Source organism: Trachypithecus francoisi, unplaced genomic scaffold, assembly GCF_009764315.1.
Source record: "Trachypithecus francoisi isolate TF-2019V2 unplaced genomic scaffold, Tfra_2.0 Lachesis_group16, whole genome shotgun sequence".
In the NCBI taxonomy this organism is placed as follows: domain Eukaryota; kingdom Metazoa; phylum Chordata; class Mammalia; order Primates; family Cercopithecidae; genus Trachypithecus; species Trachypithecus francoisi.
Window position 1 is genome coordinate 63,325,254 of NW_022681461.1, and position 141,537 is coordinate 63,466,790.

Here is a 141,537-nt window from a genome sequence, read left to right on the forward strand (position 1 = left end):
TGTCCTTGTACAAGATGTGCCTTCTTCCTGGGAAGTCCCTTCTGCCCACCCCCATCACTTGTCTAACAGATATTTTCCCACCCATGCTCATTCCTCTAAAGCAGTTAATTGTCTTTCTGCGTCTTAACTACCTGGGTCTGTTTTCGCACTTATCACTACATATGATGTGCTTTATAATTTAAAAAATGATTCTCACTGAAAGTAAGATGAGTTTCAGGGGCAAATTATCTCCCAGAAAGCAAACAAGTCAACTCTCTTCTCATAGATGGGGTAAATTCCAGCTGCTGTAAAATCTCCACTTCTAAGGATTCAGCTGCTATCCCTATCCTGATATCTCTGAAATTCCTTTTCCTAGATCCAGGCTCTCTTCTGAGCTGCAGACCCATATGTCCTGTTCACTCCTGGGCCCCTCCACTTGAATATTCCCCAGGTACATTGACTCAAAACCGAGCTCATTGATCCCTCTTGCCTTTCCTCAATTCCTCCCGTGTTCCGTGTCATTGGGAAAAAGTAAATAAAAAATTAGAAACCTGAGAGTTATCTTGGACATTTTCCACTCCCCTACTCCCTATATCCAGTCTCCTCAATGTTATATAGCTGATATTATATATTATACATGTGTATGTATTTATACCATGTATACTACATATATATGATTCTATATAACATCATGTATAACCTTAATATGTAAAGTTGACCAGACATGGTGGCTCACGCCTGTAATCCCAGCACTTTGGCCGAGGCAGGCAGGTCACTTGAGGCCAGGAGTTTGAGACTAGCCTGGCAAAATAGTAAAACCACATCTCTACTAAAAATACAAAAAAATTGACTGGCGGCGGTGGCTCACACCTGTAATTCCAGCACTTTGGGAGGCCTAGACAGGCAGATCACCTGAGGTCAGGAGTTCAAGACCAACCTGACCAACATGGAGAAACCCCATCTCTACTAAAAATACAAAATTAGCCGGGTGTGGTGGTGCATGCCTGTAATCCCAGCTACTTGAGAGGCTGAGGCAGGAGAATCGCTTGAACCCAGGAGGCGGAGGTTGCGGTGAGCCAAGATCATGCCATTGCACTCCAGCCTAGGCAACAAGAGCAAAACTCCATCTCAAAAAAACAAAAACAAAAAATTAGCTGGACATGGAGGCACACACCAGTAATCCAGTTACTCAGGAGACTGAGGCACAAGAATCACTTGAACCCAGGAGGCAGAGATTGCAGTGAGCCGAGATGATGCACTCCAACCTGGGCAACAGAATGAGACTCTGTCTCAAGAAAAAAAAAAAAAAAAGATAAAGTTGATTAGGAAACTGGATGTGTTGTAGATATATGCATATGATCATATATAACATAATAAAGTAAAATAATAAACTTTTAATTATATTATTTCTGTTCATCCTCCTTGTTCCTGCAGCTTCCTCATCCCTTGTCCCTTAGATTATTAGTTAATAAACCTTCAGTATTGCTGCAATCAAGTACTTACCCCTTCAAATCTATCTTGAAACCAAATACTTAAGTAATCTTTCCAAGTCTCCAACTTCACCATATCATCTTCATGCTTACAAGCCTTTGGTGGCCCCTCATAGTTCCTATTTTGAAGTTGAAATTCCTTAGCATTCTGTAGAAGACTATTTGTGAGGCTATTTGTAAGCTGCATCTACCCTCTGCTGTAAAAAGATTAATAGGGGAGATTTATTTTGAATAGTGTGGTCAGGGTAGAATTATCTGAGGAGGGAACATCTAGCACCTTGAGGATCCCCACTTAGCTAGTGCCTTCTGTGTGCCCATTCCCTCAACTTCTTAGTGATAACAGTAGTAACAATGATAACAATGGCTCTTGGTGGTGAAGAATTTAACTCGTTGATGCGTCGTGGTCTCCTGGTATCGTCACAGGACTTGTCAATGGGTTATCTAATAATGCCCATTTTATGGTTGAGGAAACTAAGGCTCATAGATTTTGTGACTTGCCTTCGGCCCCCCAACCAGTGTGCAACAGGGTCAGGTCATCAACGTAGGCCACCTGGCTCCAAGGCTGGAATCCTTAACCACTGTGCTGTGCAACTCCTGCAGGATGCTGCTTCCTGTGTCACTGTAGGCTTATAGACTCCAGCTTCCAAGATGAATCTAAACTCCTCAACACTCAGCCCCCTACAATCTGGCTCCTGTCTACCTCCCCAGCCTCATCTCCCTTTGTTGCCCCAGCCAACACTAACTGGGCAGTCACTCTTCATCCTGGTCCAGGTCTCTTCTGCGCTTGCCTGTCCACACTTACTCATCCTTCAGGATTTACCTGAAACGTCACCTCCTTAGGAAGCCTTCCTGATCCACCACCCATAAGCCAGGTTAAGTGCCCCTCCTCCTTGCTTCTATAACACCCTCTGTAGCACCTGTCACATTGCACTGAGTTGCTGGCTTTCTTCTCTCTTAATAGACAGGGGGCTCCTCAAGGGCAGGGACAAGGACAGCTTCCTGTATTTCCTGGGCCTAATGTGGAACCTGGTATGGAGTAAATGCTTCACAAATGTCTGCTTACCTGAACTTACTTAGTGAACGTCAGAGCTTCCTGGAAGGGGACTTCCAGTAATTATAATTGTTCACATTTGCAATATGCTTTCAGATATGCAATATTGCTTTGCAATATACTTTGAGGCTTTGATTTGTCGCCTGCCTTCATAAAGAATTTGATGTGGTACCTAGTAGAATAACAACCAGAAAATTCAGACAGTCCATGCCATAATGGCAAGTTTATGGCAATGTTTAATGGCTAATGTTTATTGATCGACTACTGTGTGCCAGGCATATATCTGAGTCCTGTTACATGGATCATGTGCGTAGTTTTCACAACCATAGGAGTGGAACTCGGTTACCCCCACTTTACAGATGAAGAAACTGAGGCTGATGAGTGACTGAAGAACTTGTCCAGGGTTACCCAAGTAATAATGGGAAGTGCCAAGGGTGACATCAAGGCCATCTGGCCCCAGAGTTTGGTGCTTCTCAAAGCCCTTTCACAGTGATTATCTTATTGACTCCTCTGAGATTGATATTGTCCCCAGATATTGATATTGAGAAAAATGAGTTTCAGATAAGTGACTTTTCCAAGTTCACCCGACAGGAGGTGGCTGGGCTGTGATTGGTGGTCTGTCTTATGCTCAGGCTCTCTCTGTCAGTTCCATATCGCTGATTCATATGTGCATTTTGCAAAGGACACTGAGGCCAGGAGAGGTAAATTGCCAGCCTAGGGTCATACAGTTTGTACCCCATTCTGTGCTCTTTCCTCAAACAGGAAATACCTAGGAAGCTGATGGAGTGAGGGTAGGGTCCTAGGCTTGGAAGGGCACTGCTGCCCATGTCTCTTCCCATTGTCCCCTTCCCATTTGTCACAATCTGAGTGTTTAAATTTCGTATTTAGTATTTACTCTGAAATGGCTTTCATCTGATTTCCCCCTTGCTCACCAATTTAGCTGTCAAAGTAAATAAATGTGAAGCTGGGTCTCTGGCCTCCCCCAGCTCACATTACCTTCCTAGAATTACTCCCCGGCAGGGTTGAACCATTGCTGGGGGCCTCCCACAGAATTATCCAGTTACTAATGAAGCCTCTTTCAAACTGAACCCTTGGGCCTAGACTCAAATGGGGGAAGATGCAAAATTCACCCCAGAGGACCAGATGACCACATCCTGTTTAGTGACCAGGAGAAGGACTGTGAAGTGAGAAGATGCCATTATTCATGTAGGGTGCTTAATGCAACTTCAGAGATGTATAAATGAATAAAGCTAAAACACTTTTTAAAATATTAGATTTTATTGTTGTTGTTGTTGTTTTTGAGATTGAGTCTCACTCTGTCGCCAGGCTGGAGTGCAGTGGTGCAATCTCGGCTCACTGCAGCCTCTGCCTCCCGGGTTCAAGCAATTCTCTTGCCTCCGCCCTCAGCCTCCCGAGTAGCTGGGACTATAGGCGTCTGCCACCACGCTCGGCTAATTTTTGTATTTTTAGGAGAGATTGAGTTTCACTGTGTTGGCCAGAATGGGCTTGATCTCTCACCTCGGCCTCCCAAAGTGCTGGGATTACAGGCATGAGCCACCGCACCCAGCCAAAATATTAGTTTTTAATGTGTAATTAGTTGTCACTTCAATTCTGAGAGGTTAGTATCGTTATCCCCATTTTGCAGGTAAGAAACTGAGAGGCTCAGAGAAGCAAAGTGACTCAAAGTGACCCACAGTTTCTCATAGGAAGAAATCAAGTATCCTAATGGAACGTACTATGTTTGCTCATCCTGATTTTGCCAAGGTCACTCCTATCTGGACTCTTTTTCCTAATGGAGTCAGGAGTCATTGGAAGAGAGATTTCTTTTCCAAAGTAATGTCACTTCTGTCCTCTTTGAAGTTAGGCAAGTTCTGGGCTCGAATAATGGTTCTGCATCTTCCTTAGGTAAGTTATTCAGGAGAAGATTTGATTTTTTTGGTTGATTCATCCCTGGCCTTCATAAATAATTTGACGTAGTACCTAGTGGAATAACAATCACAAGATTCAGCCAGTCCATGCCATAATGGTGGCTGTTTATTATTTGCTTACTATATGCCCGGCATATTTCTGAACCCTCTTACATGGATCATTTATGTAATTTTCACAACCATAGGAGTTGAACTCTGTTATCCCCACTTTACAGATGAGGAAACTGAGGCTGATGAGTGACTAAAGAACTTGTCCAGCAGTACCCAAGTAATAAAGTAATAAAGGAAATAAAAAACAGATGCCAAGTTTGGCATCAAGGCCATCTGTCCCCAGAGTCTTGTGTTTCACTAATGACTTTACTGCCTTTTACTCCAGTTTTTATTATCTGAGCACTTAATCAGAATTCAGGATAGGTAAGAGTCTGGGTTCTAAAATCTGAGTGTCAGAGCTTCAAATGGGGCTCCTGTAAGCTTGTTTCCTCAACTATAAAAGAAAGATAATAATATGACCTCTTTGTAGGGTTGTTGCAAGGATTAAAGAGGATAATGCATGTAAAACAAAGGACTTAGCACATAAATGCTCAATAAATGTTAGTTATTATTATCATTCTAGGAACACATGCTTCACATTCCCCCTCATTAGAGTGCAGAATCTTGTTTGTCCAGCCTCTGAACCTTTGTGGTCCTCTCTCTACCTGAAACACTTTCTTCTCCTTGAACCCATCCAAATTTCACCTGCCCTTTAGTTTTAGCTCCAGCCTCCTCTACTGCTCATGTCTAAGAAGTTTTGCAAAGCCAGTACAATCTTCATGGTCTTCTTTCCTGGAGTCCTCACAAATCCAGCATATGTGCAGCATTCTGTAAGGTTTATTAACCTCTCAAACCAGTCACCCAGAGGGGAGGAAGAGAAGGAGACAAAGCAGGTCCTATTGTTATTTCCATTTTGCAGATGAGAAAACAGGCTGAGCCTATAAGTGGTGAGGCTAGGAGTCATATCTAGATCTTTTAACAGATAATGTGGAGTGTATGTGTGTGTATGCAGAAAGTAAACATGGTCATGTCTGTAGCCTAGAAATCAAGAGTATGAGCTCTAATGTGAGATGGATCTGGTTTTAAGTCCTTAGTTCTGGCAATTAGCCATGTGCACCGTTTTGGATATATCACATGAACTCTCTGAACCTCAGTCTCTTTATCAGTAAAACAAGCACCCTGAAAGATACTACCTCACGGGATTATTGTGAAAGGAAAATGAGATCGTGATTGTAAAATGCCTAGTATCATACCTGGCAGACATTAGTAGCTGTAATAACTGGGAATAATCCCAGAAGTAGCTGAAATTATTATGTGCAAAGGAGATATTTGAGGGAGAGGGGTTGTTCTTCTGTGTTCATGTTTGAGAATGCATGTGTATGTGTGTACACATGTGCATCTATGCATACACCTCACCTGCTTTCACATTGCAACTTGTTCTCTTCCTATAAAAGATTAGGGTTCCAGTGAGCCGAGGTTATGCCACTGCACTCCAGCCTGGGCGACAGAGAGAGACTCCATCTCAAAAAAGTAAATAAAATAAAATAAAAGATTAGGTTTCAAAGGGAAACTCTTTTCACTCTGAATTTCTGTGTCTGTGAATTTCTGTATCTGAGAGCAATGAACGCAGGGGGTGGGAAATGCCATTAGCTGAGGCTGGGGCTGTTTTTGTATACCTTGGCGCCAGTAAAGGAACAGATATTTATATCTCTGGGGAATATGGGTGTGGGTCTTTAGTATCGTGATGGTGTGCAGGCATCCTTTACTACCTGCATCTGTCAGAACCTGCCTGTGTGTGTGCAAACTGAGACTGTAACTATTGGGAATGTATGGCTGCAGAAGTGTGTGTGCTGTGTCTGCCTATAAATGCCTATCAATGGTTGTCTCACTATCTATAAGGATGTAAGTACATATTTGAGGGTGCCTGAGTAGAGGACATAAGGTTATACATGGGTTTGGAGCTCTGTGAAAGTCTGTGGCCTCTTGAGTATGGCTGTGTGTACAAATGTAAGAACAATTGTGTGTGGGGGGTGTTTACATCTGTCAGTGAGGGCAATTATGGAGGTGATGACATGTGTGATGTGGTGAGGATGGGCTGTCACGGTGTCTGTAAGGCTAGATCTATGTCTGAGTGTGCTTATTTGATTTTAGAAGATGATGTATGTTTACAAGTGTCTCTTTAGGCTCAGTTTGTATGTGGAGAAGGGGGCTGAGGCTCTAAGTGTCCGCTTGTGTATGCTGCAGGGTGTTAGTGTGTGTGAGACTCCATCTTTGGGCTTGAAGATTCTGTGTCTGTGTGTCTGGGAGCAGTGTCTTCTGTCTAAATGCCTGGGCCTTCCTGCTTCCCTACCATTCTCATTGTCGGTAGAACCCTAGAGAAGATGAGATGGGCATTAAACTGTGTGGTTAAGCAAATCCTGAAGGGAAGGGGGATGTGCCAGGCAATCCCTTCCAAGAGAATTCAGGGAAACTACCCTCCCTTCTCACCCAACCTGATACCACTCAGTCCTTGGGAGCTGGTGCACTGTCTGGTTCTTATGTAGCAGACGTATCTGTGCAGGTGTGTGAGGGTAAGTGTGGTGCCTCGTGCCTGTGTAAATGATGTGAACAGGTAATCGCTTGCATTAGTGTGTACACAAATGTACCAGGCATGGGATTGCATCAACACAGTATAACAACGTGTGACCTCCTACGGAATCTGTCTCCGCAGATGGTATGGCCATGGGTTCCTCCAGTACCTGTGAGTGGGGTAGTGTCTGAGGAAGATGGGTGCCCCTTGAGGGAGGGGCGGTAGTGAGAGCTGGGTGGATGTGTGCCCGCCGGTGCCTTTGTGTACCGGCGTGTCTCCGAGTCTCTCTGTCGGCAGCTTTGAGTTTCTGTGTATCTCTGTGTCTGTGTGTGCGTCTCTCTCTCTGGGTCTCTGCCTCGTCGTGTGTGTCTTGCTCTCCCTTAGCGGGGAGGGGATTGGTCACGCATGACTCATCTTGAACCGAGCGGGGCTCCAGCGGCAGGGCCGCCGCCGTTGCAGCTGGAGGGGGAGGAGGACGAGGAGGAGGGAGAGGAGGAGGAGGACTACCAGGAGAGGGAGGAGGAGAAGAAGGAGGGGGCGGGGGCCTCTCCAAGTTTGTCGGGACCTTCTTGCGAGGCAGCGGCGGCAGCAGCCAGGGAGGCCGGGGCTGCGCGCGGGCCGGAGGCGGGGGCTGGGGCCTGGCCAGGGGCGGCGGGACCGGCGCCTCGGCTCTCCTCCTGTTCCTGCAGCAGCCTCTGCTCCCACTGCGGCTGTGGCCCCCCTCGGCGCAGCTCTCCGCGCGGCGCGCCCGCTGAGCCCGAGGTTCCCCGGCCCATGTACTGGAAGCATGAGAACTCCGCCCCGGCGCTGCCCGAGGGCTGCCGGCTGCCGGCCGAGGGCGGCCTCGCCACCGACCAGGTGAGTCGGCGAACGACTGCGTGAGCGGCCCGAGTCGGGGTCGGGTAGGGTACCGGACCCAGCCGGGCCGAGCCGGGTGGCGGGCGGCTGCAGGAAGGAGGGGTACGAGGCTGAGCCTGTGAGTGTGTGCTTGTGAGTGTGCGAGCGCGCGCAAGCGACGGGGGGGGGGGGGGGGGGTCGCGGAAAGCGGGAACACATTATGCAAATGTTAGAGGAATTTCTCAAAAAGCGATTTAGTAAAGACACAGGCGAATCAAGAGGAGGCGAGGCCGGTATTGTCCGTCTGAATAGGCGCTGATAGCGCCGGGGGTTGTGCGGGCGCAGCGCTGAGAATCCCGACGCGGGGCCGGTCCTGGGCGCGCGGAGGGGCTGTAGGGTGCTTTTTCCTCCCCTTGAGCGCCTCTCTTTTCTCTTTTTGGTCCCGTTTCGCCCCCGATCTCGCTCCCTTTTTGCTCCGGGTTTCCCTCCGACTGGCCCTCGAAAGGCACCTGAATCCGTGTCAATATCGCCGCTTCAATTTCGCGGCGCGTGTCAGGCGGGCAGGCGGGCGGGTGCTCACCGCGCTCGGGGTTTTATTTTCTCCAACCACCCTCCGCCCCTCACCCATCTCTTTTTTATTTTCTTTCTTTCTCTCTTTTCTCCTTTTTGCATTTTGTGCCGAGAGGAGAAGGGAGCGAGGAAGGGGGAGGGGTGGGTGGAGAGAGAAAAAATTCGATTTTTAATTACTACCATTAAAAAATCAAATTTGCAATTCTTTGGGCGGCCTGATGGATCTCACTGATTGACAGTTGGAATTGACACTCTGGCTACCTCTTATCTTGGGCATTCACGACAATTTCTAATTGCAGGTAGTTTGTGTGTGTGTGCGCGTGTTTTTTTTCCCCCCTCAGAGGCTTGGATTGCAAGGGAACTAAGCGATTACTTCAAGAGCCACGGGTTAAGTGCAGGGAGAGGGGGAGAGAGAGGGAAAAAATCCAATCCAAATTCAAATTGCTTCATTAGAGAGACACCGCTTTTGTGGGGAAGGGCTTTAAATGCCCACTACAAAGTTAGGACTCATTGTTCGGCGCCGGTTTATATAACAGGCGCGGGGAGGCGCTGGGCTCAGGCTGCGCGGAGCCAGTTCAGCAGCCGCCGCCGCCTGCGTTCCCTCCCCCCTCCCCCAGGTGATGGCCCAGCCAGGGTCCGGCTGCAAAGCGACCACCCGCTGTCTTGAAGGGACCGCGCCGCCCGCCATGGTGAGTCCGTTTGGCCCTGCCTGCGGTGCCCAGTCCTCCAGCGGCCCGGCCCTGGGGACCTGGCCAGGCTTTCCGGCCACGAACCGCTGCTCACGCTCTGGGGGACACCCGGCGGGCGCCGCTCCTCTCTGAGCCTCGGTTTTCCAGCCGGGAATGTTGGCTTTAACCGCTCCTAGCACCCAGAATGCGCGTGTTAAAAGTTGGCGCCGTCCCTTCCTCTCCAATAGGCCCTTCCATCCCTGTCCTTCAGTCTACGGCGCATCGTCCCGGGGAGATTTCGTTGTCAATTGGTGTTCGGGGGCCCCAGATTTATCTCCGAGGCAGCCCCAACTCTGGGTGCCCAGGTCAGCGCTCCTCTCTCCTCTCCCCCGCCGCAGGCGCAGTCTGACGCCGAGGCCCTGGCAGGAGCTCTGGACAAGGACGAGGGTCGGGCCTCCCCATGTACGCCCAGCACGCCATCTGTCTGTTCACCGCCCTCTGCCGCCTCCTCCGTGCCGTCTGCCGGCAAGAACATCTGCTCCAGCTGCGGCCTCGAGATCCTGGACCGGTATCTGCTCAAGGTGAGACAGGGGTAGGTGTTGAGTGCATATTGTCTGGGCGTGGGACGCAGCACAGGAGACTGCAGGAAAGCACCGCAGGCGCCAGGTCCTCTTACTTACAAATCCTGGCTCCACGCCTGCCCGACTGCGAGGCTTTGGGCAAGACTTAGGGTCTCGTCTGCACCCCCGGGTTCCGTCTGAAAAATAGGAAGAGTTTATTTCCATTTCCCTGAGTCTCAGTATTACGCAAGAAAAACAGGGGAATCGCATGCACCTTCTGAGCTTCAGCGTCTCTGACTGCAAATGGGACCCAGGAGGCTGGGGCCCGGCGTGAAAGAGGCCTGCGCTGAGCCGACCCCCGTCCCCGCCCCCTCCCCAGGTCAACAACCTCATCTGGCACGTGCGGTGCCTCGAGTGCTCCGTGTGTCGCACGTCGCTGAGGCAGCAGAACAGCTGCTACATCAAGAACAAGGAGATCTTCTGCAAGATGGACTACTTCAGGTAGGCTGCGGCCGCCAGGGCAGCAGTGTCGCAGAGGGTTGGCCCCGGGCGCATTCGGAGGCCACTTTTGCGGCATGTGGTCTCTAGCTCCAGAGCCCCGGCGTCCGGAGTGCACTTCCGGCGCGCAGCGCTGGCCCAGCCTGCCGGCACTCAGCCGCGCGAACCCAGAGCTCCAGGCAGCACGCTGGTGCTTGCACAGGTTCACGCCCCGGATCTGCCTTCGGTCCTCACGGTCCATTGGGTTTCGGTATCGTCTCTGGCTCTGTCTCGGGTCCTGCCTAAGTCTCAGGCTCCAGTTCCGACCTCGAGCGCCTCGGTGGAGCTCTGACGTCCCCAGCTCTGGTCCGGACCCACTCGGATCCTAGCCGTCGTCCGGCTGCATTTCCAGTGCACTCGGGCTTCGAGTTCCAACCCTACTCGGACATCAGTCACGCTGGGCTGGACGCTGAGCTGGGCTCCGGACTCTTGCTCTGGCTCTGACCCTGGCTCCGCTCTGGGTTCGGGTATGGTCCAGCCCCAAGCACCAGCCCCGCAACAGTCTCAGATCCGATCCCATACCCAAGCGCCTCGTCCTGAACCCCAACCTCTGTCTCCAGCTCCATCTCAACTCATTCCCCGGCGTCACTGGAGTGTCGCATTCCGAGTCTGGGGTCATGCGCGGGCCCCCGGCGCCTGTTCTAGTCCCAGCTTCGCTGTTGTTTTGGCCCAACTTTGGCCTCTACAGGGTCTAGGCCTTGCCTTTGCGCCGCAGGGATGGGAAGTGGGAGAACCGGGCACCCAGAGCCCTGAGTGGGATTATCCCGGGCTGCGCTCTGCGTACTGCAGGCCGCGTCCCAGCAGCCGACAGCAGCCTGGCGCATCCTTCTGTTCTGCTGCGTCTGGACCACTTGCCTGGGTCTCACTTCTAGCCATGAAGCCTGGACCTGACCTGATTATGGGGTCGAGGTCACTGCAGGGTCATGGCCTTGTCTGCTGATCCCAGTGGGAGGCATCAACCAGCCGGAGGCTTGGACCACCAGGCCTATGGGATCGGAGGAGAATGATGAGGAGTTGGTTCCTGAGAGGGATGCTTGTTTCCAAGTGCTTTCTCAAAAAGTGGAGAAAGCTGCTTCCCTATAACTACCCTTCAACCCACAGACATCCTTCCTATCCTTGCATAGGAAGAAGTCATGGCTTCAGTCTTCCTGGCCAGACCCCTGCCCTAGAAAGAGCCTCTGGGAATCAGGCAATATGGTGGAAGTCGATCTCCTCCTGTGCACTGGCACTGAGCCTCCAGGGATCTGGAAAGAGAAGATCTTGAGTCTAGGGGGAGGTTGGCAGTATTTGGGGCAAGGGTACTCTGAAGAAACCGTGGGAAGCATGGTTAAAGAGACAGACTCTTCCTTTATGGGATGGATGTGAAAGAGTGTGCAGCTAGGGTGGGGTGGGGACAGCTCAACCAGGTGGCCTAGGACTCAGTGTGCAAGGAGTGCCTGTGTGTCTGCATTGTCTGGGATCTGTGCAGTAGTGCTGGGGAAAGCATCACTGGGAAGGGTTGGGGGTGTGTGGATAGCATGTGTGTTCGTTTATGGACAAACATTCATCTTTTAGTTCCTGTGTGGATGTCAAGAGTAGGTGTCTGTATGTGAATGTTGAGACTGTGTGTGTGCGTGTATGTGTGCATGTGCATGTATGCAAAGTAGTGAGGACAGGATTACATCTGGACTAGGATCTGGAGGTGAGAGGGTGAGGTGAGGGGATTCTGAAATGCCATCATTCCTCTCCACCCTCTCCTCTGAGGGGGTATTCCTACGTAAGGGCCTCCACCCAGACACTGAGGGATGAAGGGTGTGTTATGAATGTATTTGTGAATCTGGATGGCTGTGTGTGTGTGTCTGTGTGTGTGTAGTCAGAAGGGGGTTAATGGTGTGTAACCAGAGTGTGATGTCTCCTCTCACTGTCCCATCTGACTACTGGTTTGGCCAGGACAGGAAATGGAGGTTACAGTCACTGTCTAGCCACCTCCCTGCTCTAGGCCTGACTCCAGTTAGTATAAAACATCCAGATGGGCTGGACACCGTGGCTCACGCCTGTAATCCCAGCACTGTGGGAGGCCAAGACAGGTAGATCACAAGGTCAGGAGATCGAGACCTATCTGTACTAATAATACAAAAATTAGCCAGGTGTGGTGGTATGTGCCTGTAATCCCAGCTACTCAGGAGGTTGAGGCAGGAGAATTGCTTGAACCCGGGAGGCGGCCATTGTGGTGAACCAAGATCATGTCACTGCACTACAACCTGGGTGACAGAGCAAGACTCTGTCTCAAAAAACAAACAAACATACATACAAAAAAAAATGCTAGATGATGCTTGGGGGCTTCCTGGATTCCTCAGCTACTAAATTCAGGGTGCCAGCTTGGGAACCCCAGCAGAATGGTGTCTGGGCCTCGCCTATAGACTAAGGCACCACCAGGACACCTCTCCTGGCTCTCCTAACAATAGATTTGGCAGTCTTATTTGCTACTTGCCCAAATTTCTTTTCTGCTTCTTCAGCCTTAGCTCATGCCCATGCTGGACTGAGCCTCCTTGAATACTGTGCTTTACTAGACCTTGAAACTAGTCAAAACACAGATCCTGACTCCACTGTTGAGAGCCTCCCCTTATTCTGGAGTCCTCTTCCCACTGCAGTGGGGTAGAGAGTAGGATGTGCAGCCACTGTGGGAAGAGGCAGGAGACTGGGCACAGTCTGGCCAGTTGTGACCTTGGCAAGTTGCTAAATCTCTCCTCCCTTAGTTCGCCCTTTCCAAGGCTGTCTCCCAGAGCTGCCAAAGAGGCCACTCTTGGGGGAAGTCTCCATTAAGACTCCCTAAATGGCGGTTGGTATGAATGCCTCGATTATCACCATTGTCATCTTTGGCAGGGTGGATGCTGGGCACAAGCCCATGATGGCATTTCCCGACGCAGCCCGAGGAGCAGAGCCTGCCTGGAGGGATGGCTGGGCCATTTCTGGGCTGCAGGTTCTGAGCACTAATCTTTTTCCAATGACAAGAGCCCTGAAAGCAAAACTAAACCAGATTTCTGGTTAAGAAAATGGAGGCAGTAAAAGCTCACATTGCCTGGGTTGAGAGTAGAATTGTGGCTCTTCTGATCATTTCTCTCCCTGTAGGCATAACCCATCCCTGGCAGCCCCACCTGTAACAAAAATAATAAAACCCACAAAAAGGGAAAGAAAAAGCCGGTCGAGTGCCAGGCAAGGACTATTATCTGCACTGCAATGCAGTCCAAGCTCTGGGTGGCTGCTATGAGGAAGCTCTTCCTGGAGAGAGTGTGAATGGTGGTGTAGGAGGCAGAATTTTCCTCTAAGGAGCTGGGGCCCAGGGAGGGGTCACATGCTGAGATTCTCTAGGCTTCTGTTTCCTGAAGCCCAGGATCAAGAGTCTGGTAGGATGTGGACTGGAGCACTCTGCCCAAAGTATGGAGATCCCATGGTCCTCTAACCTCTGGTATTTTCCCCAGGGAAGAGAGTCGCCTAGGTTCGATCCCCCACCTTGTCCCTCCTTGACATTATCTTATAGACCCTCCTTCAGTCTCCATTGGCAGAGCTAGCACTGGTGGCTCAGGGAATTAAAGGTTAGGAAGGAACTCCAAGTTCACCAGGGAGAGGGTCTGCAAAGCATAGAGGAGACAAGGAAGTCCAGTGCTGCTCCTGGCTCATTTGCATTGTTGGGAGAGGTTGGTTCTCATTGGCTCTGTGTCCTTGGCCAGGCCACTGGACTCTGTCTCAGTTTCTCCAATTCACACTCTAAACAGGATCCTTACCAGCCCTTGTGGGTTCAACCAGATCCCTACCTCCCCTTACTCCCTGAGATTCCCAGCAGGAAAAAAAATTACCACCAGAAAAATGTGATAGAACTCTTAATTTCTTCACCTTTTTGTTAAGACCATTTTTCTTTCTGTTTTCTTCCAAAAATGGAAGAAAATTCTGGAAGAAAAATAGTGCTCCTTTCCGGGACATTCACATTTCCCCTGCTACCAACAACCACAGACGCAGACAGCTTCTCATACCTGCAGCTGCTGCCCTACAATAGGGCATGGCCCGATCTGCAGTGCCCTTCTGGCTCCCTCAGCCTGCTGGAACATCATGCCCATTGTATAGTTGAGGAGACTAATGTCCTGAGAAAGTGCCATTGCTTGCAGTCACACAGGACACCAGTCATCAGAATGTATGGAGTTCTTGTCTAAGCCAGGAACTGGGCTAACCCTTTACCTGCTTTATCTCATTTAATTCTCAGGTCCACCTTGTGTGTATGATACTCTCATAATCCCACATAATGGTGGCATTGGGGTGGGATTGAGGAACTGAAACCCTGAGAGATAAGGTCACACAGCTAAGTGGTAGAGACTACATAAGCCCTACAGCGGCCTGGCTCCACCATCCCTGCCCCTAAACACCCCCATACTCTTCTATAGGTGAGATATATCAGCCACCCATCTATGCATCATGGGGCCCCTCTCTGCTGATCCTAAGATTCCCTGCCCAGTTTGGTTGGCACACCCACCGTGTTTTCTGATATGTGGCTCCCTGGGTGATCTTGCAACACTGGGGCAGGAGTGACTTCAGAGGCCTGTGAGTGGAGCACCTTTGTCAATATCAGGTCACTGTGGTCCCTGGCCCTCCTGCCTTCTGACAATGGGAGTGGGGAGTAAAGGGTTAACTGCATCCCCTCCTGTTTATGAGGGTGGGGGTTCAGTGAGTGCCCTGGAGACTAAAGTTCCTCTTCCTAGCTAGGCCCAAACGACTTCAGGCAGGCCCCCAGCCTTCTCTGGCCCTCCGCCTTGAGCCCAAGCTCTGTCACGGGCTCCAGCGGGAGAACCCCACCCCCTCCCGCAGAGCGAGAGTCCCAGGGGAAGCTCGGAGCGGGAAGCGGCCCCCCACCGCCGCAGAGAGCGGCCCATCGGCGGCCAGCTGTTGGGGGACAGATGTTGGGGGAACTGAGAGGGGAGCTGGGGGAGGAGCCTCAGGGCCGGGACCTCTGAGACGGTCGTTTTAACCTCTTAATTGCTGGTTCTGGTTTTTGGTTTTTTTTTTTTTCCTTTCCCCCCTGGCTTCTTCACCTACGGGTTTACCTGGAAGAGAAGGGGCAGAGAGAACACCTAGGGCTCCACCTCCAACCCACCTTGTTCGCCTCACAGGATCTAAGGCCTTCAAGAACGTCTTGAACCTAAAATAAGTGAACCCCCGTTTGAGTTTCGGCCTCTTGGCTCAATAGCTTGGTAACTAACATTGGCGTTTCCACTCTGAGGTTTGGTTTCCTTGTGCAGAAAAGGGGTAGCTTAATAGTGGAAGAAGGGGTCGAGGTGAAACTCAGATGGGCTCTTTCGTTGAGGCTCATTCATCCAACAAATAATTACCAAGCGCTTACTAGATATCCAGCATAGTAGGCTGGGAAAGTGAGTCTGACTTGGTCAAGGGCGCAGAGCTCCCTTCCTACGACCATGAGTACCCAGATATCTCTGCTCTCCTTTCAGGGGGTAGGGGGCACTGCGGTGCGCGACGCCCACCTTACTCCTTTTAGCAGTTGCCAGGATGAGCAGTATCTGTCGAACACTTCTCCATCCCCAAGGCGCCGTGGGTCCTTTGCATCTAGGCCCTTCACATGCCGGCATCCAGGGACGCGCAAGGCCCGGACCTCACAGCAAAGTTGGGGTGGCAGTAGACACACCCCCTAACCCTTTGGCGCTCTGGTGGCAGTTCCTGCACATCTCTTTCTTGAAGTTTCGTTGTCTCCGCCGCCGATTTCGCTGTTTCTGGAATCCGGTGGCTCCGGCCTCGCAGCCCGCCTGGGAAGGAATGTCGTTTTGTCAGAGCCTGGATCGATAAGCCTTCTCGTGCCCTTCATGCTGGTGACTCCTGTCCTGGGTCGGGGACAAGCTGCAGGGCAGTCTGCAATACAACCAAACCTACATAATCCCCCCTAACCCCACCTCAAGGTTCCAGCGCGAGGACGATTTCTTAAACTGGGCTGAGCCACGAGGAGCGCAAGAGGATCCTAGAGCTGGGACAGCTTCCAGCATTTCGGGTGACACGCGGAGCATAAGAACGTTGCTGAGAGGTCATTAGCGGCGCCTACCTCGGACCAAGGGTATGAGGACACTGTGACCTACCTGTGTAGGCGCAGAACGGACTCGGGCGTCGGGGACTCGCGGGGCAGGAAGATCGCGGTGCGCAGAGAGTCTTTGACTCGTCCCTGGCCAAGGAGAAAGAATCCCAGGAGCCAAGCGCACAGAAGGCTCAGCCGCTGTTGCCCGGCTTCTGATGGCCATGACCTTCCTTGCTTCGGCTCTTTCCGCTCCCTGAAGACGCACTCACCGCCTTCTCCAGGCGGGTGGGCCCTTGGCCCCGCGCGCTGGAGATTCCAGAATCAGCGGTCCGGAGTGAGGACGCGGCACTGATAGACCAGCCCCGCTTCCTGTTCATCCATGCGGGATTCCAGCTTGCCTCGTCGCCAGTCCAGTTGCTCCGCAGGTTCTAGGTACTTCTTGCACTTTGGAGGGGGCCTCAACCCCAGCCCCATACTCTGTGGAGTTTCCGCAAACCACTCGCCAGCTCTGAACCTTCGATTCCTCGTATGAAAACCCGATGCCAGAGTCCCCACTTCACCGGGTTGCAACGAAACCGAGAGGGTGCAGTGAAGGCGTTGCGCGGCTGGCCTCCCCCTCCTCCTGCAGCACACACAATCAGAAGCCAGCCTCCCCTCAGAGGCCAGAAAGTGCTCCCAATCCGGATACCATCAGCCCGGTGGCAGAACCCGGGGTCGGCCCTTCGGAGGAGTAGGGGGAGTAGGCTGGGTTGGGCAAAGCGGTTTCCTCTCCCATTTAAGGCGGGACGGGGAACAGAGACCGTGAGCTGGGCTGGGCACTCCGCTGGGGAAGCCGCGCTTCCGAGGTCCGGAACCGCCTCCGCTTAGGGGAGCGGTGGACTAGACTAAGGTGCTCAGCGCCTCCTGAGGGGACCGCGCCGCCCTCGGAAGGGTCCTCTCGCGCTCCTTGTCGGAGACAGTAGAGTTGAGGTTGAGTCTGCGAGCGGAGACTGGCAGAAGCCTCTGGGCTCCTGCACTCAGTCCAACCCAACGCTGTTTTTTTCAACCGACAGTTGCTTGAATTTGTCAAGGCAGGCAGGCTGTAACCAGAGCGTTTTTGCCGGACTGTTTCCTCCGTGCACACACAGACGATTCCGAATGCTCCCCCGGGTGGAGGGGTACCGGCCCTGGGGACGCAGAGGCAAATCTTCTTGGTTCCCCACCCGCAACCCCAGGCCCCCAACTCTAGGAAAGTGGAAGGGGTGGAAGGAAAGAGCCAGAAACATTTACAAACCAGTGTGGTCAGCGCTGAGAGAGCGGTGCAGGGGGCCCTGGGACTCTGGGGGAGGGTAGGTCAGTGCAAAGGCCTGGGGGTTGGAAAGTGCTTCAGAGGAAGCCATAAAGACCTGGGAGTGACCTTCCCTTGTGGCTGACTGGGACACATGCCTGGATGGTGGGGCGGCATATCTTGAAGGTTAGGGAGGAGATGGGCCTGAAGAGGATGTGGTCGCTGGGGTTTTGCAAACCCCACGGGTTTTGGACCAGATCCTGAGGATAGAGTGGAGCCACCATAGGATTGTAAGCAAGGCAGAGACAGGACTTCATGTGCATGCTGGAAACTTTGCTGTGACTGCTCTGTGGAGGATGGGTTGGCAGGGGCCAGACGGGAAACAGGGAGACCCGGGAGGAAGTTGACAGTGAGGATTGCATGATGGGAGCCTGGCCTAGGAGGGCAACAGTGGAGATGGTGAGAAGGAGAGGGATCCCAGAAATACTTGGGAAACAGAACCAACAGCATCCATGATTGGCTGGATGAGGGGCTGAGGAGAGAGAGGAGTGCATGATTATGATTTTCAAGCTTCAGGGGCTGGGCGAGTGGTGGCACCATTCTCTGAAACAGAGGGTGTACCAGAGGAAACAGGCTGCCAGGGTTGAGACAGAGTCATAGGTGAGTCATCCACTTTAAAAAACACACTTTCCTTGGTGCCCGGGGTCAGGCCCTGGGCTGACTTCTGGGATGGAGTAAACCAGACTCTGCTGCCTCCTGGAGGGGCTTCCAGTCTGGTGTTGGAGGCAGCTGCACCCAGATTGCCAGACTACAAAACCAGAAGGGAGGAGAAGAGGTAGAATCAAGGAAGGCTTAAGGGGCAAGAAGACATTCAATCCAGACTTTCTATTTTTATTTTTGTCTTTTTAACATTTAGTATTATTAATAGAATGTCAGAGGCTCCAGAGGGACTTGCTAGGTACTTAGCCAACTGCAAAGCATTAAACAAACAGTAGTAGTCATTGCTGTTGTCATCTAGTTCAGTGCAGGACAAGGAAAACGATAACTCAGAGTTAAACAGTTTGCCCAGGGTCACAAAGCCAGTAAGTGCTTATCTGTCTGTTCGTCTAAGAAACTGCACTTCTGTGCAGCTGGGGCTATAGCTTATATTCATCTCTGGAGTCAGGATGACTAGGGTTCCTATCATTACAAGCGGTGTGACCTCCTGCAAGTTACTTTACCTCTCTGGTCCCCATTTTCCTCACCTGCAAAATGAGGATTAATTGGGATAATCAACATAAAACAATTAGAATCTTGCTGAGCAAGTGGTAAGACAACAACTTGCCTATTATTACTATTATTGTGTTTTTTCTAACTTGTGATGTATTTTTAACAAACAAATTAATATGCAAATATAAGTGACCATCATAGAAAATTTGGAAAATTCAGAAAAACACCAAGAATAAAATAAAAATCACCCATCAGTTCACCTCCTAGGTGGGACTAGGTGTAGAGGGTTGGTGCGTCCAAGCTAAGGCTAATGCCTGAGCTGAAGACTTACAGGCGAGGAGCCTAGGGGCTGGCGGGCCATTGGGTGGTGGAAGGAAGGAGGAAGGTTGGCCTGTCTGAGTCTCGACACCCCGTGCCTGTCCTCTCGACCTGCAGCCGATTTGGGACCAAGTGCGCCCGGTGTGGCCGACAGATCTACGCCAGCGACTGGGTGAGGAGAGCTCGCGGCAACGCCTACCACCTGGCCTGCTTCGCCTGCTTCTCGTGCAAGCGCCAGCTGTCCACTGGTGAGGAGTTCGGCCTGGTGGAGGAGAAGGTGCTCTGCCGCATCCACTACGACACCATGATTGAGAACCTCAAGAGGGCCGCCGAGAACGGTACCCAACCTGCTCCGCCTGGCACCTCTGCTCCCAGCCCTTTCCCTCCCCACCCCACCCCAGGACCCCAGGAACCACCCACACTCCTCTACAGATTGGGCCTTCCGGGTATAGCCCCGCAGGCAGCGTAGGGCTGGGGCGGCTCACAGATCTTGCACTTCCGGCTCGATCTTTTGCTTGGAAGTTACAAGTCACTGCCCTCCTTTGCAACTGTGTTTCCTTATCAGTAAAATAGCGTTAACGACAGAACACCTTCCCAAAGATAGACGAGCTGATGTGTTGTAAGGCCAGGAGGCACTCAGTGAATCCTAGAAATGGTTCTCATAACCGGACAGCCTACTCCGCGTTTGGACAGCTCTCATTGGTCCCGGGGCTCATCGCCTCCAGTTGCCCAGGACCAGGCTTGGGCCAGTCCTGGAGAGATGACTTGGCGCCCATTCTCCCAATTCCTATACTAGCAGCTCCAAGCCAGAGGTTTGAGGAGGGATTTTCATCCGGGACCAGGGTCTCTAACTACAAGGGGAAAGGACCAGGTTTCTCAGTCTGGAGACCAGGCTCTCACATACTGTGTTGACATATGAAGTTTCCTTTTCTCTCTGGGCCTCAGTCCCCACATCTGTGCAAGACAGATACTGGACTAGAAATGATCCCTAAATCTCGTCTGGCTCTGCCACTGTGATTCCCCAGATTGCCCAGGAACAAGATTCAGGTCTTTCAGGGATCCTGGGGACCGAGACACAGACGAGATGGAGCTGGGGAAGGGCAGTAATTGGCTGTGGGCAGAGGCAGGGACTCTTTCTCTAATTCCCCTGTTAGGGTCTGTGAAAGCTGCTAACTTCTCCGTAACAGGGATTATTTTATGTAATCCTTACAACAGCCCTAGGAAGTAGGTGGCACGTCCCCATTTTACAGAAGAAGAAACAGGATTTGCCAAAAGTTATATACTAGTAGATTTGCCTAGTTCCAAAGCCCAGCCTCTTAACTACCATACCATACCATACCATACCATACCATACCACCTTGGCCCTAAGCTCTAGGGCACCTTAATCCCATCTCATAAAGCCAAGGAGGCTTCAGGGATGTTGCTGCCTCTGTTTTAGTTTCCCATCTAAAAAACCAACACACCAATCCTTGCCCTGCCTGCTTTCCTGGGGGACATTAATACCACCGAGTGTCTGCCTAATCCCCAGTTCCTCTGGGGAGGAGTATGAATCATGATTCCTCAACTTCTAGGTCCCAGCCTGGGGACTAGTCAGGGACTGCCAGAGTATTCCTGGCCATGGCCATAACAGGGCCATCATTTTCTCCTGCCAGGATCAGGACTAAGTGGGTCTAAGGGGCCATCTAGTGAACTTGGGTTTCACTTGCTGCCTGCTGATCTGCAGTGGTGGGCAATGAAATTATCTGCAGTGGTCAGCAAGTCAGCAGCGGAGCTGGGATGGAAACCCAGGAGTCAGAGCTTTCCCACACTGTGGTCCAACAGTGACCACAGGCTCCTTCCACACATGGTCCAACCAGGACCACCTGTAGTCACAGCCTTGCCAATTACATCCTAGCTCTCACAGCCACACCTGTCCACAGACTTAACATGCTGAGGAACTTGAAGGTTGGGGCCTCTGATCTCTCTTACTGATCAGCCCTCAGTATTGGCTACTGTTTCACTTTTTAAACACACACACACACACACATACACACACATTCATTGTAGAAAAATTAGAAAAGATGGTAAGCAAAAAGAAGAAAATAACGATTGCTCCAAATGCTGCCGCCTTCATATTTTAATGTGTATCTTTTCAGATTTTTTCCATGTATGTTACAGTGTTTGCTTTTTTCCTTCAACATAATTTTTTCCTAATTAAAAAATTATAATAAATTGTGAACAATGGTTATTTCTGAGTGCTGAAATTACTGGTGATTTTTATTTTCTTCTTTGTGCTTATGGAAATTTTCTGAGACTTTGAGGATATTCAGAACAATGAAGTATTAAAAAGAAAATGGGAATATAGTTAGTGTTTTAGTATGATTGTAAAAGAATTATGAGTGGAAAGAGAATATCTAACATATACTCCGGTTAACAAAATTCACCCTTAGAGAAGTAAGGCAACATATGATTTTTTTAAAAAAAACCTCTAAAGTTACAGGAATACTGAAAGTAAAAAGTTTCCATAATCACATTCCTGGAAAGTAAACCACTGCCAACACCTTGTTGTATATTCTTACAACCTTTTTTCCTTCCGCTCATTTTTACAAAATTAGGAGCATAGTTCCATTACTTGCTTGCATCCTATTTCCTCTAGCCTTTGGTTTCCCCCAGTTTCGCCAGGATGGAGCCCAGTTTGGGGCATTAGGGTCAGCTAGCTTTCAGCTTCTAGTCGAAAGGGCCAGAGCAGGGGCTTTCCTTCTCTCTGAGCCTCAGTTTCCTCCCATGTATAAAGAGGTAACGCCACCTCTTCTCAGGGCTGTAAGACGTGGTCCAGTCGTGTAAGAAGTGTCCAGTACTGAGCGGACGCTTAGAAACCCCTTCCCCAAAGACTGAGCTCAGGGACTAGGACCCTGGGATCCCCGCTCCCAGCCAACTCCCGCTCCTGACCCTTCCAGGGACAAGCTCCCCCCACCCCCGTCGTTTCCAGGCTGCCACTAGAAGAGATGGGGACGCGTGGTCAGCCGCTTCTATCGCCCCCAGGGAACGGCCTCACGTTGGAGGGGGCAGTGCCCTCGGAACAGGACAGTCAACCCAAGCCGGCCAAGCGCGCGCGGACGTCCTTCACCGCGGAACAGCTGCAGGTACCGTGGCAAGCCGCTGGCGGCGGGGGCGGGGCCGAAAGTGGGCGGGGCCGAAAAGGTCTCCTGGCTCCACCCCTCTGCCCGGACCCGGGTGGCGGGGAGGGGCCGCAGCTGCCTGGGGCGTGGCCTGCGGGCTGGCGCCGCTGATTGGGCCGGGGTCTCGGAGTCTCCGCGTGCGGGCGCCTCACCGCCCTCCCCGCCCCGCAGGTTATGCAGGCACAATTCGCGCAGGACAACAACCCCGACGCTCAGACACTGCAGAAGCTGGCGGACATGACTGGCCTCAGCCGGAGAGTCATCCAGGTGGGACGGGGTGGGCGGGGCCTGGGGACCGCGGGCACGCCCCGGAGCTCGTAGCTGGGCTCGGCGCGGAGGGTCGTGCGTGCACGTGGCCATCCTTCTCCAGGAGGCGACGAGGCGGTCCCGCCTGGGGTACCCTGGCGGCGCGTCCGACTCTTTTCAGCGAGGCTGAGGCTGCCGAGGCTGTCGTTCCAGGTGTGGTTTCAAAACTGCCGGGCGCGTCATAAAAAGCACACGCCGCAACACCCAGTGCCGCCCTCGGGGGCGCCCCCTTCCCGCCTTCCCTCCACTCTGTCCGATGACATCCACTACACCCCGTTCAGCAGCCCCGAGCGGGCGCGCATGGTCACCCTGCACGGCTACATTGAGAGTAAGTAACCGCACAGCCCAGTGCCTCTGGGCCTGCGGGGAGGGGGCGTGGAGGAGCGCGCGTGGGCGGCTGAGGCCGAGGCGTGGGGTGGGGGGCCTTGGGGAGCCTCGTGGGTGAAGAAGCGGGACCCGAAGTCATTTGGATCTAGGAGTTGGGGAAGAGGGGTAAAATCTTCGGCTGTGCCTTGGTGGAGTGGAGTCCTTTGTAGAGGCAAGCGATTTAGTCGTTCAAAAAATACTTTCAAAGCACCCAGTCTGCGTCAGGTACCTACTCTGTGGAGCCTGCGTTCTGGTGGGCATGGAAAAATAACTAGGCGTGTCGTTTTAAGGGGGATGATTCCTGTAGGAAAGGTGCTGGATAGAAGTGACTGGAGATGCTGCGGAGTGGAAGGGAAGGGGCTGGGCTGCCCCTCAGCAAGCAGAGACTGAAAGGATGGATAGGATTTAGTGAGGTACCTGAAGTGGGGGGAACGGAATGTACGCAGGCCCTGGCCCAGAAAGCATCGTGGCATGGGTGTGTTTTGGGGTGCAGAAGGCCACTGTGGTGGGAGTGTCCAGGGTGTGAGACCTTTGGCAAGTCACCTAACCTCCTTGAGCCCTGGTTTCCTCATCTGTAACATGGGATGTCAATAATGCCTGCCTCACAGGGTTGTGAGACACCATTCATGCATTCAGTAGCTATATCTTTAGTGCCTTCTGTGTTCTTTGCACTGGCATACGACAGTGAACACAGTAGACCAAAGCTGCTGTGCTCTTGGGGCTTACTACAGCGTGGGAGATGGTGGAGATGATAAAATCATAGGGAGGGAGCAGGCATGTCCGTGGCAGGGAGCACTGTGGCGGAGATGCAGGGGCAAGCGGGTCATGGTGAAGTGACTTGTGAGCGGTAACCTGGAGGAGTGAGGGAGGAGCCCCGGGGATTTCTGGAGAATGAGTGTTCAGTGCATCTGCTGCTGAGCAGGTGCCTATCACAGATTTGTCTTTCCCTTTGAAGTTATTCCCATCAATTGTTTCCTCCATGCTGGGCATGACCAAAAAAATAGAAATGACTACGATGCACACACACACAAATCCTCCCTTCTCTGGCTCCATGTAACAGGGAAAAAGAAGGGAAATCAGAGAGAGAACTGCTGCTTACTGACCATATGCCATATACTCTACTGACTGCGTCTCTAAACATCAGAGGCCACCATCTCCTTGAATAGATGAGGAAACCAAGGGCCCACTGTAAGTTAGTGGGAGCCTGTATGCCTTAATGACCAAGTGTGGGCTTTGGTGTCAGATTGCCAGGCTTCACATCCCAGCCCTGCCATTTACTAGCTGTGTGACAGTGGGTGAGTTTCTTAGCTTTCTTGAATGCTCATTCCCTCATCTGTAAAAATGAGAATAATAAGAGTATCTCAAAGCAGTGTTCTGAGCATCAAATGAGGTAACCAATTGAAAGTGTTCAACATTCAGCAAGTGCCGCATAAGTATTGGCTGCTCTTGTGATGGTAGGAGTGGTTTTGGTTGGCAGAACTAGGAGTGCAGAGCCCTATCTCCGCACTAGGCTGCCAGTTGGAAACCATGTCTCTATATAGTTCCATTTCTGAACTATCTGCTCAGTAGGAGTGACATTTTCCCCCTTTCTTTTCTAAACAATGACTATATTCAGGCTGCACAGAGCCTGTTAAAGGTGCCAAGGATCAGGGGCTCTATAAGTACCAGGGTTCTGAGCTACCTGCTAATACTTGGTGTAAAGTCAATAAGAAATCTAGATGATCCCTTTGGACTTGGGGCCATGACTTCCAGAGTCCCCGCCAAGACTCTGTTCATACACTCTGTTGACCAAACTTAGATCTGTCTGTGATGCTTAGAGAAGAGGCTGAGGTGCCCTCTCCACTTACCCTTGTGGAGGAACTCAGCTTGGGGAAGAAGAGGTTGGGGGTGTGTGCACCTGCACCTCTTGCTGCATGACTGACTAAGAGTCACCACAGCAGTTTGCTCTATGGTAAACTATAGTCATGGAGTTGTGAATTTTCTGAAGCCTTGAGCTGGGAAGCTAATGAAAGTGTTAGAACCAGACCCCAGAAAAATGAGTTTTTCTGTAGAGTTTGCTCTGCAGTTAACTAAAGTCACAGAATACTGAGTTTCCTGGAGGCTTCGAGCTTGGAATCTGATAAAAGCTTTGGAACCAGACCCAGAAAAATGCAGAGGTACATACATTTTCCAAGTAATCTGAAGTTGTATATGGACTCCTTGAACACCCCAGGTGAAGAACTCCCAATTTAATGTAACTCCTTTATTCTACAAATGGGAGAACTGTGGCTCAGAAGGGAATAGTGACTTGTCCTGGTTTATATATCAGTTGTAAGTGTCTCTACAATGCCCTTTCCCTGTGACCAAAGAGAATGAAGCCTAAAGAAGAGACCAGCAATGGACTTCTCTGCTGTATTGATAAACAGGCTGAAGCATGAGATATTTGGATCCTATACAAAGGTGGACTTTCCCCAACAGTTTTAGCTGTTGGAATGTGGTATGGAAATTCATTCAACAAATACTTAAGAGTACCTACTAAATGCCATGCCTCACTCTAAGTGCTGGAAATCCACAAAGATCTAGAATCTAGAAAACAGACAAAAAATCCTGCCCTTGTGGAGCTTGCATTCTAGTTGGCAAAGACAGATAATATAAAATAAATAATAAAAATATGCAGTAAGCCAGGCTGGGCGTGGTGGCTCATGCCTGTAATCCCAGCACTTTGGGAGGCCGAGGCGGGCAGATCACTTGAGGTCAGGAGTTCGAGACCAGCCTGGCCAATATGGTGAAACCCCCTCTATACCAAAAAAACAAAAATTAGCTGGGTGTGATGGTGCATGCCTGTAGTCCCAGCTACTTGGGAGGCTAAGGTGGGAGAATCACTTGAACCCAGGAGGCAGAGGTTGTAGTGAGCAGAGATGATGCCGCTGCCCTCCAGCCTGGGTGACAGAGTGAGACTCTGTCTCAAAAAAAAAAAAAAAAATGCAGTTAAGTCAGATGATAAGTGCTAAGGAAATAAAATAAAGCCGGGAGGAAGACAGGGAGGGTAGGGGGTAGATGTTGGTGTTGGTTGCAGTTGTAAAGAGAGCGGTGACATACGAGTACAGAGTCCTCTAAGAGGCATGGGTAAAGTCATGGTAATACCTAAGAGATACTAACTTACTGAGGGAGGGTCTGAATAAATGGGGCACAGCCTTGCTTGCAGGGCCTGAATAGTCAGGGTACAGCCTTTCTTGCATGTGCATGAATATGAAAGCACATATTTATTTAGGAGTGTTTATCAGTGAGCTAGATGGTTATACCTCACTATCACATAGCTTTTCATAAACTATAAAGAGCATCACAACTGGCCGGGCGCGGTGGCTCACCCCTGTAATCTCAGCACTTTGGGAGGCCGAGGCGGGTGGATCATGAGGACAGGAGATCAAGACCATCCTGGCTAACATGGTGAAACCTCGTCTCTACTAAAAGTACAAAAAATTAGCCGGGCGTGGTGGTGGGCGCCTATAGTCCCAGCTACTCGGGAGGCTGAGGCAGGAGAATGGCATGAACCCGGGAGGCAGAGCTTGCAGTGAGCCAAGATCGTGCCACTGCACTCCAGCCTGGGTGAGACTCCGTCTCAAAAAAAAAAAAAAGGCATCACAACCAATCCTACTGAAATCTTGCCCAGGGTTACCCAGGAGGTAAGTGGCAGAGATGAAACTGGTTTCAGGGCTCCAGTTTGCAGAGCTCGGGGCAGGTGGGATCCTGTGTGTAGCCTGGGGGATGAGCTCCAAGGCATCCTCTCGTCCACAGGTCAGGTACAGTGCGGGCAGGTGCACTGCCGGCTGCCTTACACCGCACCCCCCGTCCACCTCAAAGCCGATATGGATGGGCCGCTCTCCAACCGGGGTGAGAAGGTAAATGGAGCCAGATTGGGTCTGGTGGGTCAGAGCCACCCTGTCGAGGATGGGCTTCTGGCGGCATCCCCTGTTAACAATTTGGTACCATGCTGCACTGTGACAGACCCTCTCTGCCCGGCCTGCTGAGACCCCCACCGCACCGCCACAGCAGTCACTGGAGCAGCTGCTGGCGCGTTCTGTGTGCATGGCCACTCCGAAGGCCTCCTTGCAACTCCCTACTGGCAGTTTGCCCTTGTCTGTCTCAGATTTGTGTATTTCCTTTACTCAAGCTTTGAGGTTCCAGGGAGGGCTTATATCACTCATCACCCTACTTCCCATCATCTCACTGGTTCCTCCTTTTCGTTCTTGTCTGTTGGGAGTGGATATCCTGAGCTGATGGGGCTCAGGGATAGCTGGCCAGCCAGTGACCTTGGTCAACTGGCAGGGCCTCCTCTGTGGAGCCAGGATTTCTGGTTGTCTCAGGCTTTAGGAAAAAGGGTGCTTAGCTGTCCCCATTCCAGGGCTTCAAGGTATTGTTTCTGAAGCACTGCAACCCTTTGTTTAAACTTGTCCATAGTGCAGATGAAGGTGAATGGAGCTGCTCTGTGAAACCGTGGAGAGAGGAGGAGCCTCACTTCCCTCCCAGCTCCAAGACACCTCACAGTTAGCCTTGAAAGCCAGTGCTCTCAGACAACCCTTTCATTTTAGAAATCGGAACACTGAGGCCCAGATAGCTCATTCAGAGACTGGATGAGAACCTTGCTTTTTTTTTTTTTTTTTTTTTTTGGACAGAGTTTCACTCTTATCACCTAGGCTGGAGTGCAATGGCACAATCTTGACTCACTGCAACCTGCGCCTCCTGGGTTCAAGTGATTCTCCTGCCTCAGCCTCCCGAAGTAGCTGGGATTACAGGCACCTGCCACCACGCCCAGATAATTTTTTTTTTTTTGTATTTTTAGTAGAGATGGGGTTTTGCCATGTAGGCCAGACTGGTCTTGAACTCCTGACCTCAGGTGATCCACCCACCTCAGCCTCCCAAAGTGCTGGGATTATAGGCATGAGCCACCGAGCCTGGCCGAACCTTGCATTTTTTAATTCACTTGTTTATTTGGAGACATTTCCTGTGTCCTGTCTGTGCCCAGCATCCCTGAGTCTGTTGCCAGGAGTGGAAATGAGTAAAGTATGGTCCCTGCCCTTGAGGAGGCCAGAGTTGGGAGGGGGAGGCAGATCCCAACAGTTACAATACAGTGTGACAGGGGAAGCCGTGGGAGCTGGGGAGGGGGAAGGGGGCAAAGGAGAGAGGCAGGGAAGACTTCCCAGAGGAGGGAACCTCTAAGGCCAGGCCTGAAAGCTGAGGCATCAGGGAAGGCATGAGATACCAGAGCTCTCAGGGAACCCTGAGCCATTCAGCATTGTTGGCAGGCACATCTGGGAGGATGAGAGGAGGAAAGCAAGAGCCTTGAGGCTGCCAGGTGGAAGAGTCTGTATTTTATCCTGCGGCAGTGTGGGGTCCTGGAGGGCCTGTTGCAGAAACATCACTGTAGCAGTCTTCAGAGACTGCTGGGTTGGAGGACACCCAGTAGGAGGCAGGGAACCCAGTAGGTCAGTGGGTGTGGCAGTCCTGAGGGAGAGGGTCAGAGCGTTAGGGCTGGAGTCAGGAGCCCTCCAGTTCAGCAGATCCCAGTCTTGGTGTGCTCAGAATCACCTGGGCAGAGATTCCTAAGCCTTGCTCTCAGAGAGTCTGATGGGGTGGTATATAGGGATTTGCATGTGTAATACTCAGTCTGTGTGATTCTAATGGGCAGCCGGGGTGGGGACCGCTCCTTTAGGATGGTATTTCTGGCTCGGCCTCCTGATTGAGCTCAGTACACCTAGTATGTACTGAGCTCTCTGTGCTGGGCACCACAGGAGAATGTGTATGGTGTGGAGGTACAGGCAGCCCTGTACAGATACATTTGTAAGTAAATGGTAATGCCTAACGCAAAATCCCGCAGAGTCTGTAGTGAGTGAGCATGCTCCAGGAACATCATCGCCGCTGAGACTGTCACATTCACAGGAAGAGCTGCTGTTTGCTGAGCTCCTTCTGTTCAAGGCAGCTACTTGTCACATGGCATCTGGTTCACACCTCACAGCCACTTTGTGGACATAGAGATGGCCTTCTCATTGTAAAGAGATAAACAGATTCAGAGAGGTGACATGACTTGTCCACGGATGCAGTGAGTTTGTCGGACTCTGAAGTCTGCGTGGTTCAGTAATTGCTTCCTTTTGTGCAGCGTTTTATTGTGTACACAGCCCTCTCTCCGAACTCATCCTTCATAGTCTCCCTGGGAGGATGATTTTGATGACCTCCATCTCATACTTGCAGAACCTGAGGCTCAGACAGAGCAGCGCTCTTCCAGAATCACAATGTGAGCATGGGCCGAACTGGCCTGGATCCTACAGCCACCTGCCCCAGAGCTGTCCCTTCCTGTGGAAGGGGATTCATCCTATTAGACCTGGCTCTGGGACTGCAGAAGTGAGCTGACATGATCCCTGTCCTCAGGGAGCTTGTGGCTTAGCACAGGATGTGGGCAGCTACATTGCAGGGGAATGGGCAGCTGGAGTAGGCGAGAAACATGACCTTAGAGGACCCAGAAGAGGGGGAGGTGAGCTCTAGGGGAGAGACAGGGGACAAGAAGAAGGGCATTCCACATCAAGAGAACAGTATGTGCAAAGGCCCAGAGCATGGAGGAGTTTGGGTCGGAGGGGACCCTGGGGGGTGTTCAGTGTGGCTGAAGTCCAGGGAAGTGGGGAGAGCCGATGGGGGCCACAGAACAAAGGATCATCGAGAGAGGGTCTTGGACATCATATGGAGGGCAGGGAGTGGGCTCTGGAGCTGCAGAGGGCTGGGCTCAGTGCTTGGAGAGCAGCCTTTGCCTCCTGGTTGCTCAGCTAAGCTTGTGGTTCTGTGTCGCTTAGCCTGGGGGATAAGCCACGCTGGGGGCTGTCAGTTCTGGCTATACACAGTTTCTGGCCCCTGGTTTTGGCTGCTGAGCCAGAGTTTTCCCTTGCTGGGCTGTGTCCCCAACTTTGTATCCAGAAAGTCTGCATGAAAGTGTCTTTCCCTCCTTCGTGACCTTCTGTCCTCTCACTGTCAGGCCTTTCTGCCAGCTCCTGGGGACTTTTCTTATCCACAGCTCTTCAGATTCCTGGGGCTTGGTGGGTGGCAGCGTGTGGGATGTGTGTGGCCAGCACAGGATTGCCTGGGCTTTCTTCCAAGTCCCTCCAGGCCTGAGCCTGCCTAGCTGTGAGGAGACTCAGTGTCCCCCTGGGGCTGGCCCCTGAACCCACTCATCTAGACCACCACTGGCCTGGCCTGGAGAACAGTGCTCTGAGCACTCAGGGGAGCATCCCCTGCCTCCACTGCATCATCATTTGGTGCCTGTGAGGTTACAGATCCATATTTCTTCCTGGTTATGTCCCCTGATCCCACAAATTCAACACTTGGAAAGTTCTCAGAAATCAGGGCCAAGCTGTCATTGATCAGTGGAGGAGACTGAGGCCCATGGAGGGGAAGGGTCCTACCAGGGTCACCACTCTTGAGAGAGCATCTCTTAATAAGGACTAACAGCCAGGCATCCTGGAGTCCAAAATGGAGCAGTGGCCAGGATGGGGAAGGAATGCCCACCCTGGCCACTCTGGATTTAGGCCTACTCGGAATCCCAGCTCTGCCACCTTCTTCCTGTGAGATCTGGGAATGCAATTAGTTTCTCTGAGCTGCAGTTTCTATATCTGCAAACTGGGGATAATAATAGTTCCCACTCCCTAGGGTTGCTGCAGAGAGTAAATGCATAATGTGTGTAAAGAGCCCAGCATGGAGCCTGGTACACAGAAAATGCTCCCTAGGTGTTGGTTATGATCATGATCACTATTATGGAGATCATCCTCATTGCTTTCCTCCATCACCTCCTTGTGATAACCAATTCTGGGCAAGTAACATTCCTGATCAGAAAGGGAACAGCCACGCGGTCATGCCCACCAGATGCCCCTCACACTTTACTGTGAAATGACACATCGCCATTGACCAGCCAGCCAGTGATCCTTGACCTGAACTTCAGAGAACTGGCTGTGTCAGCAGCAGTGAGATGTCAACCAAGTGCTAGAGGCGGGAGTGGAAGGGGGAGAGGGACAGACAGTCCTGATCTCCCACGGTGTATTGGGTGCCCAGCATGTCTGAGCCATGCACTTCTAGGCTTCGTGCATGTGAAGATTAAGCGCATGTGAAGCTTAGCCCATGGCCTGGTGGGTAATAAGCAGTCAGCCACTACGGTCACGGTGACCTCGGAGAGGTAGAGGCAATGTGCTTTGGTAGGGAGAGCTTGCTGTGGGCCAGGCCTGGCCTCCAGTGCCAGGTCCTCTTCCTCGCCGTGTGCCCATGGGCTCACTCGCTTCCACCTCTTTGAGCCTGAGTGCCCTCCTTGTAAAATAGAATGTTGGAACTCCCTCACGGGGCTGTGGTGCAGCTTCCATGAAATCAGGCACGGAAGGTGCAGGGTGAAATGCCCAGAAGGCTTTTGCTGCTGCTGTTGTATCTCATTGAATCTTTCTGATTCTCAGAGAGAGATTTTGTCATCCTTGTTTTAAAGGTGAGGAAACAAGCTCAGAGAGGTGAAGTGAGTTGCCCAAGGTCCCACAGCAAGTCAATTGACAGAGCCAGGATTTAAACTCAGATCTGGGCCCTGAGTCCACCCTTCTTCTCTGTGCCTTTGAGGTTCTCTGGGAGGCGGCAGGTTGGGGCAGGCCCCCAGCTCAGTCACCTCCCATGCCCTCCTCTTGCAGGTCATCCTTTTTCAGTACTAACGCTGCCGGCACTTCCGCATCTGCCCGTGGGCGCCCCACAGCTGCCCCTCAGCCGCTGAGATCCAGTGTCCAAGCTGCGGCCAGGAATCCACCCACCTCCGCATCCACCCCCGTCCACCATCCTGCCCACCGCCAGGTCGGTTCCTGAGGCCTGGCCTTTCCCTCTCCTGCTGAGAACCAGAACCCACCAGGAGCACCACAGAGTCCTCCTTTTGGAAGGCAGAACTCCCTGAAATCTGGAATCAGGGTGGAAACAGCCTATTTGTCCCATTTAAACAGGAGTCCTCTTCAACTTCAGCTGATTACAATAGCAAAAGGCGGAATTGAATTGTGCGACGCCAACGGCCTTCTAATTTACAGGTTTTTCCCCCCACATTGGCCTTTATTTACTACTTCCTTGGAACCATCTCTGAATTCTGAATAGCTGACAACCCCCAATGTTATCCACTCTGTTGCTTTTGTCTGGAAAACTCTACAGTGTTTGTGGGATGTCCCCAAAGGAAAGCTATGTTCTAATTTTATCATTTCCATCTGTCTGGTTATGTCAAGTTAATTCAGAAAGAGAAGAGACAGTGACCAACCCTGAGAGGCCCAATAGGGCAGAGATGGAGGCTTGCCCAGACTAGGAGGCAGGGGGGATAGACAGGGAATGGGGAGAAGAAACACCCCCATTGGTTTGGAAATCAAGGAGAGGGCGGTGACATATTGGACCAGAGGAGGCACTAGCCATTTTAAGGAGAGGAAAGAGAAAACTCTGGGGTCAGGGAGAGACCCTACCCCTACCTAATTATCCAACGTATCTGTAGGAAACATAGCAGAGATGGTATTTGATCTGTGCCATGACTCTTCTAAATGTTTGGACAGGTTTGAGTTGGGGACCCCTGTTGGCTACTTGTTGACCTCTCATAGTGGTGCTTGGGCCAGGTCTTCTCGATGGAAGGGGGATCCCTCATGGGGGAAAGGGAACAGAGCCCAGTGAAATGGCAGTCAGAATGTTAACCCTGGATCCATCTCTAAGTAGAGAGAGGGTGCCCATTGCCTAGGTGAGAGTGCCAAGCTCAGGATTCCAACTGGCACCTCTGAGCTTCCCCACCAATACTTCCTGGAGCCAGCCCCACCCACCCCTGAGAACAGAGGCCAGTCACAGCTGCATAACATCCATCCTGCTACAACTCTTCCACCCCAAACAAAAGGGCTCAGGCTACACATGACCATGATTTATGTTTTCAGGGGATGCCCATTTGTCTCAAGCTTATCCCGTGATTCTAGAACTACCTGGTGTCCTGATGCATTTTCCTCTAGAGGTTGCTAATCAGCATGTTTTAGCCCAAGTCTGCCTTCCTCCTGTGGTTAACCTGTTATGTTGCTTTTGGAAGGAGACTCTAGGACAGGGAAAGCAAGTTCATGGTACATACGCAGCTATTGTCTCTGTTTTTACTCATGGCAGACATTGCTAATCAATGGCAGCTCTATCTCACTAAGTCTGGATAAGGTTTCAGAGTTCAAATGCTTGAAGTTGGCACTTAAAATGAAAGCCTATATGTCATTTTTGCTCTGGGATCTACAGGCGGGCTAGGCACAGGTGCAGCCCAAGAAGGGAACCTGCTTCCTCTCCCTTCCAAAGATGGTGACAGCTGACTGAGGGCAAAGAACAGGCACCACTCAGAACGTGGTGAGTACAGCTCAGCTCAGCACTCAGCCAGTGGTAACTTGTGCCCAGCCCTGTGCTAGGCGCTGACATTAACAGGATCAACCAGGGCCAAATCCCTGGCCTTGGGGAGCTCAAATCTTTCCTTTGATTTTTGCTCCTGATCATCAAGGCCCCAGTGGCAACCGTGTGGTAAGTGGCCAGCCAAGCCCTGCCCAGGGTCACCCAACACCCACTCTGCCTTGAGCCTCTCCTCAGGGTCTATTCCTTGCGTGGATTATGTGGCCGTAGCATGTTACAGTTCAAACATGTCTCCACTACCCTGTTAAGAGCAGCCTGGGAACGTACAGGCCATCAAGACTATTTATTTAAATACAAAAAAAAAGGGGGGGGAAACACACACACAGAAAAAAATTGTAAGCACTTTTTTTGTAAAACCAATGTCTGTTTTGTTACATACCTTTCATGTCGTGCTTTGTAAATGTCTTATTTGTGTAATAAAGTTAATGCAAGTAGAAGTGCTGGCACTGAAATCCAGAACATGATGGGATTCCATTTCTTTCCTGCTCTCTGGTGAAGGGCTTAGGTCCCTGGCTCCCAGAATACGTGCGCTACTGGACAGTGTAATCCTCCTTCCTGGGAAACTGGTACTATTTCCCAGTTAGTAAACAATGCATTGTAGAAGCCTGATGATGGATTTCTTCTCTAAGTACTCAGTCACACCTGCTTCTTATCTAAGGTTTGGAAGGAATCAGGCTGCTTGATGCCCTCCGTTCCAGTCTCTGAACACACACTCTCTGCTGGGCCCTGCGCTGGCTCGCACTCTCAGAAAAGGCTCCCAGCCAGACCCTGCCCTGGAGGAGCTCTCGGTCTGGCGAATACTGTGGGAGCCAAGGGGGTGGGTATTAGAGCTGGATCGTAGCAGACGAGAAGGTCACAGAATAGGTAAGCAAGAGGGTGGGGCAGGGAGGGAGGTGCAGAGGAGCCTGTTTGGAAGATGGGGAAGAATTTAATAGGGTGAAGTTAAAGGAATATGGAATGGGCAGCAGGGCCCCAGCTTCTGCACAAGACTGGGTCTTATAGTGGTTTTGTCAGGCTCCAGAGCCACCTCATAACCTGAGGAGTGAAAGAGCATCTTTCTGGTGGTTGTCAAATGTCTTTCAGCAGCAGAATCATTTGCTCAAGCCAAAGCTCCTGGTGTGGAGAGCAGAGCTGCCCTGCAGAATGCAGAGGCTTCCCTGACCTGCTGTGGCCCTGCACAGAAATGAGTTGCTCAGAAACCTCAGCTCATGGTGCACATGAGTCACTGACTGCAGGGCCCCTCTATTCTGTTAGTTTTTAAATCTGCCATCCTGACCCCATTTCTTGCTCTTCATACATCTGCTCTTCCAATCCATTTTCAAATGTTTAGATACATGTGTATCTTTGAAAATATGTGAGTTTGGTTGTGTGTTTCTTTACATGAATGTCCCTTCTGTTTTCAAAATACAGTTTGGAAACCACCAGTGGAGCTCAACTCTACCTACCAAGGGGACTGGCATCTTGGGGAGAGGTGATCATCCCAAGTCTGCTCCCTGGTGCAGCTGAGAGTGAGCCCAGGCCTCCCTTCCCGCTGCCTCCTGGCTCTGCCCCAGCATGACGCCTTCGGGTCCCTAGTTTGAGATCCAATTTCCTCTCCTGCCTTCCAAGCCTGACTCACTGTTCTGCCTCCACTGGGCAGCCCTGGTGAGCCAGGGCACAGAGCACAGGGGGTGACAGGATCTAGCAACCTCTAAGGAGGAACAGTTAGACAAAGATCCAGGATGCATATGGCCCATGTGTGGCCCTGGAACATGTTGTCGCTTCCTCTTCTGATTTTTAGCTGACAAATGTGACCTCCGGGATGATTTTGAGAAACGATTGGACCACTAACAAGTTGTTCTTTCAAGCAAACACATGTTGAATACCTACTATGCGCCAGGTCCCTTACTTGTATTATTTAATCACACAGCTACTGTATTGTTTTAAAGCATTATTACAACCATTTTTTATATGATGCCAAAGCCACATTCTTTTTTTTTTTTTTTTTTTTGAGACGGAGTTTCGCTCTGTCACCCAGGCTGGAATACCATGGTGCAATCTCGGCTCACTGCAACCTCCACCTCCCGTGTTCAAGCAATTCTGGTGCCTCAGCCTCCCAAGTAGCTGGCATTACAGGCACATGCCACCATGCCCGGCTAATTTTTGTATTTTTAGTAGAGATGGGGTTTCACTATGTTGGCCAGGCTGGTCTCGAACTCCTGGCCTCATGTGATCTGCCCGCCTCGGCCTCCCAAAGTGCTGGGATTAGAGGCGTGAGCCACCACACCCGGCCTCCAAAGCCACATTCTTTCTACGGCACCATGCTGATTCTGTGCTTAGGATGTGAGGTTCAAATGGGGGAGCTGCCAAGAGGGAAAGACAGGCCTGAGTAATCATTCTTGGGCCTAACAAGCTTGTCCAACCCACCTTATTTTGTTGTTGTTGTTTTTCTGTTCTGTTTTGTTTTAGACTTTCAGCAGCCTGAAGCCATGGTTTTTAGTTTCTGTCTTTAGTCATAAGCGGAAAAGAGGGATGAGGAAGGGGCTTCACTGGCCCAACCAGAAACAGAAACTAAGAACCCATGACTGCTGCAGGACTGGGCACAGTGATCAGGTCCTACTGCCCTCTGAGACCAAGCAAGTCACTCTGTCTCTCTGAACTTCAGATTCCTCATCCGCAAAAGCCTTCCCCTTGCAAGGCTGTTGTAAGGAGTGGAGATAATGCACACACACTACCTGCACCGGTTAGTGCTCAATTACGTCTATCTATTATAAAGAGATGGTTCTCAAACGTTCAGATGCATGCGAAATGCTGGGAATACAAATTACTAGGCCCCATTCCCAGAGATTCTGATTGGGAGGTCTAGGGTGGGTCCTGGGAATATCTATAGCTCACAATTTTGTCTAGGTGAAATGATGCCCACTGAGAAACAATCTTTTAAGGCAAATACACTTGGGGCCACTGACTACAGAAAGTCTTTATTCCTGAGTTAAAAGTCAGGTTCTAGAACTACAGCCTGTCCCCCAGGGCAGCCAGTGCCAGCAGGGCAGATGGAAACCTCTGGTGGAGGCAGCCACAGAGTTCACAGCTCGGGCCTATGACTCACAATCTCGTCCTAGCCCTTTCGACAGGTACGGGTGATCCACTCGTGCTCGTCATCATCTGCAAGGAAAGAGGAAGAGCTGGTCATGCTTGGTGCTCGCTGGGATCTTCCCTGGCCTGGGGGTTTCCCAGGTGGGGTCTTGGGACTGGGATGGTCTGTGGATGGCCTGTCTGTTTAGCTTTGTGTGGGGAGGAACAGACCTTTCATTTACACTGAATGCCTCGGAGTGCTTGGTCTTGGGGAAATTGAACACAGAAGGATTTCTAACTGGGTGCTGCTGGTGGAGGCAAGCATGAGGCAGTCTGGCCACCTTAAGGTGGACTCATCCTCACAGGCAGAGAGCAGCTGCTTCACAGTCAGGCACTTGCCTGGTCTGACAGCCCACACACGACAGCCCCAGGACAGCGGGTCTAGGCCTTGCTGGTGGTGCTAGGAGACAGAGTCCTGAGGTTTTCATTTCCTTTCTAGGCTCTCCATTCTTGACTCTTTCAAGGACCCATGATTTCCCCCAGGGGACTAACACCCTCTTGTTTACTTCAGGCCTTTCAGTGGGGAACGGAGAGGAGCAGGAGCTCCTGGCTGTGCCCTGAAGCCCTAAACGCAGTGTCGCCTTAGTTTAATCTTCATGACCAACCACCCAATGGGCAAGCCTTCACCACCATTTTACAGATGAACAAACAGACGCTCACAGAGGCCAAAGTACTTGTCCACAGCCACAGGGTCAGTATGTGGGAGAGCTCAGACTGGAACCTAGGATTGTCCAGCTATAAAGCCTATGCTGTTTTTTAAACCTCAAATAGAGAGACTTGAATCACATTCTTCAGTCCACAGCATGCTGCCATCATCTCTCTGTGCAAGACCCCTCTGTGGATTTACTTTATTTTCATTTTTCCTCCTTTCTCCTCCAAACCCACACTGGGTCCCTCCTCCACCACTACAGGGACCTACTCCAGTGGTAGGATAGAGAATCCGCAAAATGCATGCTGCTCTGTAAAATATGTGCTGCTGTTTTGTGTACAAATGTGTTTTTAATTTACAGAAATGGCATTGTGCTGTGGCTTTCATTATGTTTCACATGTTTCACTCAAGACCTATTCTTGTTGCTGTGTGTACATCCAGCTCTTTGCTTCTTACTGCTGCCTAATATTCCATGCTTGGCTTCCGTCACATTTTCCTCTCCATGCTGGTGGTGGCTGCGGAGGTTGCCTGCAAGTCCCACTACCAGGAACAATGCTGGGACAAGCGTTCTTGGCCACACCCCTTCATGGATATGTGGAGAATGTCTCTTGGGGTTACATTCCTTCCAGGAGGAGGGTCAATGAGTCCTGCACATCCTTCCTGCAACATCCTTCCAGCTGCCCATACTCTTTTCACACCACGCTGCCTTCCCCCTGCCTTCCTGCCTTTCCACCTTCCCGCCACTCCTCCCTTCCCTTGGTGCCACTCCCTGCCTTTAACCAGTTCTCCTGAGGGCCAGAGCACTGGAGGAGTTCTTGCCTCCTCTCCTTACCCTGTGTCTAGCCCAGTGCCTCCTGCCTAAGAGATGGGAGGATAGGTCTGCCCACCCTCCTTGGGTGACAAATGGCAGATGCTTGGGAACTAGGGCACTCCCTGAGAGCTGAAACACAGAGGGCCGGCGGAAAGCTGCATGAATCAGATCCCCTGCCAGGGATGCCTTCCTTTTCTGTGAAAGGCACCAGACCCAGAGCCAGAGAGATGGAGGCTCACAGACAGCCTATGTGTGCTTGGTGCTTTGCAGACACTGTGTCTCATTGGATCTCTGTAACAGCCCAGTCAGGTAGGGGAGAGCCTTGTCCTAAGTCCATCGCCAGTGGATTCAAACCAAGATTCACCAGGCTCTGCAGCCTGACCTCTCACCCCAGGGCAGATGTTAGCACGTCAGGAGCTGAGACTGCCCCCATATCACTAACCACCTCCCCACCATTTCTTTACATGAGACCTAAGGAAAACAGCTTGCTGCCTGGCACACTCTAGTAAGCAGCCAGTGAGCCTCAGTTTCCTCTGGGGAGGCTGCCTGGGAGTCCCCGCTGAGGCTGGGAAACCCAGGGGTGGGGAAAGCAGCGATGATGTGTCAGCACACAAGGAGTTAAGCGCTGGTGGAGCCCACTTTTGCCACACTCTGAGCAGCCTGGTTGATAATTACAGTTCTGAAGTCTCCAGGCTATTCGAATCAGTGCAGCTGCAACCTCTTCAGCAGTAACCCCTGAAACCAGACAAACTGGGTTTATTGTGCTGAACCAGTCCTCAGGCCCCTCCCTGATCGTTAAAAATTGACAGCAATGGACTTAACAGCCCTCTTCACTACCCCTTTCACTCTCTACCTGGCTGTACAGCCACCAATTTGAATCACAGATGCCTCCCCTCCCAGCAGCTGCTCACCAACCCTCCCTTCGCCTCCCCTGCGCCTCTCTGCGGCTCCCCTGGCCCTGCTACACCAGGGTGAGGCTGCCGAAGCACATTTCATCAATATTTAAAATGGAATTAAACCTGCAGCTTTGATTAATGCCTCCCAGATCCTGGGAGTTGTGATTACTATTTTGCAAATTGCGATTGTTGGAATATGTTAATATGATTGTCTGAGAACATCTTCACCTTCTCAGATAATTTCTTCCCTTTTTGGTAGGAGGGGAGAGGGAAAGGAGGGAGAAAAAAGATGGGGAAAAAAACACCCCACAAACTCTTTAATCAATTGTAAATTATTACCCTTGACACAACTGCCGGTGGTGCAGAGAGATGGAAGATTTCTGGTTTGGTGCATTGATCTTAAAAATTTTTGGTCCCTGCTGGCGTGGTAATTCCACTCTGGGACACTATCTTAAAGGGATTATCTATTTGTCTTGGAACTATTTAGAATCAGGGAAAAGGAAAATGACGTACATTTCTAAAAATGAGAGAATGATTATTTTGTTGTATGTGCATTCATTTAACAAATAATTATGTGCCAGGCATCGTGCTAGATTCAGGGAGGTGGATACTGTAAGACACGTGAGGGGATATTTAACAGCTACTGAAAATAATTATTATGAAGTTTGTATAGCAACATGGGGGAAATGTTTTTGATGTGATAATAAGCAAAAGAAAAATGGCAAGAAGAGACAAGAAATAAAAGTACACATAGTATATCCTATGTAATAACTGTGCACAGAAGAAAAATTAAATTGAGATGTGAATAATAGCCCTGCATAGTGGGATGAGAGAGTTTCTCTTTCTGCTTTTATTTCCCAAATCTTCTTTCACTAATGGGTATTGACAATAGAAAAAAAATTAAAATAATTATTGGCCTTTGCCAGGCACGGTGGCTCACGCCTATAATCCCAGCACTTTGGGAGACTGAGGTGGGTGGATCACGACGTCAAGAGATCAAGGCCATCCTGGCCAACATGGTGAAACCTCATCTCTACAAAAATACAAAAATGAGCTGGGCATGGTGGCGGGCACCTATAGTCCCAGCTACTTGGGAAGCTGAGGCAGGAGAATCACTTGAGCCGAGGAGGCGGAGGTTGCAGTGAGCCGAGATTGTGCCACTGCACTCCAGCATGGCGACAGAGCGAGACTCTGTCTCAAAAGAAAAAGAAAAAAAAAAGTCTGGCTTTTTTCCTACCCTCCAATTTAATGTCTTGGTAACTTCATGCATTTTGTTAATTGAAATAAGATACCTCAGCTGGGCGTGGTGGCTCACAACTCTATTCCCAACACTTTGGGAGGCCGAGGTGGACAGGTTGCTTGAGCCCAGGAGTTTTAATCCAGCCTGGGCAACATGGCAAAACCACCTCTCTACAAAAAATAGAAAAATTAGCTGGGCATGGTGGCAAGGGCCTGTGGTCCCAGCTACTCGGGAGGTTGAGGTGAGAGGATCACCTGAGCCTGGGGTGATTGAGGCTGTGGTAAGCTGTGATCGCCTGGGTGACAGAGTTGAGACCCTGTCTCTAAATAAATAAATAAATAAAATAAAAGTTCTAGGTTCCTAGAAATACCAACAGGGTTCTTGAACTCCTGAAAAGCAAAAAGACCTTGCATAAAGATACTGGCAAAAATGCATAAAAGTCAGAATATATAAATCCATGCAGGAGAATTCCAAGTAATTTATGTACTCTGTCCTCAAAGAGTTGGAGCACAAATCCCCACTTCTGAAGCATGGCTGTGCATAGTGACTTTCAAAGAGAACAATATGGAAAGGGAGGAGGGGAAAGTAACTTTATAATGGAGAAACCTCACAAACACTACCTCAGTCTGGTGACCAAGGTTAACAGCAACATTGGTAAGTCATGGTGGCAGTCTGGACCCTTGATAGGGATGAAAATGACACTTTACTTCTGTGATCTTCCTCCCAAACCCACAACTCCAATCTAATCATGAGAAAAAACATCAGACAGATTCCAGTTGAGGGACATCCTACAAAGTATCTAACCAGTACTCCCCAAAACTGTCACCAAAAACAAGGAAAGCCTAAGAAACAGCTATGCCCCTGTGGAGCCTAAGGAGACAGGATGGGATCCTGGAACAGAAAATGGACATTAGGAAAAGGCATCTGTAAAAAGTATGGGCTTTAGTGAATCATAACATCAATATTAGTTCACTAATTGTGACAGATGTACCATGCAATGTAAGGTAGTCATAACAGGGAAATTGAGTGTGGGGTGTATTGACAACTGTGTAGTATCTTTGCGAGAATTCTGTTAATTTAACTGCTTTCAAATAAACAGTTTAAGAAATACATGAAAATCTAGAGGGCTCCCTAAAAGGTGAGATTCTCATGCTCTCTAAAAGGAGTGGACATCCCTTCACAGACCCAGACATCCAGATTGACGTCATTCACTCCTTTTTTTTTGAGACAGAGTCTCGGTCTGTCACCCAGGCTGGAGTTTAGTGGTGTGATCTCAGCTCACTGCAAGCTCCGCTTCCTGGGGGTTCACGCCATTCTCCTGCCTCAGCCTCCCAAGTAGCTGGGCTAATTTTTTGTATTTTTAGTAGAGACAGGGTTTCACCATGTTAGCCAGGGTGGTCTCAATCTCCTGACCTCATGATCCGCCCGTCTAGGCCTCCCACGCTCCCTTTTCTTTCATGGTCCCCTCAGATCACAATTTTTGAATCTATACTTATTTGCCTTTTTGTTTGTTTGTTTGTTTGTTTTGAGATGGAGTTTTTGCTCTGTCGCCCAGGCTGGAATACAGTGACGCAATCTCGACTCATTGCAGCCTCCGCCTCACAGGTTCAAGGAATTCTCCTGCCTCAGCCTCCCAAATAACTGGGATTACAGCCATCCACCATGCCTGGCTAATTTTTGTATTTTTAGTAGAGATGGGGTTTCTCCATATTGGCCAGGCTGGTTTCAAACTCCTGACCTCAGGTGATCCGCTGCCTCAGCCTCTTAAAGTGCTGGGATTACAGGCGTGGTCCACCGCGCCCCGCTTGAATATTTTCTTATATAATGTTTTTCTCTCCCATTAGACTGTAAGCTCTCGATGCAGGGACCATGTCTAATTTGTTGACCACTAGACCCAGCATACAGTAGGTGCTTATAAATGCTCTCTCAGATGAAATCTGGAATAAGCCTTTTTCATTCTGACTTGTGTCAGTTGCCATCAACAAACATTTCTCATGCACCCCCTTCTCGGTATCTAGGTCTCAACTCAGATGTCACCTTCTCAATGACCCTAATCTAACTGCCTCCACTCCCAGTCACTCCATCTTGTCTTCATTTTATTTTCTCCATAGCATAAGCCACTCCCTGCATATGTATTTGTTTACGCGCATGTTGTCTGTTTCCCCATCCGGACTATAAGCTCCAGTGAGACCAGGAGCCCTGCCTGCTTATTCACTATGATATCCCAGTGCTTAGGAGAGCATCTGGCACATAGTAGGTTCTCAGTTGATAGCTTTTGAATTAATTAATGAATTGGCAAGCCCAATTCTGTGGCCAGCCCTGTGGCCAGTGCTAGGGACAAATGGGACTGAGACCAGCAGCGAGTGTAGCCAGGACCCAGGTGCACTTCAGGGTTAGGTCTGTCTACCTTTGGGGCTGAATGATGTCTTTATTCCGGTTCTGAAGTTTTGGAAGTGACCTTGCTGCCACCTGCATACCCTGCACTCATAGGTCATTAGGATAACTGGGCTTTTTATAGAGAAGAAAAGAAACGTACTGCAAGAGAGACCCCAAATCTGACTATGGGCTACCGCAATGAAAAACTTCCCTGAAAATGCTCCCCACTCCTCAGCCTGGCCTTCAAGGTCGCCAGGTCCCCCTACTTCCCAGGCCTGCTTCCCAGGCCTGCTTCCCTCCCCGCTTCCCTCCCAGCTCCCCTCACGCTGTAAAATGCAGCCACCGGAGGAACTGCAGTAGTCCATGTGCATGCTCGCCAGTGCCTCTGTGCCTTTGCATATGCTGTTCCCAAGGGACCACCCTTCCTCCTTCAGGACCTGGTTTGGGTTCAGGGCCTCTCAGAGCACAACAGAGGCCCAAGGTACTTTCCATTTTGTAGTATTAGTGTATATAAAATTGAAGACAGGCCTAAGCAAGGTGATAACAATTACAGAATAGTTTAAACATTTACATTTGACAAATTACTACTTTTTTTTTTTTTGAGACAGAGTCTCACTCTGTCACCAGGCTGGAGTGCAGTGGCGTAATCTCGGCTCACTGCAACCTCTGCCTCCCAGGTTCGAGTGATTCTTCTGCCTCAGTCTCCCGAGTAGCTGGGACTACAGGCATGTACCACCATGCCCGGCTAATTTTTGTATTTTTAGTAAAGATGGGGTTTCACCATGTTGGCCAGGATGGTCTCGATCTCTTGACCTCATGATCCACCCGCCTTCGCCTCCCAATGCTAGGATTACAGGTATGAGCCACAGCGCCTGGCTGACAAATTGCTACTTTTAACACAAACAACCAAATGTAATATGAGTGTGTTATTCTAGGATTTCTTCCAAAAAAGTGTAAGTTCACAGCGTGCTGAAAGCACTACGGTCAGGAAAGGGGGTGTGAATTTTGAGTTGTCTGATGAACAGGGTTTTCCTTCAGTCCATCACAGTCCACACTTAAAGGCCCCATGAATGTGTGGGCTGGGCCTCATACCCTCTTGGCTGTCCCCTACCCCCACAGACCCCACCTGGACGTCAGCCTTCCCTGAGCCAAGGTCACAGTGTTGGTCGTGGTCACCCCCTCCAGCCTGGGGCAGCCCTGTACCATTTACCTTTGATCGTCAGGGCCCAGCACAGATCCAGCACTCAGAAAGTATTTCATAAATACATGGTGAATAACGAATAAAGAAATGTAAATTGGGGGACATAAAAGCAATAGGTTTACCCTGTGGGGTTTTGACAAAGGGGGAAGAATTGCTTCCCCACCCTGGGCAAACGGAGCTCGTGAGAGGGCAAGGCAGGCATGCCAATGGCAAGTTCAAGGCCGCCAGCTGCTGGTTCCTTTTGTGACTTGAGGCAATAGATTGAGCAGCCCTACTACATGGAGAGGCTGGGTTGTGTGGGGTCATACCTGGGCACTAACCCCACTCAGGAAGCTCAAAGTCTGGCTGGCCTGGGACTTGCCTCTCAGTGAAGGCGGGGATGAACTGACCTGTGCAGGGCACAGCTGCGCTGGGCCTGCTGAGCTGTGCCCAGGTCACCGAGTGACATTAGTGCAGCCTGCAGGTCAGTGCAGAGCTGGGGGAAAAAGAGATCCTGAAAGTCTCAGAACAGCTGCATGGAAATACCAGCTCTTCAGAGGGTTAGCAGGGAGGGGGCAGTGTGGTGTGATGGTTAAGAACTTGGGCATTGGAACTCTGTGCCACGAGTTTACAGACCTTGAGCAAGTGGCCTCACACCTCGCTGGGTCTCATTTCCTCATCTACAAAGATGCCTGCCTTGAAGGCTTGCATGAGGACCAAGTGAGATCATTTCTAAAAAAGGTTAGCACAGCACTTGGTACACAGGAAATGCCAAAAACCAAAAGAAACGCCAGAAGTTATCTTGTGAAGGTGGGATTTCAGGGTTCATGTGGCAACACAGCAAAGACTGGAAGGAGTTCTGGAGCCGAACAAGCCTGGATCCGATGCTGAGCCACTGACTCGCTGGGTCATTTTGGGCATGTCACTCCATCTCTGAGTCACGCTTCTCGTCTTTGCAGCAGGTTTCATCAGACTTTCTGCAGAGGGCAGAGTGAGGACTGACCAGGATGAACAGCACTCGGTGGGCACCCAGGAATGGAAGCTACAATCACCATTGTGATGGGTCTTTCATTCCCAAACTGGATGCCTGTAGGGGAGCATCCTTAAGGGACTCGCTCAGGACACCCCCAGGACTTCTGGTTCCCTGCCAGGATGGAGGGGGGAGCCTGCGGGAGGAGGAGGCCTTCACATGAGGACCAGTGCCATAAGGATCAAGGGCCGTGGCTCAGCTAATAATTTTGTTCAAAGCCAGCAGGGCAAGCCAGGGCAGGCGAGCCCAGGGAAGGCAAGCAGGCAGATTGGGGTCACTGCACACCCACAGGCTGGGCTTTGCCTGCTCTTGGCACGCCTTTGGGCTGGGCACACCTGCGGTCACCGCTGCTATGCAGCTCCCACCCTATGTGAGTGAGGAGGCTGGGATGGGGACTAGAGAAGGGAGGAGACCAAGAGGAAACAAAGCGTCTGCCTTGGGAGAGTGGCAGAGCTCACACTGGCCAGGCACTTAGGAGGTGCCCAGCTCCGCATGTATGTCAGGGGCTACACTCCTCCTCTCCTCAGTGAGTGAGATGGGGCTGTCTCCAATTATGATGAGGAAACTGAGGGTTGAAATGATTTGCCCCAATTCCTTCCATCAGGGCAGAGGGAGGGGCTCAGTGTGTCTGGCACCAGAGTCGTGCTCGGAGAAGCTGCGAGTGTGTGCACAGACACAGGTGTGTGTATTTTCATCCAACTGCTCTCACACCAGCATAAGCATGAAGAGATGTGTGTGTGAGTGTGGGAGAGGCTGCAGCTGAGGGGAGGTGTGCACATGGTGTGTGGCTCATGTGACTGGCTGAGTGTGGCAGGATGTGAGTCCCTAAAGTCTCAGTGTGTGTCTTCACATGCAGAGGGCAGAGGCGCTTCCAACCCAGGAAGCCCAGGGTTCATGCCAGAGACAGCCCAGGGCTCATGCCGAATGCCAAGGTGGCAGTGAGCACAGGACTGGGCCAGGCCTTGGAGGAAGGAAGCTTCTGTCATAGGGGCTGTTGTCTTTTGGGGGGGTCTAGGCCCATCCTCAGAGGACTCCAGGCTGGGATCGGGGGTACACTGCAAAGCAGGCTGTCCAGCTTGCGGGCACCTATGGGTTCCATCCATCGCCCTGCCACACCCTCTGTGCAAATGCAGCCTACGTGAACTGGTGGGGCAGGGCCACAGCAGTGCCACAGTGAGGGCAGCAATGCCCAGGCATCCCCATCACCACTCCCAACAAGAAAGAGGCTTTGAACTTTGCTGGCAGTGGTGGTGGCCAGAGGCCAAGACCACCGCATTGTCAATATTGACTGAGGAGTCATTGCCTAGGCAAAGCCTGCCACAGGGCGGGGAGGTGGAAGGCCTTGGGGCTGCTCTGGCTTTTCCCCATAAAAGAGTATCTTCTGGGCTGGGGGGAGGGCTGGGCCAAGCACCCACAAGCTTCTTAAGGCCTATTCAAATGTAAAAGGCTTAGAAAAAGATGATTGGCTCTAAATAGAAAAAAAGAGAAACTACAAAACTGAAATTAATAAATGTTATAATTAATGCATTCAGACTTAATTATTAAATTTAGAAATCAAAACAATTTTATTACACTTGACATCCATTTGTAGGCTCAATTTCCTTATTTTTTGAGAATTCTCCAGTATGCATGACTCTCAGGAAATCATGGCCAATTGGGGAAGACTTGTAGTAAAGCAGTTTACCAAGCAACAGCAAAATTTTTATATTTAATGTGGGATTTATATTTCGTATGGATACACTTTGTTTTAATATGTGGAAATAATTGAGGTGGGGTCTCCAAGGTTAGGCCTAAGGCTGGATTTAGGACTATCCCTGGGATGGGGCTAAGTCAGGGCAAGGAATATAGCTGCTTCATATTAGGAAGCACTTCCGTGTGCAAGGTGCCATGCCTGCCATCATGCAATCCTCATTAACATCTCTGTGTATGCACAGCTGGTGTTATCTCAGGTAGGAGCCTTAGGTGCTTTAGTTGATGGGTGAGGGGAAAAGTTCCCATAGTCATAATGACCCTTGGAAATCTCTTAGGAAGGTCCCATGCTGGAGATGGACATCTCACTAAGTGCCACACAGCCAGACTTCTTATTTTTTAAAATGTTTTATAGACAGGGGTCTCTCTCTGTCACCCAGGCTATAGTGCATGGTGTGATCATGGCTCACTGCAGCTTCTGAACTCTGGGCTCAACAGATCCTCCTACCTCAGCTTCCCGGGTAGCTGAACTCCAAGTGTGCCACCACTCCTGACTAATTTAAAAAAATCTTTTTTGTAGAGACGGGGTCACAGATTGTTGTCCAGGCTGGTCTTGAACTCCTGGCTTCAAGCAGTCCTCCCACCTTAGCCTCCTAAGGTGCTGGGATTACAGACACATGACGCTTGGCCCACATAGACAGTCTTCTGACAATTGTTAGAAAGTTTGTCTTGCCGTTAAGGTCCAGATGCATATGAGTAGTGTTTATGGGTGACACTGATCAAAACATACATATCAGTTGCCTCCTTAGTGTAGTAGGTAGTGCTCAGTCTCATAAAACATACACATCTTTTTTTTTTTTTTTTTTGCAGATGGAGTCTTGCTCTGTCGCCCAGGCTGGAGTGCAGTGGTGTGATCTTGGCTTACTGCAACCTCCATTTCCCAGGTTCAAGTGATTCTCCTGTCTCAGCCTCCTGAGTAGCTGGGATTACAGGCACCTGCCACCACATCTGGCTAATTTTTGTATTTTAGTAGAGACAGGGTTTCACCATGTTGGCCAAGCTGGTCTTGAACTCCTGACCTCAAGTGATCCGCCCATCTCAGTCTCCCAAAGTGCTAGGATTACAGGCGTGAGACACCGCGTCCAGGTACATATCTTTAAATGCTAGAATCATCCTCTGTGGCAAGGTGCTCCCAGGACAGGAGGCACACAGGGATGGAGATGACTGATGCAGTGTCCTCACATTTGCTGCAGAACACGTGTGTGCTGAATGGAGAGGGGATGCAAAATCATCAACACTGTTGATGTTGCTGTTCCTCCTGCTTCCTAGTGCCCCCTTTTCTTTTTGAGCATTTATAATTGAATCCACGTTCACTAAACATGTCCATGGCGCCTAGCTGCTGTCCGAAGGCGGTTCAGAGGAACCAAGTGCCATGGCCAAGGTCACTCTATTGGCCTGAACCCACAGCCTCTGCTTTGACCCTCTGCTCCTTTTGGCCCCTAATCCCTGGCTGCATGTGGATGACGGACTGAAGGGGCCCTGGCAGACAGGAGCCTATTGTCCAGTCGTCAATGTTGAGGGCTGAATTAAGACTAGAGCAGTGGCAACAGTCAGCAGGGGTGTTAAGGAGGAATCTGCAGAAGTCTGTGACAGACCAGAACTCACTGAATCCTCACAGCAGTCGTGGAAAGACAATGTGGTTACCTCTTTTACAGGGGAGGCTACTGAGGCTCAGAGATGAAGGTGTCTGCCCAAGCTCACCCAGCTCATGTGAGTGGGTGCAGGGTGATAACCAAGTCTGTCTTTGGAGCTGCAGCCTTGACCTCTACTCACTTCCCTGAGGAACCTTTCTGCAACTCCCGTCTTTACTCCTCACCGTCTGAAGGACTGAAGCTAAACTCCCTAACCTGCTATTCAAGGCTCTCTCCAGCCCACACTGGGTCCCTCTGCCTTGAATGCCCCACTGAGAACCACTCCTCCACACTCATCAAAGTCCAGTCTGAGGCCTCCTTGACACCTTCCCCATTCCCCAACACACAAGCCTTCTCAGTTGCTCCATCTGGAGCACCCTGTACCCCTGCGTCTTTCTGGGCCTTTGCCCATATTGCTCCTTCCCTTCCATGCAGCAGAATCCACCTCTCATCCTTTTAGGACTTGCCAAACTCCACCTTTTCCAGGACAGCATCTGGACTGCTTGGGACACACTGATGCTCTTCTCTGTGTGTGTAGCACACTGTGAATGTAGCTCCTGGTGCCACTGAAATAAGGATACTCCCAGTTTTCTGGAAAGAATCTCATATTCAATATTTAAAATTAAACATCGTAGGGAAAATAGAATTATGTTGGACTGCTTCCTATGCTTTTTAATAGTTTATGTTATTTTGATTCCTAAGTTATATTTTGAGGGGTGGGAGTTTCTTTACAGTCTTTCGAACATTTACGCTTCCTAAAGGGTCCAGGCCTCTATCTGGAGAACACCCACCCCAGTCCTGCGACTGTCTATTTATGTATATGTTCCCCCTAGCCCTACACTGGTTTTGGTGTGGGGGAGCAGGCACTGGGTCTGATCCCCAAGTGAAACCCTGGTGGATGCAGGGGCTCAACAAAGGCCTGTGTCAAGGGGAAGCTTAGGGGGCCTAAGGCTCTAGGTGCATAAGAAATTATGAGGATGATGGGGACACGTCCATAACAGAATGCCAGGGGCTGGGCAGAGAGATCAGAAAACCACAGTCCTTAGTCCAGTCTTGAAATTAGAGTTAAAAGCAGATGGGAGGAGGCCAGACTGCAGTTTGCCATGGTAACACTGGCTCCTGCCTTTGGGATGTGGAGTTAAGGAGGTCTCTGCTTTTCACCTTTTCACCCTGGGTGTAAAAGGATCACAACTGTGATTGTCAACATGCACCAGGTGCTTCTTTTGGGCCAGCCGTTGTTCTTGCTGGAGTGTGTCATCTCACCTCATGCATGTCATCTCACTTCAGGCCACAGTCCTGGAAGGGGGGTCTATTTCTATCCTCATTTTTTCAGGTGAAGAAACTGAAGCTCAGAGAAGTTAAGGGCCTAGCTCAAGGTCACACAGCTGGTGAGTGGCAGAGTTGGGATCTGCCTGCAGATCTGGCTGGCTCTCAATACCTGCCTGTGACCCTGTCTGCCTCTCCTGGTCCTGAGGGGTTTCAGTCAACAGTGCTGAGTTCCAGAATCTGGGCTGAGGAAGACAGTAGGCTCCAGCCCCATAGGGTCTGGCTTTCCACTCACTTCTATTAAAGGAGACAAAACAAATCATTACAGTGCTGGCCTGGGTTGACTCCAACCATGGAAGGGGAAGCTGTGTCCTTCGAATGCCTCCAGGAGGCTGCCATGTTGGGGTCAGAGGGCGGCAGGGGAGGAATTGTACCAAAATCTGATGGGCGCCATGGCTGGAAGGGGAATTTCCAGGGCCTTTGGAACTGGGGTGGGGAGAGAGGATGGCAATGGGCAATTCCTGCAGTCCAGGGAGTGGCAGCAAGCTGGGCAGGCTGTTATTCCTAGAGCAAAGGTCTTGACAAGGATCTATGGATGCCTTCCAAGTGGCCAATCCCGCCCTCTGTAGGCAAAATTCTGTTTGTGAATTCAACTATATTTCTCTGGGGAGAGGTCTGTAGCTGGGCCTAGATTTTCAGAAAGGTTCATGGTTCAGAAAAGGCCACAGCATATTTGTCGGTTCAGAGCATGGCCTCTGGTGTCAGAGGGACCTGGGTTCACACCCTGGTTCCTCCCTTTACTAGCTGCTTGATTGTCAGTAAGTAACTTACTCCCTGAGCCTCAGGTTCCGCATCTGCCAAATACGAATAACGGTCTATTCCTCAAAGAACTGGGATGTGGTAAGTCCCTGGCACCGTGGAGGCATTCGATACTCATAACTTTCCTTCCTACCCCTTTTGCTTACAACAAATGCCCGTCTGCTGGCAGGGACGTGTGATTGGTGCGGGCATTTGATTTGGCAGTTACAGCGTATTATCCCTCCACAAAGCCTTCATTATGGTGCTGCTAACAACACTGCAGATAAAGCATGGATGTCCCTGCGTGCCAGCCTCCAGGTGATTATAACATTTTGGTAAATTGCCTTTTGTCTCGCTAGAGGGATGACAGCAGGAGGGGGCTGTGGGGGAGTCTTACTCGGCCATTTTGCAGAAACCGCAAGGGAAGCACTGTGGCAAGGTAGCCTGGGTTTGCAGAAGGAGTTCCAGCCAGCAGTGGGAACCCCGGGTACCAGCCCTGGCCCTACCACAGACAGGCTGTGTGGGGCTGAACACGTGATTTGCCCTCTCTGGGTCTCAGATTTCTCATCTGTCAGGGGAAGGCAGTGGCTTCAAGATTAGGGGAGTCTTGGTTTGTCAGTGTCATTGAAAGACTTGTTCATTGGCCGGGTGCGATGGCTTACACCTGTAATCCCAGCACTTTGGGAGGCTGAGGCGGGCAGATCACGAGGTCAGGCGATCGAGACCATCCTGGCTAACACGGTGAAATCCTGTCTCTGCTAAAAATACAAAAAATTAGCCAGGCTTGGTGGTGGGTGCCTGTATTCCCAGCTATTGGGGAGGCTGAGGCAGGAGAATGGCCTGAACCCAGGAGGCGGAGCTTGCAGTGAGCTGAGATTGCGTCACTGCACTCCAGCCTGTGCGAAAGAGCGAGACTCCGTCTCAAAGGAAAAAAAAAAGAAAGACTTGTTCATTGGCCAATTTTTGAGCAAGAAAGTGGGCAGAGAACTATCTGCAACCTTACACTCTTTGGATGTGTACTTTTATATCTCTATAAAATATAGGGCTGCTAGGGAGGCCCTCGGTTCTTTCTTTCTTTCGCTAGTAAACTCCAACTTCTCATTCAAAGTCAGCTCTAACATTATCTTTAGCTTTGAAGTCAGCTGGACCTGGCTGGCTTCCAGTTCCAGCTCTGCCACTTGCTATCAGTTTGACTTTGGGCAGACATTTCACCTTTCCTCAGTTTCATCATCTGTAAAGTGGGAATAACAAGGATAACGACTTTGCGGGATTACTGTGGAGATTAAATAAAATGAAATAAAATAAAATATACGTAAAGGGCTTAGACCAGTGCCTGGAACACAGTAAGAAGTTGGCAAATGCTGGCTATTATTATTGTCCTGCTTTATCACTCTATCAAATAGAATATGGATACCTTTGTATAGCAATAGATCTATTTCTTCACTGCCATTTTTAAATGATTGCATTGTATTCCATATTAAGAATAAACTATATGTTATTTAACCAGTCCTTTCCTATTAGACACTGGGGATGTTTCCAGTTTTCAACTCTCTAAACAATGTCAGAGAAAAATTAGAAGACTAAAGTGGTCTTTCTTCTCTACATGTTCACTGTGCTGCTTAAATTTCACCCTTTTCTAAAGCTGGGTGGGGAGCAGATAAACCTCAAGTCTGGGAGCTTTTCGTCCATGCCTCATTCAACAGATGATCTTGGAGCTGGCCAGAAGTGGAAAATGGGAAACCTAGGGAGGCAGGTGAGCCTGAGTGTGAATTCAGGCTCCTGCCGAATTTCCTGGGGAAATTCTTTAACCCCACTGAGCCTCAGTTTCCTCATTGTCAAACAGGGATCACATGAGTATTCCCTACCCCTTGGTTGAGGGTCTGGTGCATGGCAAAAGCTCAGTCATCGTTAGCTGTCACCACCACCATCATCGCCATCTTCCTCATGATTCTGGTGGTGGCAGCCGAGTCACATAAGTCAGGTTACTTTTCAGACCCCAATTCACACCCCTTATTCCCATTGTCCATTTAATGGAGTGTGCATTCAAATGAGGCTTGTGATTTTGATTTTAAATTCTGTCTGGAACCCACAGGTTCAAATGCAAAAGGGCGCTCTCTGCAAATAATCACTGGTGTGTGATATTTTTAAGAAGCCAAAGCCATTGTTTCTGATTGAAGGAAAGTTGGTGCTATTTTGAAGAGCAGCACGATTAAGCGGTGGCGTTATCTCTTTAACCATTGGGAATTATACGCTGTTTGAAAGATTTGTGAGCTCTAGGACATTTGCCAGATGTGCTTGATTCGACATTTCAGACAACAAAGGGGATAATGTTGGCGGGAATCTTGACGGCATTTCTGATGATCAGGATATTCTTTGAGGATGGTACTGAGACCTTTCGGGGAAGAATTTCAGCTTTTTACATAAACTAATTTGGGATGCTCACTCTCTGTCTTCCACAAAGCAAATTTAGTTTATTGTTAGTTGTATATGTTAAAATGGTTATGAGGGTTTTTTCTTTGAATATTAATAATGTGTCTTTCATCTGAGACACTCTCATGGGGTATCATTAATTGGGAGGAGGGAGTAAAGATTAGTGGTACAGTTCTTTTGCAAATGATTACTACTAGTAACATTGAGGCAAGCAACAGCCTCATGAAAGAGATACTCGTACAAACTGCCAGCAAGGCTGTAGCTTATCCTTCCTAAGAGGAGTGACAGGGACATGTAGGAGGGGGAAGGGCTAGAGTTAGTCTCCCAATTTCCCATCGTAATCGTAGTAAAGGCCATTCACCCAAATAGCTCCAAATGCTTCTTTATTAGCTCACAGTGTATAAAGGACCCTTTTCCAAATGAAGTAGCATCTGATTGTGGGGACTGTGGTGTTTTTGTTTTAAAGCTCTAAGATGGACCATTTCATTCACTTGGGAACCTTACTGAGCTCCCACTGGGTGCCTGGAACTGTGCTTGGTGGAGGAACAACAATGAATCAGACATGCCCCTATCTAGAGAGGAGAGAGAGGAACACAGAATAAACCAGAACTACGAAGCTGGCAAGAAGAATGAAAAGGACAGCCTTTGGAAAGATTGGGGCTTGAATCTGTCTGTATCACTAGCTGTGTGACATGAGCAAGTTATTAACCTGAGACCAAGTGTCTTCATTGCAAATTGCAAACTGTGTCTCATGCAAATTACCCACTTGGGGTGGCAGAGAAGAGCATGCGAGGTAAGCTGGGGTGTTTTTTTTTTTGTTTTTTTTTTCAGACCAAGTCTTGCTCTGTCATCCAGGCTGGAGTGCAGTGGCATGATCTTGGCTCACTGCAACCTCTTCCTCCCAGGTTCAAGCAATTCTTCTGCCTCAGTCTCCCGACTAGCTGGGACTACAGGCATGTGCCACCATGCCCAGGTAATTTTTGTATTTTTAGTAGAGACAGGGTTTCACCATGTTGACCAGGCTCCTGGCCTCCTTGAACTCCTGGCCTCAGGTGATCTGCCCGCCTCAGCTTCCCGAAGTGCTGGGATTACAGGCCTGAGCCACTGTGCATGGCCAAGGTAAGCTGTTAAGGTGCTTGGCACAGAGCCTAGCAAGGATCCTCCACAATAAGCATTCGTTTCCCAGCTTGTCTTCCCGAGCTGTGGATGCACAGGCAAAGCCACATGCCCTCCTTTGAGGGTTGCAGGCAAAGACTTCATGGCCTTCTGTTATGTGCTGAGCATTGAGAGATGAGGAGGACTGAGAAGGGTGGAGAAAAGAGGGAAGGGTATTCTGCGCTGGGGGAATATATGAGGTGAGAATAGGCAGTAGGAAGTGCTGTGTGTTTATCAGTGGATGCCAGCTAGTCCTGTTGGACTAGAACACAGGGCAGAAGAGACAGCAGGATGGAAGGTGGACCTTCAAAGTTAGGCTGGGGCTCTGAATGCCCTAATCAAGTGTTTGCAGACCCCAAAGTTTCAGCAGCACCTCATTTTCCAAACAAAACCCTTGAGGAGGCAGAAAGACAGCATATCTAGGCACATCTGTCTCCCTAGAGACTCCTCTCAGGCACCTAGAGAAAGCTTAACAAATCCCAGGCTCTCACTTCTTTCTCTCTAGCCTGAGTCAATAATCATCATAATGATAACAGCCACAATTACCAATCACAGGACACCTGTTTTGGACCAGGTGCTGTCCTATGTATTTTTAATACTTAATCTCATTTTTTTCTAACCATAATTTCTCCAATAGGTACTACCACAATGCCCCTTTTACAGATGAGGAGAGTGAGGCTCCAAGGGGAAAAGTAACCTACTCATGGTCACAGAGCTGGTCAGTGGTAGATCTAGGACTAGAGGCCAGCCTGAGGCATGGATTCTAGGCCCCAGGCTTTTAACCACCACAGCACGCTGTCTCTCTCACCTCTCCCAGCTCTCCAGCCTCTGTGGGGCAAGATATCCTAACTCAGTCTCTTTTTTGTTTTGTGTTTGCAGTGTTGATTAGAATATATAATAACTGTCTACAGTTGCTATCATTTATGGCTTTATGGTCCCAAGGTAAGCAGCAGTAGGGGGTAGTGGAGAGACAACTGGGCTGTGGTAAGATGGGAGTGGGTTTGAGTTCCAGCTTCACTATCACACGTCTGTCACTCATTACTCCAAGACCTAGTTTCCCAATCTCAGGATGAGCCCATTCCCAGCTCACTGGATGCATGAGAAGTCTATGAGATGCAAGGCTCATGAACTCAAAGGCTTTAAGGTGAGTACCAGAAATGACTGATGCTGCTAGGGTCACACAGCAGGGAGTGGGAGGGATCTGGGCAGTGCATGGTCTCACCTAGGTGCTCAAACCCAAGCAACTTCAAGAATTGGACCAACCAAACAGAAACTGCAACCAGATTTGTCCTGAGAGCCACTGGGTTGAGACCTCTGACAGATGTTAAACTGCTTTGAAAACTTGGATGTGCATAGAAATATAACGGATTCTTTTTATTATTCAAAATCATAAGTTGTCTGTCATGTGCCAAGTATTGAATTTGGTGTGATTAGTTGAACAATACGAGGGACCTGGAAGCAGGTGCTCTGCCTGCCTGCATGCTTTGTCTTTTACAAACATTTAATCAGCTCCAACTCATGGGACCCATGTGCGATGCTGGGGACACAGTGATAAATCAGACATGGTCACGTGGTCCCTGCCCTCAAACTGCTCCCAGACTTGTGGGGGAGACAGCTAATAAAGATACTTCTACTGTCCAGGGCTAAGTGCTAAGAGGTAGGCTTGGAAGGCACAGAGGAGGGACGCCCAGCCCAGACATAGCAGTGGAGTGGAGGACAGAAGAGATGGTCAGGGAAGGCTGCCTAGAACAATGGTCCACCAACAGCTGGTCCCACCTTTGAGAAGGTTGTAAAATCAATTTAGTGCCTAGCAACCAGCATTTTGAAAAATAAACAGAATAGAAAATATCGGGCCAAGCGCAGTGGCTCATGCCTATAATCCCAGCACTTTGGGAAGCTGAAGCGGGTGGATCACCTGAGGTCAGGAGTTCCAGACCAGCCCGGCCAACATGGTGAAACCCTGTCTCTATTAAAAATACAGAAATTAGCTGGGTGTGGTGGCACATGCCTATAGTCCCAGCTACTTGGGAAGCTGACACAGGAGAATCACTTGAACCTGGGAGGCGGAGGTTGCAGTGAGCCGAGATCGCACCACTGCACTCCAGCCTGGGTGACAGAGACTCCATCTCAAAAAAAAAAAAAAAAAAATCATAGAATGTTGCATGTACAAAGATACATACATCACACATGTGCACCTGTGTGTATCCTGGGTCATGACGTAAAACATTCCTTACTGTGGGTCGAAGGTTTGAGAGCTATAGTTAGAGAGAATATGTTGCCTGCCCTGAACCCCAAAGCCTGGTACATAGTAGATGTTCAGAGAATTTTGATACGTGGAAGGATGGATTTAAATTCTCACAGCAAAGGTGACTCTTCTGCTGGTGGCCCAGCCCGTGACCTGCTGAACAATAAGTATCCCCAGCTTTGACCCATGCAGGTGGCATATGCTTCATAACAGCAGTGGCTGAGGGCCCTGTGTTTACTCTGGGATGGCCTCAGTCACCCATCTTAGGCCCAGAGGCCCAGCAGCCTGCGCCTTCAGGATGCCAACAGGAAGCACTGTTTGTGGGGGTAGATTGGAATGCAGCAGAAGAGGGACAGAAGCCTGAATCAGTCCCTCACAGGGTGAGGTGAGTCAGGGGTAATGACTAGGTGGCCACAAACAAAGTCTCCTTTTTAGTGGTTTTCAGGACACTCCGAACTTCATCTGTCCTATAATATCAAGACCAAAATACTCCTTGGCTACCTTTCTCCTCCATCATAGACTCCTACTTAAGGTTGGAAGGGCCCTAGACATTATCCAGTTCAACTCTCTCATTTTATCCATGAAGAGAAAGGGGCCCAGAGAGGGAAGGCATTGGCCAGGGGTCATCCAGCAGGCAGCCTGAGAGCTGGGGCCAGGATCAGGAACCCAGGTCACCTACCCTATCACCCTGAGCCCATGTCCTTCACATGCTCCTCTCTCCCGTCATCTTACCAGAAGGATCTCCTACCTAATCTAACCTCCTTTGGCCTCTTCTCTATATGTAATCAAAGAAGTCTTTCTAAAGAACAAATGAGTTACTATGTTAGTAACTGCCTAAAGCCTTCCCTTGCTCCCCACTGCCTTAGGGTGAAAGACAGCCATAACCTTTGCCCTCACCCCGCCCACCTTTCAGGCTTCCTCTCTTGCTTTTTGTCTCCTTTCATACTGTTAGCTCATGCTCCTGAATTAGTTGGAACTCCCTATTTATGACATGTTTCTCCCAACTATAATCCTTTTGCACATACTGTCTCCTCTGCCTTCAACACTCTTACCAACCCTGCTGCATTTGTCTGTTCTTTTTTAGGTTACAGAGTAGATCTTTCTCTTTCCAGGAAACCTCCCTGGCCTACTGGCCTCCAGGGTAAAGTATCCCTACTAAGTTGTCTGGCAGCAACTCTATGCTGTTATAATCTATGTCACCATCAGTTTCTCCTGGCTCCTGAGAGAAGGCTGGGTATAGAAGATAATGCTGCCATCCATTAGGAGAAAGGGAACACTGTATGGAACCCAGTAGTTCTCTAGGACATCTCTTGGTACTTCCACTGACCACAGTAAAAGTTCATAAAAAACTATCCCAACCAACTAATAACCAACAAAGGCAGGACCACTAAGGGTTTGGACCCTTCAAGAATGAAGGTTTTGATTACCCTACTAGGTAAAAAGCCAGACCAGTGGAAGGGTGGGCTCAAGGCAAATGGAACCTGGGATGAATAATGGAAGAAGGAATTTGTAAATATTACCTACAGCCTTGTGACCAGTTACAGAAAGAGAACTGTAGTAGTGATACAGTTTTTTCTCCTTGCTTGTATGTGTATGAATATCTGTATCTATGTCATCTATCTTTCTATTTATTCATCTATATACACATTTTGTTTTGTTTTGTTTTGAGAGGGGGTCTTGCTGTATCACCCAGGCTGGAGTGCAATGGTGAGATCTCGGCTCACTGCAACCTCTGCCTCCTGGGTTCAAGCAATTCTCTTGCCTCAGCCTCCTGAGTAGCTGGGATTACAGGCATGCACCACCATGCCCAGGTAATTTTTGTATTTTTAGTAAAGATGAGGTTTAACCACGTTGGCTAGACTGGTCTTGAACTCCTGATCTCAGGTGACCCACCTGCCTTGGCCTCCTAAAGTGCTAGGATAACAGGTGTGATCCACTGCACTCCGTCTGTTTTGTTTTGTTTTAAGAGATAAGGTCTTGCTGTGTTGCCCAGGTTGCCCTCAAACTCTTGAGCTCAAGAGATCCTCCTGCCTCAGCTTCCCAAGTCGCTGAGGTTACAGGCACAAGCCACCATGCCTGGCTAGCATATTTGTTTTTATTAACTAATTTTTTCTTTTGTTTCCTCTTTTATCCTTGTTATTTTATAGAAGGATTATTGGCAGGAGCTTGTAGGTTATAGACTCTTCAGGCAGAACTGTCAAGGAATAACCTTACTCAAAAAATGGGTGCAGTATCTGCCCTCTGTGGGAGAAGGGGAGAGGGCCTTGTGTTAATATGGAGGATGTATTGAAACTTGTTATACAAAAAAAGCATACTTTTGTTAATGTTGCACAGAAGGCTTAATATCTGTAGAAGAATGTGTGTGGATGCTGAGCAACAAAAGGGGTGGCTGGGCCAGTGAGAAGCTCTTGACACCCAGCCAGGTGCGGTGTCAGGTAATTCCAGCACTTTGGGAGGCCAAGGCGGACGGATCACCTGAGGTCAGGAGTTCAAGACCAGCCTGGACAACATGGCAAAACCCCGTCTCTACTAAAAATACAAAAATTAGCTGAGCATGGTGGTGGGTGCCTGTAATCCCAGCTACTTGGGAGGCTGAGGCAGGAGAATCACTTGAACCTGGGAGGCGGAGGTTGCAGGGAGCCAAGATCGCGTCATTGTACTCCTGACTGGGCAAAAAGAGTGAAACTCCATCTCAAAATTAAAAAAAAGAAGGCACTGACTCTCAGCTCCAAACTGACCCTTCTATGCTTAACTTGGCAACGGTGGGACTGGAACTGTTTAAATTACATTAGTTTTGCCAGCCAGCTCCTTGTTAGGGGCTGTCAGGCAGACAAAGACACCCCTCCTTTCTGTTGTCTTTGTTGTTCATGCCAGTGTCATCACAGCAGTGTCATTTCACTTCCAGTTTCCAGTTTTTTCCACACTCCTAGAATCAGCTTCATTTCTCTCTTCAGAGGCTCCACTGGGCAGTGCTGTCCCGCCAGAGGTCTGGGTCCCAGCTCTGCAGGAGCCCTGCTCTGAGCTCCCAGGAGCCAGCCCTAGCTGGCCTCTGCTCAGGTTGCAGGTCCTGGGGGTCCCTCTGTTGACCTTCTAGGTTCTCACAACCTAATCTTTTACTATTGTCCCCAGTCCTTGAGGGGGTACCTGCATCCTGCAGTTGCTTTCTCTTACCTCAATGTCTTCCTTTGCTTTTCCAGTTCCCTAGTAGCCACCAATTTCCTAATATTAAATTCTTTCCATTTTTCTTTTTTCTTTTTCTTTGAGACAGATTATCACACTGTCACCCGGGCTGGAGTAGAGTGGCATGATCTTGGCTCACTGCAACCTCTGCCTCCCAGGTTCAAGCTATTCTCCTGCCTCAGGCTCCTGAATAGCTGGGATTACAGGCACCCGCCACCATGCCCAGCTAATTTTTTGTATTTTTAGTAGAGATGGTGTTTCACTATGTTGGCCAGGTGGTCTCAAACTCCTGACCTTGTGATCTGCCCACCTTGGTGTCCCAAAGTGTTGGGATTACAGGCGTGAGCCACAACGCCAGGCCTCTTTCCATTTTTCTAACTGAACTCTTACTGACACAAGATAATACAGAGTTCCTTCTCACACGGATCTTACAGTCTAGTGGGAGAGATAGATATTAAGCAAATAATTACATTTAATTACGTTGAAATAAGTGCCATGAAGGAAAAGTACAAAGTATATTAGCATATTAAAGGCCCTGAGAAGTTCTGCAGTAAATAAGCCTGGTTAGCATTGTTTAGGGCAACATCTCCCTATCTTATTTGACTAAGAAACTTCATGGTAAATGTATTAGCACCCAGCAGAGTTAGCATGCTACAGAGTAGTGCATTGTGCAAATGGAAAAGGGAAGTCATTGAAGACATGTGAGCTGGGGACTTGGAGTGTGAGCATTTGCCATGTTCCTCCAGTAGCATCCAGTGGGTTAGCGGCGTCTTAGCTCCAGGATTCCAGTCATAGGATCAGCTGACAATTCTCCTTGCTCTTATTCTAGCCCCACAAGGCAGCTTTCTGGTCATCACTGACATACTGAGTAAATTTCCCTATAGGAAGACTATGCTCTCATCCACCAGCACAGATGGTCTGGTCTACCTGGAAGTTTCTTTCTCATTATAGAGCAAGGTTTCTTGACCTGGGTCTTTAGAGGGACCATCCATCCCTTAAGACTATCTGCAAAATGTGTGTGTGTGTGCATGCGCACGTGTGGGCACATGTGTGCACATGTGTGCTTGTGTGTGTGCATGCATGGACATTTTTCTAGCAAGAGGGTCCGTATCTTTTGATATTCCTAGCGGGAGTGTGACTTCAGAAAAGGGTAAGGTTAGGAATCACTGCATTAAAGGAAAATGTTCCTATTATTTGTGTATTGATCTCCTGTGAGTGTGGTCACTGCAAATGGGTTCTTCTCAGTCTGATCGGCCTTGTGTTGACTCACCAAACTGAGGTTCTGGATCCTCCAAGGTACCTACTCCCCTGACTAAAAGATGAACCAACCTTCTTGGACCTCAAGGGATCACTGCCCTCTAGGTTGTTGCCTGTGCCATTTCCTCTCGCTGGGAAACCCTGTCCCCAAGCCTTGTGGTCAAATCCCAGTTATTCTTCAGGTCTTAGCTTAGAAGTCATTTCCTCCTTGAAACCTTCTCTGACTTACCACTTCGGGATTTGATACCCTTTCTTTGTGCTCCCACAGCATCTGTCCCACCTCTCTGGGGCCCCTACTTTCCCTTCCCTGCAGGACCATGTTTTGCCCTTCATTGTGTTTGTTCCATGATGCAATTAACTGTTTATAGTACTACTCTGCCACCTTTAGAATGCAAGCTCCACAAGGAAGGGGGGCTGTGTCCAGCTTTGCTCTGCCTTTTCCCCAACACCAAGCAGAGTGTCTAGCATATGGTATGTGCCCATTAAAATCGAAGGAATCCATGCAAAAATAAGTACCTTAATCCTTTCAGTGCGACATTTATGTGCCATCACAGCTAGACCACAAATGTCCTTTTACCTCCCTCTAGGACTATGTACAGATTTGCCATAAGAAGTCCACAAGATAAAACATCCAGGTAATCAATTTTTGTCTTTCATCAGCAAAAGCTTTTTTCTCATCAAGTGTGTGCATACATTTGTACATACGGATGCACATACTTATACGTGGATGAAGAGAAAACGTGCTGCAGTGTCGAAAGAAACCTACCTGCGTTTCTCAGAAAGCGGTTCCTGTAGTCCTTGATTACCCTCGAGACGGGGTTATAGAAGCCGTCTCCACAATCATAATAGCCCTTGGGGATTTTTCTAGGTGGGTCCATATTGGTGAGTTGAGCCATACCTTGAAAGAACATAATGGGCAATTAGTTCACCATCAAGGCCAAATCTAAACCCAGTGTTCCCATAAGGTCTGCTTGTGGCTGGTGGCTCATGTGACTATCTGGCTCCACTGTTGAACTAAATACCCCCTACTCAGGGCAAGGAGCAAACCCAGCAGAAACAGTGCCCCAAAGGAACTTTCTGAAAGTGGCTCTTGGGAACAGGGTCTTGGGAACTAGACCCTCTGTCTTCTTCTTCCTTTGACCCCATCCTTTTCCATTTCTTGGGATACCATGAAAAAGGGCACAGGTTCTGAAGTCAGACAGACCCTGAGGTTAAGTCGGAGTTGGCAGACAGATGGGAGAGCATCAGTCTAGAAGAGGGGTGGCATTCAAGGCGTGGGCAGAGGCCAGAGGCATGGATCCTTAGGCCCTCCTCTCGAAACCTTGTAGAGCAGAGGACATGTGAAGGAGAACAGCAGGAAAGAAATGGATCAGGTGGACAAGGGGCAGGTGGTGGAGAACCTTGACTTTCGCCAAAATTACCAGGTGGCTGCCACTTATTCAATGTTTATTATGTGCCAGGCATTGTGCTCCTATTTTATTTAATCCTGAGAGCAACTCTGTGGCTCAATTTTACAGATAAGAAAACTGAGGCTCAGAGAAGTTAAAGTAACTTTCCCAAGGTTATCTGCTAGGAAGCAGTCTAACTCTGGAACCTGTATGTTCAGCTGCCAACATCAGGGGAGGAGAAAGCCTAGGTGCAGCCACAGGACCAGGGACACTGAGACCCCTGGGAGGGAAAGAAGATCGAGTGCACCTTTTAGGTCATGCACCCTATGTGTGTGTATCTTGAAAAGCCATGGCTCAAATAAAGGGAGAGGTTGGAATAAATAACTTCTCAGGTTCCTTCTAACTATAGTTCTATAATTCCTTGTTCTCTAGACTGAGAGCTGGATGCCCACTGAGTACAAAGCACCATTTCCACAAATCAGTGTCTTGCACACAGTAGGCACTCTTGTGTTGCTTAATGACATACCTAACACTAACCCTGACATTGACCCTGACCCTAACCCTAACCCCATGTGTACTGGCTAATGATTGCTGAGCACTTACTCCATGTCAGGCACTTTACAGCCATTCTGTCACTGAAGCGTCATGCCAATGCCTACTTCACAGATGCTCGAAGAGGTTGTGGGGCACTTTTAACCCTCACCCTGCCTTGCAGGCAGGGCGAGTTACCCTAACAATGCCAGCCCCAAGAGGCAAAGTGTGGAGCGACAAGGGAAAGAAGTAGCTACTTAGAATCAAGCTTCTCTGCTGAGCGTCACTGGAGAAGAAGGAAGAGCCAGGCAGGTTTGGGAAAACCACCATGAGACTGGCAGAGGCTCAGCTTTCGCAAAACCAGCCACTGTGTGAGAGCTGAGGCCTAAGGCTGAGGGCTTTTTGCCTACAGCCTTAATTGGGGTAAAGAGGCCATGGCAAAGTCCAGGCCTCCCATCATAAGTAATTGGGGAGGAGTGATTTGCAAGGTTCTCAAGCTGCAGCTAGACTGGCAGCTCTTTGAAGGGAGAGACGATGTCCTCTCAGCTCTGGTCTCCCTGGGGCCAGCCAGTGTCTGACATACGGTAGGAGCTTAGGAAATGTTTCTTAATGTCATTGCCTTAACTCCTCTAAGCACATACTTCACCCTGCACTGTGATGTCAATATCATTATCCCTGTTTGATAATAACTCTTTAACAAGTACCCACTGTATGCCAGACAATGTGCTAGGGCCCTGCCCTCATGTTGCTCACAGCTTGGGAAGAGGAGCTGAACACTCAAGATCCAAGCCCTGGGGGGAGATCATGGCTGCTCTGTGATATGCCACAGGGAGACCTTACCTAGTGTGGGAATTCAGGGAAGGGGGTCCCAGCTTCAGGACATTGAGCTGAGATGTGAAGGACGGGAAGGAGTTATTTGGGTGAAGTAAGAAGGTTAAAGTATTCCAGGCAGAGAGAATGGTGGAAAAGTGTGGTCTCCTTGAGAAATAGAGAGAAAGCAAGTATGGCAAGAGGGGAGAGAGAAAAACCGAGAAGAGTGGGTAGCCCAGGAAGGGGCTGGGACATGAGCAGTAGCCAGAGAATGTCACTGTTTCTGAGAATTTGAAACCTTATCTTGAGGGTATAGGGAGCACTCAAGGGTTGGGGGATGGGGGCAATCAGATTCACACTTTAAAAGATGTAAGTGGCTGGGCATGGTGGCTCACGCCTGTAATCCCAAGTTAAGGAGGGAGGGTTGCTTGAGGCCAGGAGTTCTAGATGAGCCTGGGCAACATGGCAGGACCCATCTCTACAAGAAACTTAAAAAAAAAAAAAATTAACCAGGAGTGGTGGCGCATGCCTGTAGTCCCAGCTGCTTAGGAGACCAGATCACTTCGCAGGAGGATCGCTTGAGCCCAGGAGTTCAAAGTTACAGTGAGTTATGATCACACCACTGTACTCCAGCCTGGGCAACAGAGCAAGACTCTGTCTCAAAAAAAAAAAAAGAAAGAAATATGGAAGTGACTGCTGCAGAAAGGAGAATGACCTCAAGAATGGCCAAGTGGGGATCTCTGGAAGTCAGGTCATCAAGGGGAGAGATGATGGAGGGCTGGAACTGGGCAGTGGCAAAGAGGATGAAGAAAATGCTGCCTGACACATGGAAATACTCAGTAAATATTTGTTGACTAAACAAATGAAAGAATATATTTCAGAGGTAAAATCCATAGGACTATTGCACTTAGGGGGCAGGGGAAGGGAGGATTAGGCTTACCTAGGTGGATGGGCATGACATTCAGTGAGGCAGCCATCACAGCAGGGGTGACAATGAATTCAGTGCAGACAATTTGGGGAATGACCAAGATAGGTGTCAGTCAAGCTTGATGCAGGGATCTTAGGCTCAGGGATTCTGATTTCTATTTAGAAGCTGATGGTAGTTGAAGGCTTAGAAGTATATCAACTTGTTCAGGAAGAGCATATAGAATGATAACAGAAAGTGCCTAAGCCAGAGAGCCCCGGGAACCTCAGCATGAATAACTGGGGGTGGGGTGAAGTTGAGGAGGCACTGGCAAAGAAGCCTGGGGATAGGAGGAAAATAGCAGAGTAAGTGTCAGGAGGGCAAAGGGAGAGAAAGCGGCTCACCCAGTCAACTAACTGATCCAAGGTCATGAAGCTGGGAAGGGAAGGAGATGGGGGTTTGAGCTCAGGTCGGCCTGATTCCAGGGCCTGGGTGCTTCCTGGAGGCTTCCACCCTGATGGAGGTTGACTTGTGCAGTCTCATGTAGCTAGGACTCAAACCCACAATTTCTGGCTCCATGCTCTATCAACCACAGCTCATGGTCTCTCATAACCTAAGTTGGGATTGTTTTTATAGTATACAGAGTTGTTTCCCCATCTGTCATTTTGGATATATTATCTCTGCTGTGCCAAAAACTACACTCTTCTTTTTTAATTTTTTAAATTATTTATTTATTTTTTATTATACCTTAAGTTCTGGGGTACATGTGCAGAATGTGCAGGTTTGTTACATAGGTATACATGTGCCATGGTGGTTTGCTGCACCCACCAACTCGTCATCGACATTAGGTATTTCTCCTAATGCTATCCCTCCCCTACCTGTCTTGAGGCTCATCTGACCTGGAACACATCTCAAAAACACTCAGATGAGCCTTTTAAGGTGCCACTCTTTGAATCCAGACTTGTAGTCCAAATGTAGCCCTCCGTGATGAAACACGGTTTTGGCAGGGAGGGAGCATGATACAGAGGACCTCAGAGAGGAAGTCTGGGCCTCCAGTGTGAGCTCTGCCACAGGGAACCATGTCTGAACTCCACAGCCTCAACTTGGAGTGACATGGGACTAGGAAGGCTGACTGGGCAGGATCATCTGGACATTAGGGAGACAGGGATTACAGACAGCCTCCCTCAGCACCTGATACACAAAGCACATGCTCTGTCAGTACTGCTTTTGCCCTTAACTCTTTCTTTTTAAAATATTTACAAAATTTTAGTGTTATAGGAGGTACTACAAATAAGAACAGCTGACATGTACCATGCACCCATATGCATTCAAGGCACTGTTCTAAACACCTGACATGAATTATCTTATTTACAACAATCTTGGAGGTAGATGATGCTATTGACCCCATTTTGATCTTTTTTTTTTTTTTTTTTTTTTTTTTCTGAGACCACAGTCTCACTCTGTCGCCCAGGCTGGAGTGCAGTGGCGTGATCTCAGCTCACTCCAACCTCCACCTCCTGAGTTCAAACGATTCTCATGCCTCAGCCTCTGGAGTAGCTGGGATTACAGGCACACCACCACACCCGGCTAATTTTTGTATTTTTAGTAGAGAGGGGGATTCACCATGTTGGCCAGGATGGTCTGGAAGTCCTGACCTCAAGTGATCCACCCACCTTGGCCTCCCAAAGTGCTGGAATTACAGGCATGAGCCACCGTACCCAGCTGATTGACTCCATTTTGAAGGGAAGAAACTGAGGCACAGTGGGTAAAGCCCCTTGCCCATGGTCCTCTGACTAGCATAGTGGAGTTGAGATATGAGGACTGGCCGTCTTGGCTCCAGGACCTGGCTTTTTTGTATTCTTCTGCAGCTGCTCAGTTCCTTTTCCCCTTTAAGTTACTTCATTAGGCCACAGTGCACTTATCTGAAACCGTCTTAGTTTCCCTCTCAGTTTGGGGTATCAAGGAAAGAGTGGATGCCTGGGTACCTGCAGGCTTCAAGCCATTGAGGATCTCTGTGTAAAACCTCCGATCATAGCCGTCGCAGTAATGCCAGTTCTTTTCATCATAGTGCAGCCCGTCTGCAAAGGTATATGTGCCCTGGAAGACAAGGAGCACACATGTGCATCTGAGGAAGCCGAAGGCTTTTGGCCAAGAGGTTCAGATGTCAAGGGAAGTGGGAGGCTTTCTGATGGCTACAGTAAAGAAATGGTAACGATCACAATTATTATGGTTGTGATGATGAGAGGGAATGGGTATAAGTGCTGAGCCGTGTCCCTGCCACTCAAAGTAGGTGAACTCACTTTGGCAGATGAACTTGGGCAGATGAACTTGGGCAGATGACCCACTCTCTCTGGCTCTTCATTTCTTCATTTGTAAAATTAAGTTAATGATGGTATACATGACATAGGGTTGATTGAAAATTCAATGAGATAGCACACGTGAAGCATTTAGCACAGTGCCTGGCTGTGATGGTTGATTTTGTGAGACAACTTGACTGGGTTAAGGGAAAGGGATGCCTAGATAGCTGGTAAAACATTTCTGGGTGTGTCCATGAGGGCGTGTCTAGAAGCAATTCACATTTTAATCGGTGGACTGAGCAAAGAAGTTCTACCCTCACCAAAGTGGGTGGGCATGATACAATCCGTTGAGGGCCTGGATAGAACAAAAAGGCAGAGAAGCGTCAGTTCGCTGTCTCTGCTTGTGCTGGGACATCCATCTTCTTTGCCCTTGGACATCAGCATTCCCGGTTCTCGGGCCTTTGAACTCTGAATGGGACTTACACCATTGACCCCCCTGGTTGAGGCCCTTGGGTTTGGACTGGAACTACACTAACAGCTTTCCTGGGCCTCCAGGTTGCAGAGGGAAGATTGAGAGGCTTCTTAGCCTCCATAATCTTGTGAGCTAATCCCTAATGTAAATCTCTTTCCATACATCTCTGTATATCCTATTGGTTTTGTGTCTCTGAAGAACCCTGACTGACACAGTGACACAAAGTAAGTACTCAATAAATGTTATTATTCTTTTATTATTATTATAGCTGGAAAGGTCAGAGCCATCAGCCATGGCCCTTTGTCCAAACACATATGTTCTGCCTTTGCTGCCTTACTGCTAAAGGAAGCCTCAGGATGTAGAAATTGCATTGGCCTGGGCATCAGGAAACACGGGTGGAAATTCCAATGATACTATTAATTCACTGTGTGACCTCGGGTAAGTCACATCCCCTTCCTGGGGCTTAGATTCTCCAAGCTATAAAACAAGGTTAAGAAATCTTAATATTTTTTAGGTCATGAGTCAGGCCCCAACACGCTCTTAGTGAAACTGATGAAAGCTATAGATGCTTTTCCTGGAGAAAAACTTAGTCCCCGTTACACAGAAACTTCTGTATATAAATCAAGAGGTTTCAGTGACTCCCTGAATTCTATTCATGACCCACAAATACCAGGGTAAGAAACCTTGGATTAGGTAGGTTATAATGATAGTAGCAGTGATGGTGGTAGTAAGAACTAACACTTATTGAGTGCCTCCTGTATGCTGGGAACTTAGCAAAGTGTTCATATATATATATATTGCCTCATTTACTCTTATGATCATCCTAGGAGGTGCCTTGTACTATTGTGGTAGGCTGAATAATGGTCCCCCAAAGATGTCCCTGTCTGCTGCAACCTGTGAATATGCTACCTTACATGGCAAGAGATATTTTGCAGATGCAATTAAATGAAGGATCCTGAAGTGGGAAGATTATTTGGATTATCTGGGTGTGCCAAATATAATTGCAAGGTTCCTATGAGAGGGAAATAGTAAGGCCAGGGTGAGAGAAGACGAGATGATGATGAAAGCAAAGGGATGAAGTGTGATGTGATGATGAAAGCAGAGGTTGGAGTGATGCGTGGCCATGAGCCAAGGAATGCAGGCAGCCTCTAGAAGCTGGAAAAGGCAAGGAAACAGGTTTTCCCACAGACCCTCTGGACAGAATGCAGGCTTGCTGACCTATTTCAGACTTCTGAGCTCCAGAACTGTAAGATAATACATTTGTGCTGATTTCAGACTAAATTTGTGGTAACCTGTTATAGTACCAATAGATAACTAATGCAACTACTGTCCCGAGTTGATAGGTGAAGAACTTTCAGGGAGGTGAAGTCATGGGCCCAAGATCAGGCAATAAGTGGCGTAGCAGATGCAAATTCATCATAGCCTCTCCGCAAATCCTTCCAGATCTAGAAGGAGAGGATTCTAGGGCACTGGGAGATCCAGAAGCAGGGAGAAATTAGCCGGGCATGCTGGCACACACCTGTAATCCTAGCTACTCAGGAGGCCTAGGAATAGCTTGAATCCAGGAGGCAGAGGTTGTGGTGAGCTGAGATTACACCACTGCACTCCAGCCTGGGCAACAGAGTGAGACTCGTTTAAAAAAAAAAAAAAAATGCCAGGTGGGTGCAGTGGCTCGCACCTGTAATCCCAGCACTTTGGGAGGCTGAAGCGGGTGGATCACAAGATCAAGAGACTGAGACCATCCTGGCAAACATGGTAAAACCCTGTCTCTACTAAAAATACAAAAATTAACTGGGCGTGGTGGCACACACATGTAGTCCCAGCTACTTGAGAGGCTGAGGCAGGAGAATCGCTTGAACTCGGGAGGCGGAGGTTGCAGTAAGCATTGTGCCACTGCACACCAGCCTGGCAACAGAGTGAGACTCCATCTCAAAAATAAATAAATAATTAAATAAATAAAAATAAAAAGTCGGGGGAGAGGGGGAGAGAGGGAGAAACAAAGAGAAGAGGGAATGGAAGGAGGTGGGCACCAGACAGGGTAGATGGGGCGCCACAGGGTGAGGCTCTTCTTGCCCGAGGATCTCTCCTCCACAGCACCTGCCCCCCGGGCTGATCACCTTTATGGCCAATCCATTTTCCCAAACGGCGTCGTATTGGCTCCCACTGGGGAAGTACAGAGTTCCTTCGCCGTGAAACACACCGTCCTTCATTTCCCCAACATATATTGTTTCAGTAGGGAGGATGTACTTGGCTTTGCCCTCCATCCTGTAAAGACACAGGGAAATCACTGAGCCCCATGTGACAGCTGGAGGGTCAGAGCTGGCAGGTGACAGAGTGAGCAGGAACCCCATTCTCAGCATTCTCGTACTCTGCTGAAAACAAAATTTTTATTTTGTTTCCCCCAAAAGCTCAAAAATGAAAAGAGGGGAATACAGTATGCTCTGTTCATTCTCCCCTTCACCTAGAGGCTCACTCTCACCTTGGAGTTCACACTGCTTCCTGAATCTTACCACATATATATATATAATCTTGGATACTGATATTATTTGGCTGTGTCCCCGCCCAAATCTCATCTGGAATTGTAGCTCCCATAATCCCCACATGTCCTGGGAGGGACCCAGTGGGAGGTAACTTAATCATGGGGGTGGGTTTTTCCCATGCTGTTTCGTGAAAGTGAACAAATCTCATGAAATCTGATGGTTTTATAAAGGGCAATTCCCCTGAACATGCTCTCTGGCCTGCTGCCATGTAAGATGTGCCTTTGTTCCCCCTTTGCCTCCACCATGATGGTGAGGCCTTCCCAGCCATGTGGAACTGTGAGTCCATTAAGCCTCTATCCTTTATAGATTACCCAGTCTTGGGTTATGTCCTTACAGCAGCATGAGAACAGACTAATAGAGATACTTTCCCAAACCTCTTTCCTCGTGCCTCCCTCCCTTCCTTCCCTTCCTTCTTTCCTTCCAAACAGATATTTACAGAGCACCTACATTTTGTCAGGGACTATGCTGATGGTCCAACCTGCTGAATACAACACAGATTCACCAGTGATCAAGGCAAATGCAGTCCCTGTCCTTGGGGGGCTCACAGTCTAGTGGGGGACACAATTGAGCAATTATACAATGTGTGATAAGTGCTGTGCTGGAGGAAGACAGGCTTATACAGGCGAACAAGGCAGTGACACCAACTTGACCAGTTGACTAGCTTCTTTGTTTTGTTTTTTGTTTTTTTCCAAGACCACTTCTCATTCTATCTCCCAGGCTGGAGTACAGTGGTGTGATCATGGCTCAATGCAGCCTCAATCTCCTGAACTCAAGTGATCCTCCCACCTCAGCCTCCCAAGTAGTTGGGACCACAGGCTGCCCCACCATGCCCAGCTGATTTAATTTTTTTTTCTTTCTTTTTGTAGAGACGGGGTTTCCCTATGTTGCCCAGGCTGATCTAGAACTCCTGAGCTCAAGTGATCCTCCTGCCTCAGCCTCCCAAAATGTTGGGATTACAGGTGTGAGCCACTGCACTGGGCTGTCCAGTTCTTTATGGGTGAAATGGCTGCAATTAATCCAGATAACATATAATAATTTTCCTAGTAAAGGGCCTGACATATAGTGAGTACTTAATAAATATGCTTTCATTCCTTCCTTATCCATTCCTCCCAACAAGCTAAAGGCTCCTCTCCTAACTCTGACCTTCTTTAGGCTTTTGCTAGTACCTCTGTTGGGATGCGTAACACTTTCTATCTTGTTTTGTAATTAGATATCTTATCTCCTGTATTTAACTAAAGCTTCTTTAAAGGAAGACCTTGGTATCCTCAACTCCTAGAATCACTAAGCAGGTGCTTCATAAACCTCTCCTGAGTAAAGAATGAAGGAAACAGAAAGAGCAGTGAGTGAACAGAGTGGATGACAAAGTTGTTGAGATAACTGAGTGAGATGATGGATGTGAAACTACAGCAGAATGCCCAGCATAGAGCAGGAACTTGAAAACTATTTCACTTTTATTCTAGTGCAAGACATGGGGGGAAGGGAGAACTCCTCTTCTCCTTCCCTCCTCTATGCGTTGCTTGAGCTCACATCTGTCATTTCTAAGCACCATCTCCATATGCAAGTTCTACACCCTTCTCTGAGGTTAGACCCCACCCCTTTTCTTACCTCAAACTGGACATCACTGTTCAGACTTCTCACAGACATCTCCAACTCGCCTAAAACAGAACTCATCTCCTCCTCCCCTAAGCAGCACCTTCTTAGAGTTCTCCATTTCCATGAATGGTATCAGAATCCTCTGGTTCAAGGCCAGGAGCTGGGCCCTGGGCTGGGGCTGTAAGCCATCTCTGGACAGGACTGGAGCCAATCAGCTGCGAACTCCTGGCAGTAAAATCCCCAAACCTCTCCGACATTTATCTCTTTCCTGCAGCTTCACTGCTTCTGCCTTGGCCCAGGGCTCTGCCGCCTCTTAGTGGGACAACTGCAGTGAGCTCTGAGCTGATCTCCCCATCTTCGCTTTTCGTGCTTCCCTCCTCCCTCTCCCTCTCTCTCCTTCTTCTCCTCCTTCTTTTTCTCCTTCCCTCTCTCTTTCCCTTCCTTTCTCCCTCCTTCTCTTCCATTTAAAAAAATTCATTCAAGGTGAAAAACCTGCCTTCTAAATTCAAAGTAAGTTAAAAAGAAGAAAAAAAAACACTTTATAGTGAAGACTTCAAATCATAATAAGGATATGATTACCAGATCTCAAATACCTATCAATTAGCTGGGCATGGTGGTGCATATCTGTGGTCCCAGCTACTGGGGAGGCTGAGGTGGGAGGACTGCTTGAGTCCGGTGGGGTGGACATTGAAGTGAGCCAAGACTGCACCACTGCACTCCAGCCAGAGCACTCCAGAGTGAGACCCTGTCTCAAAAAAAAAAAAAACCTCAAAAGCTATCATCTCCTTCATTCATTCTGCCAACATTTACTGAGTCCCTACCACACATATGCATTATGAGGAGAGATACAGAGATGAAATAAGTTTTATTTCCTGACACTTGGCCCTACCAGGATCTATCAGTGGTTCCTCCACCACCAGAATTGTGCACAATATTGAAATTTCTTTGCCAGAGCACAGACCTCCTGTCCAGCTTCCCCTCTCATAACTCCTCTGAGCACAACCCACTCTCCTGCCAAACTGAACTGCCAGCTCTACTCCATACGTGCCCTCTGGCTATTACTCATGTCGTTTCCTCTGCCTAGAAACATTCTTCACCTTGCATCCCCAACCACCTAAATCCTACCCAAACTTTAAGGCCCATTTCAAATATCATCTCTTCCATGAAGCCTTTAAGGATGGCTCCAACTGTATGTGTCTTCTAAAGGGCCCCAGCAGCAGAGCTCTATTGTAGAAAGCACATGGGCAGGCCGGGCGCGGTGGCTCAAGCCTGTAATCCCAGTACTTTGGGAGGCCGAGACAGGCGGATCACGAGGTCAGGAGATCGAGACCATCCTGGGTAACACGGTGAAACCCCATCTCTACCAAAAAATACAAAAAACTAGCCGCGCGAGGTGGCAGGTACCTGTAGTCCCAGCTACTCGGGAGGCTGAGGCAGGAGAATGGCGTAAACCTGGGAGGCCGAGCTTGCAGTGAGCTGAGATCCGGCCACTGCACTCCAGCCTGGGCAACAGAGCGAGACTCTGTCTCAAAAAAAAAAAAAAAAAAAAGAAAGAAAGAAGGCACATGGGCTTTAGAGTCTGATAGACCTGGGTTTTAATACCTGCTTTGCCAAGTGCTAACTGGGTAACTTTGGGTAAGTTATGTAATTACTCTGAGCCTTACTTTTCCCATCTGTAAAATAGGATAATGATATCTATCTCAAAGAGTATCTGTGAAGAGAAAATGCAGGCAAAGCCACCCAGAGCACAGTAGTTGCTACACAAATGCTATGGGCATCCCTTCCTCCCCTGTGTCTGTAGGTGTCTTCTGGCACTTACCTTGTGGTGCTTTGGAGTGGAGTTATCTAGAACTCAATTGTGCAACTACTCCAAAGAAACCATAATATTGAGGTCAGACAGATCCTACATTAACTTTTTATATTTTAAATATTCACACGTGGTACAGGGAAATCATGTCTCTTTTAAGATTTTTTAAAAGTAGATTTATTAAAGTGTAATTGACATACAATAAGCCACATATTTAAAGTGTACAATTTGATACGTTTTGACATCACCTGGGAAACCATCATCACAATCAAGACAACATATCTATTCCCCACAAAAGTTTCTTTCCATAACACTTCCTCTTTGCCCCTGCCCACAATCCTCATCTCTAGGTGACTACTGATCTACCTTCTGTCACCATAGATTTGCATTTTCTAGAATTTTACATAAATGGAATCATACAGTATCTACTCTTTTTCTGTCTGGCTTCTTTCACTTAACATAATTTTTTGAGATTCATTCATGTTGTTCTGTGTACCAGTAGTTCACTCTTTTTTATTGCTGAGTAGTATTCCAATGAATGGATATATCACAGTTAGTTTCTTCATTCCTCTGTTGATGACGTTTGGGTTTGTTTCTAGTTTTGGTTATTATAAATAAGGCTGCTATGAGTACTTGTATACATGTCTTTGTATAGATATACACTTTCATTTCTGGGGTAAATACTTATGAATGGAATGGCTGTTTAACTTTTTAAGAAACTGCCAAACTTTTCCAAAGCAGTCGTACCATTTGATGTTCCTATCAGCCGTGGAGAGTCTACATAAACTTTTTAAACCAAACGTTAAATATGAACTTCCTACTGTATAGAGAAGTTACTATATTCATTTAAACTCCAAGGAGGAAAATATCCCCTCCCTAAATTAAAAAAAATCTATTGAGTATCTACCATATGTAAATAACATCCATATATGATCATTATTTATTCTTTGGAATACTACTGCTGAATGTGCATTGCTTTCCCGTTTTACAGATGAGGAAACTGAGGTATGGATGGTTAATTAAGTGTACAACAAGCAAGTGGCAGACTTGAGCCCAGACCTGTCTGATGCTGAAAACTTTTTACCTCTACCATGTTGTCTCTCTCGTTACATGCTGAAATTTGAGACGCCCCCAATAGAACTCTAGTTAACTGTTGTTAAAAATACAAAATCAACACAGAACAACACATGTTCCACTTATGAAAAGAAGTATAACAAGTGAAAAACTGCTGACTTCTTGCTAGTTATGGGAAGTTGGGAAGCCCTGTTCAGGTCTGGAAATCCCTTTCATGGTTACAGAGGTACCAAACAACCTCAAGCAAAACCCAAATTCCTAGGGACAAAAGCATGGAAATGGCTGACTCGACATACCCAATGAAAATGCGCAGAAGGCCAAAGGCAAATGGTTGAAAGCCTTCCTTCTTTTGCCTTGTCTGTGTGTTTCTCTCTCACACATATACAGCTCATTGAAAATTAATGGAGTTTCTCAACTTTTTGTGCCTAAAATGCCCAATACCCCATCTCTATCTGCCAAAATTCTACCACCTTCACTGTAGCAGGGCCTTGTGAAAAGTAAGAATGTAGTTTGTACAGAGGATTGGGTTCAAATCCTGACTCCATTACTTCCTAGCTGTGTATCCATAATGGTGGGCAAGTCATTTTGCTTCTCTTAACTTCTGTTCCTTTATTTGCAAGGTCAGCCTGAACTATCTCACTGAGTAGTGAGACAGGGTACACACCAAGGCATCTCTGCCACTTACCTGCTGAGTAGGATAAGTGTCTCAAGCCCTGTAAAGGTCACCTTTCTTACCTGGAAAGATAATAACATCTTCCTTGAAAGACTGATGTAAGGATTAGAGATAGCATCCCATAGCATTCCTACCACCTTCTCTAGGAATCTATCCCTGCCCAGATCACAGATCCCTCTTTCCTATTAATTCAAAATGCCCTGGAATTCCACCAACTTGTGAATACGGGGTCCCAAGGTGGGAGTGCTTCACAGCCCCCACAACTAGCACTAGTTTGGCAAACCACTTCATGTCGTCCAGCCTTGGTTTCCTCAGCTATAAAAACAGAGATTCCACTTTCTTCATCCAGGGTGGCTGGCAAGAAAGAGTGGCCACCTCTGTGTTTCCTCTGCTTCTCTCTACCACAGCTCTTACCACACTGAATCACAGTTATCTGTTATGTCTACTTGTCCCATCATGTTTGAATGAACTTTCTGAGGACAGGGATTGTGCCCAGAGTCAATTCCAGGGCCTGGTACTTGGTAGCCACTCAACATTGTTGAATTGCTGGGCACAGTGGCTCACGCAAGAGGATTACTTGAGCCCAGGAGTACGAGACCAGCTTGGACAACATAGCAAGACGCCATCTCTACAAAAGGCATTGAAAAATTAGCTGGGGTAGTGCACACCGATAGTCCCAGCTACTTGGGAGGCTGAGGCGGGAAGATTGTTTGAGTCTAGGGGATCGAGGCTGCAGTAAGCAGTGAACAGGCCACTGCACTCCAGCCAGGCCAACAGAGCGAGATCTTGTCTGAAAAAAAAAAAAACACAAAAACGAGAGAGAGAGAGAGGGAGGGAGAGAGAGAGAGAGAGAGAGAAAGGAATGAGGGAGGGAGGGAGGGAGGGAATGAAGAAAGGAAGAAGGGAGGGAGGGAGGGAAGGAGGGAAGGAAGGAAGAAAGGAAGGAAGGAAGGAAGGAAGGAAGGGAGGAAGGGAGGGAGGGAGGGAGGGAAAAAAAAAACTGTTGAATTGTTTTTTACTACTAGTCCACTACAGTGATTTGTGTATATAGTCCTCTGTAATAATCTCTAGATTGTGAACTCCTGGAGGGAAGCGACCGTCTCGATTCAGATTAGCCACAGTCTCTCTTCCCTAATCTTCGTGTTTGCTTTCATAGCATTTACCACTATCTGTAATTATTTTATCACTTATTTGTTTATTGGCAATACATTTCCAACTGGATTATAAACTCCATAAGAGCAAGGATCTTGACATTTTAAATATTCTTATTCCTATGTCTAAAACTGGCAGATAGCAAACACGCACATACGCACACACAGTGAATGCACACACACATATAAGTATATATGGAATGAATGCATCTCAGCTTTGCTGCTTATTAGATATGGTCCTTGAGAAAATTACTCTGGCAAATTTGTGAAAGTGCCCGACACAAGGTGTTTCGCAGAAGCAAAAAGCCGTCTTTTTCCAGTCACAACTATTCAAGGTATAGTAAGTGAATCAAATGAGCCCCTTACCTCCCATCTACATATTCCCCGATATATTTGCTCCCTGTGTACTCCATGGCGCCTGTTTTTAGCTTCCAGCTGTTAGGATCCGGAGTCTCAGTGGATACGGCATCACTATGACACCCTGGAGGGGTAGGCGGGGCCGAATCGAAGCCCCGCCCCCTGGAGGCGACAAGCTTCTTGGTATTGCGCACGCTCCCTCGCTCGCGGGTGGGGAGAGCAACGCGCCTGCGTGTTGCCGGATGCGCATGCGCAGGCGCCGTGTGGCACTCAGCGGTCGAAAGGGGAGTTCAAGGAGACGGGAGACGCGGCTGAGGGCTCCTCGTCGGGGTCGGGGCTGCAGCCATCATGCCGGGGATAGTGGAGCTGCCCACTCTAGCGGAGCTGAAAGTAGACGAGGTGAGGCTGTCCGGAGGACAGGCAAGGGAGACATGGGGCTGCGGCTTCTCGGGCCTGGGCCCAGCCCCGCTTAGGCTCCGCGGATCCTGGGCCCCGGGCCCCCCTCCCCAGTCCTCCAACACCTATACAGGTCGACCCCCGGAGGTCCCCTCCGCAGCTTCGGGAGTCGCCTCCCCTCTCTACCCCACCCTGTTGCATCCTGCAATAACTCTAGAATCCTCCCCCTTTCGCCTTCCACGGCGACCTGCTTCTCCTTCCGTGAATAATAGTGATACATTTTATTAAGCACCAACCAGTCATTTTACTTAGCTTATGTCGCTTAATCCTCAAACTTGCATGCGAAGAGAGTATACAACCCTAGGGGCTCACAGTCGAGGGAGACAGTCACCTACCTTAAAGTGGTATCACCGGTGCAGAGTGCATAGAGTGGGGCGAGGAGGCCGCGGGTAAACGAGACGATATTGGAGCGTGCATCTACTCACAGCCATGGGAAGGTGTTTGGTAACAGGACTCACTTAAAGCATTCGTTTATTCAAGAGATATCATTTGAGTAATTAACATGTACACACAACGCTGGAAGAGGTATACTTCCTGCTTTCATGGACTTGACAATCCGGTAGGGAGACAGACACATAAAGAGGCCGTCACAGTACAATGTAGTTAGTGCTGTGAGAAGTGAAATGGATATATACCCTACTAATTATAGCTAACATGATCAAGTCCTTTCTAGATGCCAAGCAGGATGCTAATTACTTTCTGTGCATTAATTCATTGAATCTACCCAGCAACACTGTAAGGTAGGATATATATATACAATTGGTCGTAACGTGTTATAAATAAGGAACTAGGCCCCGAGAGTAGAAATGATTTGCCTAAGGTCATGGAGCTTGTAAGTAATAGAGCTGGAAGTGAACCCAGGTCTGATTGTAAACCCAGTGCTTTTCCAGTGTATTATGGGTGAAAACTCAAAAGAATGAGAAGGCCTAGCAGAACCTGTTTTTAGGGAGCCAAGTACAGTCTGATGTGACCCTAGTGGTGGTGGTGGGAAGCAGCAGGTGCTGAGCCTGGAGAGGCAACTTGGGCTGAGATAGGACTTGGAAGCAGCTTCCACAAGGCCAGAACAAACAGTTTGGACTTGATCCCGTAAGGGAGATGGTGGGAAGAGGTGGAAGGTTTTAAAGCACAGGAGTGTCATGGCAGGCTATATTAAAGGAGAGGAAGACCAAGACTAGAAATGATGTGCCAGCACTAATATACTATGTTAAGTGTTTTCTTTGTTTGTTGTTGTTTTCGAGACAGAGTCTCGCTCTGTCGCCCAGGCTGGAGTGCAGTGGCGCGATCTTGGCTCATTGCAACCTCCGCCTCCCGGGTTCAAGCGATTCTGCTGCCTCAGCCTCCCGAGTAGCTGCGATTACAGGTGCCCGCCACCACACCCGACTAATTTTTTGTATTTTCAGTAGAGACGGGGTTTCACCGTTTTAGCCAGGATGGTTTCTATCTCCTGACTTAGTGATCTGCCCGCCTCGGCCTCCCAAAGTGCTGGGATTACAGGCATGAGCCACCGCGCCCGACCATATGTTAAGTGTTTTACCTGCAATTCTTCATTTAATCTTAGATGCCTGTGAGAGTGGCAACTGTTATTTTCCTCAGAGGAAGAAATTATTAGCTATGTTCAGGGACTTTTATTATATTAAAATGACATTTACTCTGAGGTGGTAGAGGGGATCTGCCCTGTGGCCACCAGTCTTTTGTTCCTCCCCACCCCCCATGTAGCTGGGTTAATCTTGAGTTGCTGAATTTCTTGTTGCAGTTTTTATTAGGTTCAACAAACGTCTGAGGTTCTACTTCATACAACTGATATATCTGAAATACATTTGCCTTTAGGCTTCACACAATTGAATGAACATACGGATAATTACTTAAATAACTAAAATACAAGACAAAGTGTGATTAAATACTGTGAAAGGGGGCAGATACGGTTTAGGAAAAGATTTGAAGTTGGATCTAAATTTTAGGCCTACCTGCCGGTCACCTTGATTACTTGATTTTAGCATTTGCAGACATGGTTATTTGTAAGATGAGGTGATCCCAGCTATAAAATTCTCTGAAGCTATAAAGGGAATAGAGAAAGGACTTTATGGGCATAATGTGAGATATGGCTAATGGCATTTGAAGAATGGCACTTATAGGCAGAGATGGAGAGAAGACCCCTCTAAGTGAGGGTAGGGTCTGAGCAGAAGTAAGGAGATGGGAAAATGCAGGGAGTCAAACAGGAGTTTAGTGTTCTGAGAGAACAGTAAATAGTCCCTTTTTGAAATGTTGTAGGTGAGAAGGATGGAAAGATAGTTTGGGTCCAGAAGCCTTTCGATACCCGTTAAGAAGTTTAGGCTTTATTCTGCTATTAAGGCTGAATGAGAGTTTGGTTGCTAATTTAATAGCAGAGTAAAATAAGAATTCTCGTTTAGGGAGATCACTCTAGCAGCTGTGTGAAGAGTGGATTGAAGAAAGAAAAAGAAAAGCAGGGAGACTGGTCTCAGTGGCTCTTAAAATTATTGAGAAAGATATTAATGATCCCAGTGTAATTGGTGTTTACAGAGACTGTGCTTTCAGAGAGGAAAGAACAAGTATATCTAGAATTGATCAGACTTAGCAATGGATTTGATATTGGAGGCAGGGAAGGTTGAAGAATCAAAGTCAGTTTGCAACATGGCAATATTTCTGGTGAAGCCAGAAGAAGGAGCAGGTTTGGAGAGCAAGTTAAATACATTTTGGACTTCATTGGCGTAGGAGTTATGACACATCTCCATTGAAAAAAGCAGTCAGAAGCTTTGGACTGGAAAGTCCTTGGACACATTGACAATTTTGAGTGAAAATAAAAATAGCTAATATTTATGGTGTACTTTCAATGTGATAGGCACTGTTCTTATTTTTATATGTATTAGCTAATTGAATCTTCATAACAGTTCTATTAAATAAGTACTATTCTCTGTTTTACATAAATTTAGGAAAACTCAAGGTGTGGTATAAAATAAAGTACTATAAAAAGAGGTACAGACATAGTTTAAGGAGGCAAGGACAGGACTAGAAGTTTGATTGGGCTCTAGATGGTGACGTTGTCTCAGTTTCCACACCTGCAGACTGTGTAACCCTGCTGCGCAGTGAGGCTGTTGTGAGAATAAATGAGGAAGGATGCTGAAATTCTGTGTTCTTTGAGACAAAGAGAGCTGAATGAATTTGAGAGGGTATTCACAGTAAACAGCTGTGAAAGGATGTTGTTTCTGTTGGAATTCATCAGTCTTAGTGAAGAAGCAGGTGAGGGGATATGGTGACATCTCAGGCTCATCCACCTCAGTGATGGTGATATCATGGGAAGAAGCCTCATTGGAGGTCACAATCTCAGTGTTCCAGTTCTGGGGTTGCCACTGGGGTTGCCACTGACTCACTGTGCTGTCTCTAGCACATCCCTCTTTTTCATTAATTACAAAACAGACTCAATGTCTTCCTTTATTTTCCTGTGACAGGGACGGTGTTTTATATGCTCAACAACATGAGTATACGTTCGTTTTGATAAGATTTCCACATTTGTAGGGAAATAAGTAATGCAGGCAGGCCTTATAGTTTTGGCCCTTTGAATAGTTGAATCAGCCAGTTAAAGCTCTTTTAAGGCATATGACAAGTAAATATAACTAACCTAATTATTAAAATATATTAAGCTTTTAAAAAAGTTTGAGTGTTAGTTTTTATTCTCCTAGTTGTTTATAGGTAATAAAACAAGCAAATGTGTGCCACTCAGTTTTCCTAAATAAATTATTTTCAAAAACTTTAATACGAAAACTTTACAGATTTTAAACATAAATTTATTAGAGTCATCATGGCAGATTTCACTTATGTCATAACTTTATTTTTGATAATTGTAACAGTTGCACTATTAATAGACATAGTCATAACTTTATTCTCCTTTCTATAGTGTATAGATTAATTATTACCCTTGTCATCTTTCCTTGCCTTTTATTAATAACCTAGCTGCGTAAAGTGCATACAAAATAAAATTACAGCTGGGCACAGTGGCCCATGCCTATAATCCCAGCACTTTGGGAGGCTGAGGCGGGAGGATCATCTGAGGTCGGGAGTTCGAGACCAGCCTGACTAACATGGAGGAACGCTGTCTCTACCAAAAATACAAAATTAGCTGGGTGTGGTGGTGCATGCCTGTAATCCCAGCTACTCAGGAAGGCTGAGGCAGGAGAATCACCTGAACCCGGGAGGCGGAGGTTGTGGTGAGCCGAGATTGCACCACTGCCCTCCAGCCTGGACAAGATCAAAACTCAGTCCCAAAAAAATAATAATAATAAAATAAAATAAAATTACAGACTGTTCTCACACAAAAATTTTTAATTTTACAAATCAAATTCAGTAGTGTATTAAAGCATAATACACTGTGACAGACTAGATTTTATTCTAGAAATACATTGGATCTGTTTTACAAAATCTGTTAATGCTCTATGTTATATTTATAAATTAATGTAACGAAGCCTAAAAATTTTATTCTTTTCTGGTATAGAAAACATGGGTAAAGCAAAACTAATTAGAATTAGAAAGAAGTTTTCTTAACAAGGAATACCCAAACAACTATATTCCAGATACCAACAGCAAATATTATACTAAACCTGCTTTTAATTTTAGAAAAAGGGAAAGTTGTCTGCTGTCATTGCTCTTCATCTGTATTGGCCTGAAGGGATTGGTCAAAGCAATAAAATAGGAAATGAGAATAAGAAGAAAAAATAAAGTATGAGAAGGGAAAGAGACAGTTTTTATTTGTAAATGGCAGTTTTTCTGTTAATCTTCTTGAGTTTTGTGTCAGAACTAACAGGAGTTCAGTAAGATGGCTGAAGAGAAAATACAGTGTACAAGCAAGCAGTAAACAAGCAGATTTTCAAAAGCAAGCAGTTTGAAAATCTAATAGAAAAACTATCCTATTTAGATGGTATCAAAAGTGCTAAAATACTGAGGAATAAACAAATGTTCAAGGTCCCTATAATGAAGGAAACTGTCATTTTAACCAAAGGACAAGAATGACCTGAATATGAATACATGGAGAGAAGTACTGTGTTGTGGATGAGAAGGTGTAATTCATGTATTCATATCTGTTTTCTAATTATTGTATCCCCATTTAGCAAAGAGTGGGTGCTCAACAACTACTTATGCTAGACACTATTTTGGGTGCTTGGTGTGTACCGTAGTCAACATTATATTTAATTACCATATATTAATTTAGGGAGAATTGATATCTTTACAGTAGTGAATCTCTGTTGAAAACAAAATCCCTTCTCTCTTGGAGCTTATAATCTAGTCACACACAGACCACTCAGTGGCTCTTAAAATTATTGAGAAAGATGTTGATGACCCCAGCGTGGTTGGTGCTTACACAGAGATTGTGCTTACAGAGAGGAAAGAACAAGTATATCTAGAATTGATCAGACTTAGCACGAGTGCTAAGACCAGACCACACGAGTGACCACTGATGCTAGCTTATATAAGATGATTAGAGAGAGACTCTCTGAGGATGTGAAGTTTGAGCAGGTACCCAGTTTTATAAAAGTGCCCATTGTTCCCTAATTTAGTATATAACTCAATTTAATACAATTTGAATGCAAATTGTTGGGGGAAGGTGTTCTTCTGAAGGAATAGCCAGAAAAGTTTTGAAAAGGAAGAATGAAGAGGATGGTTCTCCCAGATAACAAAATGTTCTCTTCAGTGACAGTAATTAAAACATTGTGGTGTTGGTATAAGAAAAGGTAGTACAGAAAAGGGACCAGCAGGTCTCTTGCTTAAGCAGTTGTTAGTAGGCCCTGGGCAGTTTACAGTTCTTTCTGTACTGGCTGTACTACACTGTGTATCTTCTCAAGAAAATATCACTAAAATGCTATTGAGGGAAACTGGTGGGCATAAAGGGATGGCAACCTTGGATATGCTCTGATTTTTAAAAAATTTGCAGATTTTAGCACTTTATTATTAATTACTACTAGATGGACTAGATGCTGTTTGTGATCCCTTACAGCCTCATCTTCTGTGACTCTGTAGTCCTCTGGGAGTTTTATTTATCCATTAATTTGATTTAATTTAATTCTTTTTTTTTTTTTTTTTTTTTTTGAGACAGAGTCTTGCTGTGTCAGCCAGGCTGGAGTGTGGTGGCGTGATCTTGGCTCACTGCAACCTCTGCCTCCTGGGTTCAAGCAATTCTCATGCCTCAACCTCCCTAGTAGCTGGGATTATAGGTGTATACCACCATGCCCAGATACATCTCTAGTATCTTCACTAGAGATGAGCTTTCACCGTGTTGGCCAGGCTGGTCTTGAGCTCCTGACCTCAAGTGATCTGCCTGCTTTGGCCTCCCAAAGTGCTGGGATTACCTGTATGAGCCACTGTGCCCAGCCTTATATATCTATTAATTTTATTCCAGCAGCAGAAACTCAGTGAAGCTCTCCAGAGTTGGTTCCTCTCCCTACATCCCAGAAGCCTCCATCCTTCTCCACACCCCCTTTCTGTCTACCATACATATCTAAAGATTCTATTGGGGTGCCATTTCTTCCACTCTAAAATGGGGATAGTAATGGGAATAGTAATCTTTTCATGAGATTGTTGTAAAAGTGAAGAAAATAATATATGTGAAAGAGCTTCGTGTTCTCTAAATCACCACAGATTATAAAGAATCTCCGGGCGAGATGGCTCATGCCTGTAATCCCAGCTACTTGGGAGGCTGAGGCAGCAGAATCACTTGAGCCTGGGAGGCCGAAGTTGCAGTGAGCCGACATCGCGTCACTGCATTCCAGCCTGGGTGATGGGAGTGACCAAAAAAAAAAAAAAAAAAATGACAGTGTTTAATTTTCTTGGTAAAGTCAGAACAGTGCTACTTTTGTGTTCTCTATTCTGACCTGCGTGAGGTTAAGTTGAGAAAGTGGTATTCTGGTTCACAGTCTGTGGTCTTTGTCCCATCTTTCCTTTCCTAGGTGAAAGTTAGTTCTGCTGTGCTTAAAGCTGCGGCCCATCACTATGGAGCTCAGTGTGATAAGCCCAACAAGGAGTTTATGCTCTGCCGCTGGGAAGAGAAAGATCCGAGGCGGTGTTTGGAGGAAGGCAAGCTGGTCAACAAGTGTGCTTTGGACTTCTTTAGGTAAAAATCTTTTGGTATCGGTGCCTACTTGGTTGAAACATAAAGGTTTAAATTAATAACTGAACAGCCAGCTAATAATGTGGATTTTAGTAGGAAGTACATAGGCTTTGAAATCAGACCAATATAAAACATTCAAAGGATGACAATTATTTTTGGTTTTATTTTTATTATCTGGCAAGTTCTTTAATCTCCATGAATCTCAGTTTCCAAATTGTAAAATAATACCTATTTAGGTTTGCTAAGCAAGTGACTGGTGACCATTTTTGCTACAGCAAGGGGAAAGTCTTTTTGCTGTGAAAAATTTGAAAAGGCATGTAAAACAACTTAGCACAGTCCTTTTTAAGCAGGCATTCACTAGGTTGTTGTCATTACTACAGAACACAGGTATGATGGAAAGAAAATTGTATTCAGAGTTAGGTTTTAGGTAGGTCACTGTGCTTGATACTTAAGTAAAAAAAACCTAAACTGTATAATTGTAGGAAAATGTTTTAACAAGCATATTAGCACTCTATTTAAAAGGAGAGAAAGTCAACTCAAAGGAAATTGGCTCTTGTAACTCTGAAGTCCAGAAATAGGCCTGGCATCAGGCAGGACTGGATTCAAGGGCTTAAATAATTTCACAATTACTTGATGTCTTTTTGCCTCTCCTGTTTTCACAGTCTTTTAGTTCTGGTTTTCTCTGTTTACCTCATTTCAGAAAGGCTGTCACCTTGCTGTACCACAAATGGCCACCAGCCACTCAAGTTGCTATTCTGTTGATACTTGCTTAGCAAACCTAGACAAAGTGCGCCCTTTATCTAGAAGTGAGCAGAAGCTCCTGGACTGAGTCTAATTGTCCTGGCTGGCTGACTTCATATACATATCATTGCATCACTTGTGCTTCAGGAAATAAAAGGCTTCGATTGATTAGGCCTGAGATGGAGAGTGGACTTCGCTTCATCCAAACCACATTGCTGAGAGACAGGGAGGGGTTGTTCCCAAAGGAAAATTAGAAGGATGTTACAGAAGAATGGGGGAATGACTGCTGACTAGGCAAAAACCACCAATGTCAACGACAGTGACATTAGAGAAAAGAAAAATAGATACCTTAGCACAGTAGCTGCTTTCCTTCTTTCTTGCTTCTGCTCTCTTTGTCCTTATGCAAAGATATTTTGGTGGTTATAATTGTAGTATGTATACATTGAGAAATTCATTTTTATTTTTCACTTGACATTATTGGAAACATTCTTTGAAGTTGCTGTATAGTCTTCATGATTTTTTTTTTTTTTTTTGAGACGAAGTCTCACTCTGTTGCCCAGGCTGGAGTGCAATGGTGTGATCTTGGCTCACTGCAACCTCTGCCTCCTGGCTTCAAGCGATTCACATGTCTACAGGCCTGCACCACTAAGCCTGGATAATTTTTTTGTATTTTTGGTAGAGATGGGGTTTCACCATGTTGGCCAGGCTAGTCTCGAACTCCTGACCTCAAGTGATCCGCTCTCCTTGGCCTCCCAGAGTTCTGGGATTATAGGTGTGAGCCACCACACCTGGCCATAATCATCATTTTTAATGGTTATATATTATTCCATCAGTGGATAAACCAACCATAACATACCTGACCAATTCCTGTTATTGAACATCATTGTTGATTTCAGTTTTTGATTATTTTGGATAAATCTGCAGTGATTACCTTTGCGTATAGATCGTTTTCATTAGTTAATAATTCACTGGCATAAATTTCCTAACAGTGAGATTATTCTATAAAAGGCTTTGAACGTTATTATGGCTCTTGAACTTTATTGCTTTGCTTTTTTTTTTTTTTTTTTTTTGAGACAGAATGTCGCTCTGTTGCCCAGGCTGGAGTGCAATGGCTCGATCTTGGCTCACTGCAAGCTCCACCTCCTGGGTTCACACCATTCTCCTGCCTCAGCCTCCTTAGTAGCTGGGACTACAGGCGCCTACCACCACGCCCAGCTAATTTTTTGTATTTTTAGTAGAGACGGGGTTTCACCGTGGTCTCGATCTCCTGACCTCGTGATCCGCCTGCCTTGGCCTCCCAAAGTGCTAGGATTACAGGCATGAGCCACCGAGCCCAGCAATTGCTTTTGGTTTTTAAATGTTGGATCAATTTATGCTGTCCTCAGCGCTGGCTTCTGGTATGCATAGTATTTAAATATTTGGGGGGTGCAAATATTTTTGGATGTTTCAATTTGCATTGATTTGATTGCCAGCAAGGTTGAGTGTGTGTGTGTGTATTTATTTAAACAATTTTTCTTCTTTTTGAGACAGAGTCTCACTCTGTCACCCAGACTGTAGTGCTGTGGCATGATCTTGGTTTGCTGCAACCTCTGCGTCCTGGGTTCAAGTGATTCTTGTGCCTCAGCCACCTGAGTAGCTGGGATTACAGGTATGTGCCACCACGCCTGGCTAATTTTTGTATTTTTAGTAGAGATGGGGTTTCGCCATGTTGTCAGGCTGGTCTTGAACTCCTGGCCTCAAGTGATCCGCCTACCTTGGCCTCCCAAGCTGTTGGGATTACAGGCGTGAGCCACCGCATCCAGCCTAAACATTTTTCTTTTCTTTTTTTTTTTTTTTTTTTTTTTATTATACTTTAAGTTCTAGGGTACATGTGCATGACGTTTATATCATGTATAACTCCCCAATGCAATCCCTCCCTCCTCCCCCCTCCCCATGATAGGCCCCAGTGTGTGATGTTCCCCTTCCCGAGTCCAAGTGATCTCATTGTTCAGTTCCCACCTATGAGTGAGAACATGCGGTGTTTGTTTTCTCTTCTTGTGATAGTTTGCTAAGAATGATGGTTTCCAGCTGCATCCATGTCCCTACAAAGGACGCAAACTCATCCTTTTTGATGGCTGCATAGTATTCCATGGTGTATATGTGCCACATTTTCTTAATCCAGTCTGTCACAGATGGACATTTGGGTTGATTCCAAGTCTTTGCTATTGTGAATAGTGCCGCAATAAACAAACGTGTGCATGTGTCTTTGTAGTAGAGTAATTATAATCCTTTGGGTATATACCCAGTAGTGGGATGGCTGGGTCATATGGTACATCTAGTTCTAGATCCTTGAGGAATCGCCATACTGTTTTCCATAATGGTTGAACTAGTTTACAATCCCACCAACAGTGTAAAAGTGTTCCTATTTCTCCACATCCTCTCCAACACCTGTTGTTTCCTGACTTCTTAATGATTGCCATTCTAACTGGTGTGAGATGGTATCTCATTGTGGTTTTGATTTGCATTTCTCTGATGGCCAGTGATGATGAGCATTTTTTCATGTGTCTGTTGGCTGTATGGATGTCTTCTTTTGAGAAATGTCTGTTCATATCCTTTCCCCACTTTTTGATGGGGTTGTTTGCTTTTTTCTTGTATATTTGTTTGAGTTCTTGGTAGATTCTGGATATTAGCCCTTTGTCAGATGAGTAGGTTGCAAAAATTTTTCCCATTCTGTAGGTTGCCTGTTCACTCTGATGGTAGTTTCTTTGGCTGTGCAAAAGCTCTTTAGTTTAATTAGATCCCATGTGTCAATTTTTTCTTTTGCTGCCGTTGCTTTTGGTGTTTTAGACATGAAGTCCTTGCCCATGCCTATGTCCTGAATGGTACTACCTAGATTTTCTTCTAGGGTTTTTATGGTATTAGGTCTAACATTTAAGTCTCTAATCCATCTTGAATTAATTTTCGTATAAGGGGTAAGGAAAGGATCCAGTTTCAGCTTTCTACTTATGGCTAGCCAATTTTCCCAGCACCATTTATTAAATAGGGAATCCTTTCCCCATTTCTTGTTTCTCTCAGGTTTGTCAAAGATCAGATGGCTGTAGATGTGTGGTATTATTTCTGAGGACTCTGTTCTGTTCCATTGGTCTATATCTCTGTTGTGGTACCAGTACCATGCTGTTTTGGTTACTGTAGCCTTGTAGTATAGTTTGAAGTCAGGTAGCGTGACGCCTCCAGCTTTGTCCTTTTGACTTAGGATTGTCTTGGCAATGCGGGCTCTTTTTTGGTTCCATATGAACTTTAAAGCCGTTTTTTCCAATTCTGTGAAGAAAGTCATTGGTAGCTTGATGGGGATGGCATTGAATCTATAAATAACCTGGGCAGTATGGCCATTTTCACGATATTGATTCTTCCTATCCATGAGCATGGTATGTTCTTCCATTTGTTTGTGTCCTCTTTGATTTCACTGAGCAGTGGTTTGTAGTTCTCCTTAAAGAGGTCCTTTACATCCCTTGTAAGCTGGATTCCTAGGTATTTGATTCTCTTTGAAGCAATTGTGAATGGAAGTTGATTCCTGATTTGGCTCTCTGCTTGTCTGTTACTGGTGTATAAGAATGCTTGTGATTTTTGCACATTAATTTTGTATCCTGAGACTTTGCTGAAGTTGCTTATCAGCTTAAGCAGATTTTGGGCTGAGACAATGGGGCTTTCTAAATATACAATCATGTCATCTGCAAACAGGACAATTTGACTTCTTCTTTTCCTAACTGGATACCCTTGATTTCTTTCTCTTGCCTGATTGCCCTAGCCAGAACTTCCAACACTATGTTGAATAGGAGTGGTGAGAGAGGGCATCCCTGTCTTGTGCCAGTTTTCAAAGGGAATTTTTCCAGTTTTTGCCCATTCAGTATGATATTAGCTGTGGGTTTGTCATAAATAGCTCTTATTATTTTGAGGTACGTTCCATCAATACCAAATTTATTGAGCGTTTTTAGCATAAAGGGCTGTTGAATTTTGTCAAAAGCCTTTTCTGCATCTATTGAGATAATCATGTGGTTCTTCTTTGGTTCTGTTTATATGCTGGATTACGTTTATTGATTTGCGAATGTTGAACCAGCCTTGCATCCCAGGGATGAAGCCCACTTGATCATGGTGGATAAGCTTTTTGATGTGCTGCTGAATCCGGTTTGCCAGTATTTTATTGAGGATTTTTGCATCGATGTTCATCAGGGATATTGGTCTAAAATTCTCTCTTTTTGTTGTGTCTCTGCCAGGCTTTGGTATCAGGATGATGTTGGCCTCATAAAAAGAGTTAGGGAGGATTCCCTCTTTTTCTATTGATTGAAATAGTTTCAGAAGGAATGGTACCAGCTCCTCCTTGTACCTCTGGTAGAATTCAGCTGTGAATCCATCTGGTCCTGGACTTTTTTTGGTGGGTAGGCTATTAATTGTTGCCTCAATTTCAGAGCCTGCTATTGGTCTATTCAGGGATTCAACTTCTTCCTGGTTAGTCTTGGGAGAGTGTAAGTGTCCAGGAAATTATCCATTTCTTCTAGATTTTCTAGTTGATTTGCGTAGAGGTGTTTATAGTATTCTCTGATGGTAGTTTGTATTTCTGTGGGGTCGGTGGTGATATCCCCTTTATCATTTTTTATTGCGTCTATTTGATTCCTCTCTCTTTTCTTCTTTATTAGTCTAGCTAGCGGTCTGTCAATTTTGTTGATCTTTTCAAAAAACCAACTCCTGGATTCATTGATTTTTTGGAGGGTTTTTTGTGTCTCTATCTCCTTCAGTTCTGCTCTGATCTTAGTTATTTCTTGCCTTCTGCTAGCTTTTGAATGTGTTTGCTCTTGCCTCTCTAGTTCTTTTAATTGTGATGTTAGAGTGTCAATTTTAGATCTCTCCTGCTTTCTCTTGTGGGCATTTAGTGCTATAAATTTCCCTCTACACACTGCTTTAAATGTGTCCCAGAGATTCTGGTATGTTGTATCTTTGTTCTCATTGGTTTCAAAGAACATCTTTATTTCTGCTTTCATTTCGTTATGTACCCAGTAGTCATTCAGGAGCAGGTTGTTCAGTTTCCATGTAGTTGAGCGGTTTTGATTGAGTTTCTTAGTCCTGAGTTCTAGTTTGATTGCACTGTGGTCTGAGAGACAGTTTGTTATAATTTCTGTTCTTGTACATTTGCTGAGGAGTGCTTTACTTCCAATTATGTGGTCAATTTTGGAATAAGTGCGATGTGGTGCTGAGAAGAATGTATATTCTGTTGCTTTGGGGTGGAGAGTTCTATAGATGTCTATTAGGTCCGCTTGGTGCAGAGATGAGTTCAATTCCTGGATATCCTTGTTAACTTTCTGTCTCGTTGATCTGTCTAATGTTGACAGTGGAGTGTTGAAGTCTCCCATTATTATTGTATGGGAGTCTAAGTCTCTTTGTAGGTCTCTAAGGACTTGCTTTATGAATCTGGGTGCTCCTGTATTGGGTGCATATATATTTAGGAGAGTTAGCTCTTCCTGTTGAATTGATCCTTTACCATGATGTAATGGCCTTCTTTGTCTCTTTTGATCTTTGATGGTTTAAAGTCTGTTTTATCAGAGACTAGGATTGCAACCCCTGCTTTTTTTGTTCTCCATTTGCTTGGTAGATCTTCCTCCATCCCTTTATTTTGAGCCTATGTATGTCTCTGCATGTGAGATGGGTCTCCTGAATACAGCAGACTGATGGGTCTTGACTCTTGATCCAGTTTGCCAGTCTGTGTCTTTTAATTGGAGCATTTAGTCCATTGACATTTAAGGTTAATATTGTTATGTGTGAACTTGATCCTGTCAATGATATTAACTGGTTATTTTGCTCGTTAGTTGATGCAGTTTCTTCCTAGCCTCGATGGTCTTTACATTTTGGCATGTTTTTGCAATGGCTGGTACCGCTTGTTCCTTTCCATGTTTAGGGCTTCCTTCAGGGTCTCTTGTAAGGCAGGCCTGGTGGTGACAAAATCTCTAAGCATTTGCTTATCTGTAAAGGATTTTATTTCCTTCACTGATGAAGCTTAGTTTGGCTGGATATGAAATTCTGGGTTGAAAATTCTTTTCTTTAAGAACGTTGAATATTGGCCCCCACTCTCTTCTGGCTTGTAGAGTTTCTGCCGAGAGTCTGCTGTTATTCTGAGGGCTGCTTCCCTTTGTGGGTAACCCGACCTTTCTCTCTGGCTGCCCTTAAGTTTTTCCTTCATTTCAACTTTGGTGAATCTGGCAATTATGTGTCTTGGAGTTGCTCTTCTGGAGGAGTATCTTTGTGGCGTTCTCTGTATTTCCTGAATTTGAATGTTGGCCTGCCCTACTAGGTTGGGGAAGTTCTCCTGGATGATATCCTGAAGAGTGTTTTCCAACTTGGTTCCATTTTCCCCCTCACTTTCAGGCACTCCAATCAGACGTAGATTTGGTCTTTTTACATAATCCCATACTTCTTGCAGGCTTTGTTCATTTCTTTTTCTTCTTTTTTCTTTTGGTTTCTCTTCTCGCTTCATTTCATTCATTTGATCCTCAATCGCTGATACTCTTTCTTCCAGTTGATCGAGTCGGTTACTGAAGCTTGTGCATTTGTCACGTATTCTCGTGTCATGGTTTTCATCTCTGTCATTTCGTTTATGATCTTCTCTGCATTAATTATCTAGCTGTCAATTCTTCCACTTTTTTTTCAAGATTTTTAGTTTCTTTGCGCTGGGTACGTAATTCCTCCTTTAGCTCTGAGAGGTTTGATGGAGTGAAGCCTTCTTCTCTCATCTCGTCAAAGTCATTCTCTGACCAGCTTTGATCCGTTGCTGGCGATGGGCTGCGCTCCTTTGCAGGGGGAGATGCGCTCTTATTTTTTGAATTTCCAGCTTTTCTGCCCTGCTTCTTCCCCATCTTTGTGGTTTTATCTGTCTCTGGACTTTGATGATGGTGGCGTACGGATGGGGTTTTGGTATAGGTGTCCTTCCTGTTTGATAGTTTTCCGTCTGACAGTCAGAAGGACTGTCTGTTGGTCTGTTGGAGATTGCTTGAGGTCCACTCCAGACCCTGTTTGCCTGGGTATCAGCAGCAGAGGTTGCCGAAGATAGAATATTGCTGAACAGCGAGTGTACCTGTCTGATTCTTTCTTTGGAAGTTTCCTCTCAGGGATGACGCCACCCTGTGAGGTGTGGGGTGTCAGACTGCCCCTAGTGGGGGATGTCTCCCAGCTAGGCTACTCAGGGGTCAGGGACCCACCTGAGCAGGCAGTCTGTCCGTTCTCGATCTCAACCTCCGCGTTAGGAGATCCACGGCCCTCCCCAAAGCTGTCAGACAGAGTCGTTCGCGTCTGCACCGCCCCCGCTCTTTCCCCTAATGGGCTGCAGCTGTGCGCTGTCCGCAGAGGTAGAGTCTACAGAGACAGGCAGGCTTCCTTGAGCTGCTGTGAGCTCCACCCAGTTCGAGCTTCCCAGCGGCTTTGTTCACCTACTTAAGCCTCAGCAATGGCGGGCGCCCCTCCCCCAGCCTCGCTGCTGCCTTGCGGATAGATCGCCGCAGACGGCTGTGTTAGCAGTGAGGGAGGCTCCGTGGGCGTGGGACCCTCCCGGCCAGGTGTGGGATATATTCTCCTGGTGTGCCTGTTTCCTTAAAGCGCAGTATTGGGGTGGGAGTTACCCGATTTTCCAGGTGTTGTGTGTCTTAGTTCCCCTGGCTAGGAAAAGGGATTCCTTTCCCCCTTGCGCTTCCAGGTGAGGCGATGCCTCGCCCTGCTTCAGCTCACGCTGGTCAGGCTGCAGCAGCTGACCAGCACCGATTGTCCGGCACTCCCTAGCGAGATGACCCCAGTACCTCAGTTGAAAACGCAGAAATCACCGGTCTTCTGTGTCGCTCGCGCTGGGAGTTGGAGACTGGAGCTGCTCCTATTCGGCCATCTTGCTCCGCCGGTCACAATTTTTATTTTCTAAGAGAACTTTTGCAAAACTTTTTTTCCATGGCCCAGTGGTAGTACATTTTAAGCGGGGAATGTCTGGATTTCACAAATTCCCAAGGTGCCTAACTGCCTCCATAGAGGAATTTCTCACTGCTGAAGTTGCTGGTTATAGGCATTAGTAGATAATTGTTAGGTATGGGGAACGGGGTCCAGAACAGGGATCCGTGCTACTAGAGTAGTGGCTTGTAGCCCGTCTGCTGCTGCAGCGTTTTGGAGGAATATATAACTCCCATTGGAAACGGTTGCTTTCTACCAAAGTGATTCTTGTGTAGAAGTTTGTGGGTGCAGGTTGTGCTTAGAATACCTGGAACGGAAACCTAAGAAACCGATGACATTGGTGGACCTCCAGGAGGGCAGCTGAGTGGCTTATTGGGCAAGAGTGGAAAGCAGATTTGTCACTGTATACTTCTGTAGGCCATCTCTGAAATCCTTCCTTCCTGATCCATGTTAAACATGATTCATGTGAGAGTGTAGCTAGATTTCTGGAGTGTGACAGGTAAGCACTTAAATAATAAAATTATTATTTCATTGGGAGAAAGAGGTGTTCTGAATTTCACTGCCTCAAGTATGGCTTTTACATAAAATGATGGTATTTTATTCTTGCTTGAACATGCATACTGGCAGGGTTGAATGATAAGGGGGATTTTGCAAAAAACTGAAGCTTATTCTTTTTATACACAGAAGTTAAATTTTCTCTAGCCATTTTTGATAGCCACAGAATGAATTATATGCTGCCCTGCTTCTTAACAGAGAATACCAAATATAATATAACTTTGTTCTTGATAGCAAGGATTAATATCTATTTTTGTTCAATGTGTAAATAGAATGAGGACCTTGAGCTTTTGAGGAGTGGAGTGCAGTTTGTCTTTATACCAACAAGCAGGATCTTCTGCTTGTTAGTTTGTGTATTTGCTTTTTATAATTTTGTCTCTTCCTTTGCCATTGTCTGTCACCTCTGACTTCCGTCAGCATGTCCATTATCTAATTATGCCTCCTTCTCTTCTTTTTTTTTTGAGACGGAGTTTCGCTGTCACCCAGGCTGGAGTACAGTAGCCGGATCTGAGCTCACTGCAAGCTCCGCCTCCTGGGTTCACGCCATTCTCCTGCCTCAGCCTCCCAAGTAGCTGGGACTACAGGCGCCGGCCACCACGCCCAGCTAGTTTTTGTATTTTTTAGTAGAGACGGGGTTTCACCGTGTTAGCCAGGATGGTCTCGATCTCCTGACCTCGTGATCTGCCCGTCTCGGCCTCCCAAAGTGCTGGGATTACAGGCTTGAGCCACCGCGCCCGGCCGCCTCCTTCTCTTCTAAATTTGCTAAGCTGATACCCTTTGAGGAATTGGATCTAAAGAAAAGAATAAATAGGCCCCAAGTAAGGAGTTCCTCTCTGAGTAAAATTTGCATGCATTAGGCTACACTCCTTTCTTCTTACTACATAAAGAAATTAGGTTTTCTACCTCAGAAATCTTTTTTGTTTACTAACTTGTTCTCAACTGGTGGATCCTGAAGTTGTCTTGTAAGTGAGGTAAGAATATTTACTCACATACCTTTCAAAAAGCAAGGCTATGTATTTGAGACTGTACCTATTTTCTTCTCACTTTTCTGTTTTTCATTGTTTTACCATTTTTCTGTTTTTCATTGTTTAACCCAGCCTTCTTTTCCAGGCAGATAAAACGTCACTGCGCAGAGCCTTTTACAGAATATTGGACTTGCATTGATTATACTGGCCAGCAGTTATTTCGTCACTGTCGCAAACAGCAGGCAAAGTTTGACGAGTGTGTGCTGGACAAACTGGGCTGGGTGCGGCCTGACCTGGGAGAACTGTCAAAGGTAAAAAGGCTTCTCCTGGAGGTCTCACTTTCTGACTCAGGGGTGGGATAAAGGCAAGAGGTGGTCAGCAAAGGGTCTCTGTGAATACAGATACGATGTAAGAACTTACCAGATTTACCAAACATATTAATTAGGCAGTGATTATACATAGTCCAGAAAGGAATTTTTAAAAATAAAAATATTTCTGGCGGGGCGCAGTGGCTCACACCTGTAATCCCAGCACTTTGGGAGGCCAGGGTGGGCGGATCACAAGGTCAGGAGATCAAGACCATCCTGGCTAACATGGTGAAACCCTGTCTCAACTAAAAATACAAAAAATTAGCCAGGCGTGGTGGCAAGCACCTATAGTCCCAGGTACTTGGGAGGCTGAGGCAGGAGAATGGCATGAACCCAGGAGGCGGAGCTTGCAGTGAGCTGAGATTGCGCCACTGCACTCCAACCTAGGCAACAGAGGGAGACTCTGTCTTTAAAAAAAAAAAAAAACAGAAAAAAATAGAAATATTTCTTTAGACCTTCTAGCATGTGCAGATTTGTTTTTAGTTAATTAGCTAATTAGAGAACAGAAGGGAGTAGGGGAAGCTAAAGTATTAGTGAAACACTTAGTTGAAAACATTGTGGAGGTTATTGTGGAATTCACTGGGGAAATCGGATCAGGCTTATGCCACATTTTTCAGGAACATATCTAATATTTTTTTTAAAAACTACATAATTGTAGTTTTAAAAGTGTTTCTCTTTCTCCTATATTTCCTATCTTAGTTGTGACACCACCATCTGTTGAAACGTCAGAGCTAGAAACCTGAATTCTTCATTCCCTACTGTTCTGATTCCATGCAGTCATCACTTCCTATAGATTAGCATCTCCTGGAATTTTTTTTTAAATCCCTCATTGTTCCTGCTGCTGTTATCTTATTCTTGGACAGGAGTTCTCAACCTGGGGTACATGAATTTCTGGGAGAGGAGGGTGGATCAATGTGGGCTTTAGATGAAGAATTGAGGATAAAATTACACCTCCACAAGAAGAGTGATCTGTGTGGAAAATAAATCTATGTCACTGTGTTTTTAAAAACTGGATGGGACTCTCCATTGCTGGTGAGATAAAGCATCTTCTCTATAACATGGCATGCAGGCCCTTTATGATCTGACCCATCCCTGCTTCTTCAGCCTCAGCTCTGTCCGTTCCCTCTGGGGCAGCACAGGTAGCAAGGCATGGAGGAAAAATCTCAGGTCTCACTCTGTCTCCTAGGCTGGAATACAGTGGTGCGATCACAGCTCACTGCAGCCTTGACTTCCTGGGCTTGGGTGATTCTCCCACCTCAGCCTCCCGAGTAGCTGGGACTACAGGCACAGGCTACCATGCCCAGCTAATTTTTGTATTTTAGTAGAGACAGGATTTTGCTATGTTACCCAGTCTGGTCTTGAGATCCTGGGCTCAAGCGATCCTGCCACCTTAGCCCCCGGTCTAGTTCCCATCTCTTTGTGTATAGCATCTGTGAATATAAGCTTGGTGTCATAAGTAATAACTTAGCAAACTTTTTGTCTTTTGTATCTGGCATGATTATTTTCAGATACTTTTTGATTTACTGAACATATTATTTTAAATAGTTGATAATTCTAGGTTGGAAAGTGGTAGAACTTACACATGTAACAAATAAAACTACCTTTTCTCATTTCTGACACTTACGAAAGAAGAAATAACAAGTCATGCTAGTAAGAAAGCATATTCTTGAATCTTTGTATTAACACTTTTTTAAACTCTATAAGATAAAAAAAAAAAATTATCTTTACTCTTTTCAAAAGTGTGTTTCTCGACCAGGTGCCATGGCTCACACCTGCAATTGTAGCACTTTGGGAGGCTGAGGCAGGAGGATTGCTTGAGCTCACGAGTTCAAGACTAGCCTGGGCAACATTTTTTTTGTTTTTGTTTTTGTTTTTTTTTTTTTTTTTTTTTTTTTTTGAGACGGAGTCTCGCTCTGTCGCCCAGGCTGGAGTGCAGTGGCGCAATCTCGGCTCACTGCAAGCTCTGCCTCCCGGGTTCACGCCATTCTCCTGCCTCAGCCTCCCAAGTAGCTGGGACTACAGGCGCCCGCCACCTCGCCCGGCTAGTTTTTTTTTGTATTTTTAGTAGAGACGGGGTTTCACCATGTTAGCCAGGATGGTCTCGATCTCCTGACCTCGTGATCCGCCCGTCTCGGCCTCCCAAAGTGCTGGGATTACAGGCTTGAGCCACCGCGCCCGGCCCTTGTTTTTGTTTTTGAAGTGGAGTCTCACTCTGTCACCCAGGCTGGAGTACAGTGCCACAGTCTCTGCTCACTGCAACCTCTGCCTCCCGGGTTCAAGCAATTCTGCCTCAGCCTCTTCAGTAGCTGAGATTACGGGTGCCTGCCACCATGCTCAGCTAATTTTTGTATTTTTAGCAGAGATGGGGTTTCACTATGTTGCCTGTTCTGGTCTTGAACTCTGACGTCAAGTGATCCGCCTGCCTCAGCCTCCCAGAGTGCTGGGATTACAGGCATAAGCCACCGTGCCCAGCCAATTTCATAAATGTCTTTAATTCCTTAAAGGAGCTGCAAATACCAAGAAACCATTAGTGGATAGTAGGAACCATCTCTGCTTATGGCAGGACGTTGGGAAAACTTTCAAAAGCAAACAAACAAAACTAGTAGAATTGAAGACTTAGGTTCCAACTTTAGCTCTGACATTACTGTGTATCTTATCTTAGGCATGCCAACCTCCTTGGTCTTCATCTGTGAACTAGAGATAATAATGCCTCATAAAGTGGTTATAATAATAATTGTGTGATTGTATACCCAAAAGCTCTGTTCCCAATAAAAGGTTTCTGAATTTATACATCTAGGAAGATTAATCTGGTCATCTTATATGAGGTGACTTAAGAGTTCAGACCAGTAGAGGAATAATCAGAAGACTATTGACAGCTGTGGCCTTATGTCTTCTTACTTCTCTGGGCCTATTTATCTTTAAAATGACAGCAGTTTCTGCTGGCTTTCCAGTTGAGATTTTTGTGACCATCAGAGGATACTGTGAGTATAAAGTATCTCTCTCCCTGTTGCAGTTTAGTACTTCACCACTCTCCTGGCTTATTGGCTCAGCTCCCCGATTTGGGTCTTGACTTTCTCCAGTCTAGCTTTCACACTTCCCAGCCTACAGAGATGGGATTTAGTTACTGCCCTGCTTCAGTGGCACCTGTTAACCATCAGGTTAAAACGCAAACACCTTTGCGTATCATTTAATACCCTTTATCATCTGGCCTGTCCACCACTGTAGTGTGGTATTAAGAAGCACAAGCTTTGGAGTAGGCATATCTGACTTTGTGTACTATTTCTTCCGCTATTAGCTAGGTGGCCTCAGTGAGCCCCTGCAGAATGACCTCATAAGAGTGAAAATGGAATGGAATCGTGTGCCAGCATCATTTCTAGCAATAAGTGCTTGGTGTGATGCTTCATCTCCCTCCATTCTTCATGCAGACTTTGCTTCAGCCATTCTGAAGACAAGCCTATCTTCATATGTACTCTTTACTTGGAATGTCTTTTCCTCCCTTGTCTTTCTGACTGGCTCCTGCTCAGACTTTAAGCTAAGTCTTACCTCTTCAAAAATAGTCCAAACCTCCAGCCTTCAGGATGGGTTAGATGTACACAGTCCTTACTCCTATAGCAGGCAGTTCCTGTCTCCATCATTGCCATTAGTCATTGGGGTAATTTGGAAATCTTAGTTGTTATTCCTGGCTTTCTCCCTCACTAGACTGTGATCCCCTTGAGGACAGTATCTTGTTCCCTTCTGTATCCCTAGTTTCTACCACATGGAATGACATAAAGTAGGCTTTCCTGAGTGTTTGTTCAAGAATTAAATAAGTCTGAATGTGATTTGCTGGGGATTTAAGTCGGGGAGCAGTTGTGGCAGCCGGAGCATTGGGGAGACACCAGGAGGTGCGTTGATGGTTACAGATTTCTCCACCCTAGCTTTCAACTTTGCTTTTGCCCTCTTCACCCTTCCCAGGTCACCAAAGTGAAAACAGATCGACCTTTACCGGAGAATCCCTATCACTCAAGACCAAGACCGGAGCCCAGCCCTGAGATTGAGGGAGATCTGAAGCCTGCCATACATGGCAGCCACTTTTTTTTCTGGACCAAGTAAAGATGGGTTCGTGGCCCACACTCGGTCATGTGCCCAGACACCGACTGATGAAAACGCCCATGCAATTTGCATCGACTGATAGTGTGTTCTTTCCGGGATCACAAACATTAACAAAAAAGTTAATTTATGTGACTTGGCAGTTATTCTATACCATTTCCTGTCCATTAAAATTTTTAAAGGAAACAGTTGTATTTTATTATGTTTTATGTGACCTTTTGGCCTTTAAAGATGACTTCCCCTTGCTTTTTCTTCTGTGGTCCTGCCTGTTCCTCTTGCTTTGCTTATGTGGCTGAGGATCCCTGTTAGAACAGGGAGAAGTGGCCATGTGAAGGAAAGGCTTTGTTACTTTAGGCAGCTCCTTGGGGTGGGTCTGTTCACACATTTTGAAGTCTCAGCTCTCTTTCCTTCCATCCAACATCTTAGGCAAATAGATTACCCTAAAGGTCATACAAGGGGAGCCTCCAGGATAGAAGTGCAGAAACTTCTTTGAGGCGTGACTCAGAGAATGGGAGGGGCCCCTAGCATGGTCTCATGCAGTCTTGCTCAAAGTTTCTTGAAGAACCGAACTTCCACCACTTCCCCTTGATATCCCATCCTCAAGCATTATAACCCAGATGTTTTTCCTGATAGACAAGGGAGGTGGAGGCTGAACTTCCAGCTCCAAAGCCAGGAAGTCTGGAGGTCTGAGTGTCAATTCCAACCTTGGGTGTGTTCCTTAACCTCTTGTGAGAGGTTGAATGTGAGGACAAACTAAAGGGCACATGCTTATCTACCTCCTGGGCAGGTTAAAGCCACAAGTGTTTATAAAGCTCTTTGGTTCAAAGCACTATTATGTCTTTTTCCCCCTTTCATTCAATTTTTCACTACTAGGCTGTTTCCTCTACATCTGACTGGATCATTTTATGCCTTCTGGTTATGGCTTTAAATTGCATATGACCCTGCATAAGTCTTCTCAGCTCCCTGGGCCTTGGTTACCTCTTTGCAACACTCGAAAAAGCAAAGCAGTTGGACAGAGTCTTTGTAAAGACCCTTCCAGCCCTTTCTAGATTTTCTAACTGGAGAGATTGCTGTGAGGCTCTAGACAGATGAGGTGCAGGGTCTGTTGCCCGAAGTGCTAGGACAGTTCAAAGAAAAAGCATTGTGTGATCTGCCATGCCCGCTTCTGTACCTAGTGCTGACCCCACAGCCGGAAGCATTTTGGATGCTTCCAGCAGAACCCCCAACCTGTTCTGCAAAAGTTACTTGCCAACCAACGTTTGCCTCAGTTTCTCTAATGAAAAATAATAGTTTTTTTTTGCAATTTTTCAATAGCTGAGGCAAAACTCACTAACCTTTTGGTAGCCAAGTAATTGGAAGTCACCTCTGGTGGGAAAGGTATGAGCATGACTGCAGATTGGTGTTTATATGATACTTCAACCCACATGTTGCTTCCTAGGTTCTTTCTGCAAAGGAAGCTGCGCCTTGCATAAATAATAACAAATACTCATTGTGCACTGTGCTAAGCACTTTACATGTCTCACCTCCTTCAGTGCCCAGAGTCCTTTGAACGAGGTACTATAGGTCATATTCATTTCACAGATGAGGGAAGTTAAAGTTTAGCGAGAGGTTAAGAAACCCCAGTCTCAGATATAAGAAGTGGTAGATACAGGATACAAGTGAAGATTGTCTGGTTCCAATGGCCACACTCCTGTTCTTCAAAGCCATGAGTGGTTCTCAGCCTTGAGTGCAAATGGGAGTTACCTGGGAGGTCTTTAAATCCTGATATTTGGATCCCACCCCCAGAGATTCTGTTGTAATTGGTGTGTAGTGTGGTCTGGGCATGGAATTTCTGAAAGCACTCCTGGCCTATTCTGATGTGAAACCAAGGTGTAGAACCACATACTGATTTTAGACATGAGGAAGCAAGTACAGCAGGCTACCTGCTAGTAAGTGGTAAGTGACTAAGCTGAGATTTAAACCCAGATACATCTGATTCCAAAGCCCGTACTCTCAAAATAAATGGGTGTATATGGAGATCCTAATAAAATGATTTTGATTTAGTAGGTCTGAGGTAGGGCGTGTGCTAACGGCACTGGTCCACAGATCACATGGGTAATGAGGGAATAAACCATACTGTCTTTCTGAGAAGGAGCTATGAGTAATTTACCTGCAGCAGCTTCTAGCACTGTTCACTCCCCAAATGTTCATTCACCTCTTTAGAACCAGAGCAACACGTCTTGAACTGTTAATGGTTTCAAATTGAATTCTAGGATGTAACTTTTGCCCAAGTTGGACAGCAGTTCTTGCCTCCCTCCTCCCCACCTTGCTTTGAATTCCTTGAACAAAGAAACTAACTTTTGGCTTTCCTGTACTCTCGATGGGATTACACGACATCATAGCCTTCTAGGACAGAAGGCTCTAAGTAATTAAATATAATAAGTCTCTTACAACAAGTGCCTGTCTCAATTTCAGTAGGTAAAAGGTCACAGAACAATTGGAAAGCAGTTAGTGTGAAGGATTCCTGAACAGGACTTCAAATAATAGAAAATCTTCCTGGTGGTTTGGCTTGAGAATGATGAGATGAATTCCTTATATCCCCAAAGGAAATTTATCTGCCTCCTTTCTTCTGCCAAGCCTGTTCCTGTCTTCCCTATCTATCTGAGTTAATGGTGTCTCCATCCTCCCAGTATCAAGTAACCTGAGATGCATCTTTGACTCTTCCGTTTACTCCAAGTTCCAATCCAACATCAAATCCTGTTGAGTTTCTTCTGTAATCGCTCACATTTGCTACTTCCTGTTTTATCTCATTGTCACTTTCCTAGGCTGTTTTTTTCCCCTTGCCTGGATTATTAAAATGGCTTCCTAAGTGGTCTCCCATTGCCATCTCCCGCTCCAGTCCATCCTCAAGTTTGCTCCACGTGCCTGTGCTACTCAGCAGCCTTCAGGGTCTCCCAAATGGCTGCTAACTAAAGTCCAAATCCTTAATCTGGCCCTAGCCTCTGACACTCCATAATCTGGCCCTAACCTAGCCCATTTCCCCATCATTATCTTACTTCTTATTATGTAGCCTACACTCTACAACATGCCATTCACCAAGAACCTTTGGATCTTCACAAATGCCATTCCCTTGCTGGGAAACAGTCCTTCCCCACATCTGCCTCTTGAAAGTCTCCCCATCTCTCAAGGCAAACACGAATGGTGTCTTTCCCAGGAAGTATCACCTTCCTACAGCCAGAAATTGTCTTTCCTGCCCCTTTGTTCCCGTGACACCATGTAGTATGATGGTTGGGCATGAGGGCTCTGGAGTTGGGCTGTCTGGATTTGAATCCAGGCTCTGGTCATTTAATGGCTGTGTGACCCTAGAGAAGATACTCAACCTTTCTGTACCTTATAGTCCTCATCTGTAAAATAGAAAGGGGAGGAGATGACAATAATAGTACCTGCCTTCTGGGATGGCTATGAGTATATAGTGAGTTACACACACACAAAATGCATAGTAGAAGGTTGATAAATGGTAGCATTGTTATAAGACTGTATTTGAGTAACACCTGTCATGACACTGGCTGTGTCTTACCTCTCCTGTTCTCAGTGCTGCAAGAGTTGGACTTCTATCTTATTTCTATTTCTATATCCTAGTGCCCAGTATATGACAAACACCCAGGAAATGATTAACTGTACACAAAGTTTACCTTTCCAAAGGACTTCCAAACACTTTCTATGGTATAAAACCACAAACAACAAATTACTTGTATGTAGAAATGTGAGTAACTCTTTGAGGTTAAATTGCCATCTTTGTAGATCTCAAATCCTAGCTGAAATGCTTTGGGTATAATAAAGGATTTATTTTTTTTATGCCCTGAGATGGATCATGGTGGATCATGGCATATTTGGGCTTTAAAAAGCTGCTTCTCCTATTTAGGAAGTTTCAGTTTGAGGTTGTGATGCCTTTATATATCTTGATTATTTGTGATATGTGTCACAAGTAATTTAAGTAACATATTGAAATTTGCAAATGTATTGACTTCTAAAAAATAAGACAGATTCCACAGACTAGGGAGTAGCTAAGTAAGATGTCCTAGGCTTCATGTATGAAAACTGGTAGATCTGGGAAACAAAATGAAGATTGTCTGTGTGCTTGTCCTTCAAAAGTATTAGAATCTCAGCACTGGATACACATTGGAATCACCCAAGGGGATCTTGAAATACTGATGTCTGGATCTCATCACCAGAGATTAGGATTTAATCGGTCTAGGGCCGGGTGTGGTGGCTCACGCCTGTAATCATAGCACTTTGGGAGGCCGAGGCAGAAGGATCACCTGAGGTCAGGAGTTTGAGACTAGCCTGGCCAACATGACAAAACCCCGTTTCTACTAAAAATACAAAAATTAGCTGGGCATAGTGGTACGCACCTGTAATCCTAGCTACGGGGGAGGCTGAGGCATGACGATCATTTGAACTTGGGAGGTGGAGGTTGCAGTAAGCTGAGATCGTGCCACTGCACTCCAGCCTGGGTGACGGAGTGAGAATCTGTCTGCAAAGGAAAAAAAAAAAAAATTGGTGTGCAGTGTGGCTTGGACATACAGGCATTGTAATAAGTACTATCACTCTTGCTCATTCATACTCATAAATACTTCGTTCAGTTGGAGAAAAGGGGGCGTAGTCTGGAAACACATTAACTAGTTAATTCATTCAATCAATATTGATTTTGCAGCCTGCCTTTCTAGACATGGGTAGTGAACAAAACAGGGGCCCTGCCCTCATGGAACTTCCATTCCAGTGGTGGAGGCAATAAACAGGCAATCAGAAACAAGATGATTTCAGGTTGTGATAAATCCTGAGAAGGACCCAAACAGGGTTAATATAATAGTGACTAGCTAGGGGGTGAGGGAACGTTTAGGAAGACAGGCCACAGAAGGACTCTCAGAGGAAGTGGGGATTGAGTTTCCTCCTGGAGTGTGAAAAGAAGCCAGCCAGTGAAAGAGCGGATGGAAGAGTGTCCCAGTCTGCAGGAACAAACCCTTTGGCAGGAGCAAAACCCCAAGGCAGGGCAGGGCTCACTGTGCTTCAGGAACAGAGAGGAAACTCGTTTGCCTGGAGTGTGGTTTTGTGTGGAAGAGCCTAATGCAGGTCACAGCCTATCTATAATACTTCCACCTTTATTATCATGGGGACGTTTCCTGCCATAGGTGTCTCTGCTGTCTGCTGGGTGAAGTCCAGTCTCCCCAGTGTGACAGTCAGTCTCCTCACAGTGTGACTCAGAGCGCTCCAGCTTCATCTCCCGCTACCATCCCCCAGCACTCCATCTGTGTTGAGCCCCACTCTGCACCTTTCCTCTTGCTGTGCCCTCTGCTCAGATGGTCTCCCCCACCTCTTCTTGGTGATCCCTTTCTTGAAGAATCAGCTCACATTTTGTCTCCTTTGTGAAGCGGCTGTCATCATCCCCACCCTCAGCAAGGGAATCACCTCTTCCTCCGAGTTCAGGAGCACCCTGCGCATGACCTGCCTTGTATAACGCTCCTTCGGAGCAAGAACTGCATCTCCTTTGCAGTTGTATCTTCTCCTTTGTGTAACAGCAGCCGACACATAGTCAGTGCTTGATAACTATTTGTTGAATGAATGCTGCACAGCCATCGCCTCTGCAAAAGAGAGTAGCTTAGTTAATCGTTAACTGTGTATTACTCTATACAGAATAAACACCAGGGCATATTCTATGCAAAAGGAGACCCAGGATTCTACCTTAATGATTTTTAACGCCATTGGAAAAGACAGGGGACTTGCAAGCTTTTTGCTTTTGTTTTTTTCAAAAAGAAAAAAAAAAAAGAAGCCCAGAAATCCCTGTCACGGTCTCAGTAAAATTGCTGTCTGTGAACTGAAGGGAGATGGTTGCATAAAAGGTCAAATTAGGTTGTGGTAATAAGAAATATAAATTGCATGCAAGAAATATAAATTGCATGCCAGTATTCCTTTAATTTGAGGTTTGAATGCAAATTAAGCAGGCATGCCCTTTCTGGAAGCCTTGTTTTAATCAATTCTGCTGCTCTGATGGAAGAGTTGATGCTAGGAAGAAAATGATAATGCTATTCCTTTCCCTTGCTCTCTAAAACTAAGGTATTATGTCATGTGACAGTGGTTTGACTTAAAGCCTTTATTTATTTATTTGATTGTTGAACACGCAGCACCCTTGGGCTGCTGTGGTTGTTTCCAAGGATTCTAGTGGTGAATTCATACCAAACAACTTTCCGGAAAGTCCTTTAGCATCTTTTTTCCATATCACTGTGATGGGTAGCCGGGCAATGAGAAAAAGCAGGCTGGGGTGCTACCAGTCTCTGATCTTGTTATGTGGCCTTGGCAAGCACTTTCCCCTTTCGCCAGTTTCTTTAGCTGTAAAATAAAGAATTGGACCAAGTAGGTATCCAGGCTCTTTTCCATGTCAAGAAATATATGAAATGTAGCTTCTCTATTAGCCAGCTTGCTGGGGGAGACAGTGGAGTTTTCATATTTTCTTGAAATAGACCTAATCACCTGGGCAATTCATTCCGGGAATTTCATTAAAATGAGAAGGGCATTTTGGCCTTCTGTTTTTTTTTTTTTTTTTTTTTGAGACGGAGTCTCGCTCTGTCGCCCAGGCTGGAGTGCAGTGGCCGGATCTCAGCTCACTGCAAGCTCCGCCTCCCGGGTTTACGCCATTCTCCTGCCTCAGCCTCCCGAGTAGCTGGGACTATAGGCACCCGCCATCTCGCCCGGCTAGTTTTTTGTATTTTTTAGTAGAGACGGGGTTTCACTGTGTTAGCCAGGATGGTCTCGATCTCCTGACCTCGTGATCCGCCCATCTCGGCCTCCCAAAGTGCTGGGATTACAGGCTTGAGCCACCGCGCCCGGCCGGCCTTCTGTTTTAAATAGATCACCCACACTGACATTTGAAGGACAAAATATAGAAGGGATTCCGAGATTTTGTCAACCACTTCCCTCATTAGAAGTCATGTGGCTGGGTATGGTGGCTCACGCCTATAATCCCAGCACTTTGGGAGGTCAGGGCGGGTGGATCACTTGAGTTCAGGAGTTCGAGACCAGCCTGGCCAACATGGTGAAACCCCGTCTCTACTAAAAATACAAAATTAGCCGGGTGTGGTGGTGTATGCCTGTAATCCCAGTTATCCAGAGGCTGAGACAGGAGAATCACTTGAACCCAGGAGGCAGAGGCTGCAGTGAGCCAAGATCACTCCACTGCTCTCCAGCCTAGGCGAGACAAAGTGAGACTCCGTCTCTAAAAAAAAAAAAAAAAGGAAAGAAAAAAGAAATTATTTCATGTAACTTTCAGGCTGAGTTTCTTTAGAGGATTGTTATGAGGGCTTTGATCTTAAAAGTTAGAAGAGAAACCTTTTGGAGATCATCCATTACTTGAACTGTCTTTTGATTGGGCCAAATTCAATCTGAATTTCTCTGCCCTCCTGGATTCAGGCTGGCTGAAACTGTGGCTACTGCTATCCTATCGTGTGGAGGAATGGTTCGGGACGATTAAACTACAGGAGTAGGGGAGCAGTGCTTGGGACCTTGGAGGAGACCTGAGCATCAGAAGCCTAAAGGGCAGGAGTGGGATCAAAAACTTGACAGAACCGAAGCAGAAAGTTGGGAGATAAACATTCAAACAGAAATAGCTACAAAGGCAGCTGGGGGCGGTGGCTCACGCCTGGAATCCCAGCACTTTGGGAGGCTGACGCGGGCGGATCATGAGGTCAGGAGTTTGAGACCAGCCTGGGCAACATGGTGAAACCTTGTCTCTACTAAAAATACAAAAATTAGCTAGGCATGGTGGTGGGCACCTGTAATCCTAGCTACTCAGGAGGCTGAGGCAGGAGAATCACTTGAACCTGGGAGGCAAAGGTTGCAATAAGCTGAGATTGCACCACTGCACTCCAGCCTGGGCGACAGAGCGAGACTCCGTCTCAAAAAAAAAAAAAAAAAAAGATCTACAAAGGCTATGAACTGACAGTTTGCAGAAGAGAGCATCAGAATGGCCAATAAACATGTGAAAGATGTTTAACCTCAACAGCAGTTAGAATAATGCAAAGTAAAACCATAATAAGATGCCATTAATTAGTTTAGCAACAATGTAAAAAGTTGATAATTTTGAGTATTGACCCAGAAGTGGGGAAATGCCTACTCTCCTATGCTACAGGGAGGAGTTTAAATTGTTGTATTGATACATTATGTTTGGAAGGTAATTTGGTACATCTATCAAAATCTAATGAGTGTACCATTCCTCACCTGTAAACATTTATATCACAGAAGCACTGATTCAAGTACGTTAAGCTGTGTACAAGGATGTTCATTCAGTATTGCTTGTAAAAAGTGAAGAGAGAGAGACAGAAAAAAAGCTTCTGTTCATTAGTAGTGAACAGTAGATGAATTGCAATAGAGCCACACAATGTGATCCTGAACAGCTGTGAAAAGGACCGAAGTGACTCTTTTGACATGGGAAATTTCTATGAGGTACAGCTCTCTTGTATGTCAAATCACATGGTGATCATTTGTTTACTGTTCTACTTTACCTCCCTTTCTTGACTTGAGCTTCTCAAGGTGGGGACTGTATGTATTTTATCTCTGGCAGAAGCAGAATTAAAACCCAGGGCTAGGCTGGGCATGGTAGCTCATACCTGTAATCCCAGCACTTTGGAAGGCCAAGGTGGGAGGGTCACTTGACCCCAGGAGCTCAAGACCAGTCTGGGCAACATGGTGAAACCCTACCTCTCCAGAAATGAAAAAATTAGCTGGGCATGGTAACACGCGCCTGTGGTCCCAGCTACTCAGGAGGCTGAGGTGAGAGGATCCCTTGAGCCCAGAACTTCAAGGCTGCAGTCAGCTGTGATCATACCACTACACTGCAACCTGGGCAACACAGCAAGATCCTGTTTCTAAATAAATAAATAACCCATGGCTGTTTGGCTGCAAAACCTGGGCTCTTTGCTTCCCTCTTAGTTATGGAGCTGGTGATTTGGGTGATTGGTAATGGAAGCATGAGGACGGACAGGAGAGAATATGGAGAGTGAAGTGTCTTGCCCAGGCCCAGACCATGCAGCTCTAAGCTTATTACTGTCCAAAAAGCCACTCTGGTGACTCATGAGACAGGTGAGTCTTCTGTCAGACTTGAGAAACACACTTTGCTTCTCTGAAGTTTATTTTTCTCCTTTGAGAAATGAGAGTAACAACAGTGCTGCCCTTCTGGGGTGGTTTTGTTGATTCTGTGACAAGATGATTATACATTACCTTGCACCAAGTAGGTGTGCGGCCAATAGGACCCCTCAGGCTGACAAGTGCCCTCAGCAGGGGGTTTTGAGGCAAGGTGGACAGGCAGAGGGACAGACCTTTTCCAGGCAAGAGGGAGGGGCTGGCAGAACACAAAGTCCCAGCCACAGGCTATCTGAATGGAGGCCCCCCAGCCCGGTGTTCCCTGTGAGTCAGCCTTGGGCTAAGTGGCAGACAATAGTGTTAATTAAAAGGCCATGTTTCTTGACAAAAACATCCACCCAGCTTCCAAGCCTGGAGACAGCTTGAACCAGTTGTGCAGTTCTCCGCAGCATTTGGGGAGGATTCCCGCCTGCTCGTGACCTGAGCACGCAGTCGCCCTCTCGTGCCGGGTGAGGGCTCTGACTCATTGCTAAGTCCAGTGTCAGGAATGGTCTGGTGTCAGAGGACTGGACTAACTCATGGAGCCTCACAATTGCGAGACCCTCAGAGAACCATAAATTCCCTTTACTTCACAGATGGGGAAACTGAGGCCCAAAGATGGGAAGGCTTCAGATAGTAGTGAAATTAGGATCGAGCCTAGACTTCTGACTCCTCACTGTGGAACTGTGGACTACCTGTGTGGCTGCAACTCAATGTTAAAAGTTGTGCAGAGTTGGATGCCTGCACAACTTTTAGAGAGGAGGAGCTTAGAGGCAGGGGAGCAGTGTGAGCAAAGATATGAAATGGGCCTGTAGAAGCCCATGGTGGAAATGATAATTACTGACACTTATTAGGTACTTGCTGTTTGCCAAGCACTGCACTAAGGGTTCTACATCTATTGACCCACTTATTTCTCGCGATGACTTCATGAAATAGGTGTTCCTGTTATTCCCGTTTTATGGATGAAGAAGCTGAGGCTCGGAAAGGTTATGTCATTACCACGGGTCACACAGCTATATATAGTAAGTGGCAGAACTGGGATTTAAACCCAGTTTTGTCTGACTCCAAAACCATAAGTCTTAACCTACCAAACTTAGATAACACATGTGGAAATGCTTGGCACTTAGTAGGCATTTGGAAAAGGTGAATTGACTCTGAATCATGAAAATTGTCAACTCGCATTTGTCAAGCCTACCACATGCCAAGCGTTTCCACGTGCATTATCTATGTGTGGTGTGCTGGCCACCACCACTACTACTATTATTATTACCTCCTTTGATCGACATGCCAGCTCTGCTAGGTAAGAATCTTTTCCCCAAGTTTTAGATGGAGAGCTCAGGCCCAGAGAAGTTAGGTGGCCTGACTGCAGAAACACAGCTGGCTGGTGGCAGAGGCATCAGACTCAAAGAGATAAGCATAAAGGATGGCCTGGCCAGATCTCAGGAGGTGGGGAGCGATGGGGCAGGACCAGGGGCAGGGCAGCAGCCCCTTCCTGGCTTCCTGACAGCGCTATTGTTTGAAGCCGGTTCTTGGACATCCAGGAAATGGGCGACATCACTCCCAACAAAGGGGAGGAAGCTGCTTGAATGTTGCAGCTCCACCTCATGCGCTCGCCCTGGGGCTGGAGATGGGAGCCTGGCCAAGGCTGCCTGACCCTTCAGCTCAGCCAAGCCACCCAACCCCCACCCTCGGGTCTGGCCTGTTCCCTCTTCTCTGTGCCAGTCCATTCCAAACCTTCAAGCCCTGACTAGCAGACCAGCCTGCCATAGAATGCATCCCCTGATGCATTCTCCACTGATAACCCTCTTTCTGAGAGCCTCTGCCTCCTAGAATCCTGTTCGGTGAGATTCACCTTCCACTATGCCTCATGGTTGGATAGGAGACCGCACCTTTAATTCTAGGTCTCAAGCCTGGCCTCAGTTTCTTCATCTGTCTGGAAGCAGAGCTGGTCAGGTGGGACTGGTCTGGGTCCTCTCAAAGGGCTCTTTGCCTCTGTACTTCTAAGTCTAAGCACCTTTCCTGCCTGGATAAGGAGAAAGCAGTGCCACGGATAGTACCTGGGGCCCCAGAAAGAGGAGGGAGAGGAGTTCCAGGTAGCAGAGCTGTCACTGAGAGTGGGACCAGGCAGTTAGGCAAAGCAGAAATTGAGAATGGTCTTTCTACTGGGATCTGGGATCCAGGGGACCTGGGTTCAATTCCCAACTCAGCCACTTATTTATTAGCTGTGTGACCTTGAGCAAGTCACTCCACTTCTCTGAGCCTTCATTTCCTCACCCATGAAATGCAGGAAGTAAGGTCTACTTTGCAGAGTGGTTGTGGGGATTAGGTGGGACCATGGGCATGAAAGCAGCCCCAGGTTAGTGGCAAATGTGGTGCCTTTTCTCTCGGTAGGGGTGACTTTCCCAGCAAAGACTGGAGAGAGATGGAGAAATAGACACTGCAGCATCATGATGAAGAAACTCAAACCCTGGTGGAGCTGGGAGAACAAAGACACTGTTCTGTTTCCAGTATCTCCAAGAGCATGTGTGAAGCCAGGCCCATCTGTCTGTGGGAGAGGTCTGTGCCATGGTATTGGGCAAACTCACAGGTCACCATAGCCCAGGATTGCAATATCCCAAAAGCTTGTCTTGATCTAGACTAGGAACCCCAGCCCATGCTAGCAGGATGTGCCCTTAGGGTCATCTGGCTTATCCTCTAATCTAGGGGGCTCAGACATGTCAAGTGACCCCTTGCCCCTTTCCCCTTCCCACAGGTCACACAGCCAGTTAGGATTGGAACGCAGGCCTCCTGCCTCCAGTCAGGGCTCTTTCTATTGAGGAGGTCCCTGGGATTTAGGAGGCCCCCCCACCTCCCCAGCTCCAGCCTGAGATGAAGGCCAGATTCTTGTCAGGAAGTGGAAAGGAGGCAGGGTCACCTGTGTGTGCTGGCAGAGAAAGAACCATCCCAAGCACCATCCTTCCCAGACCGTCTTTTCCCTGGGGCTCCCCAGCAACCCCAGCCTTCTCCCACCACCTCCTTCTCTCCACCTCTCTGAACTTAGGCTCTTCTGTCAAATTGACATGAAAAAGCTCACCTCAAGGGCTGTTGCAGACGAACAGATGGAAGAGTGCCCTAAAACTCAGTAAAAGCAATGGATTGTTTTAGACCTTCAGTTTCTATGACAGCATTAACTGAACATCTAATACATGCCACGTTACTGCCCCAGACCCCACAGAGACCCTATAAGAGAGGCATCTCATGGGTGAGGAAACGGAGGCGCAGAGAGAGGAAGGGATCTATCCAAGGCCACACAAGTTCTTATTTGGAGCTGGAACTCAGTCCCTGCTTCCAGTCCAGGAGACCCCTCTCCCAAACACCACACCGTTCCAGCCTGGCAGCCCTGCCATCCTGGATGGGAAGAGAGAGGACCAGGGTAGGAAGGGCGGGGGCCGGGGGGTTAAGAGACTCCTCCATGCCTCTTCCCCCAGCCTCAAATCACAGGGAATGAATCTCCAGGAAGCCCAGCGGGTGGCCGGGTCCCAGCGCTGATTGCAGGAGAAGGCAGGAGGGCCCGGCGGTTGCCATGGCAACTTCCTGAACCGCAGCGCCTGTTCCCGCTAAGGCTTTAGGAAGTCAGACATACCTGGGCAGCCCCTGCCCCCGACAGGGCCTCTCCAAGGAGGAGGAGCATGCAAGGGAATGTGGCGTGCCTGCTCACAGAGAATCTGCACACGCATGTGAGAGCTATGGCAGTGGCAGGTGTGTAGCTGCAGCATGCACACAGGCCTAGGACATGGAGAGACTCACATGTGTGGGCGCAAACCTGCCCACACATGTGGGTCTCCATGTGACAGTAAGAGGAGCCTTTAGTGTGACACATGTGACAGTGAGAGGAGCCTTTAAGGGTGAGAACAAGCCTACTGACATAGGAATGTAAGAAGGGCATTCTCGGCAGAGGGAAAGGCAGGGTGGTGCTGGAGAGCATGCTGTGGAGCTGCTGGCAGGAAGATGAGATTGGCAGGGCCAGATCATGGGGACGCTCTGCCTACTGGGCTAAGGAGCTTGGACCTTCACCGGGAAGCACTGGGGAGCCAGTGAGGGCTTCAAAGCAGGGAAGTAGCATGGCTGGACCTGAGATCCCTCCAGGAGCCCATGGAGGATGGGTCAGAGGTCAGCCTGTAGGCAGGGAGGTCAGTGTGGTGCCAATCTTCCTTACCCAGCTCTATTCTTTTTCCTCATTAGCATTTACACCTTCTAACATGTACCATATACTTGTCTTCAGTTTCTTGTTTATTCTCTGTTTTCCTCACTGGGATGCCAGCTCATGAGAGCTGAAGGGTTTGTCTGCCTTGTTCACTGGAGTCTATCAAGGACCAACAAGAGTGCCTGGTACTCAGTAGATACTTGCTGAATGAATGGATGAGGCCTGGACTAGAGGAGTGGCCTAAGGGAAGGAGAAAAGTGCAAGGGGAGAGTGAGGTGTGGAAGGCGAGTTGACTGGCCGGGTTAAAGTGGAGGTGGTGGACACACGGCTGAGCCCCCCAGGGACTTCTGAGTTGGTGGCTGTGGCCCTATTCAGGTGCCTTTCTGGTTCAGGAATGAGACCATGGGGTGATTCCAGGATCCAAGAGATAAGAATAAAGGATGGTCTGGCCACGTCTCAGGAGGTGGGGAGGGATGGGGCAGGACCAGGCCAGATGCAGAAGTGGGGGCAGGATAGGGGAAACTGAGGCAGATGCCCCATCCTGTGCACTAGATCTGAGTGCACTGGGAGGGACTGGAACTCAGTCCCTGCTTCCAGTCCAGGGGGCCCCTCTCCCAAACACCACACTGGCAGCCCTGCCATCTGGATGGGAAGTGAGAGGACCAGAGTAGGAAAGGCGGGGGATGGGAGACTGGGGTCTGTAGTGTCTTCTGGACCTCTGATGTCTAATAGAAATGTAGCATAGGCCATAGAGACATGCCACATGTCATCTTACATTTTCTAGTAACACATTAAAAAAGTAGACAGAGGTGGGTGAAGTGAGTTTTAATTACATATTTTACTGAACCCCGTATGTCCACAATATTATTTCAACCTGTTACCAATATAAAAATTAAATGAGATATTTTACATTCCTTTTTTAGGGGGTACAATGTCTTCAAAAACTGTTGTGTATCCTACACTTACAGCAAACCTGAGTTTGGACTTGCCACATATCACGTGCTCAGTAGCCACATGTGACAGTGGCTGCTGCATTGGACGAGGCAGCCCTAGGACCTGGAACCCACCTACCAGGAATGAGGCACTGGGAGGGGCTGAGTCTGCAGAGGGGCCTCCAGGGCACCAGCTGATTGAGGCTGGGGTTGGGGAGAATGCAACCACATGGGGGATGGAAAGCCTTTTTCCTCTACTTTTTTTTTTTTTGTCAGTTCACTCGCTCACTCAACAGACTTTTATTGAACACTTACTATGTGTGGGGCGCTATGCTAGGTGCTAGGTCTGGCAAAGTGCATTAGTGTGGAGTAGTAATTCTTATTAGGATACTATTCCTTTCTTGTAGATGAGAAAGCTTAGGTTCAGAGAAGTTCTGACTTTCTGGAGGTCTCGTTGCTGGTAACCCTCTGAGCTCTTTCTCCTGCTTCATGTTGCATAGATAACTGAGATGTAAGTAAAGCCCCCAGGAGGGAGGAGGTTGGGGATGAGGTAGGATCTACAGAGCGACATCCCCAAGGAAACTCATGCCTCTAGGTCTCTACACCTCCTTAGAGACCTGCTTCCTCCCCCCCCCCCCCCACTCAGTTTTCTCTCCCACAACTGCTTGAGCTTTGATGCTCCACGGGGGTCTCAGAACCAAGATGTCCTAAAGAACTTGAATTTAGACCATCTTCTTCCTAGATGACAGTCCAGCAACCCTGCAAGGGGTGCAGTGACTGGTTACACTACTGACCTGGCAGCTCTGGAGGCTGGACTGGGAGCAGCCCAGGTGTCCCCAGCTGAAAGGCCCATCCCTACCAAGGCAGCAGAAGAATGGGAGCAGAAACAGGAGTACTTGAAAGAGTGGATTCAAGCCCTGACTCCTTTTCTTCCCAGTTGAGGAAGAACCTTGGGGAAGAGGCTTTGACCCTCTGGGGCCAGTTCTGCCCCTATTACATGGACAGAGTAACCTACCTTCCAGGATAAGGGCCCTGAAAGCAAGTGGTCCATCAAGGAAGGGTCACACGGGGCTTGGAAAGGGACTGTTTTTCAAGAATGACAAACTCGTGTGAGTTTTGCTTAGAAACCCTGACGCGGCTGACTCCAGCAGGTGGGGGCCTGTCAAGGGTTCCTCATGCGTGAAAGCTCTGGAACAGGTATCTGGGGTCTAGGTTCTGGGTTTAAGTCTGTCCTGCAGGTGAGAGGGTCTCTGTGCCTTCCTTTCCTTCATCCTATTGTTTACTAAGCACCAAGTACTGACTGGGTGCCCAGTGAGTTAAATAGCTCTTCTTTCCAGATGAGGAAACTGAGGCACAGAGAAGTCTGGTGACTTGCCTGAGGCCAACCAGCCAGAAAGTGGCAGAGCTGGGTTTTAAACCTCGGTCTCCTCGTCCAAAGCCATTGCCTCTGGCCTCTGCCCAGCACTTGGAGATGCCAATGGGCTGTTCACCAGGTGTCACTCATGGCAACTGCCTCACAGACGGCCTGGGTCCCTTGCAGGCAGGGGTCAGCTGTGCATCATGCATCGGGACACGCAGGAGCACGGAGGCTGCCGGGCCTGGGAGGCTGCAGGGCCAGGCGCGGCCGGATTCACAGGTTGAAGACTGTTCCTCTGGGCTTCCGGACTCCGTGCCTTCCCCCACAGCCCCTTCCCGGGCCGCCTCCCTTCCTGGCCCGGTGCTGGGGGTGACTAGCGGGTGGGGTGGCATCCGGGCGGGGGCTAGAGCTGTGAAGAGGGTGTCTGGGCAGAGACTGATGGCCTGTCAGTTGGCTGCCAGCACATCCTCAAATTCTTTGTCTCTGTGTGGAGGGGGGACTGTGGAGGGGGCAGGGGTTGGGCACAACAGAGGAGGAGGATGCAGGGGTGGGGGCAGGAGAGGGGTGTGGCGGGTTAGGGGAGGCCTCTGTGGCCTGCTGGTGCTTACACTTGTCAGGGGTGTGTGTCTTGGGAAGTCAGGTCCTTGCCCCCTGCTTTGGGGCTAGAGACGGGTTCAGATCCTAGCTCTACTCCCCACTTGCTGGGGGGTCCCAGGCCTGTATCCTTCCTGTTTCCAATCCTAGGCCTCTGTTTTTCCATCCATGTAGTGGGTCTATCCAGCTCTGACCTGCTGTGATCTCTGTAAAGCTGAGGTGATTAGAACATTTGGCCCTGAAATTCCAGAGGCCTTAGGACTCCCCTGATGGAGGGAGCATGGAGCTGAGTCTCAGTGCTGTCAGAGGCATTGAGGGGGCTGAGGGGGCTGGGGGTGGGGTCAGAGGGGTGGGGAAGGTGAATATTCCCCACTGCAAGTCCTGGCAGTAGGGCAAAACCAGGCTGCTTATCTCCCCAACCTGGGCACCCTGGATGACTGTGCTGGGTACACGGGGCTAAGGGAGGGGTCGCCAGGGAGGAGGCAGGGAGGACAGAGCTGTCATCTGTCCTGAAAGGTACAGCCCTTCAGTGCTTCCTGCCCTCTCTGCAGTTCCTGCCAGGTCACCTGGGCCCCAAAGACCCCACAGCTCTGTTCACCAGCCCCCTTCAGTCCTTGTCACCTGGCTACTGCTAGGTAGTCACACTCAGCTCCATGATCTCACCAGGAGCCAAGTAGCTGCACACACAATCACAGTGCCCCCGCCACCGAAGACAAAACCACACATAGGCACAAAGTCTGTGGCACAGTCACACACGGGCTTGTAGAGTTATAGATGCACAGCCCTCCTGTGAGCCAGAACGGGAGCTCACACATGCATGCCCACCCCACCGTATGGGTGAACCAAGGGCTGTACCCAGCCCAGCCTTAGAGAACCACTCTGAGGCCTCACTAGACAATGTCACAGGAGCCGTCCTAGAGGGGTGGGGGTGGTGATGGGATGAGAAGCTCTCTGTGGGCCTCTGATCCCCTCCTTTAATAAAATGAGCTAGAAGGCCCCCTCCTCAGCACCCCACTCCCCAGCCTCAGCACCCAGGGCATCCATTATTCCACCCGATGCCCCTTCTAGTTCTGCGGGGTGAGTGCGCTGAGCACATCTTACAGAGGGCAAACTGAGGCTGAGGAGGAGGAGGGGGGTTGCCCAACGGCAGAACTGGTGAGGTCAGAAGCAGAATTGCAAGCTGGGGCAGTGGGCCCCCAAATCCGTGTTCTCCCAGGCCGCCCACCCTCATCTGCCGGTCTGGGGTGTGGACCCCGAAGCGTGCCCCGGGCCCCCTCCACCCCAGCACCCAAGGGCCTCCCGGCACAAAGCCACCTGGCGGCGCTCGAGGGGGCGCGCGTGGGAGCGCGCACGGCGGCCCGCGCGCGCCTCCGGCCAAGATGTTCCCTTTCCGCGTGATTGACAGGCTCGAGTGCAGAGAAACAAAATTGTTTATGCGCTAATGAATAAGGCCCTGATTGCAAGATCCTGTTTGGAAAATTATAGTGCGGCGGCGGCGGCGGCGGCCGCGGCGGCCCAATTACAGCCCGCGCTGCATATTCATTTCGTCTCTCCTTTGCATCGAGATGAACTGGCGCCCCGCGCCCTGCAAAGGCAACGCCAAATTTAGTCCCAGGTTCCGCACTCCTCCGCGCCATTGTCTGTCCCGGACCACCTGCCTCCTGCTGGCCTGATTGCCCGGGAGGGCGCAAGCAGGGAGGTCAAGAAAGTTCTCCCTACCCCTCCTTCTGGCACCCCCTTCCCTTGGTTCTCTTCGCTCCCTCCTCCGACTCCCCGTCTCTGTCTCCCTTCCCCTCCCGGTGTCTCTCTCCCTCAGTTCTCTCTCTCTTTATTCTGTGCCTGACACTTCCTCTCCTCGCTCTAGGCCTCTAACTGGGTGCCTCACCGGTCTAGAAGGTCAGTCGCTGTCCCTCCCCCTCCAGCTGCACATTCCCTGCGTTCCTGGGTCCTGGGAACAGCTGGGGCAGTAACGGGGACTGTCTGCTCCGTGGAGGTCACAGAGGTATGAGGCGGGTCCCAAGACCCCTGCCTTGGCTGTGAGCATGGGGTGGCTTGGCTCGTCCCCGCAACCAAGCTCCTGGGGAGAGAGGCCCCTCCCTGCCCGCTGCCTCTGCCGCCCACGCATGCCACCAGACCCACTCATTCTGCAACGCAGGCCCCCTGGCTGCCCAGGCTGCGCCCTCACACCTCCCTGCCCTGCACATGCCGTTCTCTTGCTGGCACGCCCTTCCTGTTTTCCCAGACGCATCCCAAGTGCAGCTCAGAGCAGCCTTCCCCTATCCCCACCACCGCAGGCAACAGGACAGCTCTGTCCCCTAGCACGCTGGTGTCCACGCATGTCCTGCAGTTACGGCAGCAGGCAGGGTACACTGGCATCCTGACATCACTGACTGACCAGCCTGGGGGCTCCGGTGAGTCACCAGGAAGCCCTGGTGTCCAGCTCAAGGCTGATCAAACGGACACCTCCCCTGGGATATGGGTGTGTAGTCTCCCTGTCCTTGCTGTATGGTGATGGTGGGCAGGAGGGGAGGAGGCTTGGAGGAAGGGACTGGGGGTTTGCAGCACCTGGACCCCACAGGCCAGGACTGGCCCTGGGTTCCAGACAGTGACAAGGAAAACTAACTGGTCCTTGTCATTGGGTCATTGACTTAACTGACGGGTACCTGAGGCCCAGTGTGACTGGAGGCTTGTGGTGGGGGTGATGGTGGTGAGGGCTCTTCAGAGGATGGCCGTGGTACTCCCCATCCGGCCTGGGACCCCACCGAGTAACCAGGCATCTGCACTCCTTCCTGGGATGGAAATTGGGGGATTAGACGTGAGCAAAAAGGGACAACCGCATATACCAACGGGCCTAGACAACCCCCCACCCTGCCGCCAGAGACACACAAAGTAATAGACTCCCACAGTCACACACACACAAACACAGACACGCAGCCTCTCCTTGAAAGACCCACGCAGCCTGAGACACAAAGGCAGGCTGGCCCCTGGGCGTGTGTGGGGCAGCACTGCCCTCTGGCGGCTCTCCTGGTAATCTCTCTGTCAGGCCTTGGCTAGCTTCCTACAACCACAGCTGAGCCACGATGCGGGTGCCCAGGCCCAGACCCAGAGAACTGGGACTCCCAAGGATGGGGTTTCAGGAAGGAAAATGAATTTGTGTCCCTAGGGTCGAGGGTCTTTTGAGTTCCAGCTCCCTACCCCAATCTGCATGTACTACAGGACATGTGAGCAGAACTTGCTCACAGAAGGACCAGTCCAGGGATGGTGAGGGGGCGGAGCTCCTTATCATAGGAGTAGGAGTTGGGCTGGGACCACTTGCAGATTGGTGGTCTTTAGTGGCAGAGTGGACAACTTCTAGGTCATCACCAGCTTGAAGAGCCCTGGGAAGTAGGTCTAGCCTTCTCCTACTTCACTCCAGCCCGGCCACTCTCCTGTTTGGTTTGTTTGTCAGTCATCAAACTCTGAGAGCATCTCAGCACCTGGAACAGCAGGGTGAGATCCTGCGTGGCAGGAGATGAGGCTGCGGAGGGTGGCTAGGCCACCCCTTGGAGGTCTTCAAGGCCAATATTAGGTGTGTGGGCTTTATTCTGGGGTTCAGGGATCTGGAGACAGGCCTAGACAGGGAAGCGACTTGGTCAGATGGGCATGTGAGCACCAGCGAAGGAGAAGAGACTGAGGCAGGAGGGCCAGACAGGAGGGATGCGGTGGCCTGGACCAGGACAGAGGCAGAAGTGAGGTGGCAAGAACGATGCAGATCCCAGAGCTATTAAGGAAATGGACTCGCTGGGCTTTGGTGAGGAAGTGGCCATGTTGGGCCTCAGGGCATATCAGTGCTGACAAAAGGGCCTGGGGGAGAGATGATGAGTCTGATGTGGCTCTGTAGAGCCTGAGAGCCAAGGGGACATCTGGAGAGGTATCAAGGAGGCAGTTGAAATCAGGCCTGGAGACATCCACTTGGGAGTTGGAAGGTTACTGACAGGTGGTTGAAGGCAGTGCACAGCTGAGGCCACCCAAGAAGGGCCCTTGGAAACCCTAAGCACCGAAGAGGTCATGGTGTTCACCTCACCCCCATGAGTCAAAAAGAAGGAGTCTAAATTAAATTATAAAATGTAACATATGTATTACAAAACTTTTGGCCTGGCACGGTGGCTCATACCTGTAATCCCAGCATTTGGGGAGGCCAAGATGAGCAGATTACTTGAGGTCAGGAGTTCGAGACCAGCCTGACCAACATGGCGAAACCCTGTCTCTACTAAAAATACAAAAAGTTAGCTGGGCATAGTGGCAGGTGCCTTTAATCCCAGCTACTCGGGAGGCTGAGGCAGGAGAATTGCTTGAACCCGGGAGGCAGACGTTGCAGTGAGCCAAGATCGCACCACTGCACTCCAGCCTGGGCGACAGAGTGAGACTCCATCTCAAAAAACAACAAACAAACAACAACAACAACAACAAAAACTTTTGCAATCATCACATCCATGGGTTCACAGAAACACATTTTCCTCCTTGTCTTCCTTGTTTGATGCTCCTGGTCTGATGGTGCCCTGAGGTGTTTACCTGCTTGCGGCTAGGTGGCCCAGCTCCAAATTCAGGCAAAAGCAAGGGGGCACCAACACGCTGGGACCAAGGGGAACCAGATGCCCACAAAAGAGAGAAGGAACAGCCAGGGAGGCTGGAGGAAACCCAGCAGAGTGTGGCATCACTGGGGCCAAGGAAGGAGGGGATTCCAAGAAAGAGGACATGATCAGTCATGTAGAAAACAAGAGGAGGCACAGAGATGAGGACTGAAGAGGGAGCCCGGATGTGGCTGTGGGGCTGCCAGGCAGGCTCAGCAGAGCAAAGCTGGCCACCTCTCCACATATCCCTGCTCAAGGGGTCCAGCCTTGGGTGGGGACACTTGGGTGCCCTTTGCCCTTGAGGATCCTCGGGACCTACAAACAAGGAGGGAATAGGATCCTGGGGTAGGGTTGAGGCAAGATGACCTCAGAAGGAGAAAAGGAGATCAAATATTTCAGTGGACTCAAGGCAGGGAGTGCCTCTGGGTGGCAGTCCCTCCTCTGACCACAAGGGAGCAGCATAAAAACAGGTCCTGCGTGGGCTTGGGCTTCTGTAAGGAGTCGGCTTCCACATGCTGTTTTCATCTGTGATGCGTCCTTGGGCTCTCTGGGCCTCAGTTTCTTCCTCCTCAAAATGGGGCAGTTGGACATCATATTCTCTTGGACCCTGTTGGGATCCCCTTCATTTTGCATCGCCTTACTGCCCACATTCCCAGCCCAATGTGATAGCCCCCATCTGACCACAATAAATGTGTAAAGTGAATAAGGTCAATGGCACAGGTATAGCATGTGAGCGAGAACACATAATCCTAGCCCAAGGAGGCCTACAGGCGTGTGCAAGGTTAGCTGAGTGAGGACAGACCATCCCATGAGCTTGGGATGCCTGCAGCGACCGTCTGTGAAGGTGGCCTCTGCTTCCTCTTACAGGGAGTACTGGGGTGGAGGTGGGGCTGCCTCTGCCCCTTCTGTCTGCCCCCAGGGCAGAGCTCTGGCTCTTCCTTGTCCTGCCACTGCTTGCCATCTCTCGAACATGTCAGCACCGGTGCCCTCTCTGGGCCTCAGGGCTTATCAGGACAAGGAGGGAAAGAGCATGAGAGTGTCCTCAGCACTGCTGACCCTCAGGTCTGAGGCAGCCCCACCCTATCCTGGGACACCTCCAGGTGCTGCCCTGTGGGTCAGGACAGTTGGTTCCTCGCTCTGGGCTGCCATCAGACCTTCAGAGGGGCTGGTGTGCTGGTGGCTGCCAGTGACCTCAGCTAGGGACAAGGAGTCAGGGTTGGAGCCTCATTCCATGTCTGACAAAGTGTGGCTTTAGTTGGTCACTGCCGGTGGGTGGCAGGGAAGCTGAAGCCAGAGCAGGAGCAAGAGGTGGCCTGGACAGACAGTGCCTCCCTGGAGGGCCCCTTCCCCTCAGAAGCTAGGCCAGCCCAGGGCAGCCGAGGACAGTGACACAGGAGAGCACCCACGGGCCAGTTGTCCTGTGCCAACTCTCCAGCTGTGTGACCTTGGGCAAGTGGGCAACGCTCTCTGAGCTATGGTAGGGAGACCTATCCAGAATTCAGGAAAGCATCTTACAGGCCCAGGGCAGCCCTGGTATTGGGGCAAAGAAGGACAGGCAACCCTGGGCCACCAACTTGTCCTAGGGGTCCAGTCCCTGGGGTTTGGCCTCTTGGAGCCCACTGGGTGTCTAGGAGAAAGTGAAGATAGATCTGACTCAGCTGGGGTCCTGGTACCAGCATTTTGGCTTGGGAGTGGGAAAGTCTAATAAAGGCTTCTACAGTCACAAGGGCTTGGTCGCTACCTGGACAGGCAGCCTGTGTGAGTCCCCTCCCATCTCTGAGCTGCCATTTCTTTATCTTTCTGAGTTCCACCTGGGGCAGGACCTTCAGCTTCCCAAGTCCCACCAGACCATCGCCTCCTGGGTGCCAGGCTGAGTTGGCTCTCAGGCCCTCTCTTTCCCAGATGGGCCTTGGGTGATGCCAGGTGCCACAGAAGCTTTTGGTTGGTGCAGGGGACTGGCGGGCATGGGCTATCTGAGGGCAACTGTCTCGGTGCTTAACTGGGGCCTTGTGGAGTGGCACCTGCAGCCTGGGCCAGCTGGGATGGGAAAGGGCGGTCTGGTCTCCACCTGCTCAGCTCACCTGCCCACTAGTTGCTCTCACTTGAGCCTCAGCCTCCTGCATCTGCTGCTGCTGCTGGAGCCTGAGGGGCTGGGGCCATGGCTGGGTGCCCCAAAGACAAGAGAGAAGGAGGTGCTGGGGGCTACACCCTGGAGGGGACAGCTAGAGACTCATCAGGCAGGAAGTATCTCCTCTTCCTGATTTCTGATCCTTCACCCATCTGTGTCAGCCTCACACCTGTACCTGTGCACCTGTGGGGCAGCCCTCCCCACCTGTGGCTCTCCCCACTCCTGGAGCCCTAGGAGACTATGTAGAGCAGGCTTGGGGTGGGGTCCCATGGAGCATCCCCAAACTGCTCCTGGTCCCCAGGCTCCGGCTTGTGCTGTCCCTTCCTACTTTCTGGATTTTGGCCTGTCCATGGGACCTGGAGGAGCCTGGAGCCTGGAGCTGCCAGTTTGTCTGGGCCCTCCAGGCTCCAGAATCTCTGGAGTCCATGGGTGGGGCTGGTGCTGGCCTTGTTGGTGTTGCTCCTGCTGGAGTAGTGGTGCCCTCTGGCATCAGTGCCTTCCTTGGCATGTCCCAGGCGCCATTTGCCATGTGCAGTGGGTGCTGGAGTCTAAGCTCATAGAAAACTTCCAAGGCCTGGGCTACGGTCCTCACAGCCGTGCGGCCTGCCTTGACACACACAGAAGGGACACATGCACTAGTGTGCGTTCAAGGAACATGTGAACACACCCCTCACATTCAGACATGTGTAAACAGCTCTGCCACACAAGTGCAGACATAAGCTCCAGTGGACTCACGCACACAGCCACACATATAGACAATGTACAGGTATAGCCAGTGTGTGAACATGGATAAATCTGTCAAGGCAGGTATGTGCACAGTCCAGAACACAAGACAGGTAGAAAGGCAGACCTACACATGTGCACAGATGCCTGTCAACAAACATGCATATTCACATATGCACACATGCATACACAAGCTGTCATGGGCATACTTACAGGGGAACACGCCTTACTCAGAGCACAGAGCACTTCTCCAGGCCTCCCTGCCTCCAGAGCAGATGGGGACACATGTCCTACCCCTCAGCAGGCAGGGAAGGGCTGGGGGAGGGAACTTCACCTTTTCTTAGACCCATGGCAATGGAAAGTGGGCACCATCTTGGGTGATGTAGCCAAAAGTCTCCTGTTCTGGGAGTCTCGGCACACATAGAATATTTTGGAGAGGAGGGGGAGGTGCAAGGCATGATCCACTTCAAGCAGCCACCAAGCCCCGTGGGAGCTGGGTCACTGGGCTTAGCAGGACAAGTGCCCAGGGGCTGAGGCTGAGCTGAGGAGCCACCAAACCTGTAGCCAGGGTCATGCAGTACTAGAGGCTGAGCCTCATCCCCTGCAGCCCTGGCCTCTGCAGGGATAAGGGAGAGGAGAGGAGGGGTACCTCTGCGGGAGGGACTGTGGATTCAGCTTCCCATGCAGGATATGAACCGACTCAGACTGGGAGCAATCAGAGATCCCTGAGTTTGTCATGGCACCGGGGTCTCCTTAGGACATCAGAGCCAGCTGTTACCTGCAGGGAAACCATCCAGATATATTTAGATGCACACATACTTAGCATTGCATTACAATTGCCGACAGTAGACAGCACAGTACCATGCTGTACGGGTTTATAGCGTAGGAGCAATAGGCTATATCATGTGGCCTAGGTGTGCGGCAGGCTATACCATCTAGGTTTGTGTAAGTGCACTCTATGAAGTTTGCACACCCAAATTGCCCGGTGACACATTTCTCAGAATGTATTCCCATCTTTTTTCTTTTTTTCTTTTTTTTTTTTGAGACGGAGTCTCGCTCTGTCGTCCAGGCTGGAGTGCGTGGCACGAACTCGGCTCACTGCAAGCTCCGCCTCCTGGGTTCAAACAATTCTTCTGCCTCAGCTTCCTGAGCAGCTGGAATTACAATCACGTGCCACCACACCCAGCTAATTTTTGTATTTTTAGTAGAGACGGGGTTTTGCCATGTGGGCCAGGCTTGTCTGGAACTACTGACCTCACGTGATCCGCCCACCTTGGCCTCCCAAGGTGCTGGGGTTACAGGCATGAGCCACTCTGCCCGGTCATATCCCCATCATTAAGCAACGCATGACTGTATTCATAAGGTTGTGCACCCTTATGTGTGACTGAGGAGTCCCACATCCTCAGTGTAAGTCCTCACTCACATGCATCGCTTCTGCACACAGGGGCTTCAGTGAGGCAGAAGGTGGGTGTTTAGGGTTGATGTTAACCAGAGGGCAGACTGTGGGGAGTCCGGGTCTCACAGCCCAGTATGTCAGAGCTGCAAGCATCAGAGAGACCATCCAGTTCTCATGGGACAATGGAGAAACAGAGCTCCAAAAGAAGGTCACACAGCCCAAGGTCAGGAACTCAGCCAAGATTGAACCCCAACTTTGGAACCCTGCCCCAGACCTTCCCCTAATCCCCTTCCCTTTCTGCAGTGACCAGCAGGTACCATGAAGCAGAGATTCATGGAATGCATGGGGTATCCTACCCCATTGTTGGCAAACGCCCCCCACCACCATGTATCTCAAACCCAGTCACGTGGAGAGAGCTTTGCATAAGAGTGGTGCTTTTCCCGCAGGCCCATTGACTCAGGGCCTCTGTGGGGGGTGTGAGTGACTCTGAAGGGGCTGCTGGCTAAATGGTAGCCCTGGAGTTGGACAGCTGGCAGGGAGAAGATGCCTTCCTCCCTTAAGTAGCCTGGGCCACAAGCCCTGGAGAGCTGGCAGAGGAAAATTGGCCTGGCATGGTGCTTCTGTCCTGGGCTGGCTGGTGGGAGGACTGAAGACAGACCACGCAGGGTCCGGTGGGCTCATCTGCCCAGGCGCTGAGTGCTTCCTCTGTGCAGCCCCAGGAACAGGAAGCTCACAGTCTGATGGAGACAGACCAGCAAGCAAGCCTGAGGGATTGGGGTTATGCAAGGGGACAGCCAGGGCTCGGGGAGCACAGAGCCGAGAATAACCCACATTTTCCCGAGGAGAGGCCACTGAGCTGGCTTGAGGGGCAAGAAGTGGCAGTGGAGCAGAAATACCAACTGGAAGTAACAGCAAATGCTGAGACAAGAGCCAGGAGAGGGCAAAGCGTGTTTGGGGCAGTGGAAGTCTATTATGGCTGCACAGAAGGTGGGAAGCAGGGGAGGCAGGTGCTGCAGAGGCTCCAGTGAGCAAGTGTGGGCTTATTTTAAAGGAGGTGGGAGCCACAGGAGGTTCTTGAGCAGGAATAAGCAGGTCAGAAGCTTATCCTGTGGTGGAGCAGGCTAGGATGGGTGGGAGGCACCAGCCCCAGGCCAGCAGGGCAGTGAGGAGGCTGGCACTGCACATCGGGCTGAGAGGATGAACCCTGACCCAGGGCAAGGGCAGGAAGAGGGGAGCTGAGTTCATAGGATGTATGACTCAAGGCCACAGCAGGGGAGGATAGGAGCCTAGAGTGCTTTTCTATCAGGCACATGGTGGCTGTGCAGGAAATGGTCATATCCAGCACGGAGTGCTCCCTGCTCTCACTGAGATCTGGCCTCTGTAGCAGAGGGGGCGAGGGGTCCATCCTCCCCCAAACTTCAGAGGCTGGGAACCATGACCAGGACTGGGGTAGGGGTTTGGAACATTTTGGAGATAATGGTGGTTTTCCAATCACTAGACTCAGGCAGTCTCTGCTTTTTTGGCTGAACAGAAGGTGATAAAAATGAGAAGAGAAAGAATAAGAGAGAAACAGAGAATCTGAGGCAGAAACAAAGAGAGCGACAGACACAGACACACTGGCCAACACAGTGAGAAACACAAGTTGCTAAAAACATTGCAGAGCACATTGAGACAGAAACACACAAAGACAGAGAGAGACGTAGAGAGAGGGAGAGGCACACAGACAGAGGCACACAGAGATGCAGACAAGGATGGAGATGGAGACTCTGCTGAGAGATGCAGAGACTTGGCTGCTGTTTGGCCACTCCTCCAGCCGAGGATGCTAACTCTGCCGGGGCCTCTGCATCGGAGTATGTTGGTGGGTGGTGACAGGGGCTGCTGTCTCCTCTCTGTGTTGCGCTGAGCTAGTCCCTGCCTCCTTAGGTACCTCTTCCCTGTCAGGACCCTCTCTGTCCAGGATAGCCCCACTGAGATTTGAAAATGGAGATATCCATTGAGTGCCCTGTTTTTTCAATTGCAAATTTATTGAGCACCTACTGTTTGTTAATCTCTATGCCAGCTTTGCCTCCTTAAGCCTTCCGAATAACCTTGGTCAGGAACTTGAGAATCAGAGAGGTTAGACTGCTCACCTGAGGCCACACAGCAAGTTCGTCCTGAGATAAAACTCAAACTCACGTCTGTCTGATGATGAAAGCTTTTTTTTTTTTTTTTTTTCTTTTGAGACAAGGTCTTGCTCTGTCACCCAGGCTGGAGTGCAATGGCGCAATCTTGGCTCACTGCAGCCTCAACCTCCCAGGCTCATGCGATCCTCCCATCTCAGCCTCCTAAGTAGCTGGGACTACAGGCATACATCACCATGCCCGGCTAATTTTGTTTATTTTTTGTAGAGAAGGGGTTTCACCATATTGCCCAGGTTGGCCTCGAACTCCTGGGCTTAAACGGTCCACCCGCCTCCGCCTCCCAAAGTGCTGGGATTATAGGCATGAACCACCATGCCAGGTGTGATCCAAGGATTGTTTTTTTCCATTGCTCCATTGCTCCATGATTTAAATGCCTCTGCCTCAGAATGCTTTGGTTTGTTTCAGTACTTTTAGGTGTTTTTCTCCTCTCCCATTTCCCAGGTTTGGTTGGAAAGGGGGGGAATATGAAGGGATTAGGAGTAGTTGTCTGAGGTTAAGGGGCCTCCTGTGCCTTCCAAATTGTGCCTGGATCCTTCCACGGAAGGCTGGCAGCTTCTCCAGGCGCCCCCTCCCTCCCTGCAATCCCTGGCCTCTTAAGAAGCTGGAGGAACAATTGCTAATCAGCTTCCGAGAGAGACAGGAATGAGTGGAGGAGCCAACAACGCGCCTCAATTACTGGCAGCTGGTCCCCTCCCCGTGCAGCAGAGCCTGGCTCCTAGCTCTCCTTCTCAATTTCAGTTCTTCCTTCCTCTGCCTGATTCCTTCACATCCTGATGGAGCCACAGGGGTTGAGAGCTGACTTCTTAGGCCTCCTTCCTTCACTCATCTCGCCATAGTGAGGTCCCCAAAATGCAAATCACATTCTCATCTCTGAGCATTTGCACACCCTACTCCTTCAGCACGGACAGCCCTCCTCTATCTGGCAAACTCCTACCCATCTTGCAAAGACCGGCTTCCATGTCACCTCCTCTGTGAAGCCCTCCTGTCAGAGGTGTTTGAACCAGAGCAACTCCATCTTGAGTAGAAGCTAGGTGAAATGAGGCTGAGACCTATTGGACTGTATTCCCAGACGATTAAGGCATTCTAAGTTATAGGATGAAATAGGAGGTCGGCACAAGATACAGGTCATAAAGACCTTGCTGATAAAGGAGCTTGCAGTAAAGAAGCCAGCTGAAACCCACCAAAACCAAGATGGCAATAAGATTGACCTCTGGTTGTCCTCACTGCTACACTCCCACCAGCGCCATGACAGTTTACAAATGCCATGGCAATGGCAGGAAGTTACCTAATATGGCCTGAAAAGGAGAGGTATGAATAATCCACCCCTTATTTAGCATATCATCAAGAAATAACCATAAAAACAGGCAACCAGCAGCCCTCAGGGCTGCTCTATCTTTGGAGTTGCCATTCTTTATTCCTTTACTTTCCTAATAAACTTGCTTTCACTTTAAAAACTCTCCCTGAATTCTTTCTTGTGTGAGATCCAAGAACCCTCTCTTGGGGCCTGGATTGGGGCCCCTTTCCTGTAACTCTCCTAGACCTTTCTCACTCTTCCCAGGTAAACTTCCTTCCTTGGGCTCTCATAGCCATGTCCATGCTGTAACAGTCATGGTGTGTTGTGCCCAGGACAGGGCATGGCCATGCAGGCAGTCAGCATGGCAGCATGACGTTATGGGAATAGCACTGGGCCTGGAGCCTAGTGAGTTCTAGCTGTGGCTCTCACTTGGAGTCGGGCAAATTGCTAACTTGTGCTGCTTCTCCATCCTGCCCCATCTCTACCTGGTTGCCATCCCCTTTTCCTCCAGGTCTCCAACCCTCCCCAAAGTCCACCTTCCCAGGGTTCCCTTTCCTCTCGTCTTCTCGTTAGGAACGACTCACTCGGGGTCCCTGGGCTCCCTCTGGGCAGCGGTCCTGAGTGCAAGGTCACTGCTGCATCTCCAGCACATGGGGAGAGACGAATGAATGAACAGAACCTTGAATGTCTCATCTGTTAACTGGGGGTAGTAGTAATTCCGCCCTCCCAGGGCTGCTGTGGGTATAATCAAAGTTTGCTTTTTGCTGACTCTCAGTACACGCACTCTAACTTGCCTGTAAATGTTTATTGAGGGGAACTGAATTCCCCCAAGGCTATTCTAATGGGATTCCCTCAGGCAGAACACCTGGAGAGTTCCCCCAAAGGAGCAGCCTGCATGCTAGTATGGGAGGAGGGAAGGATGGGGAGGTGATGAAGGCAGGAGCCACAGGTCCCAAGATCCAGAGCGAGCAGGCTGGGACAACTCAGAACTCCAGACTGAGCTCCGAATTACAGCTGCTGCGGATGATCAGAACAGGGGAGACAGAGGGCCCTTGTAAGTGGCAGCTCCCACCCACACCAGGCCAGGAGAGAGGCTGGACTGGGGCCTCTGTGCTGTTCGGGCACCCAGTGCCTCCCCCAGCATGTCCCTGGCTCTTCTACTGGTGTCCTCTGTCTTTCCCAGTAATTCCCCAAGCACAGGACCTGGTTTTCTGGCTCCTCCAGCAGAAAACCCTGCCCGTGGCGGGCAGCCAGCAAAGGTTCCTGAGTTGAGTGGGTGGAGGAATGGCTAAGAAGGATGGAGACCCCGAATCCTGGGCAAGGGGAGGGGCCAGTCGGCTAGGACATAAAGGACAGGGTAGGGATGATGGAGTCTGTCTCAGGGTAGCCCCTGGCCTAGGGCTGCTGCCACCAAGAGGGGTCTCCCCCACAATCCGAAATGCCTCTGACAATCAAAGCACAATGTGAAGTGGGAATCAGAAACCAACAGTATTCCTAACAGTCATTATAATAACAATGTGTGTATCAGCAATTGACATTTGCAGGACACTTTGTGTTTTATTTCCATTTCCTCACTTGATAAAAACTACTCAAGGTAGGCAAGGTTGGTCCTATTTAATAGGTGAAGGAACTGAGGATGGGGGAGGGCAGGGAAGGGTTGTGATGGGGAAGCACAGAGGAGACCCTCACTCAGGGGCCCCAATCCCTTTGCCAGGCCTGGACTACAGCCCACTGGCCAGAACTTCCCTTCCCTTCTCTCTGAATTCTGTTTGGCTTCCTTGGTCTGTGGTCTGAGGCTCAGCTTGGAATATTGCTTTTTTTTTTTTTTTTTTTTTTTCATGGGGGCTCAGGCACTTTCTCCGGAGCCATTCTATGGACTGCAGCTGGAGGATGGTGCAGGTGGTGGGCCAGGGTGCCAGATGGGCCAGGGTGGGAGACGTAGCCAGTGGAATCTGACTGAATTTGAACTCAGGCCCTGCTGCTAACTGGGCCAGCTTGGGCAGGTCGTGGAACCCAGCCAAGGCTCAGGTCTCTCATCTGTCTGCTGGGGACCATAACGGGCCCCCTCGACTCCTTGCCCAGGCTGCTCCCTTCATCAAGAATGCCCTTCCTGCCTTGCCCACCTGGGTATGAGCTCAGGTGCCAGTCCTGTGGGCTGCTTTTTCCAACCTTCACTTAAAAATGTTCTCTCCCTCCCTCCCAGGTGTCCCAGGAGCCTGTGCTTCCTGTCCTCAGCATGGTTACTGTGTGCCAGGCACTGTGCTGGGCTCGGAGGAGGAACCAGTGCCCTGTTTCATGGAGCTCACTCACACCAATGGGGGAGGCTGTTCAAATGTCATGTCAAGTGTGATGAGGACAGCAAGAAGGCCCAGGGCGCTGGGAGATCTACTCCGGGGTTCAGGGTTGGCCTCCCTGAGGAGGGGACTTTGGAGCAGAGACTGGAGGATGAGGGAGTTGGCCAGGAAGAGGAAGCTTTGGGTGTCATGACTTTGAGGAGAGAAGCCAGCATGTGGGAGGAACTGGTGCTTGGAGCAATGGCTGGGAAATGGAATGTGAGGATGGGGGTTGAAGGGGGTGGGGGAACAGATCATCCAGGGCCCATGGGCCACCTTAAGGTATTTCTGGGGGCCAGAGTTGTGACCAACTGAACCTGGGGTCCTCAAAGCACAAGCCATTTGGTGCCTGAAAGCAGGTGGCAGCTCCAAGGCTGGGCAGCAGGGCATAGATGTGGGCTGGGGGGGACACATCCTGGCCAGCCACCATGGCTGCCACGGGCCAGGTGGGGTGATCCTGAAATCCCCAGATCCAGCTGTCCCCAGCTGAGAGGAATTCCAGGTTATACCATGCCCTGGGAGGGAGGCTTCCAGCTGGCCAGGGACCCTTCAGATAATAGAGGCTGCAGCTTGGAAGAGCAGGTGGAGCAGAGCTGGTTGGCAGCAGAGTGGGGTCTGGGCAGATGGCACTGGGCAGAGCTGCAGAACAGCCGACCGGGCCCCCACAAATTCTTATTTCCTCTGGGTGAGACAGATAAAGTCCCTGCTCCCATAACTGGCTTGTCAAGCAGGGGCCTAGTTTCTCTACGGTAGAATGGGGATGGTCTCAGTGCCCACCTCACAGCACTAAGTGAAGGGTCAATGTCAGTGAGGTGGAGCACGTCACACAAACATAGCACCCAGTACCCAGGAGGTGCTGAAAAAGCATTCCCCGTTGCTCCAACTCAGACCGGGTCTGCTCTCAGCGCTCATGGCCTCTTGGGGGAGCCTGCCCTGCCAAGAATAAACCTGAGACCAGGGTCAGAGAAAGGGATGCAGGAGCTCAAAGGAGGGAGCATCATTCTCGCTCAGGCAGACATAGGGAGAGAAAAGGAGGTGTAGTCAGGGTAGGCTTCCTGGAGGTGGTGGCCTTGAAGCCCATCCTTGCAGGATGGATAGGACTCCCACAGGCAGACACTGGTGGAGAGACAGCCCAGGAGAATGGAAGTGTGATGCTTGGGGGCCAGTGTGGGCAAGAAGATTTGTCTGTGTCCAAGTGCCTGGCTCAAGTGTGTGCTTGCTGAATGCAACAGAGGCCTGGGGTGCTGGGAGGAACCTGAAAGGTCTCTCCTGCTGCCTCACCTTGACCTCCAAATAGATTTGACCCTCATGTTAGAACCAGGAATGGGAAGGGGTCAGGGGAGTGGAGAAAGTGAGAGGTATTAGCAGACACAGGGCCCCTATGTCACTGGCATCCCCCATGCAGGGGGCTCCTCTTCAAGCCCCACCCACACTCCATAACAGGTGGGCAATAACATGGGGCTGGTTAGAAACCCCAGCCCTCAAGCACCCTTTCCCTGGGAACCAGGCCAAAGCTGGGCCCAGGAAGCCAGTGGCCAGGTATCTCTATCCACCTGTTAGGGACACGCCCTGAACTGGTTGGGGTGGTTTTCTTGGAAAGGCTGTATTTTGAGATGGTGGTGGCGGGTTGTTGCCGAACCTGGCCTATCTTTTTGGGACTCTGGGACTGGGTATCGCTGAAGGTGGTGGTGCTAGGGGATTAGTCACTTCCCTCTATCTGAGGGCAGCCTGCCTAAGGCAGGGCCAGGTGGGACAGGCCTTGGCCGCTATGCAGTTCCTCACTGGACCTCTTCCTCCTGGTGCAAAGACGGGGCCTTCACCCCTAGGGTGCCCAAGCTGTCCCCGCACCAGGCTTCCTCTCTTCATGCCAGTGCCCTCCAGCTACGTTCCTCTTGCCGGCCTCTGTTGCCTCCTGGCTCTCCCAGTATACCCTACCACCTCCCTGCCCCACCCTGCACAGGTTTCTGGCTCCAAGGTTAGGGGGAAGAGAGGATCAGTGGTAGCATGCAGATTCAGGCCCTCACCAGGAGTGGGGGCTGGGGATGGGGGCGCCCAGCTGATCTGCTCTGGCCTCCCTGACTCCTCTCCCTTTCTCCTTGCTCCCTCCTGGGACACCTGGCTTTTTAAGATTCTTCCTGGCCTGGGGCTGAATATGCATCCCTAAACCTCTGGGCTTGGGCCTTAGCTGCTTCTGGGCCCAACAAGCTAATAAAAACATCAGTCACTTATAGATCGGATGTTATGGATCTGGTCTCTTGACAGCAATTTTACCTGAACTGTCTGGTGTAATTCTCAACAATATTATCAATCCTGTTTACAGACAGAAAATTGAGGCTGGAAGGTCACTCTGTCCTCTTGCCCCATGTCTTCCTCTGGAGGCTTACAGACTGTCGAAGATCTCTCCTTCCCCAGATTCCTCAGCCACACCCGGCTTCCTCTCTCTCCCATCCTGTCTCCTCTGAACAAGCAAATTCCCACAGGTTTCTCCCACTCTGCCTGGGCACATCCCTGGAGCGTCTCGGGTTCCAGAAATATAGACCAGAGAAAGTTGAAGACAGGGACAATATCTGACAACCCCAACATCCAGGCTATTGTCCCACAGTGTTGACGGAAATATAGGCTGGGAGAGGTCTCCACTGCTCCGCAGACATCTCAAATGCAACACTCCAAGACTGAGCTCACCGTTGTCCCCCAAACCTGCATCTCCTTCTGGTTCCATTTTAGCCAATAACACCTCCATCCATCCCTCAGTTGGGCAAGCCACAGCCAGGGAGTCCCCTGGACTTCTACCCTTCCTCACCTCCCACTTTACCTCCCAGACATCTCTAGGTCTGCGCCCTTCTCTTCTTCCCCACGGTCCAAACTGTGCCCCACACCGGAACTGTGCCTGGCATGCAGTGGGTATTCCATGAACATGTGTTGAATGAGTGAATGCCTAGTTTAGGCTCTGGTCAGCTGCCTCCAGACTCCTTCCCTCCAAGTCTTTCTCTACTCAGTAGCCAGAAACACATGGAAAAGCTCGATCTAGTCCTGTCCTGCTCTGGTTCCAAACCCTCAATATCCCACAGCTGAGCTCAGGCTTTTGCTCACACTCACTCCTTAGGCTTGCAAGACCCTGTGTCACTCACTGGCCCTGCCTGCCTCCGCAGCCTCCCCCGTCCACTGCTTTATATGGATGTCCCACATAACACTATTCTTGTTAGCCACCTGCACCAGGCTGATTCACACTTCTGTCTTTGCACGAGCCAGCCCCCCCTGCCCCCCCGCCTAGAAAGCCTCCCCACCCCTCTCCATCTGCCTGGTGAGCTCTCCCTGCTGCGGGAGCCCATTCAAAGGTCACCTCACCCTGGCTAAGATGCCCAACATGACCGCCCTGTTTGTCTATTATATCACTTCAACTCCACTGTTATTTATGGATGCACCTGGCCTCATGGTGGACAGAGAGCATCACCAGGCCCCAGGGGCCTTATCTTACTCATCCCTATGTGGAGCTCCCAGCACAGGCCTTGGCACAGAAGGCTGGAGTGAAGGAAGCATCTGTTGAGCCTGAGGCGCCTGGAAGGCCATGTACAGGTGCAGGAGCATGCATTATTACCTTTATCTCGTCCATCCAGTTCACCCCTTAAACCAACAAGGAAAAGGATTTCTTCTCAAATTGGCCCACTTGGGAAGACTTGGGATTGATTTTCCTTTGCATATTTTTATTTTTACTTTTAACTTGCTTTCCAAAGTTAGGTTAGAATTGAGCTATCAGTGGTGGGTTTTTTGTAGCACAAATCCACTGACACATTTCAACAGCCCCTGCTTCTTGACCTGAGTGAGGCATCTCTCTTGATTGCATGCAGATGATTACTTTGTAAAATATTTTTAAACCCTGACAGCTCTCCAGAGAAGGCTGTTGTTAGGAGAGTGTGGTTGCTTTCAATTTCTCTTGACCTTTTAGGAAAAGTTGTTTGAAATTTGATGTTTATTCTCTGCCTTCACAGAGCGCTTGGAGAATCTAAGATGGTATCGTGTTCTCAGTTATTTTCTTTCCAGTTTACTGCTGCGCAAGCCTGGCCTTTATTCTGTTACCTGCAGATAGAGTATGGTGCATCTCCTCTTCTTCCGATGGCTGGTATGACAGTCCAGAGAGGGAGACGGGAAATCATCCCCTAGGCTTAGTGGTGATGGCACAGGAATGCCTGGTGCATGGAGCCTGGCTAAAGACACGGCATTTCCATATCATCTTTACCAATTTGTAAAATGTCATAGATAACAGAGCTCTTAAGGGGTGATACGGTTTGGCTGTGTTCCCACCGAAAATCTCATCTTGAATTGTAATCCCCATAATCCCCACATGTCAAGGGAGAGACCAGGTGGAGAAAATTGAATCATGGGAGTGGTTTCCCTGTGCTGTTCTCATCAGAGTGAGTTCTCACGAGATCTGACGGTTTTATAAGTATTTGGTAGTTCCTCCCGCGTTCATTCTCCTTCCTGCCACCTTGTGAAGAAGGTGCTTGCTTTCCCTCTGCCTTCCGCCATGATTGTAAGTTTCCTGAGACCTCCTCAGCCATGCTGAACTGTGAGTCAATTAAACCCCTTTCCTTTATAAATTACTCAGTCTTGGGCAGTTCTTTATAGCAGTCTGAAAACAGACTAATACAAGGGACATCTGTGCCAAACTCTTCATTTGGCATGGGGGAAATGAAAGGCCAGAGGGTGCAGGGCCATGCCAGGGTCTCTCAGTGAGTTAGGACATGGCCAGGAGGTGACAGTATAATAGAATGGTGGAATGGAAAAAACACAGACTTAGCAGTGGACAGACTGAGGCTTGAACTTCAAATCTGTCACTTACTCACTGTGTGGCTGAATAAAAGCCTTCCTTTGTCTCAGCCTCAGTTTCCTCAATTCTAAAATGGAAACCATAGTAATCACCAGCATTTGTAGAGCATTTTTGTGTGGGCTCCATGCATATTTCAACTCACTTACTTTGCACAACATAATTCTGAGATATTACTATTATCACTCGAATTTTAATTTTCATTAACAACATTTTTTTTTTTTAAGTGAAGCCTCCTTATGTTGCCCAGGCTGGTCTTGAACCCCGGGCTCAAGTGAATCTCCCACGTTGGCCTCCCAAAGTGCTGGGATTACAGGTGTGAGCCACCATACACCTTGCCCCACTCCACTTTTTAGATGAGGAAAGCAGGGGACAGAGAAGTTATACAACTTGCCCAGGGTTGTAAAGAAGATTCTGACCCAGGCAGTCTGACTACTCCACATCGGGGGTCAGCAAACTTTGGTGGGTGGATCAAATGTGCCCCAGTGCCTGATCTTTTTACAAAAGCATTATTGAGATATAATTCGCATACTATACAATTCATGTCTTTAAATGTACAATTCAGTGGTTTTTAGTATATTCAAGACTGTGTATCCACCACCATGATCTATTTCCATTATCCTGAAAAGGAAACCCTATACCTCTTTTTTTTTTGAAATAGAGTCTCACTCTGTCACCCAGGCTGGAGTGCAGTGGCGCGATCCCGGCTCACTGCAACCTCTGCCTCCCGGGTTCACCCCATTCTCCTGCCTCAGCCTCCCTAGTAGCTGGGACTGCAGGCTCCCGCTGCCACGCCTGGCTAATTTTTTGTATTTTTTTTTTTAGTAGAGAAGGAGTTTCACCATGTTGGCCAGAATGGTCTCGATCTACTGACTTCGTGATCTGCCCACTTCGGCCTCCCAAAATGCTCAGATTATAGGCATGAGCCACAGTGCCTGGCCAACCCTGTACCTCTTAACCATCACTCTCCATTTTCTCCATGTTCCCCCATCCCTAGAAAACCACTAATCTACTTTCTCTGTGTAGATTTATCAATTCTGGACATTTTATATGAATGGGATCATACAATGTGTGGTCTTATGTGTCTGACGTCCTTTCACTTAGCATAATGTTTTCAAGGTTCATGTATCAGTACTTTATTCCTTTTTAAAAACAATTTCCATGTTTGCTATAAATCTTACTTTCTGCATCCCAAGTCTTCCTCTTTCTCGTTTTACTCCCTTATTTTGGGGGAGCACATTCTCAGTTGTTCCTCAAAAGTGTACTTGGAATATAAATTTTTGAGGCCTAGAATGTCTGAAAATATTATTCTAGTTTCATACTTGATAGTTTGGTTGGGTACAGAATTCTCCATCACTTGACTTCTAATTTTGAAGGCACTCTTCTACTATCTTCTAGATTCTGTGTTGTGGAGAAATCTCATGTCATTCCGTTTCCCATTCCTTGTGTTTTCACTGTCCCTCCTACTTTCTTTCTCTGGCTATATTTAGGATTTTATCTTTCTCAGTGTACCAAAATTTAACATGATGTGGCTTGGCATGCGCCTATTCTATTTTCTGGGCTGGATACACAATGAGCTTGTTCAATTTGGAAATTAGTATCATTATATACTGATACATTTCTTACATTATCTATTATTTCATTCCTTTTTATTTTTATTTTTTTGAGACAGAGTCTCACTGTCTTGTCCAAGCTGGAGTGCAGTGGTACTATCTCGGTTCACTGCAACCTCTGACCCCTGGATTCAAGTGATTCTCCTGCCTCACCTTCTGGAGTAGCTGGGACTATAGGTGCATACCACCACGCCAAGCTAATTTTTGTATTTTTGGTAGAGATGGGGTTTCACCATGTTGGCCAGGCTGGTCTGGAACTCCTGACCTCAGGTGATCCACCTGCCTCGGCCTCCCAAAGTGCTGGGATTAAAGACATGAGCCACTGCACCTGGCCTACTTCATTCCTTCTTATTGCTAAATAATATGTAATTGAATGGCTGTACCAAATTTTATTTATCCATTTATCACTTGATGACATTTGGATTGTTTCCACTTCTGGGCTATTATAAATAGTGCTGCTATGCACATCTATGTGTATGTTTTTGTGTGGACACACGTTTTCACTTTCCTTGGATTTTCATTCCACCTGGGAGTGGAGTCACTGGGTCATATAGTAACTCTATGTTTAACCATTTGAGGCACTGCCAGACTGTTAACAAAGCACCATTTTTCATTTCCACCAGCAGTATGAGAGCTGCAATTACTCTACAACCTCACACTTACTGTCTTTTTGATCCTAACTATCCTAGTGGATGGGAAGCAGTATCTCACTGTGGTTTTGATTTGCATTTCCTTGATGGTGAATGATATTGAGGATCTTTCCTGCTTATTTATTTATTTATTTATTTTGAGATGGAGTTTTGCTCTTGTTGCCCAGACTACAGTGCAATGGCGCGATCTTGGCTCACTGCAACCTCTGCCTCCCGAGTTCAAGTGATTCTCCTGCCTCAGCCTCCCAAGTAGCTGGGGTTACAGGCATGAGCCACGACACCCAGCTAATTTTGTACTTTTAGTACAGACAGGGCTTCTCGATGTTGGTCAGGCTGGTCTCAAACTCTTGACCTCAGATGATCCTCCCACCTTGGCCTCCCAAAGTGCTGGGATTACAGGCCTGAGCCACTGCACCAAGCTTCGTGCTTGTTTTTGTAAATAAAGTTTGGAACACAGCCATGCTAGCTCATTTGTTTACATGGTGTCTAGCTGGTTTCTCACGATAATGGCAGACTTCGGTGGTTGTGACAGAACCTACAAAGCCTAAGATATTTATTATATGGTCCTTACAGAAAAAGTTTGCTGATTCCTTCTCTACACAATGGAGGCTTATAATCTTGCTGTGAAGGTTTGTTTATATCAAGTTCCCAATATACTGGAAGTGTTAAGCAAATGTAAGTTTCTTCCCTCCCTCCGTCCTTCCCTCCTGCCACTCCTCTCTCTTTTCCTTTCTTTCCTAGGGCTCTTTCTCAGAGCAGACAAAATTAGGCCTCCATCTGCAGCTCTAATTTCTCCCTAAAGCTATCTTCACTTCCCTCTGGCTTGCCCCTCAGGTATGTCTGTCCGCCAGGTGCCAGGTGTGGCTGCCCAAAGGTACCTCTGTCTTTTATCAGCCTTCTCCAGGAGGCTTCCCAGGTCAAGGGCTCTACGTGAGGTGTTGCTAGTCTGGAGGTCTTCTAGTGGCCATTCTTCCCCCCAAGACAAGGGGGTGCCAGCCTCGAGGCTGATGGCAGCTCCAAGCTAATCTCCCAGGGAGAGGGATGCCTTGGAGGAAGAGGCCCAGGGGGAAGGAAGCTGGGATCACCCCCACTCATCCTCATGATGATAACTAGAGGGGGGCAGGCTCCCCAGTGCTTCCAGAGACCCTTTCCTGAAGTCGAGGAGCCCCAGGGCAGAGACCAGGACTGTGGGACCCCAGACTTACTGCCCTCTCCCAAGCGTCTTCCTTGGCAAAGTGAAAGCATTGAAAGGATGAGTCTTTTGGGGACACTGAGGAGGGAGGAGGAGGAAACTGGGAATCTCTGAAATTAGGCTGGTGAGAGGGGAGCCCTGGCCAAGTTCCTGGTGCCTGAGGAAAGGACAATGCTGATGTGCCTGAGTAGCAGGAGGGACCCCAGTTCCCTCCCATCGTGGTCCCCTTCCCACAGCCCCCACCCACCACCCCTGGGCTGCTTAACTGCAGTAGACTCCTCACTGGTCCCCTCACCCTGATCCTGCCCCTGAGCCCTCTTCCAAGGCAGAATAAAGCTAAGGGTCAGCCTCTGGGTCCGGGTTGGCATATGAGCGCCAAAACTTCCAGCTGAGTGACTTTGGGCACCCACTTACTTTCCTTGTACTGCTTCCTGATCTAGAAAATGGGGGAGACCAATGCTGTCTACCTCCTCAGCTGCTGTGAGCCATAAACTCGATAATCCATGCAAAGGGTTTAGAACAATAAATGTTAACTTGCTTTTATTTCTCAATGTGCAGAGTGTTATTTCTGAAATACAAGTCTGACCATGTCAGTCCTCTGCTTAAAACCCTCCTGGGGACCCCTGAAGCTATGGGAAGGAGCTTGTTTTGTTTTTGTTTTTGAGACAGGGTCTCATTTTGTCACCCAGGCCCTAGTGCACCTGTCAGGGCCTTTCCCTGAGTGATCAGTTCTACTAGGCGTCCTGGTCTTGTCCCTCTCCCCTCCTCTGGGACATCCCTCCTTGACTTCCACACACAGTATGGACACATGGGTGTGCAGAAGTGGAAAGGGGTACTCAGTGTACAGACATCATGTGGCATTTTGCAAGCCATGAAGCAGGGCCCCACCCCAGTGGGCTTTTGGTCACTGTGGGTCCCACTGTTTGCTGTTGTGTTTGAAAATAGCCTCCGGCCTTATGCCTCTCCACCCAAGCAGATAATGTATGGTGTGGGTTCTTAAAACTTGGAATCAGTTAAAATGTGTCTCTTTTTTTAGTCTTGCTCTGTTACCCAGGCTGGAGTGCAGTGGCGCAAGGGAATCAGTTAAAATCTATCTTATTTTAAACAAAACTAATCCATGCTATTAGAAGTCAGGAAAGCGATTACCCTAGGGTGGGGCTTCCAGGGTGCTGGGGATGTTCTGATTTTTGATCTGGGTGTTGGTTTCCTGGGTCTTTTCAGTTTATGAAAATCCATCGAACTTTTCTGTGCATATATTATCCTTCAATAAAAATGTCAAAACTCTGTTTGTTTTGGTAATTTCCTCTTTCACCCCATACCCCTTGACATACCTGTAGATACAGAACTATAAAACCTAAGGCAACAATGCCCAGGCTAAATAATTCATAATCCAACTCCATAAGTGCAATTTACTCTGTGCTGGGCCCTGTGCTGCGGGTCCAGGGGACTGAATCAACCACAGCCCAGTCCTCCAGGAACTCCTGGTCTGTGGGGACGGGGAAATGCAGCCTAGCATGGGGTGGAGAGGTCATACAAGCAGATCCAAGAGGAGAGGATGGCACTGCTTTCTAGAGAATCATAAAGCCAAGAGGAACATAGGGGTCTAACAGAGATCAACAGGTTGCTTGAGGGTTTGGTATGTGCCCGCCGTTTCTGTTCTAAATGCTTTTCCATGTGGTGGCTAACTTAATCCTCAAAGTAACAGGAACACTGGGAGATAGGTACTATCATTTTCACCGTTTCACAGTGAGGAGAGAATCACAGAAGAGCCAGGTAACCTATCTAAGTATAATCAGCCAGGAAGCCGGAGAGATGAGACTTGAACCCAGGCTGTCAGCTTCAGAACTCATGCTCAGCCTCCAGGCTAAACTGTGCTGTGGGGAAAACAACTCTCAATTAAATGCCTAAATACACAACGAGGCTTGACATACAGATGTGCTCCATGAACAATGGCTACTATTGACAATAAGAAAGAAACAACCTATTAGAGAAAAAGTTAACCTGAAACTGAACATGACACCTTTTGCTCATTCATTAAGATCGGCCACGCCCCTTTCCAGGAACTGGGTGCCCCTGGGAGCTCAGCCATACCCTAAGAAAAGGAGATTTGGTAGCTGGGCCTGAAGGATAAACTGAGCGGATTGGGTCAGGTGAGCTGCAAGGGAGGGTGCACCAGGCAGTGGGAGCAATAGTGGCAAAAGCCCAGAGGTGCAAAAATCGCAAGCTGAGCTAGGCAGAGCTCGCAATTCAGATGCGCTTCAGCCTTCTTCTTCTTAAAACTGGACCTCAGGCGCCACCTGGTGGCGACCCCAGATACTAACAGGGCAGAAACAGCCAACTGGGGTAAAAGTTGCCCACACCCCTCTCTCCCAGACTGTTTGTTTCTTGTCTCTCCCCACAAACGGATTTGCTGTAAAACGGACTTTTACAGCTGTTAACGTCCATTTAAAAATTTAAAAAGTTAATTGACTTTGACAACTGTAAAAGTCCATTTTACAGCAAGTCCATCTGGGGGAAAGAGACAAGGTGTTGGGATGTGGATGAGATGGAAGTGATAAAGACATGGTGAGGTCAGTGTCAAAACCAGCCCCTTCCTGGCTGGGCGCAGTGTCTCACGCCTGTAATCCCAGTACTTTGGGAGGTCGAGATGGGTGGATCACTTGAGATCAGGAGTTTGAGACCAACCTGGCCAATATGGCGAAACCCTGTCTCTATTAAAAGTACAAAAATGGCCGGGCGCGGTGGCTCAAGCCTGTAATCCCAGCACTTTGGGAGGCCGAGACGGGCGGATCACGAGGCCAGGAGATCGAGACCATCCTGGCTAACACGGTGAAACCCCGTCTCTACTAAAATATACAAAAAATTAGCCGGGCGAGATGGCGGGCACCTGTAGTCCCAGCTACTCGGGAGGCTGAGGCGAGAGAATGGCGTAAACCCGGGAGGCGGAGCTTGCAGTGAGCTGAGATCCGGCCACTGCACTCCAGCCTGGGCGACAGAGCGAGACTCCGTCTCAAAAAAAAAAAAAAAAAAGTACAAAAATTAGCCCATGTGTTAGTGAGCGCCTGTAGTCCCAGCCATTTGGGAGACTGAGGCATGAGAATCGCTTGAACCCAGAAGGCAGAGGTTGCAGTAAGTGGACCTCGTGCCACTGCACTCCAGCCTAGGCAACAGAGTGAGACCCTGTCTCAAAAACAAAAACAAAACAAGCTCCTTCCCATAGCTTCAGGGGTCCCCAGGAGGGTTTTAAACAGAGGACTGACATGGTCAGACTTGTATTACAGAAAGAACGCTCTGAGCATTGAGAAATAACAACAACTAAGATAAAATTTTAATTTAAAAGTATATTGATTTTCCAGTTATCAAAGCAATGCATACTCATTGTAGAAAATGTGGAAATTATAGAAAAGAATAAGGAAGAAAATAAGTCACCCTTAATTCAATCACCCAGAATAACCACTGTTAATATTTTGGCATATTTGTCTCCAGTGTTTTTCTCTGCATATAATTTTCACAGAGCTGAGGATTAAACTCGCTGATGTTTAAATGTATGTTGAGTATTTTTGTGGACAAAGGCTTGGTGTGGGAATGAGTGTGGGTGTTGGGACCTGGTGCTGGTGTCAGACCACTATGAGTTTGAATCCTGTCTTTGCCTTTACTAGCTGTGACTTGGGCAAGTGCCTTCTCTTCTCAGAGTAGTAGCAATTTCCTTCACCATCTGTAAAATGTGATTAACAATGGGACCCATCCCAGAGCTGTTTTACAGATTAAATGACATGATGCATGCAAAATGCTTAGGACAGTGCCTGTCACAGAGAGGTTACTCACCAGTAACAGATTACTACCTAAAGCTTTGTCTTTCCGACTCTTATCAGCAATCTCTAGAAATGAGACTGATTTCAGGGTTCAAGGATATGAAAAGCCACAAGGTTGTTATGGTTTGGCAAAACTGAGTGGAAATTTTTAAGCAAGATCGCATGTCTCCAGCACCACAGCTGTTCTCATTTGTCTCTATATTCTTCCAGACCCTGTTTACGCAGAGCACTTTTTAAGCATTGTAATTGCAACGCTTGCACCAGTTCCCTTAATGTTACATCATCAACATTTTCCTAAGCAGTTGAAGCTGTCATTGACAGCATTTGCTGTAATTCACTTAACCATTTTTTAATTGTTGAATATCTGGGAAGTCTAATTTTTCATTCATTCATTCATTCAAGAAACAGTTCCAGAATGCCT

General features: G+C 48.4%; 3 protein-coding genes across 8 annotated transcripts; 2 read left to right on the forward strand and 1 right to left on the reverse strand.

Annotated features, from left to right (window-relative positions):
• The first annotated feature begins 7,590 nt into the window (after positions 1-7,590).
• Positions 7,591-33,775, forward strand: LHX6 (LIM homeobox 6). 3 transcript variants are annotated; one of them, XM_033237562.1, is made up of 10 exons: positions 7,591-7,905; positions 9,072-9,143; positions 9,521-9,703; positions 10,062-10,183; positions 19,174-19,394; positions 22,078-22,178; positions 22,386-22,481; positions 22,674-22,848; positions 26,661-26,764; positions 31,565-33,775. In XM_033237562.1, the coding sequence occupies exons 1-10, from the start codon at positions 7,822-7,824 to the stop codon at positions 31,583-31,585; spliced, it is 1,179 nt and encodes a 392-aa protein (XP_033093453.1). In that variant the 5' UTR covers positions 7,591-7,821; the 3' UTR covers positions 31,586-33,775. The 3 variants fall into 3 exon arrangements, with proteins under 3 accessions (XP_033093453.1, XP_033093454.1, XP_033093455.1); XM_033237563.1 differs by lacking the exon at positions 9,072-9,143; XM_033237564.1 differs by lacking the exon at positions 26,661-26,764 and having other exon boundaries at positions 31,565-31,644.
• Positions 33,776-36,248: 2,473 nt separating this feature from the next.
• On the reverse strand, positions 36,249-76,069 carry MORN5 (MORN repeat containing 5). 3 transcript variants are annotated; one of them, XM_033237565.1, is made up of 6 exons: positions 75,925-76,069; positions 68,838-68,985; positions 65,937-66,048; positions 61,085-61,216; positions 38,561-38,620; positions 36,249-36,455 (listed from the first exon to the last, which is right to left on the reverse strand). In XM_033237565.1, the coding sequence occupies exons 1-6, from the start codon at positions 75,969-75,971 to the stop codon at positions 36,409-36,411; spliced, it is 546 nt and encodes a 181-aa protein (XP_033093456.1). In that variant the 5' UTR covers positions 75,972-76,069; the 3' UTR covers positions 36,249-36,408. The 3 variants fall into 3 exon arrangements, with proteins under 3 accessions (XP_033093456.1, XP_033093458.1, XP_033093457.1); XM_033237567.1 differs by lacking the exon at positions 38,561-38,620 and having other exon boundaries at positions 36,251-36,455; XM_033237566.1 differs by lacking the exons at positions 36,249-36,455; positions 38,561-38,620 and having other exon boundaries at positions 60,996-61,216.
• A 59-nt stretch (positions 76,070-76,128) lies between these two features.
• On the forward strand, positions 76,129-110,196 carry NDUFA8 (NADH:ubiquinone oxidoreductase subunit A8). Of its 2 annotated transcripts, none has more exons than XM_033237568.1 (4): positions 76,129-76,314; positions 83,322-83,485; positions 93,839-94,004; positions 98,016-98,336. In XM_033237568.1, exons 1-4 carry the CDS (start codon positions 76,264-76,266, stop codon positions 98,151-98,153), a joined length of 519 nt encoding a protein of 172 aa, XP_033093459.1. In that variant the 5' UTR covers positions 76,129-76,263; the 3' UTR covers positions 98,154-98,336. The 2 variants fall into 2 exon arrangements, with proteins under 2 accessions (XP_033093459.1, XP_033093460.1); XM_033237569.1 differs by lacking the exon at positions 98,016-98,336 and adding an exon at positions 109,689-110,196 and having other exon boundaries at positions 76,132-76,314.
• Positions 110,197-141,537: the final 31,341 nt, after the last annotated feature.

Bases quoted from the DNA above. Each gene is read 5' to 3' on its own strand.
- LHX6 (XM_033237562.1), top strand. From the start codon at position 7,822: ATGTACTGGAAGCATGAGAACTCCGCCCCGGCGCTGCCCGAGGGCTGC. The intron at 7,906-9,071 runs GTGAGTCGGCGA...CCCCTCCCCCAG, and splicing joins GCGGCCTCGCCACCGACCAG to GTGATGGCCCAGCCAGGGTC. The intron at 19,395-22,077 runs GTACCCAACCTG...TATCGCCCCCAG, and splicing joins CAAGAGGGCCGCCGAGAACG to GGAACGGCCTCACGTTGGAG.
- MORN5 (XM_033237565.1), bottom strand. From the start codon at position 75,971: ATGGAGTACACAGGGAGCAAATATATCGGGGAATATGTAGATGGGAG. The intron at 68,986-75,924 runs GTAAGGGGCTCA...GTGTCTTTACAG, and splicing joins GGGGAATATGTAGATGGGAG to GATGGAGGGCAAAGCCAAGT. The intron at 61,217-65,936 runs GTACCCAGGCAT...TGTTCTTTCAAG, and splicing joins CAATGGCTTGAAGCCTGCAG to GTATGGCTCAACTCACCAAT.
- NDUFA8 (XM_033237568.1), top strand. From the start codon at position 76,264: ATGCCGGGGATAGTGGAGCTGCCCACTCTAGCGGAGCTGAAAGTAGAC. The intron at 83,486-93,838 runs GTAAAAATCTTT...CTTCTTTTCCAG, and splicing joins TGTGCTTTGGACTTCTTTAG to GCAGATAAAACGTCACTGCG. The intron at 94,005-98,015 runs GTAAAAAGGCTT...CACCCTTCCCAG, and splicing joins ACCTGGGAGAACTGTCAAAG to GTCACCAAAGTGAAAACAGA.